Here is a 144,179-nt window from a genome sequence, read left to right on the forward strand (position 1 = left end):
TCCTAAACAATAATCATGATGAACTCAGTTAAGCGATCCTGTTATGAGCCAAGCCAATGCTCCTAACTCCTAATCTCAGCCTCTTATTCTTCACATTGGAAATGATTTCTGCTTTTTAAACATAACATCTGGCTGCCTGCTCACAACCTGTTATACTTGCTCCATCACAAGTCAGGTGGTCAATGAGGGCCAGGACAGACCCAGGCTTCAAAGCCACTCACCCATCGATCCTTCCACAAAATTCATGGAGAAAGAAAATTGACTTTATAAAAGTGTTTTTGAAATGAGCAAGTCTGTGTTGCTCTGAAGTGGATTGCACACCTATCTGAGGCGTTAAACCTTTTGGGCAAAGACTGTTTGTGTTAGAAAGGGCTGGAGCATCTCCATATTTACATTAATAATATAATAACAGTACTTACATAATACCTCATTATCTACTCTCTTTTCCTCCCTGGAGTTAATCTCCATCAGAGTAAGTCTTAAAAAGATAGTATTTGGGAACATTACAGCAGATATCAGTGATAGAGCTCCTCATAATTTTATCAAATTAAACTTTTCACAGTAGCTACACACATATTGGCATGCAGCATCATCCATATGTACTTCTGTAAGCAGCATCCTGCATGTAAGGTGACATCTTCCTTTGCACCTGCAGAACACCACAGGACTGCAAACTCTTCAGGAGGCCACTTCCCCCGCAGTGATTAAGATATTGCGGTTCTTAATTGGAAAAATAAAATTGATTAAGAGCTGGAGGGTGAATGTAGTTCCTATTGTATTTTGACAATTTCAGTTTAGCCGAGGAATGGCTTCAAACTAACCATGCTACCACTCAAACCTGTACTGACTGTCCCCAAAAGACAAGACATTTTTTCACATTTTTGTCTCTAATTTCATTTTTCTTCTTGTTAAGTGGCACGGTTTTCCCACCTCTGCTCTGCAGTTTTCCTGACTGCTGCTCTCAAACTGAATTTATTATGCTTGGAGACTTGCCTGAATGAGGCTTCTGCTCTCCTGGGAGCTCCAAACTTCTGTTATGGAAAAATAAAGACAGCTGCCGTGCTTTTGAACACAGTTGATACCGCAAATATTTTCTTGCATCCTTCCACAGACATAAGACAGCTAATTAATCAAAACAAAGCATTTGACAATCAGTACTTTAGTCAACCATACACCTTCACTCCAGGAGTAGATTTTCCTAAATTTGTGAAATAAGGCACAAGCACTAGAAAGATTACAAACTTAGACAGGGGCTGATAGAAAGATCAAACCTTATTTTAATCTTCTTCACCACTCAGTAGATATTAAGGCATTAAAATTAGTCATGGATGCCAGGAAACCAGCATGTGACTGGAAAAGAGGATAATGGCAGGTGATGGAGAGAGAAAAAGGGAAAAAGAGGGTCAGGTGAGTAATGAGCACAGATTTGCTGATGTAGGTCAGCAATTCAGAAATGTGTGTCAGTGTGTTAAATAAAGGGGACAGAACTTCAGACAGTTGCGTGCAAGACATGGAAAAATGCATTTAATCAGAGATAAATGGATTAATGGATCATTAATTGGAAGGAACGCTGGGAAAGAGCAGGAGGAAGTAAAATTAGAGAACAAAAGATTTCTATTAATAATTATTGTGAGGTGTAGAATGCTTTGTTATATAAGCTGGTGAAATAAGAACAAATTGTGTCTCAGACTGAAGTATTCAAGGTGCACCAACATTAAAAAAATCAAATATTATCAAAGAAAAGAATTCTGGTGTGTTTTTAGTGAGTTCATGTAGTCAGACCTAATAGATAATTACTCTTACATGAGTTCATCACGGTGCACAAAGCTGTTCTACTATTGGTAAAACTATTGCTCACATTCTGTCAGGTTCTGTGTTTAATTCTGAGTTTCTGTGTCCTGAGTTCTCCTCGTTGTCCTGTCTTCCCCTTGATTGTTCCCAGGTGTGTCTTGTTCTCCTGATTACCCTCAGTGTATTTAGTCCCTCCTGTGTCCTTTGTTCCTGGTCGGGTCCGTGTCATTGTTTGTTGTTGTCGTACTTTTGTTGTCAGCCAGATTGTCGTTGTTGTTTTCTTTGCCGCCCTTAAGACCAGTTGCTACCGGTGTGAGCCCGGGCTTCTGCTCAGCCGTGCTGCCTGGCCGCGGACTACTGTTTGGACTGTTTTTGTGGATTATTTTTCATTAAATTACTCGCCATTCAACTTACCTGGGTCTCTAGCGTCTGCCTCACCACCTCACCACCACCATTTCATGACAGAAGGACCGACCAGAAATACGGTGAGGCTCGCAGAATCAGATCATGGACCCAGAGGGTTTAGAGGAGCTACTCCGAACAATCCGCGAGTATGAAGAGTCAAGGAGTACGTCCACTTTCGCCCTGAGACGGCCTGGGTTCGCCATACGCCTGGGGCTTTTGCTGGACTATTGGGTTCCTCGTCTCCCGCACCCCGCGCTGGTGGAGCTGCAGCGGGAGGCAGAGGAGATACGCCGGAAAGCCTTTGCGGCCTGGGACGCTAAACCTCTGCCTCCCAGGCCAGACATCCGCTCCGCCAGCCCAGCCCCAGCTCCAGCCTCTGCCCCTCGTGCCGCTCCGCCGGACCCCGCTCCGGCTGCCGTTCCTGCTCCGCCGGACCCCGCTCCGGCTGCCGTTCCTGCTCCGCCGGACCCCGCTCCGGCTGCCGTTCCTGCTCCGCCGGACCCCGCTCCGGCTGCCGTTCCTGCTCCGCCGGACCCCGCTCCGGCTGCCGCTCCTGCTCCGCCGGACCCCGCTCCGGCTGCCGCTCCTGCTCCGCCGGCTGCCGCTCCTGCTCCGCCGGACCCCGCTCCGGCTGCCGCTCCTGCTCCGCCGGACCCCGCTCCGGCTGCCGCTCCTGCTCCGCCGGACCCCGCTCCGCCTGCCGCTCCTGCTCCGCCGGACCCCGCTCCGGCTGCCGCTCCTGCTCCGCCGGACCCCGCTCCGGCTGCCGCTCCTGCTCCGCCGGACCCCGCTCCGGCTGCCGCTCCTGCTCCGCCGGACCCCGCTCCGGCTGCCGCTCCTGCTCCGCCGGACCCCGCTCCGGCTGCCGCTCCTGCTCCGCCGGACCCCGCTCCGGCTGCCGCTCCTGCTCCGCCGGACCCCGCTCCGGCTGCCGCTCCTGCTCCGCCGGACCCCGCTCCGGCTGCCGCTCCTGCTCCGCCGGACCCCGCTCCGGCTGCCGCTCCTGCTCCGCCGGACCCCGCTCCGGCTGCCGCTCCTGCTCCGCCGGACCCCGCTCCGGCTTCGGCTCCTGCTCCGCCGGATTCCGCTCCGGCTTCGGCTCCTGCTCCGCCGGATTCCGCTCCGGCTTCGGCTCCTGCTCCGCCGGATTCCGCTCCGGCTTCGGCTCCTGCTCCGCCGGATTCCGCTCCGGCTTCGGCTCCTGCTCCGCCGGAATCCGCTCCGGCTTCGGCTCCTGCTCCGCCGGATTCCGCTCCGGCTTCGGCTCCTGCTCCGCCGGATTCCGTTCCGGCCTCCGTGGACTCTGCTCCTCGTGCCGCTGCTCCGGCAGCCTCTATCCCTAGTGCTCCTTCCGAGATCCCTAGTGCTCCTTCCGAGATCCCTAGTGTTCCACCAGTGTCCCCTAGTGTTCCTCCAGTGTCCCCTAGTGTTCCTCCAGTGCCCCCTAGTGCTCCTCCAGTGTCCCCTAGTGCTCCTCCAGTGTCCCCTAGTGCTCCTCCAGTGTCCCCTAGTGCTCCTCCAGTGTCCCCTAGTGCTCCTCCAGTGTCCCCTAGTGTTCCTCCAGTGTCCCCTAGTGTTCCTCCAGTGCCCCCTAGTGTTCCTCCAGTGCCCCCTAGTGTTCCTCCAGTGCCCCCTAGTGTTCCTCCAGTGTCCCCTAGTGTTCCTCCAGTGTCCCCTAGTGTTCCTCCAGTGCCCCCTAGTGTTCCTCCAGTGCCCCCTAGTGTTCCTCCAGTGCCCCCTAGTGTTCCTCCAGTGCCCCCTAGTGTTCCTCCAGTGCCCCCTAGTGTTCCTCCAGTGCCCCCTAGTGTTCCTCCAGTGCCCCCTAGTGTTCCTCGGCACCATGGACGCCCTCCGGACCTCGCCCGTGGGGTCTGCCGCGGGCGCCGAGGACGCCCTCCGGACCTCCCCTGTGGGGTCTGCCGCGGGCGCCGAGGACGCCCTCCGGACCCCCCTTGACGCCTCTGCCCTCTTTCTGTTTAGTTTTGGACTCTTGGCCCCTCCTTGTGTTTCCGCCCACCTTTTGTGGGTAGTTTTTTGTTTTCTGGACTCTGGCCCTCCTTCCGTCGCCCCTCCGCCCACCCTGGTTTTTGAGTTTTGGATTTTGGTTTTGGGCGTCTGGTAGCCGCCCTTTAAGGGGGGGGTACTGTCAGGTTCTGTGTTTAATTCTGAGTTTCTGTGTCCTGAGTTCTCCTCGTTGTCCTGTCTTCCCCTTGATTGTTCCCAGGTGTGTCTTGTTCTCCTGATTACCCTCAGTGTATTTAGTCCTCCTGTGTCCTTTGTTCCTGGTCGGGTCCGTGTCATTGTTTGTTGTTGTCGTACTTTTGTTGTCAGCCAGATTGTCGTTGTTGTTTTCTTTGCCGCCCTTAAGACCAGTTGCTACCGGTGTGAGCCCGGGCTTCTGCTCAGCCGTGCTGCCTGGCCGCGGACTACTGTTTGGACTGTTTTTGTGGATTATTTTTCATTAAATTACTCGCCATTCAACTTACCTGGGTCTCTAGCGTCTGCCTCACCACCTCCATCACCTCACTATATGACACATTCGTTATGAACGTAACATAAAATGTTTAGGATTTTAGGATCTAGTTGAACCCATGCTATGACTGTTGCCATCCCCAATACCTAAAACACATGGATTTCATAGAGTCTTTCCTAAGTGATGTGAAGAGAAGAGGTAATGAATTTAAATGCCAAAAAAAACCAACACATCAGAGTACAGCAGCACCTCCTTTAGGCAGTTCATGGGAACTTTGAAGTGTCTTTAATCAGATGTATAATAAATAAGAACAAAATGTACAGCTGAGAAGGTTGAATTCCTGTTTTACACCGATGGACCTCAGTTTACGTAATGACTTAGTAACTTACATTTCTGACAGTTCTTTTTTCATTTCAAGCCTTTTTAAGTTCTTTTTTATCCTCCAAGAGCCCTTATTTAATAAACTAATACCAGAATTCGTTCAACTTTTTCCCGACTCAATTTGGTCAATAAGAACTTTAATCCCTCTGGGTTAAAGACCCAAAGCAATGTCACCCAAATGCCAAATCAGCCAAAGTAAAGACTTCTCATTTTGTGTTTGGAGCACAAAATACTGCGTGTTCCAGGAAAAAAAGTCTTTCAGTCAGACTAGAGCACAATGATCTGATGCACTTTGTGTTCAGACAGAAGTTAACACGAAAGAACAGACAGGAGACAGCCTTTTAGTCCCAGCAGCCTGTAACCCAAACAACAGTGCTGCCACGGGCAGGAATGAGGGCAGCAGCAATCAAACTGGCATCGATAAATCAAACTTCCCCTGTGGTAAAAGCTGCAAATAATGAGTCGAGACCAAAGTCCTGCCAGCACAGCAGCACTGTCCTGTGATGCAAATATCAGCATCAATGACAGCCTCTCTCTAACTGCTGTTAAATGAGCATGGGACACTTATTCATGGCAAATATTCTTATTTGTTTGGTCTCTGTTACCTTTACAATTTTGCATTGCAAAAGTATGTATATAGATATATATATATCTATATATAATACAATATGCATTTGTATTAAATCCGCCTACATGATCTTTTGGCACATAAATAACATTGCATTGCTCCTAAATATGCCATCTCAGCTAAATATGATGCTGGCAGATTCATGCTGTGCAGATTTATTTCAGCAGGGACAGAGAATCTGGTTAGTGTTGTAGTGTTGATGAAAAGGACAGAGTTATACAAAACACAATCCTGGAACAACAACAACAAAAAAAAAGCACCGGAGGCTGGCAGAGAGCTGAGACTGAGCCGGAAATGTTTCCATTCCAGCAAGACAAAATCCCTAAACAAAGCGCTACAATGAAACAGTTTAGATAAAATGGTCCAATTTAAGTTCAAGGATGATGCTATATGGTCAACCCAACAGAGCAAGTGTTATTTTGCAAAAAGATAATGTGAGTTTAAAGGTTTGTAAGCGCAGTACAGGCTCTTTGCGAAATTTGTTACAGTTGGCATGTTTGGAAAAAAAGGCACAGAAGTTACAATTGAGTGGTGGATCTGGACATTTTGCCAGGGGAGAACTGGCATCCTGTCGGGGGCAGACGGAGGAAGTCACAGTGCCATGTGGGGAGGGAAGGCCAGTTGGAGTGTAATGATATTGCTGCAACAAATAGCATTAATATTGGGATGAATAAAGTAAGAACACAAAAAAATATATGGAATACATCTTGCACGTTTTACAGAGGCAGAAAAATGATTAGGAAAGAGACAAAGAGAGCAAATTTATGAAATGCAGCTTTGAGCTGAAGAAGTAAAAGTCAAATGCCTTTGAAAGCATGTGTGCATACCAAACACTGCGATGCCTTGCTAAGCAGCTGATCAGCTGCTGTTTCCTGAAGCACAGTCTCACATGACACATTAACTGAGTCATCATAATATTCACATGTGTTGTATTAATTTTTTCCAGCAGAGTAGCAGTTGTTCATGGATGGATTTCTGGAACATGAGCAGAAATTCAGGGTGCAGACTGGTGCAACATCATGAGTGTCAGTTTTTAGTTATATCATCTAGTCAATAAAAACAAACGGTAGTTAGAACACAAAGACACAAATTGGCACCCAGTGTCTTTAAAATGCAAGCAGAATATGAACTTAATCCAGCCAACGACTGCATATTTCTAGCAGTGACTATTTTGTTGGGCACCTTGCTGTTTTCCTAAATCACCTTCTATTCTAGAGGAATAACATTTATTCATTCTTCTTGTTGCGCAGCATGATCATCCATCCACTTGAAGAGAAATAAACTCCGAGACAGAAGAAAGAGACGGAGCAGCAGGAACACCTGTGTCTTATTCGGAAGCAAAATGTGGGTCAAGCTGAGGAACACTGACGCTCTAACCCAGCAGCGTCAACAATACACCCTCTGTCTGCCAGGATGAACTAAATAGCGCTGCAGTAATTTTCATGTGTCTGCATCTGCGTGCAACAGTTCATTCCACACACAGTCAATTTGTTTTGCATCAGTGGTTTCATTTCATTAAGCTGGAGGAAAAGCATCATCAGTCAGCTGCTCCTCCTATCCCATACTTCCCACTTTGCGTCATTCACCCCATTCATGTCGCTCTCATGACGTTTCTCTAGCATCGCTGATGATCACACTGTTCATTTTCATTATTGTGATTTTAAGCTTTTAAATAAAACATTCAGTGAACTAAGGTTGTTATGATGCTGTAAATAAAGCCTATAAGAGCACAAGGTTTAGTCCAACTTTCAGCCATCACTACTCTTTCAAATTAATAATTTCAATGGTTGATCTATTCGTGACCTAAAACATATTTTTACAGTTGACATTGTATGAGTCACAACCATTTGGTGTCTGTATCACTGCAAAGGTTAATTCGATGCTTTAAAAACTGTCAAATCTGGATTAACCCACCAGAACTGTCTTTGCTGAAGCGCTGAACCCATGAGGCATGTGTGATTAAGATGCATCCTTGCCTTGCCAGTAATATTAGTCCTCTGAAACAGGCTGTATCACCTCAGAAGGCTGTGACCATTTGACTTGATGAATACCAGTGAGTCCATGCCACCGCTGCTTCATCAGAGACAGATGGTGTGAATGCTGGCCATCTGGGCCAAGGAATGGGGGCAGAGTTGCATGCCATTTGGTAGGACTAACACTGATCCCTTCAGCAACTGTCACCGCTTGTTGAAAAGAAAGCCTTGTGAAAAATATTTATACTGTGATTTATGCTCACACAAAACCACAAGTTTAAAAGTCTTATATTAGGATGATATGTGATAGACTAGCACAAGCTAGGACAAAATGGTACAGTAAAAGGAGACTGGACACTGATTTCAACTGAAAGGCCTGAGATACTTCTGTTTTCTTCCCTCTTTTCTCTCATATACCTAAATAAAATCCAATTCAAATGATTTTACTTATGCAACACCACTCACAATAGGTAGATACCTGTGCTGTGTCAAAACTGAACAAAACAATTTGTTAACAAGCACTCACTGAAGAGAGAAATAACACATCTTACAAGAACAGAGTCTTCAAGCTGTTTGATTTGTAAAAAAAATAATTCTGGTCAAGAAAACGGTAAACTCACAAAAGACAGTCCTAACAACAAGAACATCATTTTCTTGTGATGAATGTGAAAAAGCATTTAACAAAAAATAAATAAATAAATAATCTAAACACACATAAGAAAATCCACATAGGAGAGAAACCACTCTGTTGTGATCTCTGTGGATCACAACAAAGATCACAACATTTAAACTTGACTTTTTGTCAAAAGTCAAGTTTAAATGGAAATGTGGAATTGAGAAACTGGCATTTTGTAGGATACATGAAGGGAAATTATCCCTACCTCAAAACATGGCGGTATCACTCAGTGTGTGCTTTTCTTAAGCAAAATACTTTCACAAGGCACTGTTATCTGCATTAGTGATAGTTCAGTGCAGGCAGCAAGCTTGAACTCTGGTTCTGATTCACAGTCATCTTCTCCTAAGCCATTTAATAGCTTCCTTCAAAACTGAATGAAGCGAGTTTCTGAAATGAGTGAATATTTTAATCACATTAACCAAGCTGAAGAGCTTTAAATGGTCATTCCCTAAGACACTATTGTGTAAGGAAAACATTCTGTTCCATGTTAAAATGTCTTATTTACTTAAAAACTTGTCTAGTTAAACTCCCCTGCAGCTTCATCACTGCTTGCTTGCTGGATGCAGCGGAGCATGCTGACCTACATATACAGTCCTGTCCAGTCTTATATCTTGTCTGAAAATCACAAATCAGAAAAATGCACATATATCTGGGCCACTTTATGGCAACAACTATTTTTGCTTCATGCATTTGCACGTGTGACTGTGTAAGTCTTACAGCTCAGTTAAATAAGTCATAGCAGAGAAGGGTGAAAACAATTGGATTAAATCAGCACTGGGACATCAGAGTTGTTTTGTAAGCATTGTTGTCCTTTAGCATTACATAGAAGCAACCTGATATCTGCTTCCTTCTATGAACTCCAACAAATGCCCTTCCAAGGATCCCTCCAGGAGCAATCTGAGTGACCTCAATCAGCAAACGACGTCATATCATCAACAAATACCACACATGGGGTCAAAGGTTTTTCTCTTAAGAAAAAGCACAAATCGGCTTGTCATTTCAGATCCCTCACTACAGGGTTTGACTCATTACACAACAAAAATCTAATGCAGGTCTTAGTTTAAAGGGAACTAGATGTTCTGTTTGCTTTTGTGGTCACATTAACTTCCAGTTAGGCTTTATCATCTCTGCTACATGATGCCACTTAAAATATTAGGTCCCTTGTTGCATTTATGAAGATCAAATTGTACAGTAGCTAATGTTTTAATAAGAGAAAGAATTGGTCTGGGTTAATCAAAAAAGCAGTCAAGAGGCCTATGATAATTAGAGGAGCTGCAGAGACTCAGAGCTCAGGTGTACCCATGAAGATGACCTTAATGAAAGAATGGCACAAAGATCAGAGCTCAAATGCATAGTACTTGTGTTATTATTTAGTATTTACTGCTGTCTGGACTGTTGTTTCTGAGAATGATGTTGTGATATATAGTGCAGCCAAAATCAGAGCATAATTAATTTTCAAAGAGCTTAGTCAACATTCAGTTCTTAAACTCCAAATCTATGAAAGTACAGTAGAAAACTGTCACAAACTAAAAACTCCATCACTAACAAATGACGACATTATAACTTAGCTGCATACGGAGACCGGGTTAACGGCACCCAGAGATTGTATTTGTCATGGTAGCATGTAAGGTGACGGTGGACCTAAATACAGTAGAGCAGAGACATCAAGTTAATGTTGATTCAATGAACAAATAAGAACAAAAAATGACAAAAAAAATCATGGGACCACAAGGAGCGGCAGCAAGAGGCGAGGGAAAGCAAAAAAGGAAACTAATGAAATCATGAAATCTATGAATAAAAAGCATTTTCTGAATTACAGCACACAAAGTGTCCTCCGTGTTAAGTAAAATGTGCTGTAAAGTACTATTGACACTAAAACAAACCAAAGGATAACATTTTCCTTGTGAGGAAGTTAAAATCTTCTTTTTGCTTAATTTAAATTATTTTAATGTTTGATTCATTTTAAGTATTTAAAAGCTGGATGAGGTAGACAAAGACAGTTTCAGGTAAGAGACACCTGTTGTCCACCCTTTGCCACAAAAGACAAGCTTGGACATTTCTTGGGACATTTCTGCTTGTAGATGTTAAAGTGGGGCAACACAGAGACCTAATTTCTACCTGACAGTGCTGTCCATTATATGGGTCAGGCTTCCAGCCAGTGTTCCAGGACGTTATCTTCCTCGTCAGCGTCACAGATCACAGCATCAGAGTTTCTGAATAAATGACTTTAATATGTGACTCTTGAGACAGTCAGATCAAACATATCCATGTCTGCCTATTGTGGGACGACGGGGTTTACAATGCATCACCTAAATTAATCCGATGTTACCACCAAACTTCAAACACAGCTATACTCTTATATCTAGATAAGCTTATTATGGAGACTGTGGTTCTTCCAGCATTAGGATTTCAATATACTATTTTGAGAAATAAATATTTTCAACAGTTATTGCAATGTTTTCCTTTTAATGTGCTGTCAGAACACCCAACAGAAGCCTCCCTTCAACATTCTCCTCAACCCTGGGACTACTGCGGATCACTTCAGGTTTTTAGGAAACACATTATGCAGTCCAGAAGAAGACCCAGCAGATAGCGTGCTTCCTGCAGCAGCTATATAAAAGTACAACCCTCCACAGGAACTGCTGATTTTGTTCTGCTCTGCCTTTAAACATCACATCTCTGCAGATCCATCAATGTTTGGTTTGGTTCTGCCACAAAGCATGGCAGGCCCAGACTGCAATGAAGAATCACATCTGCAGCAAAGATCATCAGAGCAAACCTTCCCTTCAAGTAGAACGTGTACAGGAGTCTACAGGCATCTAGGTTTTTGCAGACAACACCTATTATGTTTAGATTTTTAACTGCAGGTCAACTTATCATCACACCATTTAACCAAAGGTGATAAGTCATGGCCACATCCTGATTTATGTTTAAAACAATGTATGTCAAAACCACATAACACAACATTTGTTATCACAACCAAAACTTTTGGCTATTACTGTTCAAGCTTCAGATAAGATTATGGCCTTGTTATTGATGAAGTCTCACCGACATTTTTAAAAAAAAGTTACAGTTATTATTAGTCGATTGCATTCCTGTCTGGACAGAGATGTTTTGTTTCAGAAGGAAAAATATTTGTTTGTTGCACAGGCACAAACTCTTCTCAGGCTAAGCTATAACAAACTAAACGTGATGTGACATTCTTTGTTTTCTGGTTGAAGCAACGTGAGTCACTGTCACATGAAGGCTTTTCAAACGGAGAGCAACATCTTTTTGTGCTTTTGATTTAGTGTTGACGTTTGGCGTGACACTGACAGTTCTTGGGGCATTGTCAAATCGCCAGAAAATAAGTTGTTTAGCAGCTTTTGTGGCAGTTCTCTGAATGAAAACACCTTAATGTCTGTCAATAACAGTAGGTCAGAGATATTGGTCAAAGAAGGTGAGAGCTGGCGCACAGCAGGGAACCAGACCACAGATGGACCTGGAGAATAAATGAATGAAAGACAGGATCGGCACATAGAACATTTTCCTGCAAATATCAGCCTTCTTTCCACTCTTGTGACATCTGTATATAGAGAAAAACCCAGCCTTCATAAAAGAGCAGCAAGACAAAAAACAAAAAAAAAAAAAAAAACATTGTTGAAAGAAAGCAGTAAGACTCGGTAAACATGGAAAGAGATTCAAATGAGACTGAAATGTTAAACCCTGTGTGTTACCAAAGACTAACACCAATAGACCCTTTGAAACATTTGAAACATATATTTTATTCATTTATTTATTTTTTTGACGTTTCATTAGTCGGCCAGGACAGGCGGGAACCACAGTGACAGATTTTACTACATATTTGTTTTTATCTTCCTACTTCCTGAAGCTGCTGCTGAGAAATGCTCCAGACTGAGTCACTGATTCACTTATTTAGAGGCAGATTTGATTGTAGAGGAATCAAATCTGAAGCAGGTTTATCCCTGACAGGTGGAAGGAAAATGATTTAAATAGGATTTTTAGAAGCAAGTCCACACACTAAGACTACAGACACGTCAATGTGACTGACTGATTTTCTACTTTTTATAAATTAGCAACATTTATTTTGAGAGAAGTGATGAATTCAATCCAAATTTAAAATACCAAATAATGTTGATTATCATAGGAAAATAGATAGTTTACCTCATGGCACATTTTTAATCTGTCCTGAATTAGAGAGAAATCAAATTGAACAAAGGTGTTTTCATAAACCGCTTGATGTCTCTTTTACCTTTCAAACAAAATGATAATAGAAGACAAAACAAAAAGTCCAGCTTTCGGTATTTTTGTTTTATAAAAATAATACATGGTTAAATAGTTAACATTACCGAATTTGATAGAATCTTTATAAGATTCTGATGAAATTCAGCTGAGGCCTGCATAAGTAATTATTTCAAAAAATTTCTTCCATATTTTCAAATTTTATATAGTTTTTTTTATATGTAAAACTTCAGTTCTAAGCATTGCAATTTGAAAAAAAAGATTTTTTTTACACTTTGCTTGAGCACAAAACAATTTAACAAACAAGGGTGGATGCCTAGAGGAGAATGTGAAATAAATTTTTTAGAGCAAGTATACAGTAGTTTGGATGCTATAAAATAAAGTGATTAGCAGTGAGCTTGTAATCCATTCCTACTGTGCTAAAAGCAATTTTTTCTTTGTTTCTTTGTTAAAAGTGTGAGTCAAGTCAGACAGTGACAGCTATGGAGGAGCATTGATATTTCTTAGTATCTGAACATCAGCACAGCAAGAAAACTGAAAATGGGTCAGTGTCTGCAGTCACGCTTCTGGCTCTGATGTCGTCTGTCGTGTGCTGGCAGATAGAGCACCTGAAGTTCAAATTATGGGAGCAACAATGGCCTTCAATGCCACTGCTGTTCACACTAATTGGTCAACCTTCTTTCAGTTTGGAGCCCATATCACCTGCATGTTAATTCCTACAAGAAGGTCCACCTGAAATCAAGGATGTTCTTCTTCCACAGGGCTCTGAAGTCCATTAGCTGCAAACACAGAACTGAAGTGAGACATGAAAACACAAAATTAGCACTCAGGTCGTTGGAAAAGAAAATACAGGAGAAACTTGGAGAAACTGAGTTAAAGTTTTGCCCGAATGAAGCAAAAATAAAACATGAGTCGTCATAATCTGAATAGAAAATCTGTATTTATTAATGTAAACGCTCCAAAATCAATATATGTTATTGATAATTCATATGGCTTTAAATACAACATTCATTTAAATTACACAATTGATAAAAAGACAGATCAGTAATGAATCATTTGTCAGGCGGTATTCATGGTTACATCCGTGAATCTGTTCATTTGAATGAGGACAAAACTTCTGCCGTTATTTAAAGATCACCAGTGCTTAAAAACAAAATTGGGAAAATATCACAGAAAGCAGCTCTGTGCAGTGACTCACCTATGATCTGTGACATTGTAAAACAAAAAAATCAGAACAAATCTAAACGTGACTTTTCAATAAGTACTGAGGCTCTGTGTTTTTGGGTTTTATTTCTTAAATTAATTCAATAAAACAAAACCTTTACAGCATTTTGACTTCTTCTTGTCCTCCAGCAGCCCAGTAAGTACTGAAAGCTCTTCTTTCTTCTGGTTCGGCTCCATATTGATCAGGCTTCAAACACGTTTTTTTCTTTGCAAATTGTCTCTTTTCTCGACTTAACTTTGTGGTGTTGCCGTTTTTATAACATTTTGGCCATTTGAGTACAAATATTAACACTGAACCTGCTAAAATCATAGACAGGTCTCATCAGGAGGTTCCAACAAATAATGAAACAACACATATAAAAATATATATATATAAATAACTAAACTAAATGGGTAAATCTTAGGTTTGTCAATATGGGAATGAAATATCCTGGATTAAGTACACAGAGAGAACAATTTTAAGCCTTTAAACATTTAAACATGTAAGTCCATACATCCTTGAGGACAACAGTGTCCTCATGAAGGCTAGGGGGTTTTAATGTATCATCTAGTCAGCTGAATTCATGTTAAATTATCCATCCGTCTATATTTCAGGCTATATTTATCCTCACAGGGTCACAGGGGGAACTGGTGTATGCCTTCAGGGTCAGTGTGCACCATCAACAGGTTGCCAGTCCAACATATGACATTAATGAGAAACAGAGGAAAGATAGCTATATATGAACAATGTTAAAGCTAAAGGCTAATGAACCGAATATGCATGTTTTTGCACTGCGGCAGAAAGTTGGATGACCTTCTTTCTGCAAAGCCACAGTGGAAAAAAATACAGCCATTGAGAATGGAGAGGGAAACAGGCGCATGAACAACATCAGCTTATTGATGCTTGCTTTCTTTCACACTGTTGTAACCTTTTGATGCTTTGGCTTCATTGGTGCTGTCCTGCATTCCCAGTCGCCATTTGGGGTAAAATTCATAATGTTTTTGTGCTTTAAAAACGCCCTTGACAAAAAAAAAAAAAAAAAAAAAAAAGTATATATATGGAGATTATAATGGCAAATATGGTTCCACAGTTCTCTCTAACTCCAGTGACCACCAGTTTTAGCTGGAATGGGAATGTAATGTATTATCATGGCATTAGGCTCTGCATGAGTCAATCCCCATCAATGCAAAAGCATGCCTCCTCTGCTCTGCTGTTGTCAAAGACAGAAGCTTTAGACTTTAGGTTGACCATAAAATAAAGCAGTAAAATCAGTCATTTGGTATCAGCCTTTCATATCCTCTTGGCCAGCAGAGAGGCAGGCTCCATCCATGACTGGTAAGGAAAGCCATTGTCTCTGGAAAACAAGTCCTACATCCCACATTAGCAGAAAAAATATTTCCCTCTGCTACGCAATGAATGTCTTTTTCAGTTCAATCATCTGGAATAGGGGAATTACAATTCCCATGGTAGATATAAATGGGCCCTTCACAACTGTAATACAACTGGAACACATCTCCGTAGCCGTGGTCCCTCCACCAGGTGCACAACTGTCGGTTCCAGCCGCAGGCCAGAGAGTAAAAGAGTTCAGGATGCTCCATGCCGATCATTGTGAAGAAGTCCTGGTCCCCCAGGTGGCCTTTGAAGCGATACTGCTCTGCTAGTTTGGCCACATTACTGGGTTTCAGTAGCTGGTTGTAGAGAGTCGAAGCCCTCATGGCGCTCAGGTCCAACAGCATCACACCGCTGTTGAAGCCTGGAAGGCCCTCAGGAGGAGGTTCTCCTACCCTGGTCTTGGGGTTCTCTTTACGATACAGCCAGAAGGTGTGTCTAAGGAAGGAAGTGTTAGGTTGTCGATTAGTTGGCAAAACTCAAAGTCATACGGCAGTCTAATTTATGGGATCATTTGGCAGATCTGGTACTCTTCCTTGGCATTCTTGTGTGTCCAACCTTTTTTACAGACAGACCCCTTCTTGCACCAGCAAAACTTCAGTGTCTCCACCGAAACCTTCCCCTTATACACAAACACACATGTGGTCTCAGTCGTGCATGTATCTATGATCATATGAATGACCCCACTTGTCACGGTAATTAATCTCTTTTAAACTAGACCCAACTTCATTGTATCGGTAGGTTAAAATTTCTGCATGAAGTCAGCTAAATATATATCTGCAATTTGTTATAACAATAACTTGATTTAAATTTAATAATCCACTGTCTCTTTTCCACCAAACTGGTTCAGCAGACAGTTTTTTGTTACCATCACAGCAAGTTATGTTTCCAAACAACTGGATCTTTCCAAACTCCAACTTGAAGCAAGGTCAGAGGTAAAGCCACTTTGATCAGCAGCTAGAGGTGAATTCATGGAGAAGAACAAACAACCAATAAAAAATCTGATTAGGATTATGAAATGTTTGCTAGCATCCGCTGTAGTTGAATTGTCTTTATACACAACCATCCTTACATCGTTAACTGGAGAAGTCAGTAATCAGAACGTAATGATTACAGATTATGGAAAAGGAATCCAGTTCTTTTACAGAACCACTTAGGAGCTGGTTCAATTATCAGTGTTGGCTAAGCTCTGGAATCCTATGTGCTTTACAGAATCATTTAATCCAACACAGTAAAAGAAAAAAAAAAGGAAGGAAAGAAAAAAATATTCAGTGTGCTTTAAAAATGAGTCCTGTCGCTGTACAATCCATCGTCAAAGACCACAATCACAGAAATGCTAAAAATCTCTTATTTTCTAAGCTTTAACACTGATGAGCAAAATGAAGCCTTTAATTATTGTCTAAATCTTGTTCTCTGTAGCTCACACACACATTTAATGTAGCAGAGTATAAACAACACACAGGGTGCAGAAAGCTGTGCATCAGCAGATAGAGCAGCCTGCCTACACTAATATTTGTGTTCAAAGTGTTTCTGAAGTTCTGGTCTTTCCCAAAAAAGAGAAGAAGGGCTAAAAAAACATTTTCTGGTGGAATGTGAAAATGCTGCCTCAAATAAAGTCAACATAGAAAAGTTATTTTGGTTTGACTTTTTACTGTTGACATTGCAAAATACTGTAATTACAGACTGCAAAGAAAACATGTTGAGAATATTTTAAGTGTTTCTGTAAAACAAAACTTTTTCTAAAATATATCAACAAACGTGAATAGCATATACTATTTATCCTATCAATCGAAATAACACAGACCTTCATATTTTTGCATCTATGCTTTCGGAGAGTCTGAGGGGGGAAAAAAATAAATTGCATATCTGTGATTCAAAATCTTTTCTCTGTGAATGGTTCAGATTCAGAGAATAGAGAGCTCTTGGCCGCACCGTTAAAAACATTTATTGTTGAAATGTTCCATTTGTATTGATCGACGAATGGGAAAGTAACCTTGCATGCTGGCTTATGAACATGAAGACCTCAACAGTAAATAAAATATGAATTGAGCTCAAGAACATTTTACTTTTATAACAGCAACGAGAAACACTCTTAACCTTCACGCTGCCTGTTTCAGAACTATATACACATCCAAGGATTTTTGAGAAGTTTTGGATCGTACAATGTATCCTGTCTGTGAAACACAATCATATTTAGTGTGAGCTGCAGATTCGCCAAATCATGCTTTGATATTATTACTGATCTACATTCAGCTCCTGTTGCTTGTTCCGTTAGTTATGTGTAATTTGTTGGTATCTGAGGCTTTGTGGAATATATACACATATTCCACAAATAAATTAATAAATATTTATTTTTGATGATGAAGATGAGTGTACGTGCCCCAAAACACATACTGGGTGAGTGAGGTCAGCAAGAAACATTTACACACACTGTCCCATGAGGCTCTTTTAATAACTGGAGTTTACTGTGTGGAGCAAAGGGGAATGACATCCGTGTGAAGACGGCTAAAATAAACAACAGACAATGGTTATTAGATGAGCACAGCGAAAGGAACATTGCTTTTATGTAGCAAACTGCACAAATGTTTTCAAGAGTTCATGTGAAACAAACATAGCGGCTCCGCAGCCACGGATGACTATACTGCAACAGTTGGCATTGAGAATGAGAAAATGGTCAGCTTTATTTATGTGTGAAAGTGGCTAAGTTTTATAAAATATGTGACACAGAAAATTAGCTTATTGTTCAACAAGTGAATATACATAAATATTTATAGAATAAATAAAACTAAGACAATATATTTTACACATTTCTCTTGTTGTGTACATTTTTCTGCTACACAATGTCCTTCCACTCAACTTTCCATTAATATCATTCTGAAGTTTGTTTTAAAACACTTCTTCTACATTCTACAAACATTTTTACTTTATCTTCTCCTCGTTTTCCAAAATGTGTTTCCTCCAGTAGCGTTTTAATTAAAAAAAGATGAATTTTGTTTTTTAAGATTAGCTAATGCTGCTATGATCAGTCTCAGATAGTCGATGTGCTAAATTTGTCTAAAAAGCTGCAAAATATTCTTGTTTTGGTAAATCTAACTTATGTAATTTCAGGGTTTTTTTTATTTTTCATCTCAAGACATGGATTCTACTATCTTGGTGAAATGGTTGCAGAAAAAGGGGAAATGTCAGACTGCAAAGGCTGTGTATGAGTAACTTTAGCCAATGTGTTCCTCTGTGAATTGTTTTATCAGGAGAAAAAAACAACAGTCACTGTAGTTTTGTAGAACATTACATGTTTAACTGAGTGATACGGAGCACATAATTGCTCTCCGACATAAGGACAGTTTTTATTTTCCGTAGTTTGTACCAGTACCCCCAGTACGCCAGTAAGACTTCACAGAGCTCCAGCTTAGATTGCAGTCAATTCACACCTTCATCCTCTAATCAGTTTTTGCTGCCAATCTTCCCAGTGAAGTTTCTCTGACTTGTGAAAAAGTGGAAAGCATTAGCGGGGGACAAGGACACTCTGCGCTGCTATTTCCTCCTAATGTGTCCTTCATTCACTCGGGACAACAAGCAGCTTGCTCTCTCTGATGGCGCTATAAAACCCACAGGCAGACATCAGGCTGCATGTTCAGCTGGTAAAACAAATGGATTGCTTGGGTAAGGTGCATTGGCTGCACAATAATAAAAAATCCCCAATCTGTTGGGGAAAAAAAAACCATTAAAGCATGAAAATATTAAATAGTATAAGTTGTTTTCATGCCTTGTAATGATGTGTAAATAGGATGTTGACATGTATTCAGTAAGCTACAATTGTTCAATATTATAGAAAAAGTTAATGTACTTCAGAAACTCAATTCACTACAAGAAACACATTAATTATAGTCAAGACTGATGCCTTTCAGCTTTTATTTCTATTAATTATGGTAATTTTTCCTCTTACGGAAAAAAAACAGCAATATAGATCTGGATATTAGATCAAATCAATGAAATGAAATACAAAATAATAATAATAATTAAACAATTTGGGTGCAATGAAAATACTCCCAAAGCTGGAAGATCTTTTTGTCATCACCTTAATCTTTAACTAAAGTTAGTTTTCAAGTTTATTATTAGTATTACTTATTATTACTGCCCTGAATGTATAGCAAATTTGTTATTTTAGTCATATTTTGACATAAAAATCAACCCACACCTCCCTTACATGGCCTCTTCTTTCATCCTTCCCATTATTTATAGCAGCTCAGAATTTTCTTTTTCTCTGTGACACATTTAGACTATAACTTTTCTTAGAGTTGGATTATTTCTTTGTACTGAATAAATGTGTGCAACTTTTTTTAGCTTGTTACGCAGTTTTAAGCGTCATTTATTTCCAGGCTTGTTACACATTTGGAACCAGAGGTGTATTTATTTGGGGAGGATGTTGTAAAATAGAATACACATTAGAGATAGTGGGTGAAATGGACATGACATAATTAACTATTAATATCAGTGTGCCCTACTGGTTACACTTTCTTGATTTCACAAAAACAAATTTGATATCGAGAACCTGACACAGTGGGAACTCATCACAAAAAGCATAGAAAGAGCATTTCCCTTCCTGCTCAATGAAAAGCCCAAAACACTGGAATAATTCTGCATCTTAATGGGATCTTCTTGCAGAAATAAAGAGTGTGTTTGTGTTCTTGTGCAATGGGACATTCAAGAAAATGGGTCTCATCCTCTGTGGTTAGAAAAAAAAATCACTTGACTGCAGAAAAGTGAGAGGTATTTTGTAAAAAAAAATAAATAAATAACAAAATAAACATGAACTTTTCAGTGGCAGGATGTGCCGTGAATGTGGCTGGTGGGAGGATGTGTTGTTCTGCATGATGTTCCCTCCGTTCACACAAAAACAGAGTGGGAGTTGAGAGTCCCCTCTGTCTACAAAGGAGAACACTACAATAGGAAGGACACAAGCTGCACTTCACTAAAAGCAGCCTTTTACAATTACAATATTTTAAAGCCTTCTGACTAATAATGTTAATAAGTAGCAAATCCATTTAAAGCATTGCAATGGTTACTTTCATTTGTCATGGTTGCGCAAGGTGTCACTGTTTTCTGGGTGGCAAGTAATATTTTCCACGGCTTTTAGGGCATAAATACCAAAAAAAGACAGATTTTAAAATTTTATCTAAGATGTAAAGGAAGAATGAATTGATTGTCAGGAAACATCCCAATAATAAAAAAAAAATAATTTGCTCTACATTTAAATGTACATCTTCTCGGTTTAATATATCACTAAAAATCAAATTTATCTCAGCTCTTCAATTCAACTGTAAACAGAACTGTGGTATTGAATGACATGGTAAAGTCAGAAAACAAACCAAAATTATCATAAAAATTTCAAAAGTAAAATTTGTGTAAAGAAATTGCCATGAATTTATGCCTTCAATTATGAAATATTGTCTCTTTATTAATTAACAACTTTTAAATCACAGAAAATACATATATTTTTTCTTGTAAATGTATTAAATTAATGTAAGACCGTGTCAACGCAGAAACGATTTTAGGTTTCTGTGTAGAACCTAATATTTCGGAAATATTTTTGCCGTTTAGGCTGTGAGTCCACATGAATCAGGCACTTTTAGGAGATGAAAAACTCTTATTTTCCAGAGATAATAAGAGGAGATAAATTTCAAAACACTGAGCTTCATTGGTCTCTAACCTAAACCTTCAAGTAGAATTGATGGAGTATTGAGAAGAGGAAGATGAGCTGAAGGCCATCATTAAAGTAACCACAGGCGACCTCAGCAGAGCCACGAGCTGTTCACCTTAATCATGCAGTAATTGGTGTACAAGGAATCTCACCCAATAAAGTATATTTCTATATTTCTGTATTTGAAATTTCTTATTTGAAGGGAGTTTGCATCTTGAAATATTTTGAAAACTGTAATTTTAAGCAATGACAATCAATAGGAACAACAGAACTCTTGGAAAAAATAAATCAAAGTGAATAAAACTAGAGAAATAAAGTGACTTTTCAATCATTTCCGAGACCCAGTGTGGAAGTTTTGAACCAGCGGAGCGGTGTAAGCCAAGAGGCCCAGCACTCTGCTATGATGCTGGCCGACTCAATTTAAGTGTGTCCGGCCTCACAAGAACAACATTAGAGGGGCTTTCTCAGGGTTGGCAAAGCCCCCAGCCAACACAGTGGCAGAGCAGAAATAGAGATCTGTTTGGAGAGGCAGGAGCCAACTGGAGCCTGGCAGGAAAACTGCAGTTCAGCTTCTACAGCAGCCAGGAACCAAAAAACATGCACTGTAATTACTCATGCAGGTCAGTTCTAATAACCCCCCCCAAAAAACAACACATTTAATGATGAAAGCTGCAAGTACTTTATAAGACGTGATAGTAACTGCTACTGAATGTGGCGGCTGCGACGTTAATCAAAATGTGGATGCAATATTGTTTGAATGACATTGAATGAAATCAAAAACTGGTAAACAGAAACAATAAAAAGCTGACAGCAGGCCAGTCGTACTCGAACCAGACAGTCACAGGTTCATTCATCCATGGTCCAAAAGACCCCAGAGAAAACCACCTGCCTCTGTTTGTCCCTGTAAGCAGCTGCTGCACAAAATATGCCACCTGATCCTGCATCATGTACTTTTAACCCTCCCAGCACGCACACAGTGACGTCCTGTTTTGATGTTGCAACCGGGTGGAAACAGTGAGGCAGTTAACAGACCAGGAGGGTTTGATTTGCTATCTTGGAGAGGGATGGAAAAAAATCAGCTTAGGAACAAAGAGATTGAAAGTTGGTGCCCCTTGTTTATGACTGCATGCACACACAAAGGCAGTTAGATTTACTGGTATATATTCATCCCGTGAACATTAGAAGCACCATTTCTTTAACTAAAAGTGTCACCAAGAAGATAATGGGTAAAAGAGCAAAAAAGTAACATAGATATTCTATGTGGAAATACGTTTTTCTGAGCATGATTTAATTTTTCGACTGACCAGTTTTGCTCGAGATGAGTGTGTTTACCTGTAGACTGGCTGCATCTCTCTGGTGATTCCTATGACTGCTCCTGGAGGAAATTTGTCAAATTCCTGGAAAAGGTCCCTGATGTTGGTCTTGTATTTTAGGTCGAGGTCGAGTTGCACTATTCGTGTCAGACCTAAGGGAGAACAACATAATTCCTGATGACTAAAAGACCAAACAATTAAAAAAAACAAAAGTCTAAACATCTCCAGAAATGATTGCCTAACAGCTTGATGCATCAATCATAACAGTCTATCTTACTTGAATCAGTTGCAGAATTAACCACACTCAATGAAAGATGAAGATTGCTTTTTAAAAAGGAAAAAGTTACATTTTTGCAACTTTTTAAGTGACTCAAAAAAAGCGCATCAGAAATGCACCAGATATTTTGTTCCAGGAATGAAATCACAGCACAGCCGTGAGCCCGGAGCAGAAGACCGGCCTAGAAATGTATTTTGCTGCTTAAAGAACAACATCCTAACAACTGTAACCAGGATATTGAGACCATCATCTGTTCATTGTTTCTGCTTCCTATATTTTGCTGGTAGCTATGGTGATGAAAGCAGAGGAAATAGGCATAACTGGTGCACAGTGGGCACAACAAGAACCTAGAGACACTGTCAGAAATGAGAAATGATGGCTTGTAGTTTGAGGCTAAAAATATGGATGTGCTGGTTTAAAAGCTGGGCGTCTTAAAGCATCTGCAACTAAACTACAAAACATCTGTCAGCACCTGTTAGCAAACCCATCATTTTTTAAACCAAATTATTTATTTTTTAAAACCTTTTAATAAAGGTTGCCACTGTTTTCCTCAAATTCCTGTGTGAGATGAAGCCACTGGTTGCAACCTTTGCAACATCACGTAACTTTCAATCAATTCCCAGCTTCTTTCTCCCTGCACAAAAAAACCCTCTACACCGAATGATGCTGTTACCACCATGTTATCATATGAGAATGGTGTAATCAGACTGATGTGCATTGCTAGCATTCCCCAAAACAGAGTCTTGCATAAAGGGATGTTCATGGCAGTTGTTTTTGTTCTGCATTTTTTTAAAATATATTTTTGTAACAGTAATACTGAAATGCCACAAAACTTTTGCTGAGCCAAACTTGAAATATATATAGCATTTCTGTTCATTTCAAGTAGGTTAATATTTAGTTTGTTAGCAATCAAAATGAACAAAGCTAGATGAAAAAACAACAACTTTAAAATGCAAAACAAAATATTCCCATGCAACTGCACGTTAGTCAAGTTTAGACTGGTTTCTGTTCACGTATGAGGGGAATATGACAATGTCAGCAATGTGACAGTGGCCTGTTTTTATGTGCTCTCCAAACGAGGAGGCTGCCAACGACAATGCCTTTATTCACTATGGAAACATGGGAGCATAATCTCTCCGTGGTCAGTGCTGTTTGTTTGCACTAACGGGGCTTAACTGCTGGAAGTTTAACAGGAAGGGGGACTTTGGTTGTTACAATACTGGGATATAAAGGGTTTTATGTCGGACCAATGACTCGATACAAAATAATGTCAAGGTCAGGATAGGGATGGATGATTGAGACTGGATGGCAAGAGGTGATTAATAGGATTTTCTTCTTCTTTTTTACATAATTTAAACTGGTGAAGTGAAAATTATATCGTTTACAGATAAATGGTAAATGGACTCATCTTATGAAGGTTATTCAGTCTTAATTGCAAACTGTATGTGTTTTTCCCAGAGGAAACTTCACTAGTGATGATAGATCATGGAGACCAAAGAACACAGCAGACTGGCTGAGAAAGTTGTGGAGAAGTTTAAAACAAAACAATATCTCAAACATTGGTCATGTCATGAAGCACTGTTTAATCTATCACCCGATAATAGAAGGTGTTTGGCACAATTGCAAATCAATTATAGCTTGATTCCTGAGCTGAGGCAAGGAAAACATTCATCAAATAAAAACCCAAGATGCCATGGATACACTGGAGGAGATGCAGAGATTCAACAACACAGCATGGACAAGCAGCTAGCGGGACTACACCGAAATTAAAGTTTCTAAACAACATGGAAAAAGCCATGTTTAAAGGAATCCTCATACATCCTCCTTCTGGTGAAACATGGTGGTGGCAGCATCATTATGTGGGGCTGCTTTTTGTCAGCAGAGATGGGAGAGCTCGTATGGGATGGTGGGAGGACGGACGGTATTGGTTGATCATATAAAATTTGATTACAATTTTATAAAATCTGAGTATGTTGTGCAAAAAAAAGAAAAAAGTTTAAAGGGACATGAATAATTTTTCAAAGCGTTCTAAAATATTACCAATAGTAAATGGATTAGACATTTAAATTATATATAATCACATTGATCATAAAAGTTAGTTGAGGAACATTAAAAACATGGTCTGAAATGAGGCCTGCATGAACGTATTTGCAAAAATACGAACTACTGGTATGAAGAAAGTCTTACTCAGACCCTAAAGGAGGAATAAAGCTTTCAGATCCCTCACTTCTGTTTCATTAAACTTCAACTCAGACCAGGGCTTTACAACAACAGCGACAGTGTTATCTAACAGCACATTTTTCAGGAAGTAGGTCAACCTTATTAAGCCCTTAAACTCTTCTTGATGTGAGCACTTAGGGTCAATTTGTGAGGCACATTGTTCTCTGCCTTCACCAGCACTGAAAAACAGCTTGTTTATTGTTTATTTTCAGCTTCATTAAGCTCAAGAGCATCCAATTGCAGGTGTGTTTGCTGTTTCAAAACTGCTTGGTGTAAACACCAAGATTCACAAGCACACGTCACAGCATGAACACTTTGAAATCTGCACTTAGTGCATTTGCTATCCAAACCATATGTTTAAAATCCTTTTGTAAAACGTCCATATGCTTTGTTTCTCCTTCACTAATTGCAAAAACACACTGAAAAGTGATCATTGGTTCGATTAGAAAGGATTAGGTGAAATGTAAAAACCCTTTGCAGCTTTATTTTTTTCCAGCGTTTCTGGAAAAAAATATCCTATTAATCACCTCTTGCCATCCAGTCTCAATCATCCATCCCTATCCTGACCTTGACATTATTTTGTATCGAGTCATTGGTCCGACATAAAACCCTTTATATCCCAGTAAGGAGGTAGAAGTGTCATGGTTTAGAGATGATTTTCTGAAGCTGATTAGCATATTGACAGATATGCTTATTATTACTGCTGCAACTATTGTGTCCCCCGTTGGTTCCATGAGTGCATCAGTAAATGCACAGCTGCACTAATGAAGGTGTCTGTTGTAGTGAACAATTTTAATTTTATTTTCTGAGCAGAATCTGTTTTTGTGATTTTTTTGCATTCATGTATTTCAGTCTTTCCTTTTCTCTTCATTCCCATTAATACTATATTATGAAATATTTTAATCTATATCCCACATCCATCACAGCTGTTTTATTTTAGCCATTTTCTGACTTTTGAAGTCAAGAGCAAATCTGCCTCACTTGAGGCAATGCAAGATAAATTTAATTGTATAGCCAGAGTTCTAGTAGAGGTGAGTTAGTAGTCGTACATTAATAGACTGGAAAATATAGTCTCCTGCTGCAGGAGACTATATTTAACATGCTTAACATGCAGGGACTGCATCAAGTCCCTGCATGTTAAGCACTCTAAAAGGGACACAATTAAGTACAACAAATTTCCACTAAAGCAAACAGTTTTACTTGTTTAACTTAAAAGAGCATCTGACAAAAAACTCAACTTTATCTGATTTTCTCCACTTAAAATCAAGCCTCACTTCCCTCCGAAAAGTTATATAATTTATGTGCCTGTTTATTAAATGTTAAATATGTTTTTTGGTCAAAAACAATTAATCAATTCCAATAAAACAGGCTGTTCAGTAAAAACAAGACAAAGCTCAGCTAAATTTGAGCCTGCAAATGTCTTCTTTGATAAATGACATTTCTGTCCTGGAGACGGAGAGAGAAATAAAAGTTGGAGCCTCCTCTAACAGCTGTAATTTGTGCACATCACTTTTGAACGCACTCTGTCATTAATCGCAAACAATGTTCCCCGTTTGCTGCGTGACTCGCCGAATGACAAGACATTATAAAAAAACAAGTCAAAGAAAGGCTGCGGAGAAAATAACACAGAACATTCGTACGTGACACCCACCCACCTGTTTCTCCTGAGACACACAACACATTATGCCCTTTCTGGTAAAAGCATTCTTTAAATAGAAATGTGGAAAACACGCACACTCTCACAGCAGCACACTGGCGGAGCATGTGGATAATCAATAATCATTTCAGGGCAAAACGTGAGGGACCAATCACACAACACCACTCGAACTCTTTGTCACATGTGGCAGTGAAACCTCCTTAAACATGGTGTCAAAGGACAGCCTGAACCACTCTGAGCTCCACAGCTTACAACTCTGTTCTTTCACAACTTCACAATACAGATAAGAAGAGCTCATTATGGTGAGATGGGTGAAAAATTAAAGAAGACCATCTGCGGAGCCAGGAGACTGTCAGTGATTTGAACACTGACAGAAGAAGCTTTATTATTTTGGGGGCGGGAGGAAGAAGTAATTTGAAATCTAATTTGACAAAGCCTCAACACCTGCTCCAGAGCGAAATTTTTTTTAGCTCTACTAATGGAGAAAAATAGGACCCGATATTAAATATTTTTATTGAGAAACTTTCACATATTTTTGAATTTTGGTAATTGCACTTCTTCAAAAGAATGTCTATCTTATGAAAATAATGACCACCTTAATGCCAGAGTAGTCAGCTACTCAAGATAAGCATATTTACACTATATTAAATCTACTTTTAAAATAATAAATAAAAATCTTCCTCTGAATTTTCTTAATGTTTCTCAGTATGTTGAGCATTGCTGGAGTCTTATCGAATCTTTAAAAGCTGTTAAAGATTGCAGTTATCTTTAGCAGCAATCTTAAAATGACATGTTAAGCTGTTTATTGGTTTTTTTTGCATTTCTTGAAGCCTTCTACCTGAAGGTATGAATATTGTCATCTTTTTCGCACTGAATTTAAAAATTACATCATGGTTTGTTGTGCCCCGAGTTGGGTTGTTGTTGTTCTACCCAACAGCTTTCACATGTGTGCCTCTGAATGCTATCGACCAAAACCTCAAAGCCTAATAGTCTGGTTCATCTTTGCAGTGATGCCCCATGCTGCACGCCTACTGAAGTGAGCCAAAACAGTGCACAACAGAGGACAGATCACTGCCTGCGCCAGCCCAGGGGGCTCTAAAGTGGGCAGCAGCGACAGAGCACATCCTTCCTTCCTTGCTCTACAGGGCCTCTGCAGCTCACCACGTGTCTCTTAGATACCTGCCCATGCTGCTTTATCCAGCTGTGCACTGCCTAAGTTAGATAAGTCAGCATGTGACTCAATGCAAAGCACTCTGGGAGAGAATTACTACACAACATAGTAGGGTGGAATTGTTCTGAGCTAAATTTCACTGATATAAAAGTGATGAGAATATTGCTCGTCTTACTCTCAGGCATGATGTGATGCATGGCTACAGACAGGAAGAAGATAGATTCGCTGTAGTACGCTCCAGATCCTGCACTGAAATGTTTCTGCATGGCCTCCACGATGGGGAAGAGCTTCTGTGTGAGTTCCACCACATCATGGAAGATGATCTGGGCAGAAATATGAAAATATCATTAACAATTTACTGTAGGAAGATAAGATACACAAGTAGACAAACAGCATTTCTGTCCTTATCCCTTTGAATTTAATTCAGGAAGTGGGTTAAATGATCCACTGAGAAATGGGACAATTGCACTAAAACAAATAAGTTAATGACAAGATACCATTTTATTATTTCATTATGTTTGTCAAGACTGGCTGGAGAGTCTTTTTAATTGTGTATTCCAAAAGTATTAACTATTTAAGGAGAAAACAAAAACAGCATTATGTGTGCAAGACATTAATGTCTGTGTTGCTGGATGGTACCAACAATTAGGCTTTACATAAAATACGCTTCCTTATATGCAAAATAATTTTACCCAAAGAGGAATTTGGGTAAATGTTTTATATAATTTATCTATTAACTTCAACGTCTTAAGATATGTAGTCCCAATCATATTTAAACATGTAAATTGAACCATATTGGAATAAACACCAACTGTAACACCGTGTCACCAAATATTCAACAAAAACTAAACCAAACCCTTGCAGCCTTTATAAAAGTTCAGAACTGGACACCGATGATTTAAAAAAGATTTTCTCTTCTCAGCTGTCACCTTTATTCTTTGTGGTGCTTTTTGAAGGGATGCTTGGGTAAGTTCTGGTCTGAGCAGCACCGCATTTCTTTAAGAAAAACTATGTGATTGCCAAACAAATTTTAAGAGTCGCAGTCAGCAGGATTTAAGTTTAAAAACGACTGTGCTTCATTACTGCTCCGTCATTAGCAATAACAGGTTTCAAAAAGCTCCAGGATATTCTATGAAGAACATGCAGCAGTAATGAGCACAGCTACAGGCCTGTCTGACTCTACAGGCTGTCGCCGCAAATGTCAAGTAGCTCCCTGAATATTTGGATGTTGGGAAGTAATGGGACTGAAGATATATTATCTAGCCACTGTGTTATCTTTGTATTTCTTAATGCTAAATAATAAAAAGGAGTCAAACTCAAGATGAGCCGACAGGGATGCTCATCTAATCACCTCCTTGGGCCTCCCTGTCTCATTTTAACCCTAGCAGAGCTGAGTGTTTGTATGATTGTGCATACATACACATCAAAATAGATGAAGCAATGTTTCAAGGTTCAAAACACAAAAAAGGACCATTTTTAAAAGGTTTGGAATGATACCAGAACAACAGCAGAGGCAGCCTGTAGGCTTAGTCCAGGCGTCATCCATGTGTGTGTCTGTCTGACTGTGTGTGTGTTTGGGTGGAAAACAAACAGATATAAATGAGTCTTTTAAATGATAAAAGACTGACTCTGTCATTAACAGCTTTTAGCTTCTCTATAAGAGAGGGGAAAAAAAGCATCAAAACCCAAAGAACAAGGACTTTAGCACACTTCTGGAGCTAATGTTTTGCTTGGCGCTTTAGCATTTGGCTAACTCTGAAAATGTTTAGCACAATTAGCTTCACTAAGATTTATGTCCAAAGTGAGACCTCAGAGGTTGGTGTCCTGAATTAGTTGTCTTAATTTTAGTTGTCTTTGGTGATTGTCACCAGGTCTTCAGCATGTCAGTGTCCAGCAGAGGCCTGCTAACAAGCCATCATGTGATCCAGGTGTGTTGAACCAAGGAGAAAAAAAAAAAAGAAAAAGAAATACAAGATATCAATCTTTGAGGACTCAAAGATATTTACATTCCTGCTTTTATTTTGAAGTGAGTGTTTACAAGGCAAGTTCCATCTCCTCTCCTCATATTCTCTCAATTTTTCCACCATCAACCGTATTTCAAACAAGAAACAGGCAGGAACTAAACAAACAAAAAAAAAAACAGACGATAACAAACAAGATATAAACATAAACAGAATAACTGAAGGTGTTGTAGAAAATGTGTCAAAATTGAATTTGTGCTTGATGTTTGCAGTTTTTACAAGTATGAATATAATATGAATTGAAGTTAAAGCTTTAGAATTAACCTTTTAGTTACCTGCTGATCTGGTATAGGTCCCATAGTTTAAAAACTTTATGAACATAATATCCAACTATTTATGATGTTTCCTTATGAATGGAAAAACAGGACCAGTACCTCGAAAATAGATACAGTAACTAAAAAGTCTGGAAACATATTTTTTCTGTACTTATCCACACCTGAAAAACACTTCAATCAAATTTCAAACTTTTCCAGACTTGGTTGGAGCTCTGTTTAATATCCTTTAGATAGCCAGAGTATGTGTAGGTGTGAGGGCAACAGCTGTTGTTGCAGATACACCCACAGCTGTGGACTGGTGCTCTGTAGTTTCCATTTCAGTTCATCATCAGGACAGTTTGATAGGAACCTCAGCAGAGGTAGTACTGTGAAAGCAGTGTTTAAAAGCTTCCACCTACAGTGGGAAAAGCATTTTACATTCCATCTTTGGACATGTTACAAAACGGTCAAGAAGGCAAAATATCACTCAGGGCATAAACTGCAAAGATGATAAGCTAAACCAATAAAACCTGAGCCATCCAAAGAAGTGATTGAATCATCTTCAGGTAATGCCTGGAAATGCACATTTTACCTGATGAAATGTTCCTTGTAATAAAAAACAACAGACACAAGCTCTTATGAAAGAAACTTCATCGGTTTAAGAAGGCGAGCTGTGAAAAGCAGACAAAGAAGGACAAACTGGTCAGGACATTTTACAAAACAAGCTAGAAACATAATGCTCCTCTGGCAAGAACAATACAAACAAGCTACAGCCTATTCACTGGTGGTGTGCTATTTAAGCTGGCAAACACTGCCGCCAAGTGTCCCAACTTTAAGCTGCACCTCCAGCTGATGGAGTCTTGGGGATTTGAGTGTCGTATCGGTCATATTTTCCAGCGTTATCTAAACTGAACCATTTTCAGGGCCGTCTAAGATAAGTTGCCAACTCAATCCATTCAGTAATAATGTCGCTACCACTTTCTCAAGTCATCTGACCAAGTGAATTGAATTCAGTGATTTTATGTGATAGAAAAATTGAAACTGGTTCATACTGTGAAGTCGAAGGACCAGCATACTTTTTTGGGGGGCGGGGGGTAAATGCAAATCATGTTAGATGCAGCAACAGAGTTGAGGCAGGGTCCTGCTCACCTTCAAGCAGGACAACAGCTTTAAACATACAACTTAAATGAACCATTAATCAAGTATTAGTGATATGACATAAATGTAATTAAAACCATATGACTTGGGAATTGAAAATGGTCAATTACCATTCAATCTTAAACTTTTCTGAACAGAACAATGGGTAGAAATAGTTGCATGTAAGTGGAAAAGCTAACAAGAGCCATATCTCCAAAGAGATATGGCTCTTTGGAGCTACAGTCTGGAAACAGAGGGACTAAATAGAAACGCACACCATATCTCAGATTGTTTTGTTTTTAAAGGTGTGAAAAAAAATTAGGTACCAATTTGTTTCACAGTAAGGCACTTTGTGTAGGTTTCTGCTGCAATCCCCCAAAAATGCATGTATAAATATTTTTGAAAGATCTTCAAAGCTTAGTATTTGAACAGAGAGTGCCAAATTCAGGTGACTTGATTTTACATTAAAAGGAATTTTGTCTAAAATTAAAATATTTATTATAAAATAAAACTTTAAATTTCCTCAAAGGTGACTACAGGTAACACTCACCTCATATTTAAATGGTGCATCCTGCAGAAATTCCTGCAGCATCCTCTGGCCCAGCTCTTGGCTTGCCTGATCACTGACAAAATGAAGCACCAATACTTCTTCTTCTTGGAAATGTGCAAGCTTCACCATGGACAACATGGCCACCCTGAATTTATCTTGCAGGCTTCTGCTCCTGTCCACCTTAGTAAACATCATGAGAGAATGGTAGCGCTGGCCGCCAGCTTCGGAGCTCCCTTTTCTGGACCTAAAAATGTCACTTTCCTCTCCTACATTTAGCTCTTCCCCTCTTTGCTGTTCTGATGCAGGAAGGTGTGAAATCCTGGTGTCCACAGTTAGGTCGGCATCATTTCTGTTGGTGTTGGCCTGGGTCTGTCTAATTCTCTTTGTGGTACTGGAGAAGCTGTGCCTCTCAGAGCCAAAGTAGTAAAAAGCAATTACAGCAAGCGTTGCAGCCAGTAGAAGTACAAACTGATAGGATCTGAAGGTGCTGATCCTTCCCATGATTCTTACTACCAGCACTAGGAAGCCCATATTCACATGTTAGTCATGTGAAGCGAGGTTTAGGTGAGAAGGGAGTCATCATTTTGCGCTTGATGGTCATCGCAAATTTCCAAGTGGGTCCTGGAAAGAAAAATCTAGTTTTAGACAAAAAATATATAAGCTTACAGATTGTAAAGTATATTATTAGAGGTGTTGGATGTTTTATTCCTTTTTCAATTTTTTTTTTTACATTTTTATATAAAATTTACCAGGTAGATAAAAAAAAACACTTAATATTCCATAAGACCACCTAGATTTAATATGTTCTCAAAAATCTTAAACAAAATAATGAAATAAATATATACCACAACAATAAAATTGTATCGAATATATTATTTCAAAACATTTAATCTGTTATATTTGTGCTTTATGCAATCAAGTCTTTTCAAAGAACTTATTTCTTATTGCTGTCTTTCTTGATCGTTTTAAGTGCATGTACCATTTTGAACATAAAACAAGCAGACAGCTATGAATGGTTGGGTTGTTTTAATCCCTATCAGTATTTCTGTATGGGATGATGCTTTGATTTTGCATGTTTATTTTTTCATTATTTAATTATTACTTGTATGAACACATTGGAAATTATCTAAAAGGAGGTTACTTGCATGTCCCCTTTACTTTTTTTTAAAATCTTTTTTCTCAGCATTCTGTTCTTTCTACCGTTGACAGTTTAGTCTTTATAAAGCAAACAAGATATAAAGCTCAGAAGCAACAAAAATACATTGCCACAAAAGCAGCAGCATGAAGCAAGGCTTCACTGAGACAATCTCAACTATCACCATTCAAAACTCATCATGCAAAAAGGATTAATTCAATTTGTACATGCAGGTACAGAAAGTAAATGGCTGTTTAATGCTGTTGTCTTCACCTCAACAGCTTGTTAGAGCATAGCACGGCCATTAGTTCCATCTCTGGACAGAAACGTCTCTATTACTAACTGATATGCAATCAAATGTAATACATTAATGTACACAAGAGTAACTTGTTAACAAGTAATAAGGGTGCTGCTACGTTAGCAAGCGACAGGATTTGCTCCAAGATGAATGTCGCAAAGATTTATTTTGCATATGTTGGTAGAAAGTTTCACTTGTTGAAACTAATTTAAATCCTTTCATACCTCTGTGGCTCTCAACACATCCCGATATTTTCATAGGTCGCTCGTTTTCGGGTATTTTAAACTAAGCACATGTCTAAACGTCTGCATCAAAAGCCGCCTGCTAACAACCGAACCTGATCCTGTGACACAAGTTTAGCCACGCCCACTTCAGTCGTGCTTCCTTCAGGTTCGAACCGAATTATGAGATCTTTTCCTCTAAAATCGTGTAAACCGGTGGGCAAGACTGCACTAACCCCTTTACAGGCCGCCAGTCTTCGATAGTTTTAAGCACACTAACAATGAGGAAGATACTCCTTATTAACTGTATATAAGTTAAAAGGTACTTTCAATGAATATTTCTCACTCTCAACACCAGAAGAAGTAGTACATCCACTATAGATTTTATGTCAAGTTTCTTCCAAAATCCATCCATCCATCCATCCATCACCGGGAGCGTGACTAACTGTCCCTGAAAGCAGCACCAGGGCATCGCTAGTCTCGTCAGTAGCACGATTGCTCTGTCCGCTGAAAGCATCCCCATTTTTATACCTACGGAAGACATGCTCGGGTTTCATAGAAGCCTGTTGCTTTTTAAACTCTAATCTTTAATATTTGCTTAATTTTAACTTTAGGGCACTAGCATAGGGCTGGCTAGCTTAATTAGCGCGTGTGAAAATGAGCTCCGGCACTCACGTTATCCAGGTGACAAATGTCTCCCCGAGCACAACGTCCGAGCAAATGAGGATTCTGTTTGGGTTTCTCGGAACCATAGAGGAGCTCAAGCTGTTTCCACCTGAGTGAGTATTGGGAAATAAAGCCCTGCTTAGTCTGCGTTAGCTTGTCTCTGGCAGCTGAGGCCTTTGGGCTCACCAGAGGCCTAGCTGTATGCTAATGCTAATATTTTACCGCCACCCCGTCAGTTCATCCATGGAAATCCTCAATGGTTTTGCTGTTGTTGTTTTTCCCCCCAATAACACATATTTGAATTTCAAATTCTCTTCAGACTAATTATGAGGCCAACTAAACAAATAACTGTTTTTGCTGTTACTGCTGTAGTAGTAAATTATTATATAATGCAGTGTTGTTGTTGTTTTTTTACCCAACTATTTGTAATAATTAAATAAAACCTTCCGAGAGGTTTTTTGCTTTTTTGGGGGGGAGAGGGGGTTATTGATTTGTAAAAGTAAAGCAACTGGTGCTTTTCCTATTATCAAAAGTTTCAGAATAAATACTTTTGCTTTTTAAAAAAACAGAATGAAGAAAAAATCAAATTGCGTTGACTAAATATCTAGATATTTATGTATAATAATAGTCAATGTTTTGAGCTGTGACAGCTACCTGCAGCAGCTCTACATACAAAAGTGTATAAATCCCCTTCGGAGAGGTGAACAAATAAAATGCATTAGTGATTAAACAGATATTCTTTCCTAAAGGTCACAGTTAGATAAATGTAATGGAAATAATAAAACTGGATTACTTTGCAGAAATCCGTTATCAACCAGTTTTCCCGGCAGCAAGGAGGAAAAGGGCTTGTTGATTCTCTGATTTTTGTATTCTTTGCACAACACGTCTGTATTTTCTTCCAGTGACTCTCCCTTGCCTGTGACTTCCCGTGTCTGTTTTGTAAAATTCAATGAGCCTGAGTCTGTCGGAGTGTCCCAGCATCTGACGAACACCGTCTTCGTGGACAGGGCCTTGATCGTGGTTCCTTTTGCTGAAGGTGGGTGTCCGATCTGTCCCTTTGTCATTCACATTCCTATCTCTGTCTGTATATCACAGGTTTAAGGTATACTGGGTAAAATTAGCTGAACCTGAACCATTACTAGCTTTTTAAAAATATATTTTTCAAGTTTTTTTAAGGGAAATGTACATTTGTGTCTCTGTCTTACAATCAGCTATAAACTTCTCTCTCTGTTATTTGTGTTGTGGTTTTCATAGTGGACAAGTCATTTGCAGACAGCCCCATCCATGCAGACTGAAAGCGGTCCTCTGCTGCCGTCAGGCGGTTAGAAAAAAATAAATAAAGGCACCAGATTCACAAGCCCCTCCGGTTTTTTGCCCTGCAGTAAAATATTAACTTGATTTTTTTTTTTCTGTTCAAGGCATCCTTTCTTAAAAGATAACTGTGCAGTTATTTCTCAAGTGAATGTCCTTGTTTTGCAGATAATGAGTTATGCTAAGTAGGCATGCAGAAGTGAGGGATAAACTGGGTAGAATAAAATATTCTTCACCATCAAGAATATTTTATTCAAGGAGTCATCTACTGTAGATCATAAGCACTGTTGACTGCGCCACACTTATAAATCTAGAGATGATGCAGCTCAAACAAAATTGTTTAACTGACAGGTAGATTTATCTATGTTTTATTTTATGCAGATATTTTTGAAGTATTCACATAGAAAAAGTAAGATTTATTAAATTTGACATATTTTACCATTTAATTTGTACAATTTTAACATAAACTTTCAGGTTAGATACTTAAGGTGAAGAAAATATGGCTATGAGTTATATAGCTAAAAACACACACACACAAAAAAAACATTTAATTAGGTCCAACAACTTGCCTTAACCTAAAAAAGCACTTAATTGGTCTCAGGAAACTAGTTAGATATACAAATTGTTGTTGGATGAACTTTCACAATTTATTTGACGTTAAATTTCTCTGCAAAGCAACATTTATAGAAAATGATAAACACTGGCTCTAGATCTGTTGTTGCTTCAAGATGTTAAATCAGTCACATTTAGAACAAAGATATACAGGACATCACCCAGCAAGATCAAGTGGACCAGTCAGGTGTGCATGCTGTGAAATCTCTAGTTATAGTCCAGCCATGTGGAGATGCTAAAGTAACTCTGATATTCATATTTGTTATATCCATATGTGCTGCCTTTGGTAATAAAATGGCGTTCTTAGTCTTGAAGCTTTGCTTGATGTAGCTTTTAAAATGCCTTTTGGAAACTGTCCCTCTCCAGACATATAGCTCTGATGGAGTTGAGTCACTCTAACGTTTAACAGTGGTGTTTCTTTTGTTGTTGTGTTTTACAGTTGTTTTTCCTGGTTCAGCCAGCCCTATATTCCAGGCCCTGCTGAAAATGCCACCAACAGTTTTGTCCTCCGCAGCCTTACCCCGTTTCTCAAGTGTCTGTCTGTGTGAATGAGTGTGAAATCAGATGTCTCTCCCTGCCTCCCTCCCTTTCTCTCTCTCTCTCCTTCTCTCTCTCTCTCTTTTGTTTTTTTGTTTTTTAAAAAAAGGAAATATTTTATTATTGAAATTAGCCTGTTTCCAGATTACACAGCCATGGATGATCATCTGATAAGATTTTCTCTTTGATTTTACTGTTCGGTTCTCTTCAGCTTTGGACATAATCTTTCATGTCATTTTCTCATTATTGCTGGCATTAAAACTTGACTGTTTAGCACATATGATGTTTGTGTAGCATTTTGCACAACGTACTTTTGGTTTTAATGTAGCATTACAGAAATGTGGTTGCCATGTTTATTTTTTAATGCTAATGCCAGAAAGAGACAAGTAAAGATAAAACAACTGAGTATTTTTAAAAGAAATTATGGGAAGTGATGTTGAAATGTATCTTTGTCTCCACATCTAAATCATGAACTTTGTTTTTTTTTTTTTGTTTTTTGTTTTGTATCTCAATGTTTTTGTGTGCTTTATAGCGAAGCAGCCGGCGCGAGTCGCTTGTTCATAATGAAATTTGAGAGCACATCCCGCGGGACAACTGGCTGTGCTTGCTAACGTTTGGTTCATGACTTAAAAAACAAGTGCAGGTGATAAAATCTTGGCAGTGTTGATCACAGTGTGTATTGTGATTATTTTTTTTTAATCTCATAGCTACTAATCCCACAATTACACTTTCACAAAAAACAAAAAAAAGTCAAGTATCAAGATTTACAGACAAGGCAAAAAGCAGATTTTTATTTTCCATGTTTTTAACTACAATGTAGTTAAACAGAGGTGGCTTGTCTGAAAGTCTTGTCTTAGTGTTGCTGACGTTTTTCCCCCTCCGAGTATGAACTGAGATCTTTTCATTTTTCCCTTCAGGAGTCATTCCTGACGAATCTAAAGCGATGTCACTTCTGGCTCCAGCCAACGCTGTAGCAGGAATGATGCCAGGAGGAGGTCTTCTTCCAACACCCAATCCTCTGGCCTCGGTCAGTCTTCATCTCACCTTTGCACTATTATTTTTATTAAAACTGGTGTTAAGTGTGTGAATGTTCGACACTGCAGCTAGGAGCAAGCCCGTTCGGAGGTCTTGGGGCTCCCAGCATGGACCAAATCGCTGCTATGGGAATTGCGGGGCCCAACATGAGTCCCCAAGTAAGAATCTGCTGCAGCTGCAGTCCCAACATGGAAAAATTTAATTCTTTTACTAAAGTATCATCTCTTTCATGTCTTTCTCAGGCTTTTTCTGCAGACTTCCTCAAGCTTATGCAGTCTATTGACCCAAAGTAAGAAACTACTATTTTCTAAATTCGCAGTGTTACTGTTGTCATAGATATGTTTTTTAAGTGTAAAGAATGGTTTTTGCAGACTGAACCCGCTGGCAGCCGGATTAAACCTGGCCCCGGGTCTGAAGCCAGATTCCTCCAACAAGGAGATCGAAGAGGCGATGAAGAGAGTCCGAGAGGCCCAGTCTCTGATTTCTGCTGCCATCGAACCTGGAAGTGAGTTCAAATTTTAGTGCTCTAACTTATAAACCATGCTGTAGCTCATTAGAAATGAATTTGCTTGAAATTCAAAAGAAGGAAACTCATAGATTACATAGACACTGAGAATACTTTAGGGGTTTATTTTGTTCTTTTAGTGATTACGGTTAATACCTAATGGTAAAAAATATTCAGTTATTTAGGTTTTAGATTTGTACTGCTCAACTTATTTCGTCTTCTCAATGCCTGCAGGTAAGAAAGATGACAAGCGCAAACATTCCCGATCTCCTTCAAGGTCACGCCGCAAACGCTCGAGGTCCCGGTCAAAACACAGGTAAAGAAAACAATCAAGTGAAATGAGCTTTTCACTGACATTTTCGAATGACTTAAAATAAATACCCATGTATATTTTACACAGACGTTCAGACAGCAGATCTAGGCGAAGTTCCCATTCAAGGAGTCGGCGGCGATCCAAGAGTCCGAGGAGGAGGAGAACTCGCTCTCGGGACAGAAGCCGTCGCAGCAGATCCAGGTCCACAGCTCTCTGAAATCTTACTGACCACATGTCTGGGATACTGCTGTTGTCATGACAAAACCCATGTCTGCTAGCACTGAATCACTTTTAGATGATTTATGTGTTTAACAGGGACAAGAGAAAAGAAGAAAAATCCAAGAAAAAATCCAAGACGCCTCCTAAAAGCTACAGCAGTGCCAGGAGGTCTCGCAGCATCAGTCGGTGAGTTGCTGTGTCTTGCTAAGAGGAAAGACATGCATCATCTTGCGTGGTTCATCTATAGTCCAATCCCGCTCGGCTTTTAGGAGGCGCAGGCGAAGTCGCACTGCTTCCCGGTCCCCAAGGAAACGACCTTCCCCGTCTCCGTCCTCCGGCCGGTGAGTTTTCATGTCTTTTCTGTATAACTAATCGCAACGAGCCGACTGACAGGCTGGATGTGTTACTTTTACAGCCACAAGAAGGAAAAGAAGAAGGACAAGGACCGCGAGAAGAACCGCGACAGGGAAAGGAGGGAAGAGCGGAACCACACCAGAGACGAACGAGAACGGTCCACCAGCAAGAAAAAGAAAAACAAAGACAAGGAACGAGACCGGGACCGCAAATCCGACAGCGAGAAAGGAGACGTAAAAGTACGTGACCAGAAATGAATTCTCACATGTAGCCCTGATGTTAAAATATCCTAGACTGAAAGTTGTTCTGTAGATGCTGGAGCTACTTAGCTTCCTCTGTGCTTCCATATGCAAACAAAACCTCCCAGGTTTGTTGAGTGACGGGACGCTGGTGTTTCAGGTTACACGGGATTACGATGAAGAGGAGCAAGGCTACGACAGCGACAAAGTAGGGGAGGAGGAAGACGAGAGGAGGAGCGAATCGGATTCTGTGTCATCTCCCAAAGATCAGGAGGACGTGGAGCGAGATGAGCGTCAATCGTCCAAAAGGTCCAAACTAAATGGAGACGATCGCCATCAGGAGGACATGGAGATGAGCGACTAAGAACTTTCTGTGCCACCATCTACTGAATTCTTTTGATATTCCTAATCTGGGCCTCATTATATCTGTGCCTGATCACTGTTAGCAGGTTTTTACCATAACAGCAAAATCTTTGGACAGAGGGCCTAGATCTGATGAAATGTGGCTTTTAAACTATGATTTATGCCATTTGTTTGGAGATCATGTTTTTAATGCTGTGTAGTTTTTCCCGGAAACTGAACATTGAACATTTTCAGTAGGATTTTTTTTCCCCACCTCACTTGTCTTGACTTAAAAATCTTTTCCTTGTTGTCATTTATCAACCAGCACCATGTTTCTTTAAACTGTGGCAAAGTTAAGATGAACTTTAATGCACTGTCATGAAGCTGTTAACCAGAAATATAGATGTGTGTAAACTGGCTCCAAAACATTGTTTAACAATTACAAAACAAAGTGGCTTCAACTCCACTTGAGGCAGAGCAGTAATAATTGATTTAATAATCTAAAAACATTTTTGCAGTTAAAATGAATCTATTATGTTGTTTCTGAAAGTGTACTTTTGAATTACTGTAGCTGACTAACACAATTTAGCTTTTGCTGCAGCATATTGTCCACTGTTTCTACTTTGTAGTATGTTCTATGTTGGGATTTCTGCTGTACAGTTGATATAAATTCTCAGAAAAGAATTTGGGTTTGCAGCAGCTGAAGTCAGGATGAAATGTCTGTTAAATATACATGTTGAATCAGGTCAAGAGGCACAAACACACTGGCAAAACTTTACTGTACAAAGGAATGCCATGGAACAATGAAAACTGGGTTTTAAATAAAAGCACTGTCTAAATAATTGTGTTGCTGAATAACTGATCCATGCAGACGTCTGTTATTACAAGAGGGGTCAGGTGTGCTCAGCTTAAATCCAACCTGCCATCAGAAAACTACTGACCTGCACTTAATGTTGCTTGCTCATTTTTGTTCTGCACCAAGTCATACAGATGTTTATAGGTTAATAATGGTCCTACCTTAACATCTGGACACACAGTATAGAAATAATGAAGATCTCAGAATGCAGCATTCAGGCATGATGCTTCTTTAATCTGGAATAAACTCCTAGAAAACTGCTACTGACACAGTTGGGTTGTTTTAAATCAAGGCTCAAAACAAATTTAGAATTGCCTTTAACTAATAACTGAAATATTGATCCATTTTAGTCTGAATTATAACTTTTTATTCTCTATGTTGCCACTCTTGTTTCTTTTGTTTTGTTTGTTCTTTGTTGAAATGTGCCATAAGGCCAGTTTAATATTTTTTCCTTAAATAAAATCATCTGAATATTTTTTTTTTGTATTTATGCATGATATTTTTGATATCAAAAATGCATTTGATGATCTGAAGGATTAATAAGTGCAAAGAAACAATTATTCAAATACACTTCATGTAAAATCTAACATTTTTTAAATATATTTACAGGAAATATGTACATCTATTGTACATATTTTCCAAAGAAACAAGAAAAACTTACCTGTAGCAACAATACCATATCATTAAAAATGAAATAATTAAAAATATTTTTACTGACTTATGTAGTTTCCTGAAGTTTGTAATAATAGAACAGCAGCATGTATGTTTTGTCCTTAAGAAAGTGGAGAGGCATGATGTCCAGACAGATATGAGGAATTTTTATTTTTTAGTATATTTTATATGAAAATAGTGTTGCTGACTTATACAAGTTTTTAGCTGTACAACTGACATGTAGTTTAATGGAGAAATGCCTATAGAAAACATTTAAAATTAGAGCAAGTGGAGCCAGGAAATTAACAAATAAAACACGGAAATGTAAGAAGAGACACACCTCCACTAGCTGAACTTAAAGCAGTTTGGAACGTCATGAAACAAAGAAAACGAACTAAATAAAAGCAATATTTGCTGAAAGACTGATCCACCTGTACAACAGGAATATCCTGTAGTTGCCAGTTTTTATGAACAAGAACAGTTCAGTTTCTTTGTTTCATCTTTTCAGATGATTTCCAGGTGTTTTGTGCTTTTTTGTTTTTTTTGAATACAACCTCAAATAAATTCTTCCAAACATATCAAACGATTATCAAACAATTCAGAGATTACTGCTCATTTAAACAAATGTACGTAGAAAAATGTACCACAACTTACAACCCAATAAGTTTGAGATAAGCCCGGATGCTACATAAAAAAATGAAATTACTCTCTTGTCAGTTCATAGAATTAAAAAAGACAAACCAACACCCAAAACCAAACAAATACACTGCACAGAGAAAAAAACCCTGGCTCTATGTGTTAACTCTGCAGGTATGCTGTAATAATTAAAACCTTAAAATCTCTGTTGTCCATAGAGAATCTGCTTGAACAGAAATGAAAAACAAAAGGTTTAATAAGCACAACTTAAGACTCACTGCTGCTTATTGAGACTGATGTACCGTGACGATCTGCGGCTGCAACTTTCATCTTTCACAAGCTAAACTGGAAGTTTGACCTCACAAAACAAGAGTCTTTAAACTGAAGACCTGTCCTAGAGACCAATAGTGACCAAGTGTAGAGTGATACGACTCCATGCTTGTGAAAATCTTTGCTCAACACAAACAATTACACATTTTTGCCATGTGCAAAGGAGGAATAATTTTTTTTAAAAAGCTGATTTTGACCTAAAAAACAACAAAAAGCAAAAACTAAACTTATTTTCCCAAATGTACAATTGCCATTGCATGTCTTTTGATCCAGTAAATATGTTATCAGTGATTGGTGGAAGTGATTGATTAAGCATTTCAATAATTTTCAAGTGGAAACCAGACATTTACATACACTGTATGAAAAGACCCCCCCAAAAATATATCTGTTTTAAATCAGTTAGGACAGCAAAAATATTTCTATTTGCTAAACACCAGAATAATAAGGAACAGCTTAGCATCAAAATACATTAAAGATCTGCTGTTGCTCTATCAACCCTCCAAACCACTTTGGTCTTCTGGTTCTGGTTCTGCTCTGCATCCCCAGAACCAGAACCAAACATGGAGAAGCAGCATTCAGCTTCTGGAATTTGTTCTCAATTAGTGATTATATTGTTTTTATGACTTTTTTTTATGTGTTTTTATTAAAAAAAAGCACTTTGAACTGCCTTGTTGCTGAAGTGTGCTATACAAATAAAATTAATTGAATGAATTTTGATTACTTGCATCATTTACATACGACAATTCCTTTTTAATAATTATGGTTAGCCCAGGTGATGCTTTTTTAGGCTTTTAATAGTTAACTGAAGGCTCACTTGTGAATGTATTTTATGTCAACACCTCAAACTAATCCCATGTTGTGTGATATCATGAAAAATCACATAAAATTAGGAAGGGAATTACAGACAAGTATGTGTTTTGGTTTGAAATGTGCGTGTAAATCCCAGAACAAATGGACCATTTCCCATTCTGTCCTACAATCACCTGTGAGCAAGACACCAATTGAAACCAGCTTAACTCAAGTCATACAGTTTTAATACATGGAAACTTTTTGCAAGGAAAAAAACCCAAAAACAAATAAAAGAGAAAAACAAAACTGCAGAAATAATTTTGGTAATCCCACTAGATCTAAAACTAGAAGAGAGTGTCAGTAACATGTTTCTTTTATTGATGTATATAAATATCTGGTTCCAGCAGTATATGATTTTACTCTTTGTATCAACAATAAACAGAAAAAAACTTGAAAGGTTTTTTGCATTTCGAGATAGTTTGTCCACTGTGCTCAAATAATAAAAGAACCCAAGATGAACTCTGAGCAGACTTCCCATAAAAGCATCTCACACAGTATTATCAGTGCGTCACTACATGTCAGTTAGACACAATCCCTTTAAAAACAACACAGATTTAAATACAAAGCATCAACTGAACTGGTAGTTCTTTATTCTACTCTTACCTCTTATAAATAAAGCCCCCCCTGCTCTGCTGCTATTTTTTTCACTTCAATGCCCTTTGATGAAAAATCTCAGTTACCTACACTTCCTGCTTCACTGTGTCAGATTTGGAGGTTCGAGTAAGAATCACCTCAGCTTATGTTCACATCGACTGAGGTCAACTCCTCTGCAGAGTTGATCCTGTGTGTCTTTTCATCCTGCTGCTCTACAGTCTGTGTTCAGAGTCTGAGCATGGTGACAGGGGTTCCCATTCATAAAAGGTGTGTTTTGTAGGATTAAAAACCAAGGCGAGAGGTTAAAGGTCCGGGAAGCGGCTTGGGTCTTCTTTGTACTCAGTGGGAATGGTAAAAATGGATTCATCGAACTCGTCGTAGCGAAACTCCTGAAACGTGACCGTGGCTGTAATAGTAGGAAAGACGGGGATGTCTGCAAGAAACCACAAAAACACAAGTCACTGAGTGAAATGGAAATATTTCCCCAAACCACAGAGATCTGGTCTGCAGTGAGTGTCTCCTTACCTAGTTTGACAGGAAAGCCAGGGGGGAGCTTCATCTGAACAAACTCCCTGAGTTTATTAAAGTGCTTGAAGGGTGCAATCACCTCCAGGACATTCAGTAACCTGAAGGAGGGCAAAAGCAATCATTGTCACAGATTTAACTTTATCAAGAGCGAATATGCAGTGCAGGTTAGACCTTTACATGCACTCCAGATCAACATGAATGTTGTCATATTTTTAGGTTTTCAGTTATTTGATTGGTAGCCATGAACAAAATCCTTGCATATTTGTCTCTTAAGGACAGACAGAGCTCACTTAAAGTGGTTTTCCAGTTGAAGACTTGAAGGGAAGTTGATTAGCGGTCTTGTTACGGTCTTGTTATCTTGTCTCTTTGGGCAAGATAACAAGACCTGTGAAGCTTTTCACAAGTCTATATTTTTAATTAAAAGCTTTAATTAAAAATATATAAGAAGGTGGAGAGTAGGTTAGCTACGCTCGATTAACTTTTAACAACATGTACCCTTGCTGCGCAGTTAGGTGTATTTGAGTTCAATTACGGTAACACAAAATAAGGAGTGATTTATCCGGAGTGCAGGTGTTTTAAGTTAGTTCATCGACCACGGCAAGTGTTCAGGTGAACACTTTGGTGTTTTCACTTTGGAGTGGGAAATGTTTTGTGGTTTTTTAGTGTTAATTCTTGATGCACTTGACCGAGCTGTTGTTATCAGTTGCCATGAGAGAAAAAAGACAATCACCTGTTTTTCTACATTTTGTAGAAAAAACTATTTGCATGTTTGGATGTGGCAATATTTAGAATAATCATCAAATAGGTTGAAATATTTTATAAAGCATAAAGTTTGTTCAATTTTAAACCATGGCTCCTACAGTGACAATTAAGTAAAATTAAATTATTAGTCAACATAAAAGACAAATTCGCTTTGTTCCCTCTTGTATCTTTACAGAACTGATAGAAACCAAACTATAGATTTATACGCAGAGATAACATATATTTTACATATCCACACATCTGCATCTCAGCTTTAAGCCACATTTTATTGAATATAGTAACTTTGGTGGTCACTCTAATAACCAAATGCCCCAACCAGACCCAAAAAAGGTTTTTGCGTCTTTCATATTTGCTATATTAAAGCAAATATACTCAGCAAATACAGACTCATTCCATAAATGAGAATATGACCGAAAGGTTTCTTTGTTAGTAGTTCCATCACCAAGTGAAAAACATTATATAGATTAATTAGATGTTTTAACATATTTATATTTTGTAGTATGTTTGATACCTGCAAAAAGGTTATTTTCGAAAGGTGCTGTTAATCTGACAAGCTTGATCAGGACGCATATCCTAATTTATTCAATAAGACTGTATGCCATTCACATGCAAGTTTTGGCATTATTCTTAGCACTAAAAGAGAAAAGGTCTCCCAGTAACTGTGGGTACATCAAGGCCCTCAACCCCTCCTCATCGTCCCCACCAACTTGCAGCACAAAGTTACACCCTTGGTGTCGTGTTTTTATGACTAATAAGCTCATCTTGATTCTTCATTCTTCTTCTAATTGAGGTTTAAGTTTAATTCAGTTCCTCTCATCAGACCATGAGACGTGAAATCTTGCCCATGCTGCAGATTCCAGTAAAACTTGAAAGTGATTACTCTGAAACAGTACCTCTTCCTTTCCTCTCATTCTGGGCTTTTGCTTAACTTGCTTCACTGTGCACAGTGGCAATGATGCGCCTGCGTCTGCCAGGCTTGAGCCTTGGTGCTTCCTGGGTCATTCCAGAATATTTAAGCCAATTTCATTTAATCTAACGGGGATCATATGGTTCAACTTGGACAATATGTCATAAACGCCCATGAAGATTTCGTAAACTTCTCAGCATCACTGGAGAAGTCAAATTTTCATCACTAATTTATGTAATGACTGACTAGAGGGCCTCTGAAAATAGACACTCACGATTCAATGCCCAGAGGAAAGTCTTGACTCATGGCTATCGTGGCTTTGAAGTTTTTCTTGCTCTCTTTACAGACCAGCTCCCTTCCTAAATGAGGTGCTCTGTGGAGAGAGATGCAGCACACAAGACGACATCTTGAAATATGGCATCATGTAACAATTAAAAATACTTCATATGTTGATTATGTAGACTTATCTTTCATGAAGCAAGTTTTAGACACTTACCTTCCATTGTCTGCAGTGATGTATTCCTCCCAGGAAATAGTGTTGGGTAACGGGGGGGTTAAAGACTGCCTTCTCGTTGGCTAAAAGGAACAAAGAGAAGGGTGAACTTAAAAATTATTGCCATGGAAGTAACCAAAACAAAATAGAAGTCAAAGAAGTAAAATTTTATTTAAATGTATCTATTTTCCTAAAATGGACAGGAAAGCTAAAGTTATTTGCAAGTATTTACAGTTTGGATGTACAATACCAAGAAGTCATGTTATGAAGATACTGTTGAATATTGCAATTATGATAAGTCCAGATAGTTAAATCCACATTAACATGTCAAAACACTATGTGACCTTTTAGTGTTTTCTCCACTTTTTTACTGAACATATTACTGGAATGCAAGGCAAGAATGAATGATTAAGAAAAAGTCAACAAATACTCTATTAAGCAGTCCTTGCAGTATTAATATTACCACAAACTTGTTTTTATTAGGTACTCCTAATGACATTAACACTGAGTTGAGGTTTGCACTCCTGGGGGGACTATAATCGTCAAGAATTATTTTTAATGCAAGCCTGCAAGCCAATAATTAGCTTCATAGCTTCTGTTCAGACAATGGGAGAATTGCTAATGTTATTTCATAATTCTGCATTCATGCAGGTAAAAGATCTGGAGCTAAATTCATCACAAGATCAGTTCCTTCCTGAGGAACCAGGCTTTTGAAATCCTTATCTCAGGTACTGACAAGTGAACTGATTATGTGACATAATTACCCAATAAGTAGGCTGTGGTTCACCTTTATACATATTGTCAGTTTGCTTGTAATCTGATTGCTCCATTGAGTCTGGTTTACATTCGGACTACCAGTGCAGTTGCTAGGACTTTAAGACAATGCAGTCCCCAGGATTGTGGGGATACCTGAAAAAATGTTCAACACAGTATGGTTGTCTTCAAAAATACCAACAATCAGATTTTAGTGTGTAGTTATTTAAATATTTTATTTATATGATCCGCTAAGAAAGCTTCTCTTAAATTTGTTCCCCCAATTAAAGAGAATCCTCCTAAATTGTGGGAACGTTTTGTTCACAATTAAACAACTGACAAATATTTTCGTCAGAGGGCTTCTGTCCTCTCCGGTAGTGTGTACAGAGGACACACCCCAAATGAGCTGCAGATGTAAATGAAGTGACTGATTCTTCATCAAAGTGTTGATTCAGGACAAGCTGAACATAAATGCACATCATACTGTTCTGATTTTTATTCTAGCCCTTTAAACCCGTTAGATTTACTCATTTGATCAAGATGCTCTTATTACATCACTAGATGATCCTGCTTTGTGGTGGTTCTGAACCTATGGAAGAGTCTTTCCATTAAAATGTTAACTTTTTTTTAACTGGATTGCATTTAATGTTTGCATATGTGAATGTCTGTGAGTATCCTATAATACTCTTACTAATGCTGCATTTTATTTTGATTTTATCTGTCACAAAGCTCTTTATGACAGATGTTTTGAAAAGTGCTCGATTATTAATATTTTTCCTTTAAATTTTAAAAAATCATGCATCATTTTTCTCTCCTATCACAATTATGAACTATGATGTATTGGTCTACAACATAAAAGCAGCACAAAATGTATATATGTTTGTGATTATTTGATGAACAGGACAGGGAGCAGAGTGATTACAGGCACTGTTGGTGCACCATTCAACTGTAGTGAAGGGAACTTGACATGTGAGACGGTGTAAAACATATTGCTGCTGCAGGTAGGCACATTGGATCTCTTCCACTGATTAATTTTACCCCCCCAAAGGCAACACTTCCTACCGCCAAAGCAGCATGGAAAGAAAGTCATGAAAAGCATGCAGGAATTTTCTTTTCATGCTAAATCATCTTTCCCGAAGAGAGGAATCTCTGTTCAGCTTTCTTTAAAAAGTGTTCTTCTTCAGTTTCAGTTTATTTTAGGATTGGACAGCTTGTACTGACTGTCCCTGAACCGGATCTGGGACAAGTGCCATCCCGTTAATCCTAAAATTGACATTCTCGCGGAATTAACTCCTTCTTGCCAATGTTCATGTATGAAAATGTTTGACTGTTACTCCATTTGAGTAACAGTCTTGAACACTCCTTCAAGCAGTGGTAAAGCAACAAGAAGAGAATACTCTGGAACAATGAAAGGCCATATTAATGTCCCGAGAGAAAGTTGAACAACTTGTGAAACAGAACCAAGAAAAGCAACCTTAGATTTACAGATGTGTTTTTCCTGAATGTCGCTGTGTACGAGTCCAGGCACGTTGTTGTGACGAGAACAGAGAACACAAAAGCTGCTCAGAACCGAAACTACTGGGGCGCCAATCCCCCTGGCCTCTGACTTTTTCTTTGTTCTTTTTTTTAAAAAGATCCCTCATGTCATTAATACTGTCACGCTTAGTTTCAAGGTATTGCACAATTGCTTGAGCCCACAGATGTTCTCTCACGCAACTGTTAGAACATCAGTTGTAGCCCTATTCGCTGAAATCAAAGGTGAACTATTCCTAAAGTAGAGCGAAGGTCCACTGTCACCCTGGCTTTTCGCGTTGATAGTTCTGTAAATGGACTCGATGACAACAGAGAGCAATGTGAAAAAACAAAGCCTACCACAGAACAAGAGAGAGTGCACAAGAACAAAAAAAAAAAAGCAGTTTAAAGGCATCCAGTGGGTGTTGAGAGGCTTTGTCTTTCCTGTGTGACCAGATCAATGTCGAGTTCAGACAACAGCTTGCTAAGCAAACTGGAACATACGACAGTGAGGGGACGTCATGAGGGAAGGTGTAGTTTTAATTCTTTCACCACAAGGTGGCAGAAGTGGGTATAAAATGCAGGCCGGGTGGCTGACAAACAGGACATCAAAGAATCATTTTCCCCAAAAGCAGGTAGGAATTTTTCAATAAGTCATGCAAAATTTCTGAACAAAGTCCATCAGGAAATCCATGCCATTTCCACAGGCTTTATCACCAAATGCAAATAGCAGTGAGATATTGTGACTTATTTAGTCTGAGAGACGCAGGTCCTACCCCAAGGGTCCAGCGGGACAATACAGTGTCAAGACTGGGCTGATGGTTACGCTGAAAGTACAAGTAAATAGGATTTATATTTCTGTGTAATAATGTCACAGACATTCAAAGGTTGAGGTTGAGTGCCTTGCCCAAGGCATCACTGAAATGTGGCAGGGGACAAAGTTGCAACCCCAACCTTTCCATCCAATTGCAGACTACTTTTTCAGTGAACCACATACTTCACTTTGTTACCAGAAACATTTCATACTTATGTAGTGCAAACAAAATGTAGCAAAGATTAAGGGACAATAGAGAGTAATGGTCTAAAAAGATCCAAACAACACGTAGTGTCACCTCAAAGTTCTGCTCAATGAGGTGTCCTCCTTTGCTCAGACTCTCCATAATAGCTTTATTCCTCAAGATGTCCTCCTCACTCAAATGCTCTCGTCTCTTTCTGGACTCCAGCACCAGGCCGTTCACAGAATAGAAATCTGCCAAGAAGTTTCCCACGCGCTCCTGGAGAGAGAATTAAACAGATCAGTCTGCCTCCTCTATCACCAATTTCCTCTCTAAACAGAAGTTCAAAGAACAAAAGATTAGGAAGACAGAATACGATACTCCCAATCTCATTCCCCGCCTCTGTCTTCCTGCCCCATCTTTGTTGTTTTTGACCTCAGGCCCATCACCTGTGGTCCTCTCATTTATTTACTCTATTTCTGGCCGGGTTTCAAAAATACAGCAGGAAAATATGAGTATTCGGGTCAGAATAGCACAAAGTAATCACATTGTAAAAGCAAATAGCTTAAGATCATGTGAAAAAAATATAACATACTATAAAAGCCTGTGACTTTCTAACGTATATGGACTTAGAAATATTGAACAAAAAGGATAACAATACTGTGAGAGTTGAGTAGTATAACAAAACAAACAACTGAAGAAAAGATCATTAAATATTTATTAGAATGAAGTTAAATAATGTAACCTCTGGTGAAAAATAAATTAAGACACCCCGTTTAAAAGCGCTAAAACTATATCTAATCGTATCACATCGTGTGACATGATTAGAACCTCATTATTCACCAGAATGACCGTCCAGTTTATCCAGTTTAACTTCAGACATTTAGACTTTTGACGAGAGACTAAACACCATGCCGAGATAGAAAGGTCTGTCTGCGGTCTTCAGAAAGATGATGTAAACATCTCTTTATATGTGGTGAAGGATTTAAGGAGGCCACAAAAATAAATGAAATCATTCCACTGTCAGGGAAAATAATCAACACTAAAAACAAACTGCCAACAGGAAATTCATTCCTAGGACAGAAGCTATAACAAATCCCCTAACATATCTTTGTGGTGACCTACAGCAAGGTCTTCCTTCTGTTGATGTGAAATTACATGCCTGTACAATCACAAAGAGATTGCAATAGTTTGACTTGGCACATTTTATGGGAAATGTGCCAGGAGAAAATCTCTGAAAACAGTGAAGACAGAACAAAAGTTTGCCAGAAAGACCAGAGACAAAGGTCAGGCCTCTAGAACAACAGTCTTTTGTGAGATGAGTTTAAAATGAAACAATGGACACCGGAGTAGAGGACTTGTTTGGCATGAATGCATAAAGCATTTCAAGAAATGTACCTCAAACTAATTGTGAAGTATGGAGGTGGAAGTAACATAATTCACGGATATTTTGCTGCAGCAAGACCTGGTTAGCTCACCATCAAAAACTCTACTATGTATGAGATGTTACTTAAGGAAAATATGAGACCATTTGTGAAAAAACTAAAAATGAAACATAACAATGACCCAAAACATATCAGGAAAAACCACCAGAAATTGGTTGAGAAGAAGAAAATGAGGATTTCTGGCCTGAAATGGCAAATTGAGCATCCTAATCCAATCAAGATGCTGTGTGGGTCTCAGGCAAATAAAAACAAGACTGGACATCAATATATGAACATTACTTATAAAAAGCCTTTTTTGACTTGACTCAATAGATTAACATTGCTGGATGACAGAAAGAAACTACACATATAAAAAAATGGTCACCGGGGTGATTTATACATTGAAACTATGAATACAAAACACCACAGGAAATATGAAAGTTTGTTATTAAAATAAGATTCAATAATTTACATAATACTGTGAAAGGAGAGCAGCTCAGGAACCTTATTTCAAACAATAATCAAATTTCCATTTTGCCAGTTGTGGAAACAGACACAATTCCAGAGATTGGCCAAGTAGATCTTCATGAGCTTGAGAACAATCTATTAAAAGGTAAGTCTGTGTGAAATTTAAAAACCTCATAATAACCAACACCTACCGTCTTGTCCTCTCTGAAAAGCCATCCAGTCTGCGCCCTGGAGAAAGTGATGGACTTGGTGGAAAGTGTGGCAGAGTAAACGTCACTGCTCATCAAAATGTCCACCTCCTCTTCGGTCTCCATCTCTGACTCCTATGAAGACAGAACAGAGGGACATAAATACTTACACCAGGAGATTACATACAGACACATACAAACATTGAGACAAATACAGCTGAAATGTTAGGCTACTTGTCTTATTTTAGGTCAGATAGAAATACTAAAATGATTCATATTTGCTTAGTGCCACAATAATGAGAGAAATAATATGTCTAAGATTTATTAATGAATTCTTCAAATCAGAAATTTACATGGAGAATTATTACCATTTCTTTAAACAAACGAGAAAAAAGCTCAGATGATGATGTCATGAATTTGGAAACTTCCGATAGGTTAATTCAGATAACTGACTTAATTGGAGACATTCCTATGGAGGCATATTAAGCCCACCCCTCAAACACATTGCTTTCTGGTTTGATACAATGAGAAGGTGCTGCGTTCATCCGTTCAATAAATAATACTCAAGCATGACAATAATGGGAATGGTCAATCATCTTACCGGTCACTGATTTCTGCCCGTTCTGTTAGGAAGAATGGACCAGAGCTCCAGTAAACTATTATGAGAAGCTTGAGGAAGGAACTCCAAAAGATTTGACCGAAGTCATGCAGTTCAACGGCAATGCTACCAAAAATAAATCTGACCTATTCATTCATTCTTGGGAATTCTGGTGATTCTAAATGACCTAAAATAAGAGAAATTTGTTCTGATTAGAATAGCAGAGAAAAGTTAATTGATTTCAATATTCTTTTTTTAATTCAATTACAATTTTTTAAATTTATTCTACATTACATCTATTTTTTTCAAGTGTTTCTTTCTGTTCATTTTGATGATAATGGCTAACAGTTTATGAAAACACAAACTGAATATTATTTAAGTCCAATAAAAATATTTTCATTTTTTTTATTTTTACTGAAAGGTATCTCCACATATTTTCACTCAAGTTGGAGATCCTTTTTCATGAATAATTGCAGAGTGGCACTGAGGTGATCAACCTGAAGTGTTCAGCAAGCCCACATAACTTTAATAACAGCCTTCATCTCGTCTGCATTGTAAGCGTCTAGTTTCATCTTCCTATAGAAAATATGTCATAGATCTCCTGAGGGGTTGAGAACCAGCCGGTTTCCTTGTAATTCAAGCATAGTGTAATTATAGGAGGTACTGATTCAGTGGAAATACACGAGCAGAAGAAATCATCAGAGACTGTAGACACTGGACTTTGAGTAACTTGAATGCTGTGCCTCTTCACACTTCCTCTAGATTTTGGGATTTTTAATTTCCACATAAAACACAAAATGTACTTAAATATTAAAATATGACTTTTGGTCACAAAGCAACAGTTCAATAGATTTTCTCCCCATCCCAGGTATAATGCTTCTGATATTGTTTCTTATTGAGGAGATGCTTAACAGAAGAGTTGCAACTTTTGCAGCCCATGTTCTTATGTCTGTTCAGTAGCTCTTGAAACTTTGATTTCCTGCAGTGGTCCTTCAGCTTGCTCTGGGCAGCATCATAAAAGCAATGTTTTTTTGTTTGTTTGTTTGTTTTTATTTGCTAACATTATGAGATTTTTTTTTCTTTCTTAGACTCATGTAGGACATTCATCCTGTCCTAACCAAATTGAGTCTTGGATAGGCTTTGCTTCACAATCCTCTTAACAATATTCTTGTTTCTTGGGCACATTTTTAACCAAAATTTTTCTTCCACTAAATTTTCCAATAGTATGCTTGGATACAGTTCTCTGTGAACAAAAAGCTTCTTTGGCAAATGCTTTTTGAGGTTTACACACCTCAAAGAGACACATTTTGTGTCTGTAGAAAGAAGTAATAATCAAAATTGACAAAATTGAGTGGTTGGAATACACGTCTATGTGTAATGAATTTGTTTCGTGAGTGAGAGCAAGATTTTAAATTGAATAATAAATAAATGTACTTCTTAATTGGATTCTAATCCATTAAGATACACGACTGCGTTTTTCCCAAACGCAGCTCATTTGTGTTTGTTACAATGAACATGACAGGTTTGGGAACCACCAGATCTCACTCACCTCATGGTGTATTCGCTGGTAGACCTTCTGTTCATTGTCCAGAACAACAAATGACTCAGAGGGGATAGCATTGCCGTTGAAGATGAAACTGAGGTCTCCCCGCTGGCATTTCATATCAGTAAAGTCTATCAGGGTCGTGTCCAACCTATAACCACAAATTACATTTAAAGAGACAAAAAATAAGGTTTATTTAAAAAAGTGAGGGGCGTGATGTTGAAATAAATTCCAACATGACAACCAAAGAACTCACTTGAAAAACTTATTGACTAAATAAAACCAGTAGAAAGTACAGTGTTAATACTATGAGGTATAGAAATGTTTCATATTTGCTATCAGGCATTAGGGGTTCTGGATGTTAATCACTGCCATGGGAGATCAAAAATGAACTTTGAACCCCTTATGTGTGTGCTTGTTTGTCTGTGTGTGCTGTCAAAGTCTGCAGCTTTCAACAGAAGCACGACAGCAAAGAGAATAACTGATCTGCATGTGAACACCAGCCAGCGCAGTGGAGGATGCCATGAGTAAGTATGAAAAGTGTGACATGCTGTAGCAACAAAATGCAAATGAACTTGGTGTGACAGTTTTTTTCCCCCTCTCTCCTTTCACCCTCTCAGTATCTCTTTTCCATTTCTAAATCCCCAGAATAATGAAAGGGCATTTTGAATACCAAATTAGGCAGCCAGGAGCAGTTTCAGATGATAATGAGAAGCTCCACATCAAGGTTAGCTCTTACGGGAAAAGCACACTGACAGAATAACTCAAATTCATACTTCAAATGGGTTTAGGTGATAGGTTATGGCACTAAAATGTAGAGGCTCATGTTTATATTCTGGATAAAGGAGGAGTTCTGATTTTCATAACCTTAAAAGTATCTAATAAGAGTGTAACTACATGTCACAGATACACAAGCTTTGCCCCAACAGCTTTAGGTTTTTGCCCAAAAGCCAATGAAGTGATATGGATTCCCACTGAAGATTCTTTACTGTGACTGTCAGCGTGTGTCAGTTTGAAGACTTTTTGCTGGCATTTTTAGTGAGTGAGCTACACAGCACAATAACTCCATCTACAAGGCTTTGACTCAAACAGAAAGAGAAGTTACAGATCTGTACTCGGAAGCTGTGCTTTTCACTTTTCTCCGAGGCAGGATATGATTTCACACTCTAGTTCACAAAACTGACTTGACGAGCACAAATAGGAAGCAGAGGGGGAAGAGCAGTTGTTGAGAGCAGTACGTAGAAGTTCTAAAGTTCACTTCACTCATTTTACTAAAAAAACTTTCCTCAAGTGCTTTTTTTAGAAGATTCACCTGATGTTGATGCCATGCTTGTAAATCTTGCACGCATCTGATGGAAGGATTCTGGACAGCAAAGGCACTGCAACATGAAGAGACACAGAGAGCACATGTGAAACATTTCAACTAATCCCCAATTGACAAAGATTGCAAATAATTAAAGGGAAAATGAATTTTAAAGTAACAAAAGTGTGTAGATGTGCAGCTAGTGTTATCTACAGTGGCAATAAAATGCACTTGTACAACTTAGTATTTTTATGTCCCAAAAATTTTCCGTGAGTTTCCTGCATTGTTCTACAAATCTGAAGACAGTTAACAAATAAAGAAAAACTGCAAATATGTGTGAAGTGAAAAGTAGAAAAAATAGCTGTGGCTGTTTAGAGTCAAAAAGGGAGAAATACATTTTCTGTAAAGTTCAGATCCATGGACGTGATGAAAACTAAATTCAGTTTCTAAAATGCATGAATATTTACTCTTTTTCGCTTTTTCAATTATTTACAGAATTACAAACATGCCCAGCAGTAATGTTTACTCCAGAGTAAACAAAGATTGAGCATTTACCCTTGGCTTACTCTGGCTAATACTTACTCTTTGGCCAGAATAAACATTTTTCTTACTTTGACTTTCATCAGAGATCCAACATTAATAATACTTGAAATTACAAATAACAACTGTCTTATCTTGGACAACCACTTTAAAGAGGACGTGTCTGTTCATGTCCAGCTGGAAGAGAAGTGTCCCGGTGGCCCTTCTCCAAATAGCATGGGAAGGAAGTCACTGAACTGATAAACCAATCGATTCCTTAATACGTTTCACATCAGTCTGACTCAAATGTTAAATCAGGCTACATCTGATTTAACTGTTAGGGTCATTTACAAAATTCAATTAAACTGCTGCTCTACAAGCTCTTTGTTTTGACATGCTGTAACCACAAACCTCAATGTATTTTTTGAATTTTGTGTGATAAACCAACACAAAGTAACTCATAATGGTGAAGTTGAGGGACAATGATACATTGGTTTGTCATTTTTTGTTTTTTGTTTTGTTTTACAAATAAAAATCTGAAAAGTGTGGTGCACTTTTGTATTCACCAAATGTAATTTTACTCTTTGTAGAACTATCTTTCTTCTAGAAAAACAGCTGCTACTGCTTTGGGGGTATGTCTTCCAGTTTTCCACATACAGCATATAAACTGAAATTTCTGTCACTTTTTATTTATTGCAAAATATGTCAAGTTCAGTCAGATTAGATGGGTGTTATCTGTGAACATACATTTCCACATCTTACCACAGCTTCTCAATTGGATTTAGGTCTGGACTGTTGACTTCTGATCATCCTAATCATTACATCAAAGCAGCATTGTGCTTCCACCACAATGCTGATGGAGAGAGTGATGTTTTAAAAGAGATCTACAGTGTTAATTTTTCAGAACACACTTTGGTTTTACACCAAAAAGTTTCATTTTTGCATCATGACCAAAACTACTTCTAGGACAAGTTTTTTTTTTTGTCTTTTTTTTTTACAAAATCAAATTTCTGGAGTGCATGGTTAAAATAGTTGTACTGTCAAAAAATTCTAGGTTTGCACAGTCCTCTTCATTGCTCCTTTGATTAATGGTCTTCTTCCATGTTTTGTCAAAGTAAGTGAACAGAGATGATTTGGTAGATTTGCAGTTGCGCTATATTTTCACCTTTTCCAAACAGGGTATTGAACAATGCTTTGTGAGACGCTTGATTCTCAAGTGTGTTACTTTGTCTTCTTTGAGTGTCTGTGCACTAACGTTCTCTTACAAACCCCAGAGGCCTTTACAGAACATCTTTATAGCGATTCACTACTATAGAGAGTTTATTAGGTGGGTGATTTCTGAAGGTAAAGTGAATAAAAATGCAGACTATTGTCAGGATTTTGTGGTTGAAATGTAACATAATGTTTGAGGGGAATGGATAATTTTGCTTTGGAACAGTGGAACTGATGTTTAACTTACCCCAACTCTGGAAGTCCCAGTGAAGCTCCAGGTAAAAGTCTCCAAGCTGGTAATAAAGACTCAGTGTTAGTTAGAACAAGATGATTAATGATTAAGATTGATTACTGCAACTATGATTCAAATCAAATAATACTCAAACTGTAATAAACAGTGAGTGGGAACTTTATTGAGCTTGGTATCAATAAATGTTGAGTCATCAACTGAGCATTTACAGCAACAGGAAGTTAACAATGAGTCTGATTCATAACTAACTCAGTCTGCAATAAATTGCAAAGTCTTAATCATCTCTGAGACGTCATGATATGGAAAAAATTACCATGCTTCACTATAAACATATGATCTCTTTATGTCTAATCAGAGGTGGGTAGGGTTGAGGGTAGGGTACGTTTTAACCAGTGGCGGCTGATGTCAGATTTCCTTAACAGTGTGAGTCAACATGCAGTTTTATTTACACAACATTTCCAACAAATGACTCTCATTCAATTGTAAATTTAATTTCTCTTCTGGAGTGCTCATCAACAGCTGCATAATGATGTTATATAGTTTACTTACAAATACAATAGAAATGCGTGTAAAAGTCTGATTTTTTATTACTATTTAGTGTAATAAAAATATCCCTTGATTCTCTGGCAATTAGAACATAGAATTAATTTTATTTATCTTATGTCTTAAAATATTAAATGTTTACTCTGGTTTAGTCGCAGATGCTGAGGACAAGGTTAAATGATTTTTTCCCCAAACAGTGTGTGTAAAAATCCTGTTTGCTGTTATATACAGGCCTGCAAATCCATGCTATGCCAATGGATTTTGAAATGAATGAAAATTAGGAATGAATTACTACTATTATTACAACTAACCGAAAAGAAAACATTTTACTGTGACAAAAGAGCTACATCTTTGGTTGCCAGGAAAAGCACTACAAAGCACTACATACCTCTTTGAGGGCTTTCAGCAGTTTGGGCCTCTTGTCTTCTACGCTCTCCCTGGACTGCTGCTTCAACTTCCTCAGCAATGCTGTGACTGTGGGAGAGGAAAGAGACAAAAAGAAGCATTAACACTTAAGAAGCTTTTCATCTATGTTCAAAAAAGGACTGCTTTTGAACTTTTTTAGCACAGCAAAAAGAACACTGGATGCATGCAATCAGCTCCAAAAACAGAAGAGAACTCTTGACTTTTTAATACTCTGCTTTAATGGATCTGAGTCCCATTTTACAATCTCTAAGCAGGTCATTTATGCACTCTGTTATGCTGCTGCTGTTTTGGCAGAAGGAAACTGCGTTTTTCAGCATGTCCTGAAAATCACTGAGAAACTTGCTTTAAAAGCTCAATTTTATTTTTATGTTTCGTGGTTAACTGCTCTTTTATTTTAGGAACTTTTCCCTAAACTCTGTAAAAGCCTAATTTAAAATTGTCTCACGGGCTAACTTTTTGGGGGATTTACTTTGGAATAAGTCAAATTTATGTCCCCATTTTATACCCGTTTGTTGTCATTTTGTCCTAACCTTCAATGTTATACTCACAGGACAAGAAAGCCAATTGTATACATGTACTTATTTATTGCATGTTTCTTTTTCCTCTGGGAAGTGTTTTTATTTTCCATCTGTGAAGGAATTATAGAGAGAGATAGTGATAAAATTATTAAATTAATATCTATAACTGGATTTACTTGTAGATTATTTTCTAGCAACTTTGTATAGCACCTTATTTCCCTTAAATATGACTCTCTGCATGGGTCAATTGATTCATAAATTATCACATATCATGGCTCTGGATCAAAACCAAAATAACTCTTATAGCCCTCCTTTGGGTAGACAGTATTTTTTGGATTCATACAACTGCAGTTTAGTACAGTAGAGAAGTGAGCTGAAATTCTCATTAACTGACAACTTTAAGTATAAATCCTCAGGCTTTACTGTATCAGCATTAACAAAACATATTAAAAAACAGTGCATGTATAATGATACAATCATTTATATTTTATATTCACATAACTAAAAAATTAGAAATGTTTCTCCCCCCAATGCTCTGTTCCTAAAACAACACATCACACAGCTATAGATGATTCTGTACTTACCAGTTACCAATGTTTATTTATATTACTATAAATAAATATTATTTATTTTACTTATGTTTATGTTTGAATAAACATAGACTAAAGTTGGCAATAAATTGTTTGTATCAGATATTTGCTGGTCTGGGAAAAGCATAATGGGAAGTTTTTCAGCATTAAAACTATCAAGAATTTTTAGCATTTTTAAATACCTTGAGATACACTGACAACAGTGACTGGTTCATGAGAAGAGAGGCTAATACAAAATTACTTTAAATCCTCATCAGTTGTAAAAGCAAGCACAAAAATAAAGCTGAATAACACTACAAAATCATTTGATGGCAATACATTATTGGTATGATGTAATGGTGCTATCAGCTCCTTTATTTCTCTACACTTTTAACATCTTGAACTCTGTAACCTGCATTAAGTGTGAGCTACTAAACTCCATCCTGTCTGAATATCCTATGAGTGTGCTAAGTGTAAACTCACAGCACTTGAAATCTACCACCCTTGAACTTTTCACATAGCCTGCAATATTAATATTGTGCACACAGATAGAAGAGATAGAGAAGATGACATATTCATAAAATGCATAATGTATTTTTCCTGAGAAATAGGCCAACTTTCTGCATTCAGATAAGACATTTTATTCTTCTAAGCAATCATGGTGATGCGCCTGCAGGGAACAAAGAAATACAGGAAGTTCAAAAGGAATGAGTCCGGAAGAGATGAGGCTTACTGGTAATAAGCACTGCCTTTGACCTCCTTATTGACCAGAGGGAGAGGCATATTCTTGCAGTCTTTTAACTATGACCAGTCACATTATCAAGCATTCACAGCTCTTTAGACCCATCAGGAAAATGGGTCCTGATGAGTAAATAGTAAATAGGAATACTTCCTATTTAACCGATAACTAGCCATCTATAGCTCATGACATAGTTGTGGTTCTTTGGTGAAGCCAGGAAGGGAATAAATGCCCACATGACTTTACCAGCTACAGCTCTGGAAACACTTAATGAACAGAGTTCCTATTTTGTCTAAGCCCAAAAGTCCTACTTCTGAAAAAGACTAAAAGAAAACTCTTGTCCAATAAGAGATTATCATTAACCTAACTATCAAATCCATGAGTCAACATTACAAACAGGTTGTTGTTATTATTTTATGGGTGCCCCCCATGTAGCAGTGCAGATTCCGAGATAGAATTGGGCCAAACTGGTGCACAGGCAACAACACACATTGACACACATGAAGACACTTGTGCCAACTGAACCTGACACAATCACAGGATGTGGGGATCTTTGTGGGCTGGCTTAATGAATGCTGACAAGCACTCGTCGGGTTTCCTCTTGATCCTCAATGGCTCTCACTATGACAAGGAAAGGAGTATAATCTCACCATCTGGCCATGGACCACCGAGCCAACACAGGCTAAGAAACCGATGCGAAACACCACAACACAATACCAAACTGTATTGTGTTTGGTATTGAGACATTGGGAGATTTTCTTGGCATTAATTGAGTGACTAACCGTAGGGGCTTCACTACTACCTTCTAATGAAAACAGACATTTTCCAACACTATAAACTGCTACAACTTAATTAGTCTTTGGAACTAATAACACAACTGCTTCTGGAAGCTCTCAAAGAATATGAGAACAGATACTTGCTGGATAAGCCAGGGGATATTTGCTCTGACATTACAGATACATTTAACTGGAGGTTGGAATTGGCTTGATTAGGTCTAATCAGTGATCTGGAAGGAAAGTTGTTATAAAAAGATAAGAGATAAATAAAGGTTAGGAACATATGTTTGATACACCTCTGTCATGGAACCTGCCACATTTGTTTACCTTTCTGTGACAGTCCTTGGAAAAAAAAATAATTTATCAATATTAATCGCAAATCTCAAAGAAAAAGGTATTGGCCTGCTCTCTAAGACTAAGACTGAAACTAATATACAATGTGATGCTGGAAACATTACAACACTTTGCTTTTAAGTAGCTTAACTGGCTGTGAACATGAACAAAATCTAAGATTAGCTCTTAAGTCAGAAATTTTTAGGTCATAAAATAGCATCTAAAGATTGATCAAAGCCATGTTTGAACATATTTCTCAAAAGGACAGTTAAAAACAATAACACTATCCCTTTTCACACATTGCTGCTCCTTGAGGAATAAAAACATTCTGGCTTGGATAATTTATCCAATCTGAATAGAGGTAGTCCAATAGTAGATCAATGTGTGTCCAGACACTGGCAGTGTTACAGAAACAGCACTGTTGATAAGAGCAATGTGCTGACTGCCCTGTGTCCTACTTCACACATGGGTGCAAATTAAAGCTTCCTAAATACACAGTCTGAAACCGTATCACATCCCACCCCAAAAAAGATGCTAGTGTGCAACAGAGAGACTTCAGGCTTCCTCAAACTGCTGGGTAAGAGTAAATGGCAGCATTTGAAAAACATTGCTTGAGACTTTAATTTGCTTAAGCACATGTTTTTCTGCCTCAGCTTTTCAGTAGACAGCTCTGATGTAGCTTGGTTGTTTATTTCCTCTGCAGAAAGCATTACAGCCAGACACTCCCATGGAAAAACCGCTCCCAATCTTATAACACGAAACATTACTGAGACAGCCTTTAAAACAGATCTTAAAGCAGAGGATTCAATTGCGCGACTAGAAAAGTAAATAAGAAAAGTGAGGACAGACAGCTATTTTCCACAAAACAGTCTGTTTTTGAGCCCCACCTTGCTTTGTTTTGTGTTTATTCAAACACAAAAAAGAGTCAAAGACGCATGTGCCTGCTGACAAAAATGTCTCTGAAATTATCACTATGTACATAAACAGTTTATGAGCTTTATGAATTGGCAAGTGAAACAAATGACTAGCTGGAACTAATCTCAGTCCTTTAAACACAGGATGTTTGTCTGTCTTTAAAACAAACAAAACCTTCTATGGTTCCACTTCCATCTTCAAGGCCTGACAAACAGATCCAGATCAGACTGTGGTCTTGAGCTATATAAAGCTAACTTTGAAACATACTCTGCATTTTTGTGCTGAACAGAAAACAATTGTTACAGTTTTTTCTTATTTCGTTATTATAACTTACACATAGATGGGGTGAAGTCTCACCCCTTCTTTTAATTAATATTTTCTTGCCAACAGTGAGTTTCCAATCAAGCAAAAAGGACTTGTGAACCAGGTTTGGAAGGGGACAATCAAAATATATGCATAAAGGGAAAAAAAACCTGGAATTCAGTGATCTGGCAATCGACAAATCAAGCAAACTCTTATCACCCAAGCAAGTCCCTGCCTTTTAAAGTGTTAAGTCAGCCATCTGTGGCTAAGCTGACACAAGAGTGGCTGGGCCCAATCATTTTTTGTTTTAGTGCTTCAGAGATTCAAGTCCCTTTTGGCTTCCCATTCCATCAGCTGAGGCAGACCGACTGTAACATCTATGAGCAAGATGTTTAACATTGTCTCAGATTCAAGAGGGAAAAGGTGTTTGGAATAATGATTACAGAAAATACAAATGCATGTCTTCATGGGACTTAGTTAAGAGAACAGAATGACTGTTCTGAATTTTCCCCTTAAATTTGGCTGCGTGTCAATTCCCCCACTTTGCCTTTTCTTCTTAAGGTTCTCTCAGAAGATAACTGAGTGGGTTTTGTACTCCTTGCAGGTATGCTCTCATTATGCTTGTATGCCTAATTGTTTTGTGGTGCATCTCTCAGTTAAAATTGGACTTGACATAAGTGCTGCTGTGGCATCAGGAGACACTACAGAAACTGTTTGGTTCCTTTGTATTCATACTATTATCTGATGTTCCCACAGAACTTGGCAAAACTAAAATAAATAAATAAAAATTATGAAACATCATGCTGCACAAGAAAAGTATGTTTTGTCAATTTCAAATACTTTACCCTTCTTTGGTAGGAATAAGCTTTGCCAGCAACCAGATAAAACTACAATTATAAAATGTGTCCAGAAATACTTTGTTCAAATGTGTTTGTTTTATTTGTTTGTTTGTTCGTTTTTTTGCCTTTATATTTGTGTTGAAGAGAAAATATGGACTTTAGAGGTTACAAGATGCTCTAGTTGTAAAATGATCAGCTTCAAGTAAACTTTAAATGAACATGTCTTTTGCCAATACTGCACTTAAGTATGTGGTTGATATGGTTAGCTTTAATTCCAATTTGAGAAAGCAATTTAATAAAGCAATTGTTCTTGTATCAGTATACAAGTACGAAAGAAGAATACATTTAACCGTATTATGTAAGACTTCTTCTGCAACAGACAGACAGCAAAATGGCACCCCTTAGCTTGTTAGCGCAGGGCTTTTTTTTCAGCTGACCTACGACATGACAAAGAAAAACAACTGACATACCATATATCAGGCAGCAAAATTAAAGTCTAAATCCTACAAATTTAGAAGTTTGCTGTACAACATCAATGCAAAGCCAGTACTCCCCCCCTTTTATCCCTTCCTCACAAAAATTTATCACAAATCTGACTAAAGTGACATCTTTGAGAAGTTAGTTTTGTTGTGTAACAAGGCTATGCTTACATGTGACAACAAAATACTCAGAACATTTCAGGCTGAGTATTTTGAGTGGTAAAAACACATTTCAGAGTTTTTACCTCTCTGAAATGTGTTGGAATTCAATGGTTAAAAGCTTGAGCACAATCAATGTATGATGAGTGAGAAAAATGTCGAGTGAATATCCTTTCATTAAAACACAGGCTCTAAGAACTTTGAGGAATGTACCCTCTTTCTGATGAACAAAAGAAGCAGACCACCATCATGGCCTTGCTGGAAGGCAGCAGTTTGGAGGAATGTGCAGGGTCTTTGTTGATTTGCATCAAGACTTTTCTCTGTTCCATCGTGATTTTCTCACAGAAAAAAAAAATCTGACTGAACCCACAGTTATGACTGTAAGCGGGCTGTTTGACTGACATTAAGCAACCACAATGTACCTGTAGCGGGGCTTTGCAGTTCTTGTTTGTTTGAGATACTTACTCATTTGTCGATCTCCGTAGCTAATGGCCTCTGCAAGGGGGCTCCATCCCTGAGCATTCTTCACCTTCACGGGTGCATTGTGAGCCAGTAACAAATGGGCACATTCTGTGAAAAGGACAGTCAGGAAAACAATCATAAACACTGAAAGCATATCGACCAAACATCACTGACAAGCTACGCAGACAGAGATGAACGGTTTGTCTTACACAAACCCAAAGACACATTTTCACACAGACATTTTTGAGTGGTACATTTGTAACTTATCATTGTATTACACATGTTGATTTGATGGAAGACAGACAATTCTCTCAAATTTTACATTTGCACATTATCAAGACTGAGATTTATTCATATTCTTCTTTGCAAACTCATTAAGATTGGATGAGCAGAATATGTTGACAAATATTTTTGACTCTCATCACAGATTAGGTTTGGGTCTGGACTTTGGCTGAGCTAGTATAACACAGATTTTGATGCAAATGATTTTCTTGTATTCATTTCCCAGAGATGTGGATCTCTTTAGCTCCTCCAGAAAATTACCAGAAAAGCTGCACATTTATAATAAATGCTAATATTTACATATTTGGCATGCAGACTCCCTAGCCCCAAATACATACTTGACAGTTGTTTTAAGATAGAAATAATAATTTATATTTTTTCAGCAGGTAGTAGGTGGCATTTATGCTTGTTATGAACACCAAACAGAAAGACATCAACACTATGAATTTAATTTTATTTCCAGTCCTGTCAGATGAATTGGAGATATTTTGCGATTTAACTTTACCTTAAACTTCTCCAAAATGTTTTTGACGACTTGTCTGCTGTGGTGTTTTTTGGTTTTTATATTTTTTTTGCTTGTAATGTTCTCTTACAAACCTCAGTGATCTTCGCAGAAAAGGTGTACTCATATCACACATAGGTTGACTAGTTTTTACTAATTAAGAGAATTCTAGCCCCAACTGGCTGCTTTTGATCTTATTCAGGGCTATCAAAGAGAAAGGGTTTGAATATAAATGCACAACACTTTTCAAATTTTGTAATTGTAGAAACTGTTGAAAACTCACTAGATTATTCCTTCCTCTGGTTATGCATTTCTCTGTAGTTGTAAAATGTGACATAATGCTGTAAAGCACTACACACCAACAAGGAGTCTATTTCTTGAAATAGATTCAATAAATCTATTTTTTGATAAACATATTCTCAGAATGTTTGATGTTGCTATGGTTAAGTGCAGCTCAATGAGTTTTCTGTTCAGATTCATCATCCATTGAATTTAACAAATGACAGACAGGTTTATTCTTCCTGTGGTAAACATGTATCTGCAGTACCTGTTTATACTGTTATTGTAAACATATCGGACCAGGTCCAGTGTGCTCTAATACGGGTGATGTCAGCTACCTCCACCATATCTGATTTAACTACAGAATCAATTGAGCATTTTGAAAATAACTCTGATAATAAAGACCGATTATGTAGGACTGAGATGACAGCTGATCTTTAAATAAACCAAGCCATATGGGACCTAGAATTACAAAAGACACAGAACACTCTTTTAATTAACACTAAAGGTCCAGATCCAAGTGAATAAAAGAGTTAAGTCACAGGAACTCACTGGTACTGTGTAGAGTGAACCGCAGAATTGTAATTATAGTACAACACAAGATAACTAGCCAGACAGTCACTTTTTTTTCAATTCAAAGACCAACTATGAGAGCAGCACAGAAATCCTTCCACCCTCTGGGCAACTTGTCAGCGAACTACGGCCAGCCAAAAATGAAGTCTGTTGTTCCGGCTCAGCTGTCAGTGTTGTTGTGACATCATTTATTATAATGCTGGCATCTGTACAGCTCTGTCTCAGCCAAAGGCTGAGCAGTTACAGTCCTGTGAGCACTGCAGCAAACAAATGCAAACCCAGCCCTAACTGCTGCTGAGTGGATATGCTGGGCTCTCACATGAGACGGCAGTGAAAAGTATTTTAGCTGATTCTGAGTCAATGCAAACTACTTCAAGTTTTTGCACTCATGTTCAGACTTGTCCTTTAATAAACTTCAGTATGAAAAAAATGCCATAACCTCTGCCTTTTGAGTGTAACATGTCTTCACAATCCCACATCAACCACCTACATCCTCGCCATGTTTAATAGATGAGAAAGCTGCCAGGGTCCCATGTATTCTTAATAAGTGAGAGTGACACACTTGAAACGTTTCCTGAATAAACATGAAAACACATCAAAAACATGCATGGCCATATATAGTTCATTCACAGAAAAAAAATAAAAGGGGTCTTGTGAGCAATAAAAGTACTACGACTGCATTCCTTTAAAGCAATTATTGGCTCTTCAAAAAGGAGACAGAGAAAAGACAATTAAAACAAAAACAACCATGTTAAAACGTCTCCCTTTTCTGCTCCTCTTGACACATTTTTCCAACATTGTTCTCGAGCTTTTTACTTCAAAGCCTGGGATTCTAGTTGAATCCCAGGCTTTTATTTAACAGCCCCACACCATGAAACTTAACAGCATGACCCTGCTAATGCATCGGCCAACCTGTGACAGAGCCCGGGGCTGAAACATCGGCCCTGCTGATGATGTTGAGAAAACGCAGGCGAACAAATGCACAGATGTACGCTCCCTTTCTGATATAAGCCTTAGGTCCCCAGAGGCCTTTGACCTCTACATCACTCTGCTAAATCCAGTGGTTGTATAATAACAACAAGAGCATTTAGCAGATATGCAGAACCATGGGAAGAGCAGCCAGGCCATATGTCCTTCTGGTCTGGGATTAGGCACTTTAAGCATTCTGTCTGACTATGTAGATGGAGTGGTGATATTGTAGGTCATCATGAAACATGGACCAAGACTTTTTTTTTTTTTTTTTCGGCAATAGATTTCTGTTATGTGCATTACCTATTGCTTTAACTTTTATAACCACTGGGCTGTTCTGGAACAACTATGTTTATCTCAACACTTTACATAGTATACTTATAATATAATTACCTATGGTAACTGCCTATTACCGTAAGAGCAGAAATACCTTTTATTGACTTGTTTTTGCGAAAAGATTCTTGGTACCATTAGGATCAATCTGACCTGACTCCCTTGCGTGCGAAGCACAAAGTTGAACCAAAATATGATTTGGGAAGTAAGCTGTCTAGATAGATAAAAACAACAATTTGCAATTAATTGGCTTATTTTGTAATTCTGAAATGGAGCAGATGTCTAGTTCACAAGGTTCGATTGTTTTCTGGGAAAGTCCAACACACACTCAGTCTAGGGGCTGCCAAGATCTTGACGTAAAACCAAGAGCAATATGTGGTTGGTCAAGACTTCCCAACACACACCAGTGAAAATGGGAGTGTATAAAAAAAGGTCGATGTCAAGAGTACGGGGAGATTTTTGGGGAAGATTTTTGGAACCTTGATTTTGTACTGATGAAGCTGTAAGACAAATTCGTGGTAGAAGTGATGATAAATCTCTTGATCCGCCGTGGCTGGCAGTACAGGACACATCTCTGAGTGTTATTTGTTTACCTATATATTTAAATGTTTAGCACCTTTCCATTCCTTTACATATGGTGACCCCCAAGTGATTTGAACACGCAACCTTGAAATAAGTTGAAAGAAGATAAGGATTACTGTGTTATCCTTTTCAACAGCAGTAACTCACCAACAAACAACAACAAGGCTGCATCTAAATATACTTTGAATGATATATTATGAATAGAAGAGCAGTTGGCTACCATAGAGACTGCATACATGCTGTTAGAGAGACATTGCTACCACCTCTGCTTGGGGTCAAGGGAGGTGGCAGGTGCAGCTCCCCTTTCAAGTACTGTTTGAATTCTACTGTATATGCTTTTTTCATTTCCACCTGTTTTTATCTTTAATTAAGCACGTTCTGTTGTACTTGCTTGTCTTTGGTGTGTAATGTGAATAAAACAACAGTATTTAAAACAAATAAATAAAAACAAAACAACATGTTAATTGATAATTAAATTGTCCCTTTATGCACAATCTGTGATGGAGTCAAGCAGTAAAATAATACAGCAGATGGCAAGTTTTATACAAAACCTGTTTTACACCTCAAACAACATCACCCATCTGTCTAGCATTATGCTTAGCATTGTCTATTGCAATTCTGGCCTCTCTGACACTTTTGCACACTAGCTTATGCCAGTAAGCCAGTGTAACTGTTCCAGTTTTTCAAGCCACTCATATGCATAACTGTCACTGTTGGAATGGTAAATAATAAACATCTGCACATGCAATACTACACACAAAGAGGGTCTTGTCCTCTCCATCCATAAAGGGCAGCCACACCCAGACAGTGATCTCATGCTGTAGCCTTAAGCCTGGCTCGCCTGAGCCTCCCTGGAGGACAGGGAAGAAAACAAGTAACCTCATTAGCGCAATCAATGCCATGGCCTCCTATCCGACACAACACTGTCACTTGACTGCCGGAGTTACCAAAAGAGTAGCAGCGGGGCTCTAATTCCAGTGACAGGAATTGACCTTTGTGAATGCAAAATCAATTGAAACCAGTGCTTTAATGACTGACACTGAACAAATAGAACTGTGCAGTACATGCAACTGATGTGTGTTCCAATTTCCAGCAGCAAAAAACTAAAGTACGGTAAATTTTTCATTTTAACACAAATAAGATACTTCAGTTCTGTATACAAATGCCTTAAGTCCCATTCAATTCAGCAAAAAACAATATTGCTTAAAAGACAGTAGCATGGATTTGATGTCATAATATGCTCAAAAAATATATTTAAATGTTCTCAAATACACAAACATTTTTTTAGAAATACCTTTCCTTTCTTGTTCCAACCTATACCAATAAAGCATAATAGGTTGGCTTGTGTATGCTTATAAGATATGACAAATATTATAAAAGAATAATTATTCAATGCTCAAGCATAATTTCCCAGGTTCATAGTTATTAGGCCAACAGTAGAATATCATCTAAAGTATGACACTTTATCTTGTCTTTGTAATTATAAAATAGAGTTACACAATATCATAATTGTCATTGTGATGTAAAAGGACTGCTTGGACACAAAACGTGGTACAATATTATATCTTGGATTCAAGCTCTGCATTTTGATGTAACCTGTGGGATAACTTTCCTTAATGCAGATCTATTTTTTTAGTGGTAGGATGCTAAAGATCAAATGTCTGCTAATCAAAATTCATTTCAGTTTCGTATTTTTCAGAAATCGCAATTACATCTTTTCCTGACATTGTGCATCCCTATTATATTATACCACTTAAAATTGAATGTTGCATCATGGTTTTATACATCATTTAATAAGTATTTCTTTATAGGTGAGCAAGTTGGTCTAATAGTTAAAAGCTTATCCCACACATCATGAGTTCAATTAATGAGGTGAATATTTCCAGTAGCAGAATTATTATCTTCAATAAACTCATGATAGAAAATCCCAATGATAAAGAGTTAAGCTCTAATTCTTAACCAGAAGAAAAAGTAAAACACAATCAACACCCTTTCACTCATGCATCATCATCTTGCCTGCTGGGATTGTGTGGTGATCTGTCACAAATGTCTGGTGGTGCTTAGACACAGACAGAGGCAGAAAAATAAACTGAAACACACAACAGAAACATAGAAAAACACAAACAGATGTCATATGTGCTTACAGACATCTTCATTCGCAAAACAGGAGCAGACAGCCAGGCAGAAACAGAAATACACCACAAGGCAGGGACCGCTTCAAACACTGCTCACCTTTGTGTCCCATCATGACAGCGAGGTGTAATGGTGTGTTTCCTGTAGACGACAGAAAAAAATTATTTCTAGAGTCACTAACAGAAACAGGAAAAAGCAAAGACAAGAACTTTATTTGTAGAGCTGTCACAGTTTGCATAATTTGCACATTTATACTGGAAAGCAAAACAAACAGAGTTCAAAATTATATGGTAATGATAAATGCCTATTATGAGTTCTCTCACTGCAGCCTTTAGTAGCCTTTTTCAGGAGCTAACAACCAACTGCACCACAATTTCAATTTATCTGGTGGTGACATGGCTAGTTAGCTAAATATAATCATTTCATGGCAAAAGCAACAATATATAAATGATCCCCAAAAATAACTTTTTTACAGGTGTGTGGAAAAAAAAAGCATTTTTCTCCCCAAGATATAAAGGGGGAGGAAGCCTCAGAGGAAGCCAAACTGCCCCGTCAGCTCCTTAAAGGATTCTACTGCAGAAAACATGATGAGAACAGGCATTCACTGTAGGGAGTGCCTTCAAAAGATGTAAGCCTTGATATGGTGTGAAATACAACTCTTTCATCATATTGTGGTAAATGATTAGAGGTGTGAGTATTTTACATAGGAAGAGGCGTCACATGCCCACTAGATACTTATCTGCCATTTTAGTGGCAGTCATAAAATTGTTTCTTGAAGCACAAGGGTCTGATCCTGCTGATAGGGGTTTTAGAGATTTTAAGATAGGATACACTTCCAAAGCAATTGTAACTTTTTAAAAGGATTCTTTCTAGAAAATTAGTTACACTATTAGTGTAATGAATCTCTACAAACAACATTATGCACTGGCTACTTATCAGTATCAAGCTACTGAGGTTCTAAAAGTTATTTTCATACTATTCGTACGGTACAACTTCTTTGACTGAGATGCCAAAGAAAGTGCAGAGTAGCACTGTGATGCCCCTCCCCCACACATTGCTTCCCAAAGCTGCTCAGCTAGCTGAAACAGGGATCCTACCCCCAGCAAATCCGTCTGTTCCATTCCCACTTTTTTCCACAAATATTTTAAAATAATTTTCTATATTCTACTTATATAGTTTTCTGTAACTACATATCATTTTACACCTCAAGCAAACAATATCACTAACATTATTTTGGTTTATTCAGGGATCATAGTCTTATCCATATTTTCACCCACATTTCATAAGATGGCTCATCAAAGCAGAAACCAGAGCCAAAATAAATGTGAATAAAGAATTATACAAAATATCAGAGGACCATTTACAATAAAACTATATTTTATTGTACCTAGGAACCTATATTATACCTAGGAAAATTTGAGATTTTATTCAATAGTTCATAAAAAATATTTCCAACAAGTAAATTAGTAAATGATTATGAAAAAGTTCCTTTTCAAGTATAAAATGGAGGTAGAAAAGGGCAAAAAGGTTAGATGTAACATGGTAGAGAATTGGAAAAGGGATGGTTGGACACTGTCACAACAGACAACAATTTAAACTTCAAGAATAATTTTCTAACTGTCTTTTACAGTCAGTAAGTGCTCTTTGTGTAGTAAATAATTGTATTTTTTGTTTGATTCTTGTATTTAAATATGGCATTACATAACTGAAATGTATTGGGATTTTTTTTCTGTTATCTGTCAGAAGCTGAACTACTGTGGGGATAAGTATTCAAAAAGTAGCCAAACCAGACCGACCTACGATACAGAGGAAAAGTTTTTGACAAGTACAGGTTCAGGTTTCACAATAATGCCTTTCTGTCTGACAACCTGTTGAATTAGGCAATGTGAGAGCACATTCCTATGTTGACATTTGGTACAAGTAGGAACCAAATTCTGTGTTGGTATGTGAGCCAGAAGAAGACAATCTTGTCCCTTCTGTCAGTCCAGTTTGGGGCAGAAGGGGTTTTATGTGGAAACTAGTCCGTTATCTGAAGAGACTTTGGCCCAAAGAATAACTGCAACAAGCTGGTGGTTCCCAAAGTTTTGTAAAACTCACCTTAATATATCATCTATAAACTTGAATATAGGCTGAAATAAAATTAGGGTTTCACAAGTATTGCTTATAAATTGTTAATTTCACTGCTCAGGGATGATACGATATGCTGCTGCCTGGAATGGAAAACCTCTAACACAACTTCTTTCGTGACAAGAAGAAAATAGTTTATGTGAAAGATGCACTGATCCAGCTTTTAGCGGATCAGTACTAAAAGCTGGTTTTCTTCAGGCCTGACTTACCTAAACCAATTTCCATGATTTCCATTGATTTTTTTCAAAAACACTACACATAAGAAAGACAAAATTTACTAAAAGATCTTTGACGGAGGTGCTAGCTTTGAACTCAACAGAAATAAAGGAATTACATGATTCTAAAAAAATATTTTAAACATATTTCCCTAACTTCTAAATTTTAGTAAAGAGGTAGTACCACGAGTTAGAGGTAAAAAAAAAAAATTAAATCTTGAAATTATAAGAAATAAAATTATAACAAGGCTTACCATTGTTTTCAAAGCATTAATAATTTCAAAACACATTTTTCTGAGCACAAGTCACTCCTACCATTTTTTTTTTTATTTTATTACACATAAGATGATGAGGTAGAAACTATTTATATTTATCAGATAAAAAGGACAAATGCTTCACAAAGATTAAATTGCAACATAATTAAAAGACTACAAATTGACACAGCTGTGAAAACCAACCTCTAGTGACTGAAACATCTAATGGAGAACTCAGTTTTCTTTAAAAAAAAAAAAAAGAAAGAAAAAAAAGACTTTTTAATTAAAAAATATCAAATAGATTACTGTAAAAGCTACATTATATGGGTTAGGGAGTCAATAATAAAATAGATTGGTGAGCATGTTTGTGAGCATAAAGTTTTTCAGTTGAGAAAATGCTCCATTTGACTGCTGCTTTTATTTTCTAATGGGTTCTCAACGAGAACAAAATATCTGCTGATGTCTGTGAATCGTGCTAGTAAATGAATCCCTCCCTGCGTGGTTGACTATGATAAAGACCTACAGCTCCAAGTTATCTTTTCTCTGTGTGTGGATGTTCGACTACAGCTGCTGACTGATTTTAACTTTTCTTCCAACCACCACATGAGCACCATTGGCATGAAGTAACTTTTCATGGAAAACTGTGCTTAACTGGAGTGGCCGACAGTGTTTTAACAGTTATGTTAGTCCAATGCAGTTAAACCCTCAGTTTAACAAAACATATACTGATGTTGAGAATTCCTGCTGCTTCCAATACTTTTTACACATTATGCCATTCTAGTGAAACTGTTATTGAGCAAGATGAGAATGCCGACATACATGTATATTATGAACATTGACTTCAGAAAGAGAGAGCAGAAATGATTTTATGGTTTCTACAGGAATGTTGCCTGAATTTTCATTTCTTCAATTCCAGTCCAGATGTGTTTTCTTTCATTCTTTAGAAACTTTCAGCTGTTTTCTCGCCATCTTTCTATATTGCTTTACTACATAACTTTTGATTTCAGGAGTAGAAATTGCTTTAAAAAATTATGTTGTAATAATGATAATGCATGTTGTTGACTAGCAAGCTAGAGTGCATCAGTGCACATACTGTAGGTGGCTGGTTTCCACAGAGAAAATGGTTCCAATTGTTAGTTGCGATGGATATATCTAGGAATCCATCAGATTTTTCAGAGTTTGCTTAACACTGAAACAAATAAAATCGCCTTATTCCAATCTCTGTCTGACTAATTGGTGCGTTTTAAGGTTGTGCCAGAGAACTGGATTTTAGGATATGCCAGAGAACAGGATCACAGTAGTGATCTGTCAGGAGTCATTCAGGCCTTGCGTGAAAGAAGCCTCACCTACTTTTACCGCTGGTGATAACTGATGGCACATTAGCAAAAAATAAGCCAAGAAAATGTTTGATTCGGGTATTTTTGTGAATCTAACAATTTAAGCAGTAAGCATGCTCACCATGGACGTCCTTCTGGGCAATATTCTGCGTCCGGATGAGCGAAGACAGCCGTCGGACATCTCCTTTAAAGACACATTCGTGCACCGGAAAGTCCAGCCCCGGTTTGATGATCGGGTTTTTGTTGTTGTCATCAATAACATCCGATGTTGCCAGAGTGTTATTGGTGTTGCCATTATTCTGCGACTGTGTGGACGGTGACTTGATTAACTTATGGTTGCTGAATATTTTACTCGCCCTGCTCTTGTTATTCGCCTTGGGGGCAGCGAAGGTCCCGGTGGCAGCTTCCTCGTCCGGTTCCAGCAGATCCTCGTCCTTGCTCGGCCTCTGGTCCTTACGCAGGGAGCGGAGCTTCTCTCCAGTCATTTTTTTAAACGGTTCAGGCTGAGGGAGCAGAGGGTGTCGCCGCTGACGATGACCCTCGGGGCGAACTGATGCTATTCGCCGGCTGGAGCTCCTGGAAATCGTACAACATTTAATTCAACGAATACCTGTCCACCAAAGACGCAAAAACGCCACTTTTCTGAAGAAAGAAGTTGCGGTGGCGTTTGTTTACCGGTGTATTGTCAAAACAAACTGCTCCCTCCCCTCCCGCCGTCCTAAACTGTCGTTGCTGTTCAACACAGAAGCGTCTCACGAGTACGAAAGATTCCGCTTTCAACTGTCGCGAGACTTCAGAAAAGGTTACTAACGGTTATTATCTCAGGTTACTGTTGCTGTCACTCAGACTTTATAGACTTTATTTTATACTGTGTGTTTTACTACTGACACAAATCATCGCTTTGTTGGATTTTTGTATTATTTATATTGTCTTGATAATGACAAAAAAGTTGAAGTTCTATTATCAGGAACATTTTTGCTTTGTTTATGAAGGAGATATGCCTACCGGTAATATACATTAGCATATTCTCTTTACTGATAATGAGAATGAGTTTTTGTTTAATATTAGCTACACTTTCTTTTCTATTTTGCCATTAACAACCATCATCTTAAACTGTGCGAATTCATTTACATTTTTTCCCTTTTATTGTAGCTGATTAATTCCTCACTGCCTCACTGTTTTTTGCTCTTTGCAATTAAAAATACAAAATAAAATAAAAAACTATTTAAATAGTACATTTCCAATGTGGGCAACTGCATTTTGGAGAAAAAAAAGTGTTCAACCTATTTGCTTTTAATCGGAACTGAAATTGTACAACCAATGAAATCCAATCCAAACAAACAAACAAAAAATATTGATAATAATTGAGATACAAAAAAATTATTTGGATTAGAATTACATGACATGGACTCCAGTCAGCTCAAGACACACATTTGGTGACTTCAGCCCTGAGTAGGTGAATCCCAAAAGACTTTGACCTTGACTCGAATCTCAGCTATTCTTGACTTCAAATTAATGTAGGTTTTTGAAAATTCTCCAGGTCATCTGTTCACATTAAGAGGTGGTGACTAAGAAACAGGTTGTGGTATCAAACACACAAGAATTTAAACTACACCAGGAAAAAAACTATATTGAGGCTAGTTTATGTTGCCTTATGACTATCTGCATTAATTTTAATTTATTTATTGTATTTTTATATAAGTAACAAAGGCTAGTGAGTTATTTCACATAGAACAAAATGTTTTGTTCACTGCTTGGCCAAAACACAAAAGCCATCACCAAAAAAGGTGACTCTAATATTTCATTGTGTGAATGAAAACGGTATCTTCCTCAACGCCTTTTTCCATTTGAGTGCAATCAATCAATCAATCAGTCAATCAAATTTTATTTGTATAGCACATTTCAGCAGCAAGGCATTTCAAAGTGCTTTACATCATAAACACAAGAACACAAAGTCATGCAACATATAATAGACAATACATTGTTACATATTACATTTCAAAAACAATTCTAAACAGGTGTGTTTTTAATTGCGATTTAAAAGAAGTCAGGGTTTCCGCTGTTTTACAGTTTGTCTGGAAGTTTGTTCCAAAGTTTTGGTGCATAGATGCTGAAAGCTGCTTCTCCTCTCTTGGTTCTGGTTCTGGGGATGCAGAGCAGACCAGAACTAGAAGACCTGAGAGGTCTGGAAGGTTGATACAACAACAGCAGATCTTTGATGTATTGTGGTGCTAAACCGTTCAGTGATTTGTAAACCAACAACAGTATTTTAAAATCTATTCTTTGAGCTACAGGGAGCCAGTGGAGGGACTTTAAGACTGGTGTCATGTGCTCTATCTTCCTGGTTCAAGTGAGAACGCGAGCAGCAGCGTTCTGGATCAACTGCAGCTGTTTGATTGATTTATTGGACAGGCCTGTGAAGACACTGTTGCAATAATCAATGCGACTAAAGATAAACGCATGAATGAGTTTCTCTAGATCTGGCTGAGACATTAGTCCTCTAATCCAATGAAACCCAGCAGTATTATAAAGGAATATGTCAACACCAACAAGGAATTAAAATCCATTGATGGGATAAACTGGTCATTCAGTGTAGTCAGATAGTCAGCTGACCTCATTCTTTGGGATCATAATGTTACTGAACCTATACCTGATTAACTGCAGCAATCTCAGATCATATTACTGCCCCCACAGGCTTCTGCAATAGACACTAGGTATGATGCGTGCATCACTTAAGCCGCCTTCTTTCTTACCCCGATGCACCATTTCTCTGGAAGAGGGTAAATCTGGACTCATCAGACCACATGGTTGTCTTCCATTGGCTCAGAGTCCAATCTTTATGCTCCCCTGCAAGCTGAAGCCTTTTTCTCCAGTTAGCCTCTCTGATTTGTTGTTTTCTCATGGCCTCACAGCTGTTCAGTCCCAATCCTTTGAGTTCCCTTCACAATGTGTGTGCATATGCTCTTACTTTCACTATTAAACATAGCTATGAATTCAAAAAATTGCTGCCTAACAATTAAGATCCAACTGTAAATTAAAAAATTAAGGTAGTGTTATGGATGTGATCCACCATTTCTTTTCACAGCAAGAAACCACATTTTCAAAATCCAGTCCCCTGAATGTAGTTCATACTGCATTTTGTTACAGTATTTTTCTTTCTTTGATTTGATTTCCCCAAATGTGGTAATCTGACTACATTTGTTCTTTGAAGGCAGAGATTCCCCATTTTTCCTCCAGTTTCTGATAAAGTATTAGACAGTTCTTAACCCATTCTGCGATCTCCTTCAATGTAGATGATGCATGCCAATAATCTGACAATTCTTATAGGCTAACATCTTTTCCCCAACCAAATGGAAATGCAATTCACTGCATATGTTAGGTTCCAGCAACTTGTTAACTTGGCAGTTAAGAAATAACAAGAAATTATCCACCAGGATGCACATTTTCATCTATTTGCCAGGTAAAAATCAGTTAAATCTAGGTGGCATCTATTTTTGGCCTTGGATTCAAAGAGAAAAAAAAAACATTTTCTTAAAGCAGTAAAAATGGCCAGTTATTAAAGTAAAACCTTCACTTATTTTGTCTAAGAAATAGTCCACACTTCAAAATTACAGAAAGAAAATAATGAACTTGTTCAGAATTCAGATGTAAGTAAATCGAAAAGTAACAAAACTTTAACTTGTAAAATTTCAACAACAAAATATTTTAGCAAAAAGAAAGTTAGATGCAACTGCCAGATAATTTGTTTTAGAAACATTCTGTCACTTTGTTATGGCTCAGTATGTTTTGTTGGTCTGTTATATTAAAACGCAACAAAATAAATAGGTCCCAGGGCTCGTAACGTAAAACAGTGGAAACATAAATTTACGTAGTATGAACACTTTCGCGGGACACTGCACTAAAATGTCAGCCCTGCTGGGTTTCAAAACAAATCCAGCGAATCTAACTTCTGTTATCACTGAAAGTCAATGCGGTGCAAGTCTGCCCCCTGTGGTTCAAACAGGGAAGTGCAGTTCGAGTTACTGTCTCGTTCCCAAGCTTAAAAAGGAACAGCACCATATTCTGAGTTTCTATTTAGCAACCCTAACAACTGCTATGGTAGTGGCTTACAAATAGCCAGCATATGGTAATTTATGGTCAAACATGCGTAAAGATCGACAAACTTCTTGGATTTGTTGGTGTGACGTGACTTTACTTCTTCAAGGACTTGCCTTTTTACGGTCTGATATATTTTCAGGAGATGATAAAGCTGTAAAATCACAGAACTGAACTCAAATGAAAGAGATAACTGAACTGTTGACCTGATTCAAAAACAAGATTCGTTGCATCACAGGACAGACTGAAACGCAAACAACGTGCTGTCGTAAGAGTCGCGGGACGCCCCAGGCGCTACAGCCAATCAGCGCCTCGCTCTGCATGCCGATGAGCACTGATTGGCTGGAACGGACGAGCTTGGAGAACAGCCCCCGTAAAATAGTATTTCCCTTTTACCGTTAAACTGTAATGCGCACTCATCTTGAGCCCAGTGCGTTCGGGTGAATCAGAGAAGCTCACGGTTATGGCCCAGTCAGATAAACATGAGGCTGGCGATTTGTTCGCTGGCTTCCGCACGGCTTTTAAATCTTTCGCCACAGATGCCATACACATCGGCCAGGAGCCGGAGCAGTGGTCATCGATGGCTGTGGTACCGCCGATTTCCCTCTCTACCACCTTCAAACAGCACTCGCCGGGGAACCACGCTGTAAGTAGCCGGATAAGACTCGGTTGTTTAAGGCGGGGGGAGGGAAACAGTGGGCGGCGGTAATATATACGCATTGGCTATACCTGTACTAAAATAAGCTAAAAATAGATCTATCCGTGTGTGTGAGGCTTCAGTAATTGTACAATATGAGTTTTACAAGAACTCTCATTTTATTGGTCATTGATTCATTGTCCTATAATGTGCTAGAAATGTAGACGCATCAAAAAAATAAAATGTAATTCAACATTTTATACATTCCAGTGGTTAAATTCGGAAAGCAAAACTATTAAATTATTCAGATTTCTTACACAATGTGAGGTTTTAAGCGCTTATTTTTAGTAAAGTTTGTAATGTGGCTCACATCTATCGCAAAGCCAAAATTCAGATTACAGAAGCAAAGAAAGCTTCAAAACCAACTATTGTTTTTAAGGTTATTTGGCTACCTCCACAGAGAAGCCTCATACAATCATGCACAAAACATGGCAATGGCAGCTTTATTCTGACGGTCTGTTTTGTTGCCAGTGATACTTCTGCATCAAACAAAGTGGGGTAATGATAGAGGAAGACTGACTAGAAATTCTTCAACCTCACCTCAACTCAAATGGGTAAAGCTCGGATACAATTGGCTGTAACAACTCAATGATGATCCCAGATACACATCAAAATTGCTGGTGGAGTAAACAATGCGGGCTAAGATTCAGCTTCTGAAATGATTTCAGCCCTATTTAAAATTCAATGCCTCAAAGCATCATGTAAAGGAAGACTTAGACTTCCTTTATTGTCATTGTACAAAAAAAACACAAGGTGAATCTTGACAACGAAATGTCGTTACTTGGCTACCAGTGTAGCAGAGCTAAAACCTTATACTACACAATAAATAAACCTCCACCAAACTCTGGAATATGCTATTTTTTCTACCGCATGTTTCCTTCCTCTTAAGTTTCCAACAGCTTGATCAGCAGAAGCCTCTTTATAGATTTTTGCTAATATTCTAAACTACTGAAATCTTCCTACAGATTAAGTGTGAACTGAAAAGACAGTCTTTATGCACTACCTGTGCAACACTTGTTAATGATTTAACTTGTTTCAATCATTTTAGTACTTGTTATATATTGTTAAAGCAAAATGACCAAAAATGTAAAAGCACTTCAGTGTTCTCATTACTAAGCTATCCCCTTTCCAGGAAAGATTCATACATTTACAAGCTATTTACTGTCAATGATTTATGGCTGGTTATTTGTAAACTTATTTTTCTTGTTGCAAGTAAGGTAATGTTCAGTTATAGAGAAAACTAAAGATGACATATTGTAAAAAGAGATTAATAAAGTTATAATCAACTCTTAGTTATGTGCAGATAAAAACACCTTCTCATTTAATATGCAAGTCCAACTAAAAGTTCACCTTTTTTTCTTTTTTTTGGTACTATTTAACTTTTTTTTATAGCTCTTTTAGAAAAGATTATCTCACCTATCTGCATGTAATCTTTTCTTTCTGTTAATAAAAATTAGCTAGAAGAATCCTAAATCTAAATTCCATTCCTAAAATAATCTGTGTTCTTTGAAATGGTAAATGAGCTGTGCAAACCAAAGCCTTATAGATGTAGGGGAGCAGTTCATACAGGAGGCGGTAGATAAAGTCGATGAGGTGTATTTCTCACTCACAATGAACTACACAAACCTTGTGTTACTTACGTCAAAATAACAGCTGCAGAAAATATAAAACAGAAAATATAAAACATTAGAAAAGGTTGCCTCATTACATTTTTGTCCAGGAAACGTGAACCTAGAATGTAATATTTAAGTTTTATTTTTTTCATTGCATGAAAGTCACACCATTCCTTTAATAAATGAAATGAAAAGGTCAATGATAGAAAACAGAACCGTCATCCACTGATTGATTTTCTATTGTCCGAAATATGTTTTCAATATTCAAATTTAGCTGCATAACGTCCGTCGTAGTTCCTTCCATTAACTATATATTTTTCCCAGCTTCTGCAGAAACACTGGATGTAATGCAAGCCTGTGGGCTGAAAGTGTAAGCTTTAGATAACCATGTTCACTAAAATCCCAAGTGAACTTCTTCTTTTCCTTCCAGGGCTTTGAGTACAGTCGGAGTGGAAACCCTACCAGAAACTGTCTGGAAAAGGCTGTGGCAGCGCTGGATGGAGCAAAATACTGTAAGCAGCACAACAGATTCAGAACATTCTGACCATATGGAAAGTTTATAGTTTTATCGGATGTTTTAAAATCCATAACTGTTGGGGATTTTCACATCCTAAGCTATTTCCAAACAACTGAATTAGTTTTTCTTGCACGCCTAAGAAAAGTATTTACCTCATTCTTATCTTTATTCATGCATGGTTAAAGATAAGGAGGATAAAGTGAAGAAATTGCTTTTGATTAGGTAGACTTAATTATTTGTAAACTTTGCCAACTTCTTTGCCGAAGGCAGAGGTAAAATCTAATGAAATTGGATAGCAACCAGTTGTTTTCTATCATTTTAAATAAGCAAAAGAACATTGTTCTGTTTTTAAGTGGCAATTTTTATGGAGAACTTTGGTCAAGTTTGGAAACAGATGTGAATTTCTAAAGATAAAAATAAAAGTTTTTTTTTTCTCTTAAAGTTGATTAATCCTGTTTTGAAGTTGGTGTTTATTCTCCATTGATTGGTCAGACCTGGACCAATGCGAGGGGGAAAGGTTTAACTCCATTTTAATTCTCCCCCTAGAAGAAATGTTGTTTTTTGGTTTTCAAGAACAATCTTTGCTCCTCCTCTACAGGCCTTTCTTTTGCCTCAGGACTGGCAGCCACTACGACCATTACCCACATGCTGAAGAAAGGAGATGGGATCATCTGCATGGACGATGTGTACGGAGGTGAGATTCAGCTTTCAGATATTCATGTACTCTCATAATCGTCTGCCATAATACAAATGAGTGGCTTTCCTTCTTTTTTATTAAATTTTTTTGAACAATCTTAACGGTTTGTTGGTTCACTTGTTTATTGTAAAGGTACCAACCGATACTTCCAAAGAGTCGCAACTGGATTTGGGGTGGAAACAACTTTTGCTGACTGTACGAAGCTAGAGTTGCTGAAAGCTGCTCTGAAGCCCAACACCAAAGTAGGTCAAGGGAAGGGAAGAATTTGGTGTTTTTGTCACAGTTGTTTGTCTTGTTTTGGGGTGGATGCCATTTTTTCTGCTCATTCAGAGCAGTCATTGTGAGTCAGCACTTTGTGCAATCGCTATTTGCTTAAACCTCGTATTTATTTCACTGGACTATGTGCTTCACTAATACCTGCTCTTGTCTGGTGTAGCTGGTGTGGCTCGAGACCCCAACCAACCCCATGATGAAGGTGATAGACATCAAGGCCTGCTCTGACTTGGTGCACGAGCACAGCAAAGACATTGTAGTGGTTGTTGACAACACCTTCATGTCTTCCTATTTCCAGGTAGTAATGATTCCCTGTAATCACATTCTTGTTCATGTGTAAACTCATTTAATGATTGACTTGTGTGTTTGTTTTGTGCACCCTAAGCGCCCCTTGGCTTTAGGAGCTGATATCTGTATGTACTCAGCCACCAAATACATGAATGGTATGTAATATAAAAGTCCTCATGTAATGTTGAAGCTATTTTATTGCAAATTGTTGCATAAAGGTTTGTTTCTGATGTGGGGGTAGACATTGAATGAGGTAAATGACCAACATTCTGGAAAAATTGCAATGTTATGATTTCAAGTTTGTCAAAGAGAGCGGTACAAATACTGCCCAGGCCTTTTATTGGTACTCTGTTAGAAAACATTTTCAAAATGTAAAATGTTTTGACCTGCTGACAATTAAACTCTAAAAATGTCAAAATTGTTAAAGTAAAAAAAAAACAACAACAACAAACATTTAGAACACATGTAGCCTTGAGTTTTTACAAGAGTAATTTACCCATAAATGTCAACAGCTTGTCAAAACAGACCAAAAAGAACAAAAATCAGACCGAAAACACGGAATTGATTATAATTATTGCAATCTTGCAGAAGAAAAACAACTTAATACAGAAAAAGAATAAACAATTAGTCTCAGTTTTCTTAATGAAAGTATACATTTACTGGATGAAGAAAGTCTATATCTATGTCTCGTGATGAGAAAGATAGCACACTGCTCTAGGTAAATATTCCCAGGAAGTCAGGGCTATTCCTACAATTTATCTAGGCAAACTTACAAAAAACAAACAAGGCCAAGGAAGAGCAAAAACACACAAAGGAGAGGGGCTACTGATGTGACTGTTTCATTAGAATATACTGTATAGAGAGGGAGGGTACACCTTGCAAATAAAATATCTTAATTAATTTATAATGGAAAAAATAACAGACATTTATTTTAAAATGTCTACTTTTTATGTGAGTCACATGTGAACCAAGAAAATGAGTGAGAGTCCTTCTATGTGGTTAGAATAATAATAACTGCAGGGAGAATACATAAACATGCACATATTTTGATTGAAGATATTGAGATATTTTGGAAAAACTCAAAGTCCCTGAAATAAACTGTAAAATATGAATATTTAAACTCAAAGTGGCTACGTCAATACTGCAGGAACACATGTAATGTCTTAGTTTTGTTCTAACATGAACTGTTGCTTCTGTGTATTTGGCAGGTCACAGTGACGTAGTGATGGGTCTGGTGTCTTTAAACAACGATGATCTGCATGAGCGACTGAGGTTTCTGCAAAACTGTGAGAAGATAATTAGTATTTGTTTGATTTAACCAAAATGGTACTTTAAGAAAAATTGTGATAAAATGATTCTTAGTCTGCTTCTGTTACAATGATCAAAATGATCAAGTATAACCTAAGCAAGTCAGCTGCTCATTCCTTTTTTCTTCAAAGTCATTCTCTACCTACTTAGTATCTGGTGAAAGTGGCTACTTGAACCTGTTCTGCTTCCATTCAGCAAACAACCAACACAAATGTCTGAGACCAAAGTCCTTCACCAAACTAAACCTTTCTATTATTAGGGCTTTGTTCTGTTTGGCTGATCAAAATTTTTGGGAAGATTTGTTTCTAACCTCTGTGATTAATGTTCTTCCTGTGACCAGCCATCGGTGCCGTGCCGTCTCCCTTTGACTGCTATCTGTGTAACCGAGGGCTGAAGACGCTACACCTGCGCATGGAGCAGCACTTTAAAAACGCCATGGCTGCTGCCAGGTTCCTGGAGGCAGACCCCAGGGTGGAGCGGGTTATTTTCCCAGGTGAATTCTTTGTCACACCTAATATTTGTTGAGACATGCCTCCCAACCTTCTTATAGTTGTTTGCAGTTAGCCAACAACTTCTGTGTCTCTAGGGCAGAAGAATGTCTTTTGTGACGCTAATTCATTTGAAATGATTTTTTTCAAATTTTTCTGCCGTAATCAAAATTTTATACGCGTTTTCTTTAATACTTTTCTACAGGAAGTTATTATTCAATTGTATAGGCCTGGCTCGTAACAATAAACCCTTTGATGTTCTCATATAAACTGTGTTAACCTTTAACCAGGTGAAATGAAATAATCAGCATTCTCGGCTCCAGTTTCCTCTGATGTTCATGCCAGAGTACTGTGTGTCTGTGACCTTTCTCTTCTTTTACCGTTTTATTCCACAATAGACTTGATAAAAATTCACAATGCCGAGCTTTCCCTTTTCAAGGAGCCCATCCCTTTATCCCTGAATGAATCATACATTACATACTTTTATGCTTTTCCTGTTTTCAGTTATTCTCACATTACTGTTCAAGGTTTCTTCCCAAAAATGTACTAAGACCGGTGGTTGAGTCATTCAGTCAGCGGCCCATTGTGTTTTTGAGTTAAAAATGTTTAAAGTTGACAGGAAATTAGAAAATATCACTTATTAAAAAATTTTAAGATTAATACCTGACCACCAACTATACAGTTTTAAAAAATGCAAACATTTTAAAGAGACTTTAAAAAATAAGCAATGCTTAGCCTGGTGAGGGTAAAAGTAAAGCCTGATGGCCCGCCAGACTTAAAATACTCTGGGATACCCTGCGGTTTACATAGCACTAAAAACATGGATGTACTACACTGAAAAAAATATGAAGTTTATTTAATTGTCAAGTTAACTAAACAAACATGCAATATGATAAACTTTATACAATTGTTTTTAAGTTGGCGCTATATTCTCTTTTTCAGTGTACATATTGTGTTTCCTAACAGTGTTGCTGTCATTGTCATTGTATATTTTATCTACAGTGCTTTGATGAAATATGATGTTCTTCTGAAATGCTTAGTTTTATAAAATCATTTAGAAAACTATTTCCACTTCCCCCAGATTATCTCTGCCTGACAAATGATTTGATGATCTGAAACACTGAAGCATGATAAAAAGACAAAACACAAGTAGTAGTTATCAGGAAAACATATTTTAGTCTTGGAAATTATCAAAAGATTAATTGCAGTATTACCAGCATTGATAGGTCAAATATAAGAAATGTAGCACTGAGACTTTCTTAATAAAAATAACTTGGAAGTTAACAGGTTCATGTGGACAAACAACAGACATATAATTAAAAAAATATCACAAACAGGTTTTGACACACAGGCATGTATCCAATTTTTTTGCTGAACCTTGTCGAAAAAAATTAAATTTCTCTCATTTGTTCAACAGAGTTATCTATTTGCTTTTTTGAGCAGTTCAGGCAGAAATATCGAAAGCTCAAGAGTTCACATACTTCCTTGCACTAGTTTAGTTTTTATTCAACCCACAACCCTGAACAAAAATCCTGAAAAACGAGCCCTGTTGCTTTGTGTAGGGAGATTAGGTGGTTTTTCATGTTTCTTTCTTTTTCTCTCCACACAGGCCTGTCCTCCCACCCACAGTACCAGCTGATGAAGAAACAATGCACCGGGTGTCCAGGGATGATAACCTTCTATATCAAAGGGAAACTCGAGCACGCCACCACCTTCCTTAGCAATCTTAAAGTAATTTATAGATAATATGTTTTAAGTCTTTTTTGTTGTTGTGGTTGGTATTGAGAAAATTCACATCACTACAGAGTTTGCAAGGCAGCAATTTCTGGGAGTGGACCCAGTTTAGACAAAGACAACCATAGGCAGCATCGTATCAATACAAAATCATCGTTGTGACTTGATCTGATTATCTTTTTTTTTTTAAACAAAAATGAATAAAAAGAAAGGCATGTTGTGTCTATATGACATACTTCAATGAAGCTGCTGTGAAATTAAAGTGATGTATTGAAGTTCAGCACTTTATTCTAAATCAGTGAACCTTTAATACATGAAAAAACAAAGAAACAAAAAAAGACTTTAAACGACAGTAAGATGAGTAAAACCTAAAGCTGCTGTTCTCCGCTTTCCTTCATGTCTGTTGTTTGGTTTCAGATGTTTGCAGTCGCAGAGAGCCTTGGTGGTTATGAAAGCTTAGCAGAACATCCGTAAGTGTCAACTATCTGTGCTCCTAATAGAGGCTTCTAAAAAATTATATATTTCTTTTTGCAGGATAAATTGCATTTTGAAATAATTCCACAAGAGGGCAGCAGAGTTCAAAAAGAGAATCAACCCCTACGTTAGAATGACTTCTCTGCTTGCCTTCAGGACATCAGAATTTTTTTCTGTATTCACACATGTTGAAGTTGCACCGTTTCCTGTCTGGATTTAGGGCGATCATGACCCATGCATCAGTGCCAGAGAACGAGAGGGCCGTTCTTGGGATCAGTGACACACTGATCCGTCTCTCAGTTGGACTGGAAGACACGGCTGACATCATCGAAGACCTTGACCAGGCACTGAACGCTGCTGTAAGTATCATTAATAGTCAAAATAACTGGAAGAACCTCAGTTTGTTAGTCAAAACAGGGTTTAAATATAGGAGCGAGAATCTGAACTTTTGCCAGATTTTGTAGCATGACTAAGGCAGAAACTGTTTCTCCTGGGTTTCACCAAGAAAACTGCCAGCAAGAGAAAGAAAGCCTGATGGACAGTTGACTGCAGTTTGCCTGAGATATTTCTGTATTTGATGAGCTTTAAGCCCCCTCTTTATTATAAACGACAATTCAACCAAGACCTACAATTTAAACAAGAATGTTTTTTTTTTTTTTTTTTACTTTAAGGAGATATATAAAGTAAAAACTACAATAAAAATGTTTGTCTATCGACTCAATCACAGGCGTGTTTGCAATCTATTAGATAAAGTCTGTGGAATGGATCCCCAAGTGTGAATGGGATGATGGAGTGTATAATCTGAAGTTTACTGATTACATAAATGTGCAATATACTTCCTGTTTCTTTAGCTGCCACATGTTTTTTTTTTCCTGGTTTATCTAGTGCAGAGTGTGTGATTTAGTACAGCTTACAGGGGGAACCAGAGAACTCAGAAGGGCCACCAGATTTAAATCCCAAAGAGGCTTTTCATATTTTTCCAGAATAAATAAAAAAATAACACACATACAATTATGATTGCATAACATTTCATTTAAAAACTAACAAAAAAAATATTTACAAGAATTGGACACCTAATTATGTGTTTTAACACTATCAGCTGCAAGTATGTCACTTTCAAAGAATCTGGATTTGATGAGATTACATTATTGATAACAATTTTAACAGATTATCAGGTTATTGACTTTATTACATGTGATCAAAGTTATTACGTTATGAGCAGGTATTACATTATTGGTTGCCACAATTCATCCTGGATTTTTTCCCCCTTTCTCTGAAGAGTTATTCAGACCTTACCATAATTTTTTTCCATCCATTTTTTAAATGTCCTTCTATCCATCCATCCATCTATCCAAGGTTCTTTTCCCCAAACCCATTTTCTAAATGACCCACCCAACCAGCCTTTCTCCTCCCAGGTACCATTAGCTTAAAGGTCCATTCATCCAAACCTTGTTTTTTTTCCCAATCCCATTCCCGAAAATTTTTATGCAGATATTTTTTCCGAATCCGTTGTCTGAAAGGTGTCCGTCCGTCCATCCAGGTTTTTGTTCTCAGTCTGGTTTTTGCAGGAACCGTAATAAAAGACTGACTATTGCAGGAATCGCTGCAAAAAAGGAATTCATTTTTGGAAAAGTGTGGCATTTTGTCCTACAAAATCTAGTTAATCTGAGGCCATACAAAACCTCAGCTTTGATATGCTCTTCACTTTTCAGACCGATACAAATTGGGAAATTTTCAGGAGATTGATAACAAAGACTTTTTGGATTGGCAAAGGGTATGCTGGTGTGCACGGATTATCTGATTTCAGATTACTTTCTCATTTTTATCTGCGGACATGTTGGACAGGTTAAACCTTTCATCAAAAAAACAAATCAAGCTTTTAGCAATTTCCACACAGAGGTATTAAAAGAAACATTGCTGGTGGGAAAACCTGAACAACACACTGGTAAAGAAGTCGTACATATGGGAGGTTTTCTGTTTGATACACATCGACATGTATGAATTTTTATCTTGTACAAGAAGTGAGTCTACGAAAACGTGCTGGGAGCCACCGGCATGTTAATACTCATGTGGTAAAAAAAAAAAGGATGGCTCAAGATGAAGACAAATCAGACTAGAGGAAGTGTTGGAAATATTTACAGAGAGTCAGTCCAGGAGTAATAACAGTCCAGAGTTGAGCAGATAAACTCCTTCTCTGTGCCGCCAGGGCAGATCCATCACTCCTTGACTCTACTGCAGGAAGTGCCGCGCAGAGCTTATCAGACGAATGGTTCTCCTCATAAAAATCTCTTGAGTTAATTCTTCTTTATATTCTCCAAGTTAAAGTGAGAACAAATGCTGCGCGTTGTGCAGAGACATATCTTCGGTTAACAAACCATCCGTTCAATGAACCAGCTGCATATGTATTTGCTGTGAAAGGTTTCTTCTCGTATTTGTGAGCCAGACAGACTGCTCATCATGAGTACCACAGAATCCTCTTGGAGGTTCACTGCTTGGTTTGAGCCTCTCTCTTACCTGAGTGCATGATGTGCACCGCTGCACTTAGATTTCACAGATGTCCAGATATTTTTTTTCTCAACACGCATCCCATCCTCTAGGCGCTGGTGTTGGGTTTTATTGCGCCCCTTTCCTTTTTTTTTCCCTGCAATAATTTTTTATCAAACTCATTTGATGACATTGTGATTGTTTATTCAGTGGGTGAGAGTCATGAATGTGAATCCCTGTGTGTTTTTATATAATGAAAAAAATGAATTGGGGACTGGAAAACACAGTTCAATAAAACCATTAGAATCCCACAGCTTGATTAAATTCTGTTAGACCGAGTCTGGTTGAGATTCTGTTGCGTTAAAACAGCTTTAACTGAGATTTGGTGTGCTGGTTTGAATGATTCATCTCTTATTAGCAACTACTGGTAGGTGACCCTTTGGAAAGAATAAACATTTCTTCCAAACCCCCTTTGTGATCTCCTTTAGCTGGGTCCTGCATGACTGCTTGTGTCTCCTCCTCCCTGCATTCAGATAATGCAGCTGCATCCCTTCTGCTGCCCATCTGTAGCAAATGGAAATTAAATTGATACAAATATGGTCCCAGGAAAAAAGCCCCTCTGATGTGTGAAAGTTTTAATTGGATATGACTCCAGGTCGAATGATGCTTATCAAAGTATTATTCGACCTGGCTATTGAGTAACCATGGAAAATTCTCTTGAGGTTTGGTGAATTTTAATTGGTATTACATTTTGACACCCTCTCTCTGGTTTGTCTTTTGCTACTTTGGCATTGACCCAAAGTTATCAGAGACTGCCTGGCATCCCGCCTCTGCTCATAAAGACAAGGTGACTGATTTTGTAGATTAGGCTTTCCTTTTTCTGCTCCCTGGATCACTGCGAGCCATCAGCTGTAACCTCATGTCTGTCTCCCTGTGTCTGAATGCTCAGGTTATTGATCTTTGTGTTTTTCTCCTGTTGTCTCTGATAGCACCCAAAGAAGAATTGAAACATCTGCCTGGCGTCCTCGAGCCTGAGGTTGTAGTGGTAACAATGCTCGGAAGCACCTGAAATCTAAAAATCAGATGACGATCAACACGTGGTGCCTCGGTTCCACCTTTCAAGAGACAAAATGTTCTGGAAACAGCACAAATGATGTCAACGATGAATAATTATCACAATTTTTACACGATTATCACTTAATGGCTATACTATCGCACTCACTTGTAAGCTTATTTATCTTATGCCAGTTTTGCTTTGTGTATTTAATTGTCTGTTTTCTTTTTTTTTTTTTGAAAGCTTTATGAGAGAAACATCCCATTTAGACATTATGAAATGGTTTGAAGTATCTTAACTCCAAAAACTGTGCATTTACAAGTGGAATCTGTATTAAAGTGGGTTTTATAATGCCAACTTGTAAAAATGACTTTTTTTTATTTAAAGCCCATACTTAGTTTTTGTTTTCATCTATTGATCAAGTGTTAGTTCCTGTAAATGTTAAACATCTTATGCACAAAAAAGACAAGGATTTTGGTGTTTCTTGGTGAGCACAAAGACTCTTAAGTCAACAAATTTACCACCAACACTAATCAAAAGGCCATGGCATGCACTTGCCTTACTTGGAGCAGACGTTCTCTCCACGCATTTGGTGTGGATGAGTTTTTAAAGATGCAAGAGCAGGAGTTGTTTCTGTCCTCTCAGAGTTGGCTAATGTGGACGGTAACTTTTTCCGCCAGGTCGAGACTTATTACGTTTTTAATGGTTTATTAACAGAAGTCGGTGGATTTTTTCCTTCTTTCCTACTCATCCAGCTCTATGGCTGTAAGTTTAGCCTCATGAATAAACACTTCATATTTCCCAGAGCTTCTCTTACAGGAAAGAAACAGAATGACTGTTACACAAATCAACTAGTTCCTATCTTTTAAGGTCAAATTCATGACATTTCAGGGTAAATGTAAATTTTCTCCAGACAGAAAAACACTTTCATCTTTTAGATTTACATTCAGTTTTGCCTTACTTATAAACATACATTGATCATTTTAGTAAATTAGGAATTCATTAAAAAACGTATTGAGGACATTAAAAAACTAGAGTTTCTAATTTGGAAATGAAGGTCCTAGAGCCCTGGTGAAGGAGTGGAACGGTCTGAACAGAGGTTCAGACTAGGTTCCACAACCCTTTGGGGTTTTGGGTGTCGTGTCATGCTGGCGTTGGTCCACTGTGTTTTGTCAAGTCTATCATGTAGATGGCTATAATAAAATTTAAGAGCCCTTCATGCTTCTTTAGGTTGGCAAGCTCAATAAAAGTACAGATTTCATTTTCTCTATTCTAAGTACCAAAAATGGGTTTAATCACTTTGCCTCAGCTAATTGTATTATAAAGATTATAAAGAAGAGAGGCACCAGACCCAACAATTGAGATAAGCTAAAGGCTGCTATTAAATCAACCTGGGGTTTCTTAACTCCTCACCACAGCCACAGGCTTATCACCTCCATATAAGGTTACATTGACACAATAATTCCTGTGAAAGAACACCTCATAAGTTAGCCAGCAATAATTTCCTGTTAGTGGAGGTTTGGCTGTTTCCAGAAGACCTTCATCATTGTCAGTTTCATCAGAACTGAGGCATATTTATTTATTTTTATTAAATGTTTAAAGATTTAAAATGTGACTGGCTAACCAAATCTTAGTCTCCATGTCTTTGTTGGACTAACTTTGGATGTTGGAAAGAGACCAAAAAACATGTCCTGGTACATCTAAAGTTTAAATGGGAACAGTGACTTCACATATCCATAAAATTATGTCCTTGGAGTATGTAGAGGGTAAAATAAATGTATTTCTTTCACGTATTTCTTTTGTCTTGTTCAAAAAGTCGACTTTCTGTTTGATCTGAAGAAATGATATTAATTTTGAAATATCTATAGATAAAGAAAAACAAATCTCTTTTTAAGGTGACCTTGCCATTTGTGTAACAGAACTGGTTTGAAACATCAATATAGCCTCACAGAAAATGGCCTTGCTCAAAACATTTTTAGCTCTGACAGAGATTTTCTTTGGTCTTGAGCTCAAGACTTGGAATGGACATTTCCAACCTGAATTTGTTTTGTCATTTTATGACTACTCTTGCAGTATAATTAGGGTCAGGGTCAACTTGAAAGAAACCAAACTTTAATGTCTTGAAATGTTGCTTCAGTATTTCCCCATAATGTTTTTCCTCATGATACCATCTATTTTGTGCAAGTTTTGTCCCTCTTGCAACAAAACTTGCACACAACATGAGTTTACCAACCCCCATACCTCATATTTGGGGTAGTGCTCTGCAAGTTTTCCCCTTTTTTCCCCTTCAAATGTAAAAATGGTCATTACAACCAAACACTTCAATATTAGATTTATCAGCCTACATGAATAGATATTGAAAATATATCCTTCAAAATTAAGCTTCTTGTTCCTGAGTGCATTTACAAACTGTAATCTGGCTTTTGATGTTGCTTTCAAGATATTGGCTTCTTTCTTGCAGAGTAACCTTTTAGCCCATATAGGTACAGGACACATTTACTGACTCTTATTTTTAATTTTTCATGTTCATAAGGACTTTTGTTCTGGAGTTGATATTTTAAACTAAAAAGGATTCATTTCTGGAGTACATAACCTGTCTCCTTACTGAACAGTTTGATAGTTGGACATTGTCCTGGTGTTTATACCTAAAATTGCTAGATAAACACCCATCCATCCATTTTCTGTACACCCTTGTCCCTAACAGGGTCAGGAGCCTTTCTCCAGCGAACATTTTGGGCGAGAGGCAGGGTCACCTGGATAGGTCGCCAGTACAACGCAGACTAGACAAACATGGCATCCTACAACATCTGAAAGCTATGCCAGATTTGTGAAGGTCCACATTCTTCTTCCTGATATGTTACTTGAGTTTTTACCATGATGTCACATAAGGAAGCAGTTTGTTTGAGGTGTTGCCTTAAAATACATAAATTTAATTAAAATCTTGTCAATTAACCAAATGATTAATCAGAAGCTTACAAAGCTATGACTTGGGAATTGAAAATGATCCATTACCATTCAATCTTGAACTTTTATGAACAAAACAATGGGTAGAAATAGTTACATGTAAGTGGAAAAGCTAACAAGAGCCAAATCTCCAAAGATCTACAGACTGGAAACAGAGGGACTAACTAAAAATGCATACCATATCTCAGATTGTTTAAAAAAAATTTTTTTTATTGATTTATTAATTTTTAATTATGTAAGTAAGCTTCAGAGTATGAAGAACATAATAATAATAATAATAAAAATTTCAATCTGTTAGCAAATAGAGATAAAATGAGTAATTGTAATTAAATTGTTGCAAAACATCTGGTTTCAACTTTGTTAAAACCCCCTACCAAACCAAAAACACCTTGTTCCTTGTTCAGAAAATAAGAGAAAACTCTAACCCATGTGCCTCTTTGAGCATTTTAAAACAGTAAATATTGTTCTGTCAAAAACAAATCTAAGTTTTCAGCTTTTACTGACAGATGTGTTGCTTATTTTCAGAATTTTTGGTATTTCATTAATTATGATGTTTCTTATATTTTTTTTAACCAGTGATATTTTTCACATGCAAATTTTTATTCTTTTGTCATTTTTATATTTTTCATTTGTGCCTTATTTTTGCAGACGTGATCGCACACTCGTGGCATTACCACTTCAGAATTTATAAAATCACTTCTCCCAAGCTGCAAGCAGAAAGTTTTCACACCCCAGCTTTGCGTTTACACTGAGAACACAGCTTTGATTTTTTTCTCCTTATAGAAACCCGTGGGCTTTGAATCTGACCAGAGAAGCACTTTTTTAGGTTCCTCATTTCTTATTGTAGTGATAAAATGGCTGTGCTGCTCTGATCTGCTCTATTCTGTTCAGGGCCACAGTACGTGCAGACTGCTGGGGGGAAACAAGGGCAGAGAAGACACATACTGGACAAATCACCACTTCATCACATGGATAACACATGAGACAAAGAGCCTGCAGCACTCATGCTCTTATACTCAGCATCATTGTTAATTTATTTTCATAATACGACACCACTCCCCCTCTGCATATGAATAATGGATGACACATCATTTTAAGATAACATTAATTTTATAATTAGTCAACCGTGCACATTAATGGAAAGTTTCTTTATTAGAAGACATTTTTTTTACTGTTAGATCCAATTCCCAGTTTCTGCATGTAAGGCAGGAATCTTTTCTACTTTTTAGAGGAGGTTTAAAACATGCCCTTCTGTAAATAACATTTATAGTCAGTGTGGCTTAGCTTTCTTAAGCTATGCTTTGGGTTTCAGTTGATACACCTGGGCTGCTGGAGTACTCAGTGATGACTTTTCTCTTCTGTCTAACCTAGTTTGCTATTATGGCTGCCATTGGCTTTGTGCTTCATTACGTATAGAATAGAATACTTGACGAATATGTTGTTGCCATTGACAATATGTCAATTTTTGGCATTTTTTTCCTCCAACTGACATTACTAAACTGTATTTTTGAATAAAAAATACTTATAGAGCTATAACTTCCTTAAACTTTCCCAGAAAGTGTTACTTTGTCCCCTTCGCTTGTCCCTCAGTCAGCTACATCAGAGGGTTGTTCAGAATGAGCGATGGCTGAAAACACATGTACTTCATTCATTCATCTGACATGAGCCTCCTTATATAAGATTGTTTTCACTAATTTACATTAAATCACCAACTGCATCTGAGAAATGAATTGGACTGCATATAGTTGGATTCAAAACAGACTTTATGTTTGTATTGTCTAGAAATTAATCTAAATAAATTTATCATGAAGTATCTGGTCACCCCTTCAGATAATTTAATTCAGGTGTTCACTTCAATGGCTGATGACGTAAAAAATCTGAACCTATGTCTACAGATTTCTCAGTGTAAAGGCATGGGTTGCTCTAAAGAGCTAAGCCAGTTTCAGTGAATTTGATGTAAAAAAATCCATCTGTGAACCTTTCTGTCTTATAGACATTCCACAGCCAACTATTAGGGGAATTATAACAATAAAAAAGCAATTGAAGAAAACAGGCAAATTTTGAGGCAAATTGTGGTCACCAGCTTTCTGTAGAGTAAATTACTACAGAACTCCAGTCTTTATGTGGTTTTAAGGTCAGCTCAAGAACAGTGTGTGAAAAGTTTTATGCAATATGTTTCCATGGCCAGGAAGCCGAATCCAAGACTTGCATCACCAAGTGCAAAGTAAAATGCCAGGTGCAATATAAAGCAAAGTGCAACTGGACTCTAGAGGGGTGGAGACATTTTCTCTTGAGAGGTGAATCATGACTCTATGTGGCTACCCATTGGATAAAACTCTATTTTGCTGTTACCAGGAGAAGAGCACTTCCCTGACTGGAACTCATAATCCTCCAGCATATTAAGTTATTCTGAACAATTTCATGCTCCCAACTTTGTGGAAACAGTTTGGAGCTGCCCCTTCCTGTTCCAACATGGCTGTGACACATGGGAATAAAGAAAACGTCTCTAAAATCATGGATCACTTTGGTGTGAAGAAACGTGACTGGACTGCTCTAGGTCCTGACTTCTGCCTAATAAAACACCTTTGGGAGGAATTAGAGTGGAGCCAGGGAGCCAGGCTTTCTCATCTAACATCTGTTCCTATTTTCAAAATGACTTTTGGGAGGACAAAATCATTTTCAGCTAAACACACTAAACTTTGTAGAAACCTTTGGAGAAGAGTTGAGGTTGTTAAAACCCAACTCTGGTTAAGAATGGGATGCTGCTAAAATTTGTGTTTGTGAAGGCAATTTACTCAATATTATGTATTGTTGTATAATTTCAAATAAACAGTTTATTTGTAATGTGTTTATTTTGTTTAGTAAATTGCAAAATTTACTATGAAAATATCTACATTAAGAATAAACAACATGTTTAGCTTGGCTCCTCTTCCTGACTGTTAGACAATATTGCTCTGTTTTCAGTTCTAAAACTGTTATGTTTTCTGAGGTTTTTTTTTTCATATATTATGCACCTTCTAATGAAAAAAAAAAGCTGTTAGATGTATAAATATTTATTTATTTGGTATTTTTAAGTTTGGTTAAACTACTCTGTGTTTATATGATTAAGAGTTACCCAAACAAGCTGTAATCTTTAATCTTTGCCTGGGAGACTACAATTTTTTCAGGTTGACATGCCAAATACCCCGTTAATATAATGCTGTAGCTGTTGAAGAGCAGTGATTACAGGGTCTTAGAACTTGGGAGTCGTCTTTGCCGAAGAAAAACAGCGTAATCAATCATGTATCGATTGTGACTAACATCAATTATGCTGCTGTTCTTGAGAAAACCATGGATGGTCCAAGCTGTTGATCTGTGGGTTGATAAGAGTTTAAGCGTCTTATCTCACTGACAGCAACGACTGCAGCTGGGATCCCACAGCCGACATTTGAATTAATGTTACCACTAATTTAGTTGTGAAACACATTAGATAAACAGGGCAAAAGGCTAAGTCATGTGGACCAATTCATCAGATGAAATGACAAGCAAAGCACCAATAACTTAATGGGAAGTGTTGTTTTCTTTCTTTTCCCTCTGCATTTCATTGAAATACATCTTCAATGTAAGTAGCAAATATAATTTATCTTTAGTTTCGGCACCAAATATTAAATTTAAAGTTGACAGCTCATATTTTACTCTTCTGGCTCTGTGTTGCAGCAGAGTTGGATCATGACAGCAGTCTGGTCTTGGCCTTGGATGGGAATAAAAAAGTCTCGGGTGATGAGAATGATCTGCATGTACAATAAAATTTGCTGGAGCTCTGCTTCCACATTGTGCACAATACATCTATATTGTTCTGTCAGATTTTGCTTCATTGCATTTTAAAGCCAATAGAAATAAACAAATTAAAATGAATTGCCTAGTGTTGTAGGTTATATCTTCTTTTTTTATTATTTCCAAATGCCCCTGTATTTGCATAATGTTGTTTGTCTATGAAAAGAGTGAATAATTTTCCCAAAGTTCAAAACACCAAAGTCATTTTATGATTTCAGACCATTGGGTTTGACATCTTTTGTCATGAAGAAATTACAGAAATTAATGAGTTATTGGACGTGGTACAGGACAAACTTGACTCTCTCGATCGCTTCTTGGTCAAAGAGAGGAGTAGATTGTGGAATAAGGGAACTTCCAAGCTTTGTGAACTTCTGGAGGGCCTCTAGACTCTGGTCAGATAACTTTTTATTATTTGTCTTCAACTTTGTATCTAACCTCACAATTCATCAGAGTAGATAGTGATTTATCTGAGCCTCTTTATCAGCCACGTTTCCCAACGGTCATACATTGCCAGTATCACTTTTGACAATCTTGGTCATCTTAATAATAGTTGATCATTAAACAAAGCTACAATTGTTTGAAGCAGGACAGAGATATAAAATGAAATGATACTGTAAAACTGAGGACATCTTTCCTTGCCATGTAAAAACTGCTGTATATATCAGTATATCAGTTTATTGTACGTTAGTAATAACAAAACAAGTTGGGTAAAATAGGCTTTTTCACATGTTGAAACAATGTAACACCAAGAAAATGAAATCATCCATCAACTTGTGGCAGACTGTAACAAAAGATATAAATGTCAGCCACTTCAAGGTTGTGCCTCTGCAGCAACAATACCAGGAGTTCTGCTGATGGACCCAGTCCAGGAACAAGTATGGATCAGCAAATTCTGGTGAAGAAGGTTTTAGTCAGCCTCACTGGATGCTGCGGGAAATGACATCCCACCTGCATGGTACATTAGGAAATACAATAAAAAGGAGTTCTTTACATGAATACCAGGGAAACTTATCAGAATGATGTGTTTCAAGTTTTTAAATACAACTGACATGCATGATGTAAATGTTTCTCAAAGAAATGTAATGCTTTCCACCTTGTCACTTGCAAGAGAGTATACAAAATCCAAACTGGTGAAGTTGTTTGAAAAAGAAAGAAATTCATAAACGTTTTGTAAACTCAGCTTTTATATGGAGCACCTCTCAAGAGAGAAAGTCACCACTCAAACAAAGTGAAAATGAATCACAGTTTTTTCTAGCAGACCGCAAAATAGGTAAACTCCTTTAGAAACCATAGAAGAAGAAGATGCGATGCAACACTGTTTTTGCTTGTTTGGAAAATGAAGTGGAGTGATTTATTTTTTGCAGGGAGAGTTGAGTTCAAACTTTTCCTTCGCTGGGAATGAACTTAAAGCTGAATGATCTCTGGCCTCATCTTGTTCACTAACAATAGGTGCAGTTAATGTTTGGCATTTGATAAGCATTGTGACCAAGTGAATGAATATCACTTTATCCTTCTGACTGCATTCCCAAAACAAGTAGTTCAACTTCTACTGATAAACTATTATTTACAGCACAAACAAACTAGTATTCCCCGAGAGATGTGCATGTCATGTTTCGTTTGTGCTGTTTATTAAAGTTTCCTATTAACACAAAGAAAAAAAACATATTGTAGGAAAAGACATGTCAGGACATCACAACTTGCTGCTCTCTGGAAATGTACAGATCAGATATGAATTTCCAATTTTTGGATTATTACTCTCCATCTGCTTATTGCACAGAATCTGTTTCCAGGGCACTCAACCACATGTTGGTCTTTGTGTTTCTTTACCTCCCAAACCCAGAAGGATTTTGAAAACATTATGAACAGGATAAAGTAACACCTCAATATGTAAACAAATTGCTGGTGTTAAAAGGTGAAACAACGAATGAGAAGAGTTTTGCGAGGGGGATTATTGACTCATTTTCAGGGGAGCTGTGGTATGAATTATTTAAACTCTGTAGGTGGATTTTGTTGATCTCTGGCTCTGGCTTACTGTGATGTCTCATTTGCTTCCCCGAAGTTCTTGTTTGTTTTTTTTTTTGTGCAAAACCTTCATCAGCTTACAAATGTTTTAACTGTAACTCATTCACTGAACTGTATCTCACTTTGTCCTCAGAGATGAATCCGACCCTCAGTCTCTCTAGCAGCATGAGTCACAGACAAAGCAACAGCACAAATACTGTGAATCATGATTTTCTCAAGATAAAATGTAGGGCTTCTCAAATAACAAAAGTACAGAATAATGGAGAAGTATATTTAGTTGTTTAATTAGATTGTTAACATTTAAATGAATTTTTTCCCCCATTGCTTTTTTTTTTATTGTGCTCTTTAACATACAATCTGATAGAGCCTCATGGAAAAATTATATTTTTATTTTTGGACAAAGAAATACCACAGCAATATTTGTTGAAAAGATTGTGTGGCATAAATGGAGATCTTTAGGACTCGCTGCCTTCGGAGAGCCAGCAGCATCATCAAGGACTCCTCACACCCCGGCCACCACCTCTTCAAACTCCTGCCCTCCAGGAGGCGCAACAGGGCAATAAAGTCAAGGACAAACAGAATAAAAATCAGTTTCCACCTGAACTGAAAGCCTATTTCTTTCAACTTTGACACGTAAGAAGTATAAATGAGATTATATGTTGGCTGTGAGAGCAGAAAATGCTCCAGTCATGAATAAATGAATGTGTTTTTGTACATTGGCACTTCAAAATTAAAAGCAGGATGCTGTTTTATCCGCCACCAGTGTTTCATCACTACTTTACAACACATCCAGAGGACATTTTCATCTATTATCTGCTCAGCTCGTCACCATGGTTACTCCAGCAGGCGCTTTGAGTCCTCTTTACAACAAATCATGCAACCTGAACAGGCTCCACATTTTGACTTCGTAACCATTTCTCTCGCCAAGAATGAAAATTCTCATTATTGGTGTGATTCAGAATATTTGATAAATACTCAAATACTTACTGAGCAAAATAATATTTTTCTGACACGATTTAAGAATAAATATAGAGTCGATTATGGATTTTGATCCCTCATAGTACATAGTCTCAAATTACACAAAATGAAAAATAAATAACTGGAAGACAAATAGCACATTTAGGTTGATGTTTTTCTCTTACTTTAGTTTGATTTTTTACCTCAAGCAAGTTTAAGACATGAGATAGTAACTGATTGAGTTTCTGTCCAAAGTTTTGCAAAAATTCACATTAAAAGGGAACAAAAAGACAAAAATCTCTGCTTTTTAATCTATCATCTTAACTTTTTCTTTGTCTTCTTTTCACACTAAACATTATCAGTTCACATTAATAATGAGTGTGATGTGCATTTAAAACTTATTTAAATGGGATGCAGAGTTTCTCCTGAGGAGATAAATCTTTGGATAGCCAACCAGACATTTATATTGACATTCATTATTCCCTGGTAATGATATTGCCTTTTGACTTGGCACACTTAAAGAGATGAAACAAATACTATCACAAACTGCCTGACAAAAACACAAAAAAAAACAATGTGCCTGCACTAACTGTTGGGAAATTATTTAACATCTATTGCATTTACTTAGTTTCAAATTAAACTAGAAATTGGATCTGGTTGACATTTATATCTATAGCCACTCATAATCAAGCTGAACAGCAGATTGCTTTTGTTTTGGTCAGATTCATAACTGGTTTATTTCAAATCATTTAATATTTCAATTGCTTCTGAGATTAAAGACAATTTATGACAGTTGCTTAGAAGTTACAGGTTTGCAAGGTGGAGTGGAATAAAGACTAGTGGATATGTAGTCACAGATTATGTGATTTTTCTTTTTAACCAAAACATTTTTTAAATTCTCTTCATACTTGGAGTTACTTGTTGGCAACTGTGACTGTTTCTGACTGACTTTTTCTGTGCCTAAGTGGTATTACCAAATTAACAGATCGTACAATAAGCTAAAATACTTGCAATAAAGGTATTTTTCTTGGAGCACTTGACTGTTGACACAAGAAACAAGCAATTCTTTTAAGAAGTATATTCTTTACTGTCAACTAATATGCATGAGATCCGTCCCATTTCAGCTTGTTGTGTAGCACAGTGCCCAGATATTTGTAATTAGTGACAGCATGAATAGTCTCTCCCTTAATGACTGTGGCAGAGAAGGGTTGTGACCTTCTAAAATCAATGACATTTCCTTATTCTTATTAGTGTTTGACTTATTGAACCAATTGAAAAGGGAATATAAAACGGGACGTCAGTATCCCTTTCATTTAGGAGGCTCACCACAGCTGAATTGTCCACATATTTAATAAAGTGCCTGTCAGGTAAAGTGCTAGTGCATGAAGTAGAGGTGATAAAACATCCCTGCATATTGTCATTGTCGCAGAGGGAAAACAGCCTCCTCTGACTCGCTTGCAAGTCCATAACCCAAAATTCATCAGCCAGCATATATGCAAGAGTCTTTGATATTGCAGTAGTAAAAGTAGAAGATAAATCCTCAAACAAAATCTTTGCACGAGTCTCTGGTGTCTTAAGGTGTGTGTGCTCACTTCATTAATGTCAGATTTGCATCTTCCGTCCCCCAGACTGATTTGGAAAATTTCAGTAGCTCCACAAGATGGTGGCACCTCTTTACCAGACAATCCAGACACATGCACACACGCACACGCACATGCACATGCACACTCACACACGCACGCACAAAACATTTTTTGTGGAAAATCCATTTATTCTGACTCAGAGTGTCTATGTTTAAGTTGAAACTAAACTGAAAAATATGTCTTTCTACATGTTGCCAATTTATGTTCATTTGCAAACACAGAAACACAGAAATTTACTCTCAGTCCCTTTGTGATAATATCTAAATCCAAGACTTTGGATTTGGCATTGTTTGAATGGGAATGAACATGTCTGACTCCACCTCCGCCACTGGTGACTTCCTTGATCAGAATCATAATGTGATGCTGCAAACATGAAGGCGCTCTAAAGATGCACCACTAAGCACAGCAGTGGATTAAGTGGTTGTATGATTTATTTGGATTTCTTGCCAACTTTTTCCAGTTCACACCCTGCAGTGATATTAGAAATATGATGTGCAGCATATAAATGACTCCTATTTCAGCAGAACTCTGAGTGTGAGCATAAAAAAATCACTTAATTTGCCACTTCACGACAAATTAGTCATGTTGTAGTCTGACTTGGATCAGAAATGAGCGACAAACACCCATGGTGGATGAGAATCTGAATATATTGATACCTGTTTATGAAGCTCCTTGTGCATTAACTGACTCATGGTGACTATTTGTGTTCTTTAGATAGTGCTGCTGACATTCTTCATATAATATCAATTAGCTGCGGTTGTTGAATGACTTTGTTACCTTCTGGAACAAATTAACATAACATTATGCCAGATAGTTTATCACAGTAACCATCTGTGGGAAAAGAGAAGGTAAAGAGAATGGCAAACTGGCCAAGATTTAAACATGAGGCATGTTGAGCTGAATTCACCTGCAGTTTATCCCATTTGTGTCAGTAATGGTAGCAGTAACATCCATAGACCTTTTTCTTAAGACAAGGTCTTTTTTACCCACTTTCCAGCCTTGGGTTGTGATGCTGCATTAGAATGTGAAGTCATCATTATTTTGTAAGTTTTATTCATCTCTACCAGTATTATGCTGAAGACAGATGGATATATTGAGATGAGGCTGTACTTAAATACCTAATAAGCAGATACTAAGAATTTTATAAAAAGACTTTTATTTCCTTTCATAAAGAATAAACCATATTGTTTGTAAAACATATTTGTGTTTAGCTTTACAGGGGGAGGTGATCAGTGTACCTGTTCAGCTCCATTACTGAAGCTGTAGGGATTTCAATTTCTGTAGGAGGTGGATCACAACATGTTGTAAAACTTGTAAAGTTCACAAACATGGCTCTCAGAAAGATGTTTGTACAATCTAATTCTGTAGCCAGTTTGTTATTTTTGTTCACTTCTTGTACCTGATAAGCTCAGGTATGATACTTTATAAGTCTGAGAAAAACTTGCTGAAAACATAAAAATAAAACTAAATGTATCAAGTGAACAAATTCTCTGTACCTATTTATTACATCCTAACCTGGTGATTTGGAAATCATTTTTCAGGGAACTTCATGAAAACATTACCTTTTATGACTTTAAAAGGGACCTGCAGCTCATAAACCACCTCCAGGTATACTGCTGACATCATTCTCTCAGAAGTTTGTTTTTATGACCAGCTTTAATCGGTCTTTGGCAGGAATGGAGACAACACTTTATGCTGACACTGGGCAGGACAAGATTATACATCTGCCTACACATTTATCTTATCAGTATCTTATCAGTAAGTCTTTTTGCTGTGCAGTCTCTAGATGCCTTTCCACCTTTTAGGCATTTCACTTATCACCCTGATATGTGAGGTTCTGTGTGTTTTTTAAATGATATTTTACTGACATTAGGTTTTTTTTGTTTACTAAATGTTTTTAAATTGTATATATGCTTTGAGTTATGACTGTCTGGCTCTGAAACAGGATTGTTATGCTTTCTTTAAATAAATGGTCGCTTACCTAATATACTCTTTGTATATTAATTGAACACAATAAGACATATTATCACAGTTAAGTTGAGCTTGACATTCTTTATATCCCTGGTTTAAAGTAAGCTTTTAATTTTACAAACCCGTGTCCTCCGATTTAAATCAATATAAATGTTTTGGAATGGCTCTCCCAGAGTCTTGACATGAAACTAAAAGAGAATCTGTGTAAGGAGTGAAAGACAATGGTGAGAGTAATAAAAAATAAATAAATAAATAAATAATAATAAAGAGAAAGATTACATAAGGGCAATAAAAAAGTGAAAAGAGATTAGGGTAATTTGAAGGAAGCCTTTGGGCCTCAGAACTGCAGCACATATCAATATACCAACGGAAACATGCACGGTGCTTGTCAGCAACTAAAAGAAGGGTTTGACTATGTATTATGAATGAAGATTTTTCAATTTTTATTGAGAAGAATGTACATATTGTGAAGAAAATACACGTTTAAAATGTAAAAGATGCATAAGAAACATTAGAAATATTCACATACTTTATGATGGTTAAGAAAATGCATGCAAATTTTAAATGCTGTTCAAAATTACAAATTGTCAAGTTACTATGACAGATTATCAACAATTGCTGCCATGTAATATCAAGACAGAAACAACCAATCAAAACACTGACACACAAACTTAAAAGAATGTTCATAGATGAAAACATTCAGCTGAAATGAAGACAAAGATTAATCTCTGCATACTGCTCAGATCCTGTTGTGTTCATTTTTCACAGAACAAAAATATTTTCCCACTATCTTTCTATTTATTGAACTACAAGAACACCCAGAATCAGCTTGGCTTGTTAAATCAAGAGAAAAGATAAAAGCACCTGTCAGTAAAACTAATAAAGCTGCTGCAGCATTCATCAGATCCTGCCTGGACCAACTGTAGCCATCTGGTAGAAACTGCCCGTCACATGCAGGAACATTGATATAGATGATCTAATGAACACGCCTGTGCACTGAGCAGTGAAATATTTAAGGTTTCGCCTTTGGCTAATTTGTTTAAACAGGAGCTGAAGCTTCCCTTGGCTGCATCGACTCCATCTGTTGTGAGAACTGGTTTTATCCGGGCAACATTAACCACAGTGACATTGGCAATCATTAAAGCCAGAATTGATCATGGACCTGCAGCATGTTTCTCTGCTCAGTATGTTTCGCTGAGGAGTAAATGCAGGTTACAATGAGGAGGTACAATGTTAGATGGAAGACTGGACAAAATTTCTCAATGCATTTTTGTCAGAATAACTGAACAACATGGGAGACCTCATTTTATTTTTCCTCATCCATGTTTTGTCAGATTGTTGATCAAAGCAGTAGTCAATAAACATCATGTGATCAGCTGCTCTCTGAAGCATTTTTGTCTTAACTGCAATAGTCATTTGAGAGACTCCCAAATTTGAAGCCTCACACATGTTACAAAGAGGGGTAAAAATGTTCAGTAAGTAGCAACTAGATTGAAATAGCTTGTATTAGAGGCCAGAAAGTGAACAGACTGGTGTGAGATGACAGAAAAGCAGAAGTATCTCAAATAGCCACTTGCTACAATCAAAGTGTGTAGAGTACCATATCTGAATGCAAAACATGTTGAACCTTGAATCAGATGGAATATGTGAGTCTATACAAAGTGTCAGTCCTGCCAGATAACAACAGGAAATTGAGGCTACAATCAAAACAGGCTGGACAATAACAAATTCCTCTCTCCCTGCAGAGCAAAAGGTTCTTTGTCCGGGTTAGAGAGAGCTTGGAAACTACAAGAATGCTGTCGTGCTATTCTCGTGCTATTCTCTGGTCGGATAGGTCTGCTGGCATCACTCCGACAGATTAACAAGCATTTTCTGCCTACTACATAAAAGGGAGTGAGAGTTGGTCATTATTATGCTATTGATTGATCATTTCAATATGAGTGCAGCACCTTGTTTTGGCAGAATCCATTTTCATGAGTCAGCAGTCCACAGCCTCGAGTGACACAACGAAACTCACTGCTTGACTGCAAGAACAGCTCATATTTATGAAGGAGAAATGAAAAACATAAAAAAAGTTGCTGGTTGACTGACATGCATGCTCATAGTTCACTATTGGGTGCTTCATTTCTGACAGAGCAGTAATGATCCCCTGGTAAGCACATGAGCTTAGGTTCTCAGGCAAGGACATTTTTCACAATAAGGCTTGTTACAAGTACCTCTGGTGTTACTCTATCAGTTACAGTATGTATAATCAATTCAGTTACTTCCAAATGGAATACCCTGATATTTAGGATTACTTTTGAGGTCAAGAAACAACCCAAGAAAGCCAACCAGATGATTCATTGAAACACATTCTAACCCTGGCTTTAAATACCAGAGAATCGCAGCACATTCTCTACACAGTTAATCTTGTTTAGGGTTGGAGGGTTGCTGTTACGGGCTGCTGTAAAGCAGAAACACAGAGACACAAATGACAAAATAAATAATAATCATACACACATATACATACACAATTTAAAGTAGACATTTAATCTAACTTGCATGTTGTTGGCCTGTGTGACAAACTGCGGAGTTCAATAAGGAAAATTGGGAAAGACAGTAGCAAGGATTTCAAGGATTTCTTACTGCAAGGCAACAATACTAACCGTGAAGCTGAGTTTGATATTTGTTATCTTAAATTTTAAAGGAGTTGTGGAACTGAGAAAAAGTTTATATTTGTTTAATCTTTAAGCGACATGCAGTTTTTTGGACAACACTTTATTTGAAGGGGTGTACATACGATTGACACGGGACTGTCACAAACATGACATAACACCCGTCATGCCCAGGAATGACTCTTCATAAATGATTATGACTGTTGTCCTGAAGTGTCATTTGGTAAATAATGACACATTTAGTGGAAAGGTACACTAAACGTTGCATTAAAAGTTCATTAAAATTGTAAACTTTGCATTATTCAGCAAAATATAATACTTTTAATGCAAAGTTCCATTGAATCTAACATTAAAAGCCAATTAATAGTGTCAACTCTGTATTAGAAGTGTCACTATTTAGCAGCACACCCTTGCAGCTCACTGACCTTTGAAACCTGTATTTGGAGATTAGATAAGTAATTTAGGATATTCAAACTCCTGTAGTCTCAGCTAAATATAAATACAATTTCACTCCAGCCAAGTTTCTCACTTATTTTTTCAAAAGTCCTCTTATGATGAACTTGTTGCCCAAAGTGTAATTACAGCACAAGTCATTCATTTTCTCCTTTTTATGTATTCATGTATTTATTTATTGATGTAATGTGGAGTTGCTCCGTATTGAGCTGAGGTTTCCTACTGCTGCTGCCAGCTTCTCCGCCCTCATAAGAACGCTGAGGCAGCATCAGGCCACCGCAAATGGTAACAATCAGCAAAGCCAGTTTTCTTTGTGCCCCGAACCAGTTAGCCTTTTAAAAGTAATTGGTTTATGATTTACTGAAACATTAACCACTTTGAACCTAATTCTTTATAAATTTTGAACTCTCTCCTCTGTTTGGACGAGTCGATGATTATGAGGTACAGAGTTTTTAAACATACGTTTAGGAAAGGTTTATTGGATTTATTGCTGTAGCTGCTCCATTAAATGCCAGTAACAGGATTTGTGTGTGCTTGGAGGAGTCGCAATGTGCAGGAGGCTTAATTTTGTGCCTATTACAATAGTTTCCAGTGCAAACAATGTTGCCAAGCAGGACTCAAGTCCAAGAAACTATAAACACCTTCTACACAAGGCCCACTCCTGTTAACATTGATAAACATTTACTGATTTTAATCGGCAAACAGTGCTAAAGTGGTACCGCTTAGGTTAAAGTGATAGAAGGGAACCTTTTCAGACTTTTTAGGACACCAATAAAAGCCATGGTCTATTCTGAGATAAGGCGGAAAACTTTCCGTAGTGGAGCAGGCATGAAAAGAACATTCTCCAAATGAGGAAAATCAGCACCATCCTGAAGCATGTGGCTGCTCTGTTAGGAGAAGCCCAGGTGTACTTCTCTTGAAGATTTCCATAGAAACCGCAGCACCACAGAACCGTCAGTCATTAAGACAAACCGATTAGTTAACAAGAATCGAGTTTATGCCACAGTCCTGCTCACTGTAGGGCGTGGATCCTCGCCCTGTGAAGTAATTGGCAAGCAGCCTGTTGCTCGCAACATCAGGGGATTAGAGCCATTGGGACATTTTCCTGCCTAATGACAAGCCTGGACTCATAAAAAAATTATGCAGTGTTGTAAAATTGTCTGATTGCTTCAGTGAACCATCAGCCTTAGAGCATCCAATTCTTCAGTGACTCGATATAAAAATCTGTGATTCGCACATTTCTTTCCTCTCAGCAGGGAGCTCCAGACAACTGTGTCTCTCTTTTGGTAACACTGCATCCTACTCAATGTGCTCATCATGTGTGACAACAGAAAAAACAACAAACTGCTCCTGCAGTTATACATAAAATTTCTATCCTGTTTTAATTACACGGCAAAACATAGACTTCAGTATTTTCTTCCTTACTGTCTACGGCATGACAGATTTTTGTCAGTCTTAAAACGTCCATTAAAACAAATTTTACTTGCCTTTTCAGCTGGAAACTGGCAGCACACACTAGTGCCTGTTTAAATATGAATATGAAGATTTACTTTTCAGGGAAAGAGGATAGCTCGATTGAGAACTAAGCTTTATAAAAAGATCACCTGGAACAGTGATACAACATGTTCTCTCCACTGCCATCAGCTACTGTAACCTGGAAACAGAAGTTCAGGGATGATGGAAGGAGGTCAGGTTACCCAGCTGCTTTTATCAAGTTGTTGTGGTGGTTGAAGCAGATGATGTTGAGACTAAACTGAATATATCACTAGGAATTAGATAATTACAATATTGTTCATGTTATGTTTTCATTGGATTGATGTATTCGGATATCCACAAACAACCATCCACATATGGCTGTGAAAAAAAAAGAGAGAACTGCACGATGTGGAGGAGCGTTATCATGACTTTAATCTTGAGCAGTGCCAGAAACATGTGTTCCAACTTTTGGAGTGGAGTCACTGATTTAGGAGCCCTGCAAGTATTTTAAATTTCCCTGAAGAACAACAGTTACTATAGATCTTTTTCACGCTTCCGGGTTTGAAAGCGGATGTGGGGTTGAACAACTTCCGGTGGCTATAGCGTTAGCATTAAAAGGCTAGGAAAATGGCTCAGTCTCGGCGCAGTTGTTTGTTCAGTCCCTGGTTGTTCATGTGGGGCAATAAAACAGCCTTATCTGTCATATCATGCGTTCCCGACGGACCCGGACCAATGGAGGCAGTGGATCCAGGCGATCCGAAGAGATGAAGATCCGGACTTTTGCATAAAGACGGGGAGCAATTTCGTATGTAGCCGCCACTTCAGACCGGAGGATTTTGTTAGCAGATCCACCACCAGCCGCCTTAAAAGAAGAGCTGTTCCTTCCCTGTTTGCCTGGAATAACTTCACTGCACCGGCAATGAGAGAGTCTGCTTTCGAGAGGGCTAAGAAACGGCAGTTTGTCCTCTCAGAAAGCGAGTCAGACTGAAGATGCTACTGCGGACCATGACTACACGGCACATCCACCCGCTGGGTGGTTGTGCGCATGCGCCTGGCCGGAGCGGTTGCGCGCATGCGCGGGGCCGGAACGGTTGTGTGCTTGCGTGGGGCTCACGCTTCCGGGTTTTATAAAGTGGATGTGTGGTTGACAACTTCCGGTGGCTATAGCGTTAGCATTAAAAGCTAGGAAAATGGCTCAGTCTCGGCGCAGTTGTTTTTGTTCAGTCCCTGGTTGTTCATGTGGGGCAAGAAAACAGCCTTATCTGTCATATCATGAGTTCCCGACGGACCCGGACCAACGGAGGCAGTGGATCCAGGCGATCCGAAGAGATGAAGGTCCGGACTTTTGCATAAAGACGGGGAGCACTTTCGTATGTAGCCGCCACTTCAGACCGGAGGATTTTGTTAGAGGATCCACCATCTGCCGCCTTAAAAATGGAGCTGTTCCTTCCCTGTTTGCCTGGAATAACTTCACTGCACCGGCAATGAGAGAGTCTGCTTTCGAGAGGGCTAAGAAACGGCAGTTTGTCCTCTCAGAAAGCTAGTCAGACTGAAGATGCTACTGCGGACCATGATTATATGGCACATCCACCCGCAGGTAAAAGAGTGATATATTTTCCATGTAAGATCATTTCAGTAAAACATAACTGTTGCTATAATATTATTATTATTATTATTATGATCACATAATAATGAAATTATGAGATTATGTGATTATGTATTTTGTGGAGAGATTAAGTCAATGGCTGTATACATATATGCTCCTACTCACAACATGTATTGATCTTCACAGAAGTAATGTTTCAGATATATAATTAAAACTTATTGCTAACCGTATGTTTTCCTATTTTATTTTGTGGTTTTACAGGTGCATTTGATGAAGCTCTGGATTATATTAAAGAGTTGGAGGCCAGACTTCAAAAAGTGGATCTGTCTGCCACACTTTTTAGCCGCTACTGTGCCTCTGATGACCAGATCTGGTTCTACACCAAATTTCCATCTGAATGTGTGTTCAGATCTTCTGGGAGTCCATTGTTCCCTCTGCATCACGCCTGGTGTACTGGACCAGAGCACAGAAACTTGGAGAGGAAGCATGTGCTGAAGCCAAATGCAGACCTTTTCTTACCTTGATAGCGGTGAATATATTTCTCGTGGAAGAACTTATATCCTTTCAGACGTCTGTTGGTAGATGAATCAGCCGCTGCGATTTGAATTTGAATTCCAGTCAAGCTGCGTTTGACTGGAATTCAAAGTCAACCCTGTCCAAGCAGACTCGTCCATTTTTTCATCCAAACTTATTTGACAAACTTGGTAAATCACTGTTACATTATTTTGAGGATATTCAGTACTTTAAGGTGTTTTCACTCTCCAAAAGTTTCTCTGTTTTAAGAGTGATGAATTATATACAGGCATCTGTTGCCTCTGGATTGCTACCATACATCTGCAGACAAAAAAAAAACACTATTATTTTGATGTAGTGTGCTTTATTTTCTATCTGCTGTTGTTTTAGCAAAAAGCTTCAGCTCAGATTAGATTCTTGATCTTACTTTCTGACACATTTTGTTTCGGTTCAGAAATTAGCTGGAAAGGGACAATCGCGGCAAACAGTAGCATTCTTCAATAGCACAAAGGAAATTGCATTTCTTTGACAAGGAATTCAGTTTTATTTTGGTCTCGTCTGTCTTATGTTCATGTTCAGACAGAACTGAACAATGGGGTGCCATCATGTTATTCAATCTCATTTTAACACATTTTTTACCCAGTGGTATCAAAAAGAAAAATAAAATTTATTATATACTTTCAGTCAACAGATGTCTGTTTTTTGTTTTTTTTTCAGTTGGTCTGTGACATTAAATGTTGACATTTCATGTGAAATATTCCGTATACATGAACTGTCTTTCGTCACAGAAGTTAGCTGTGACTTGTTAGGTGTGGAATTGAGGAAATAAGCATAATTTAATGACTGAAAATTATGATCTTAAAAAATATGAGGGTGTAGGAATAGAAGTAGTTTTCTATTAAAATTATGGAGCCTGGAGTTCTGGGGAAAATAAATGATTGTAATTATCTCTGTCAAATCTATTACATCTGAAGCTCTCACAATTTCATTATGCATTTTAAAATAATGCAGAAACTGAGAGCCTGTTTTACTTTGCTCCAGTATGATGTGGAAAAAACATCTTGGCTTTAAGATTATGGTTTATTTATTTAATGCTGTGTATGCCTGGCAGAAAAATGGCACTGCAACTAGCAAAATCATGATAAATCACACTTCTGTATTCAGATCCGTATGTACAGTGAGTCGCTGGGCAATGTAACCTGATCAAGATACAAATAATGACAGTGGAGTTTAGTAACAAGCCAAGCCTGAAAAAAATACTTGTAATGTAGGTCACAAGAAGATAGATACTGCATGTCACCTAGAAAGCAATCTCTTGAGATGTTGTCAAGTAACCACCTCTTGAGAGCCTTACGGAAAAAGTAAAACAGCTAAAGCATATTATCTGCACAGACAATGTGTCCTTTTTAAAAATCATTGTTTATCATTTCCCCACAGATCTTTAATTTCTAGTTTTTGCTCAAAACCACACAAAACACTTTTAGTTAAAACCAAATGTGTTTGACAAAGATGATTAAAAGTGTGATCATTTTGCTAACACATAATGACGAGCCTAGGAAAATTGTGTTGGCATACCCCATAAAACACAACTTTGACAGCAAGAAAAAAATTTTTCAAACATTTTTCAAGTTAATTGAGTCAAACATTTAGGCTTCATTTAGGCTTCCCTCTCCCTCCCAAAAAACAGGGACTTAAGATAAAGTTGATTTTAAAGACAACTCATACGAACACCACTAATCCCATCACAGAGGGATAACAACTGGGAGCCAAACAGAGAGAAACACAGAAAACAGGAGAATCTGGCAAGGAGTGGATGAGATCATGGAGATATATTGGTAGGAGTGATTAATGGAACAATGAACTGGTTGATTAAGTGATCATGGAGCAGCTTTCGGGGGTTTCGGGGAGAACGGCTACAACATAAAACCATGGAAACAATTCAAAGCAGCACAGGGGAAACAACAGAACAGGTGAAGATGGGAAAGTGCCAATGAGTGAAACAATCACTAACAGACCAGAAATAAGAAACATAACTGATGCAAATACAAAAATACAACAAATGAAAAAATAATACATAAAAAAAAATAGTTAAAAACTAGATTTAAAGTCTTATACAGGATCAAAGCGTCCCTACTAATCCTCTGAGAGATGTGTCACAGGGTTCTCTAAGCAAAAACTAAAACTCTTCTCCAGTTTCATAATCCTATTGGGCCTATTGTTAATCTTGACTGATGCTGGCAAGAACAAGCCAGCCTTGTCAGTGTTGCATCATCAGCATGTCACCATAGTTTTGGCTGAATTATATTTAGGACTGTACAGGTTGTCACTCTGATATGTGTCGTCAGTGTTGTTTGTCTCACTCATCATGTCACCACTAGCAGAGGTAGCAACAATACCAAATAATACATGAAGATGTTTGCTTTGTGTGGCTGACACAATAATGAAATGAAGTCTAGGAGAAATGGATTGATAAATTAACATAAATTCTCATCACTTTCCAGTATTTGTCATGTTACATCTCTTTTCTTCTTCCTGAATTACAAAGAATAACAGAAGCTTAACAGATATGTTACAAGAGAAGAAAGAAAAAAACAAAACGAGCAAAATTTCTGTCTCAGTCCAGCAGCAGGACCTCTCACCACACTGTCACCATCTGTCCCAAGGTCTCCTACACCAGTACCCTGGATGGCTGCCATTATTTGAATTACTAAATCTGCAGCACAAAGTGAAGCACTAAGTGCTTTCAGTCTGAGAGGCTTCTTAATCCAATCTGGAACTCATGTCGCATAATAAACCTCCAGAATCCCGAACACTAAAAACACAATGTAGAACACCACAACATTTGCTCTCCGCAGTTGGTAGAGTAAGCAAGTGTATCAAACAAATGCAGCATTGTTTAATACCTAAACAGATGCGTAGTTTAAACATCACCAACATTGGAGAAACAGGAGAAACATGCAGATGGAACAATAGCTTGTTGAAATATCAAAACAAATCCAAAATAATTTAGATATGACATCTGAAATATGGGTAGTTATTTTTTTTAAATAAATTGTAAAAGTTAACATTTTTAAGTGGTCAAATTGTTGAATAATCCATGTGTCTGGCATTGGCTATCATTGAAAAGAAAAATAACCTGATCTCCTCTCAGTTCTATACATTCAACCTTTATTAAGTTGATGATAAAGGTTAATTTCTTTATTAGAAATAAGGTGATGACCTTATTGGCTGAACAAACCACCATTTTTACAAAGAAGAAGTTCAGTCTGGTGCAATTTCTTATCCAGGTGGTGATGCTTCCACATAAGATGGTTTGGATGGTATGTGTGTGTAGGGAGTATCAGTCTCCTTGTTATGTCAGGTGATGAAAGCACTGCCTGGTGTTTTTTTTACTATTGTTCCAACAACAAACAACCGATTGGCTCATAATGTCCTAAAAAACATCTAAGCCAAAAAGGCAGAAACTGCAAATGAAAGAAAATGTAAATAAATAACATAAACACTTTACTGGAACATAAATATGAAGAAATGTAATGACTGCAATACGCCTTATGAAAAGGGGAAAGAAGCCAACAGAATTCAGAATAAATGGTATTAAGGATTTCATTCTTATACTAGCATATTACAGCACAGGTAATATGATTTGCAGGTGAAACTGCAGAAGCTCGTTGGATACTGGCTGTGTTTAGGGTATGACAGTCCTGTGCAAGATAGAATAAGCCTTGCAGAGGTATTATTCTATCATGATGAACCACATGCAAGCTGAACCACAGAAATAATTTCCAGGTCTGGTTTGTGTCGCAGTTGACCCTCGCTGACAGTTTCTTCAGTCTTCAGCAGCTTGCTGTAGACATGGAGGCCACAGCTACAGCAAGCTGCAGAGCAGCACAACTGCCTGGACTTTCCAGAGGTCCATTGGCTTGACACATGCAGACTGTGACTGAGGCTTTTCTACTCCATTGCACTCTAAATAGCTCAGCTGCACTGAGCTGAAACATTCATGCTGGGATTAAAGCAGTTTGCACTTCATTCCTGCTGAAGAGTTACAAGAATAAATCCTTTTATAGTTACAAGACATCAATAAAGAAGATATCAAGAGGAAGAAAATATTTTCTTTTATTCTCACAAACAGCAACTTCTAAACTCCCAGCTTTGATTTTACAGTTAAATATTTGGCAAGTAATCACACTGATGATTTCATTTGATTACTTGGCTTCAACAGCCTGAAACTGCTAGAAATAGATGTGTTCATAATGGAATAACCTGCAATAAATGACCTATCAAGATGGTGCACTTTAACAAAGTTGCCATTAACTCTGATATCCACCATTGCAATTTTCAAAGTCTTATTACTCCCAATGACTCTGATCTTCAAGTGCAAGTCACATATTTTTATTATTCTTTCGCTATGAAGGGCAGGAAGACTCCAAGATGGCCGATGCAATAATAATGGCATTTTGCCATTTGGTTCCATCATCTTCACAAAATTGCTGATACTGAAAATGTATGCTCATCTGTTTCACTGGAACATCTTTCTAATGGATTCTTCAGATCATCCTGAAATAAAGCACATTCCATCCCTTCGGAGAGAGACGTGATTTGATTTGTGCTTTAGAACTTTGTAATTATAGAGAGCATTTGGAGCTTGGTTGTGTCTCCGAATGCTGATTATGGGCCAACAGATCTTTTAAATCATGAGCCGACTTCTAATCAGTAGATTTTGTTTTGTAACAAACAATATACAAGCCATGTGGGAGGTGTGGAAGAGATCTTAGAAAGTTTTGATCCAACACTTGATAGAAGTTTTCACTTTGATTGCACTCCAAGCCCTTTGCAAAGCAAGTTTAAAGTATCCAGTACATATTTTACTACTTGGTGTATCATTAATATAATTAAGTGATTAGTGTCAGTGATGAACATATGCATGTATACATACACTGGAGATTCCAGTTGTATTGAGGGTCAAACCGGAGTGGTGAGGTTGTGTTGGAAACATATCTGTCATGTTAGGAGGAAGGCTTCTAATCCACAGGAAACAAAGGTAAGTTAATTTATTCATATGGACAAAGATAGGAACCACACAGGACTTCTTGCCATTGATTTGGTTGGAGTGTCGTCTGGAGGAGGAGAGACGGATTAATGACTGAGCGAGGTGCGGATGGTTGTTAATTTGATGAGGTAGGTTAAATAGGTTTACGGTTCCTGGGAGGCTTCTCAAAGTGGGGAGGGAGGAAGTAGAATCTGGGCGAAAATAATCAATACATCTGAGGTGAGCCTCTCTGGTCCGAGGAGGCTGAACTGAGAACTGGAACGATCAGTCAGGCAGGTGAGGCTTGAAGCTGCAGGTAAAGGTAAGGTTCAGTTCTGTCTTGGAAACGTGCAAGCCCTACAGCGAACCATGTGAGTAATCATCCAGCAGATGACCCAACAAGCTGCAGGTGCGCGGCTTTGCTCCAGGCTGCTCCCGACAGGGAGCCAATCGGAAGAAACTCAGACTCACAGAAACAAGCACAGATTCTGACAATATCTGGGTAGATGAACTTGGAAACAGCAGGGGCAGATCATCAATGGCGTGTGGCCCATTTGAAGAAAAATAACCAGCAGATAAGGATTCTTGTACTTTATAATCAGCCACACACAGAATCCCAGCTCCCACACTCACAAATTGCAAATAGAGTTTGGATGCCAGGAGCCAAAGAGAAGTTTGGGAATTCTTTATTATGCTGTTCAGATGCAAGATCTGCTTATCAAAGAGATTGCATGCATAATTAGATACTGTTTGAAAAAGGTAGGAGCACATCTAAAGAGGTCTGCTTTAAAAAGAAATTGCACAGACATCCATCCTGCAAACCTAAAAATGACAGTCTTAACATATTATTTCTTTTTCCAGCCTCTAATTACATAAATCACTGGAATTCTTTATGTCTTCAAGATGACAAATCTTGTTGTTCCCTGCCGAATGCCTCAGTCCTTCCCTCACAAATAGAAGAAGCCAGCTTAATCACTTATGAATGGAAAAATGAAGCTGCACAAACAACCCAACCGTAAGTACAGCAACCAGTGGGGCTGTCTTTGGGTTGTCGTTTTGTCTACAAGAAGCAAGAGAAGTTTTATTCAGTCATCCTTTTTGATTTTCTAGTACTAAAAAGCACATATGCTGTTTCACAGCTTAAAAATATGGGCTGCAAAACTGTTTTGGTCAGCTGTGAAAGCTGCCCGGACCACTTTCCTCATATCAGGACTTTGCAGACATTCTCACACAGCTGAAAGAGAATCTGCAGGTTTATTGTTTTATAGATAATGTCTTTGTGACTGTAGTATGACAGTAATAAACAATCAGCAGTGGGTAGAGGTAAAAGAGGATGAGGATTTACAAAGGCATTTCTGCTCAAGGCCAAGGTAGATTAAATAATGCACTGATGCACATAGTAGTTAGAGGAGCTTTAACAAGACGCAAATAAAAAGATTGCATTACAAAGAGAATTTCTGATGCACTCAATTATTAATAACAAGCTTTTAAGATTATTTATGCAAGGCATTCACAAGTTTTTCTAAAACTCACTGAAACTGTTCAGCATCAAAACGAAGCCTGCAGTGGTTTACTGTACAGAGAACATTAAATAATTTGAAACTGAGTTTTAATTAGTCTCTTTAAGCTTCTGTTTCTTGTTCATTTAATTTAGTTTCATAAATTTGCTTAAAGTGCAGTGTAGAAAATCAAAGGAATACATGTCAAAGAAAATTACTGAATATAATCATTTAAATTAATGAAATGTTGTTTCTGTCAAGAAATGTTACATTCCTCGAGGCTAATCTTGGATGATGTTTTTGCATTTGAAGCACCAAAGCATTAAAAAGGATTATTCCCTTAATGCCCTAGGGAACTTTTATATTATTCTTTTTTTGTGGATTTTGGAAAGCACTTGTTTAATAAAACAATAAAGCAGTATTTCCGGACGTTGATCCTCAACAAACACTGCCCTGTATGTCTTAATCGTTTCTTTGCTTTAACACACTTGATTGAGTTGATTGTCATTCGGCAAACTGAATGACACTGAATGTCTTTGTTTGTCTTCAAAAATTTTGGAAAGATTTTTGTCCATCAGGCCCCAAGAAACACAAAAAGCACAAAGTCATCCTTTTGCAGCCTCGCTTTTGCTTAAGCGACTGTGCCAAGGAGAGGTTGTAACTTCCTGTGGAATTTATTGCATGTACCATCTTTGGAATATGACAAAGATCGCTATCCAGTAATGGAAAATATGTTCTAAGGATGAGAAAACATAATTATCGATGAAATAACTGCTGAGTCACTGATTCTGATGTACAGTTGGTCCCAAAAGTGACATGTATTTTATGTCCTTCTTGCTGTGTAACAGTAAAAGTGTTTTATGTTCAATTATTGAACAATACATATTTCAGCTATAGCATACCTAGTAACTCTGACAGAAGTAGGATATAATATAATAGGATCTGAGTGAAACTGAGAGACTGTAAGTATCTAAGTGAGAAACATGTGATCTTGCACATCTCAGATGAAAACTATGTATTTTCATAGCTTTGAAAATACATAGGTTTGAAAATACATAGTCTGCTGGACTTCTCCCTGGCTCTTTTTGAGCCATCTCTCATCACAGTGTGAGAGACAGTGTAACATAAACTTTTCAATTCACACACAATTTGCCCTTCAAATGAACAAGTATAAACTTGTACTTTTGCCTTAATAAAATCTGAGATAATTTAAGAGTACTCCTGGGAGCCACTTCAAGCTCTTGGCAGTGGTGCTTGTAATAAAAATGTGTCTTCCAACTTCTAAGCAGACACCCAGAAAGAGGTGCACCAGTATCTCCTTTTTATTAGTAATATTATATCAGTGAAATAATTTTGAATTTGGGGTTGTGGTGACGATGAATATCCTTGCAGAGCCAGTCTTGAAAATGTTGCTTTCGTCTGTTTGCTCTTTTTTTTTGTTAATATCTCAAATGCACAACTCAGGACGATGAAGGGTAGTCTTCTGTTGCAGGATGTTTGCTGTTTTGAATTCTTTTTCATAAAACACTCAAAAGTTATAAACATTCTGGATAATTTATTCCAGAGTACTACATTCTCTTCCCCTCATCGGGTGTAATACATTTGTAATTCATTTATCTGGGGAGAAAATTCAATTGCAACCACTGCAGAAAATTTGGATCACAATAAACACAACAACACGCTGACAGAACTGGTCAGAAAGCTAATGCTTCATTGCTGCTGGTGCCTTGCTTGATGCTGCCCTGCACCAGCAAAACACCGAACAGCTGTTTGACACATGAGAAGCAGGTAACAGTGCTGACACATGCATTTCTACACTGCAGGCAAAGACATGAGTACTTTCATAATGTGGATGTGTGTTTTTATTTATTAAAAAAGAATAGCGGTTAGATTTGTACTTTTCTGTATGATGCAAAAGATATTGTACATATAAGCCTGAATTCAGCAGATGTTGTGAATGATAAATGGCCACTTTACCCACACAAGGGTTGCTCAAAGTGTGTTTTCACGATTTCAGCGATGATTCAGTCTAACGGAAATGAACACTCAAGCAGAGTGCAGTAAATAGCTCATTTCTATTCATTATGTGCGTTTTCAAATATCATATTGCTTTTGTACTGCTGAAAGGTGGAAAGGGGTCATTATAGAAATAGCCTCTGTCCGGAACTGTTGTGTCATTCTGGTAAACTGTTTTTGTCGCCTTGTAAAGTAGAAGGGTTTTGTTTTGTGCTTTTCGCAATTTTTGTCGACCTCTTTTTACTGAAGTGTAATAAATCAAGTAAATGCTATCGAAACAAACAAATGTAGTTGTTTCCTTGAACTCAAGAGAGTGATAAAGAGACTAAACTGTTTAATTAGCTAAACCTTCAATTTAGAAGATAACCCACTCATAAGAAGTTAATTGTAAATCCCCAGTGCTTCATTTTATATCAGACTTGGTCAGTTTGTAATAAAATATGTTTTAAGATTTTGACCCCTGTCTCCTTTATCACAAAAACAATTTATGACGGACAGGGCAGCCTAAACTTGGAAAAAAAAGATAAATATTTTGAAATTACCAATAGATGCTCAGTGAATGATAATCAGGCACAAAACAGGAAATCTGTCGACATGACAATTAATCATGCACTTGTTGACCTTCAGGGAAGAATGTCAACAAGAAGTTCATGGTTGAAAAAAATAAAATAAAGGTATGTTAAATATTTGCAAATTCTGACTTATTTTGAATTTTGGAACAGCAAAACTACACTCCATTGATTTTTACTCTGTGGAAAAGTACAGCAATACTTTCTTTTTACAGTTCTGACCATGAGTTTCAGAAAACTGTCCTCTATGCAGGTATGCTCTAACAGCAAGAACATTGAGGGTGACTAGTCCCTCACAGCAATAAAAAAAAGAGTAAATTAATGACCTTGCAGGATACAAAGTGGCAGCAAAAACAAAAAAACCTTGTGTTCAGAATTCACATAATTGGAAATAAAGACCCATTTACTAAGAGCCTGTTTCAATTGATGATTAATGCCCTCAGCGTCAAAATAATCCTCCCACGCAGACACAACAAATTGACATTTTTACATAGTTTTCTGTTTTTTTTTTCAGAGCTTTTCTGATGTCTCTGGGAAGATCACCACTCCATTCAGACCCATAGATTGCAACAGGGCCAAAATGCAAGATCACCATCTAAAGATCTGCAGTACAATCTAGACAAAAATCTCAGCAAACATTCCTCATAAATGAATGAAGTACTGCAATTTCTCCCTGTTGAGAATTTCATCAAGTACTTTTTGTCCCATCAGCTGGATGAGTTCCTCACAAACATTTATTCCTCTGCCAACATTTCCAGACTTTTCAATTTTATATTTTTAAAAAAACGATTATGCTGTCTACAGTTCCCATGACTAATGCCTCCAAACCTGTGACCTTTCTCCATTATTCTGCCACATATTTCACAACAGTAACAATCCTCTGCAGAACCTGTGTCCAATACTCAGACTTGTCAGTAAACTTCAAATTGTTTTCAGAGTCCACTGCGTCAAAGTTAGCATGAAAGCCTGGCTTGTGACTGTGACAACCTTCATATTATGCTTCCAGTGCTGGCATTTCCTTGCTCTTTCCACATATTTTACACACAAAACAAAACACACTTCCTCTCAAAGTTGAATAGGTTAGTCATTCCCTGTACACAAACTCCCTATTATTTAGTTTGTAAAAAGCTTTTTGGAAAAAAAAAAAAAAAAAAACGGATGTAGAAAAAGTCAACATATTTGTTTTGACATGGCTCTCGTCCAGTTTTTGCCAAAAAAGAACTCATCTATTCACCAAAGATGTTTCCCCAGCGGCCAGAATCATTGCTATACAAATCTTCTTCTTCCTGCTCCGGTGCATCTTCTCTCTTCTGCTTTGTGTTCTTCCTGCGCTTCATTTGCCTGATCCTCTCCAGACTCAGCAGCCACCTGTTGCGCCACACCTACAGGTGACTCTTCGTCCACTTCGTCCAACTTCTATATTAGCCGACTTCAAGAAGTTTGTAGGCTTAGGTATTTTTCAGAATACCATTTTCCCATGAAGTTCTTTCTCATGAAGCATTTTTTTCTTTTTTGATAACCACTCTCAAATTTTATTTTCTGAGTTTCCATTATTACAGGGGAACACACACTAAAACCATTGAGACATTGTTAGATTAGTGAGTGTAAGGTCCATTTTGTTTTAGAGCTCAGACTAGTGATGCAGGCCACTTCTAAACCAATCATTTGCCACAGATTAGAATAAGGATGATTACCTTCATCTGTAATTTTAACCCTTATACATATCAAGGTATGTTTGTGCTATCAGGTCAAACTTGCAATATTTTGTGTTTGGATAGATCCTCTGGTCATCATAGACTTGGCAACACTTTTTGACTGAATTATTCCACACCGATTAACAATTCTTTGAAAAGTTGATGTCTTTGAACACTTTTCATAATTTTACTGAGGTAATAAAAGCCATTTGTAGTCTCTCAGAATCTCTCATGGTGCATCAAAATTTTTTAAAAACTTAAAGTAAAACCATAATCCCTTGCAGAAATCACTTTGACCTTAAACAGCCCTGTTTGCACAGGACTCTCACGTTAGTGGGGATGTTGTGACGCACAGGAGGTTTGTTTTTGCAGATCATGTTGTAGCTCCGAGTCACAAACACTTTCATCGTGAACAGATGTTAAGCTTCTTTCGATGGAGTACCTGCTTGAGGATGTCTTTCATGAATTTATTATATTTAAAACAGTTGAGAAGGTAACAACCACAGTCTTTCAAACACTTTGTTGCGTAAAGGAAACTTTTGCTTGGGTAAGATTCCACACAGGATCTATAAACAATGTCAGCCATATTGGTACCACCAGAAGACACAGCTTTTCCGAGCTTTAACGTTTTTATATGCATACTTTGCACATGAGATTGTCTGGGCTCATTTTATGTCATATATTTTGTTAAGATTTGCATATAAGGAAACATATGAAGTTTTTCACAAATTACGTGAAAAGCGAACTGACTTCATACTGTTTAATATAGAGTAAGTTGCAGGAACAAAGGGATGCAACAAGAATGAGGGAGCAGGCTTGGCTGAAAGGCCAGAAAGCACTAAAGGAATAAGCCAGCTGAATTCACAAAATAAAACTTATATCTAATCAAAAATCAGCACTGATCAAAACAGAAGAATCCCTTTATAAAAAAAAAAGAACTAGAGAAATGTTAGGTCATTTTGACAAAACCATCAGATCTGAAAAATAAACTTGCAGTGGGGGAATCTGACTAAAGCCTTTAAGTGCTGATGTCCTGCAACTTTTAGATAAATATTGCATCTCTGCAATGTGATGCAGTTAAATTCATTACAGATGTTGTTTTCTGTCTATGGGTTGCTTTTTCATCTGCAAACTGAGATGATAATTCTGTAATCTGAACAATGAAAACATTCATTCGGTAATGAGTGTTCTCTGTTTAAACAGTTTTCACTGCTTACAGTTCTGATCGAAAACAAGGTGGAGTTATTTCTAACAAATTATCAGATATTTACAAGATTTCACCGTGGTGTTATAAAACAATGATAAACCTAAAATGAAAAAAACACCTTCAAAGATCTTGATACATATAAATATGTTAAAAAATCTAGCATTTAAATGGTGAATAGTTACTTTTGAACATGCCTGTAAATTTTAACACAATATAAGTCCAGTCTATGACTTATCTGTGTTTAAATGATTTCTTATTTCCGGCGTTTTGTTAATAAATATATTTCTAATGCAATTTTATGGATCATAAGATGGAGTAATTAAATAACTATTTTCAAGGTGAAAGACTGAAATAGAAAACAACTTAATAATCCAACTACATCCACTGACATTATGGTTTTTTTATTCGTAATTTGAAGATAGAAAAAGTGTTATTGTGAACTAATGCTCTGAACGTACAAGTGTGGGTGTGAAAGCATTGTGCTTGGTTACTCCAAGATTTTGCTACGTGTTCCTCTAATAATTTGCACATTTCATAAGTGTCAGAGTGTCACCGCCTCTCCGAAAGAATAACCTGCCAACAAGACGCTCCTCCTGTCCTGACCAGGCGGCTGCAGAGAAACCTTTAAATATTAATGTCTCACGATTTCTATTCAGTCAGTTGCTAGTAGATTTAGTATGGTGTAACAAAAGAGCTAAAAGGATTTGCACATTAACCCATTGACTTTTGTAGAACAAAAAAAAAAGTCAATATCAATCTCAAAGTAAGCTGCAGAAATCTTTGCTGAAGCTTGCTTTTATTGCTGGCCAGAGTGGAACCATTCTCACAATTCCTGATTGAGGTGATCAGATGTCACAAAGGAGAAAATACATAAAGAAGCTTCTCACTGCTGATTTTTTTTTATTCAACAAAAATTGTTATAGAGCTCTTTAACAACAATAAGGCACAATGACAAATACACACTCTACCCATTAAAGAGATTAATTTAACTGAAAAAAAATTAAAACAAAACAGATGGGACAGTAAATACAACTAAGATGTGATAAGTAATAATATAAGTAATTCTATTATTGATACAGCATCACATTTATAAACAAATAGATTAGAATATTTTCAGCAGGTGCCAATGCAGATGTGTCACCATGATGTGTTGCTGGAGGGAAACAGATATTGAAACTCAATGCTTAGATAAGGATTTTAATAATTTTACCATTGAAAGGAGAGTAAATTCACCTAAGTGGCATTTAGGAGAATGCTAGTTAAAGCTACAACATGACAAGACTAAGAGCAAAACCACAAACAAACTAAAATACAACTTTGACCCAAAATCTGAATGTGTTTGAAAAAAAGTTTTACTCAAATTTCAACCTTACATGCTCCTGTCTCAACTAGGAAATATTGTACATTTGTTTTGCGTCGCCCCTGCTTAACTAATCTCCTGCAACTATTTTCATCTCTAAGACTGCATGCTCTTCAAACAGCTATTAATTTCTTACTAGCTGTCTGTGGTGCTTCTCCCTCTCTGCTCTCATTCAGCCTCTGAGCTGGAAGTGAATTAAAGGGGGAAATTACAGGCTAAATAACACTTCACAGTGGAGGACCATGGTCAATATATGACACATATAAACTGAGGAGTGGAGTCTCTGGTCTCTATTGCACGTAGGAACAAACCACAGTTGCAATCCATATTATGTTACCTCGTAAGGTTTCATTTAAAGTCATGAACTTTTAAACTTAAGTTTCAAAAATAGTCTTTTTATCAGGTTTCTCTCTGATCATCTTTGATGCAGAGATTGTTTTTATTTCCCTCGGCAATGACCTCAGCTACATTGCAGCAAGAAAAATTTCTTCATACACTATGAGTACAACTATGGCCTGATTCTGGATTACAAAATCATTTAAGTGTGACTAACTTCAATTATGTACCAACACATATTTTAAGATTTTAAGAATGTTGACTTTCTTTTACTTTAATAGCAACAACAAATCCCCTGTTGCTTTAATTGCAGACTGAAATTCCCATAAAACATAATTTACCGCTGAAATTCATTATGTACAAAGATGCTTTAGACTCAGCAAGTTTTCCTTCTGCTGACACTGGATTAGTATTATGGATAAACCCATTACATCTTAAAGAAAACTCAATTATAGACATGGGGAGATTGATTCATTATGCAGAACACACAACTGTCATTACAGGGGGATGATACCCGGCTGAAGCGGCATTCAAAGATGAACAAACTAGAAGGGGAATCGACTGCTTCTTCTCGAGCCCTCTCATCTCTGGTATTAGAAGAATACCTTGTTGCTCATCCATGCAAGACCTGATGCTATTATGATGAACATTTCATCACACATAATATGATTTGTAGCTCTTGAAAGAAACCCTTTCATAGGGTTTCTTTCAAGAGTAATATACAGTCCATAAAAAGCATGGAATGATGACACACTGAAAACAAATATGGAAATTACAGATGGGACCCAGTTGGGGGTGCAGAAGATCAAAAAAACTTAAACTTGTAACCAACATAGTGTGCAAAATGAAACATCCCTCGCGCAAAAGCACGAGGGAATACAAAAATTTTGCAAGGGAACGCAAAAGAAAAAAAGTCCCCGTGTCCCCTAAGGGGCTCCTTAGTTTTGTTTTTAAGTGCCTGGACTATTTCTTAAAAAAAGTAGAACCCAAATGTGCAAAACGTGAATCTGAAGCATAAAAGTTTCTTTTAAAATGATCATTTTGCATTGTTGGTTATAATATTAAGTGGCAGTTTCATTTAAATGATGTTAAATAAGCGTTTCTTGAACATTAAGTCACTGTTCATGTTGCTCCCCTAAAAACAACTAATGGTGACTTTTGAAGGAAGAGGTTATTGTTAGGTATTTTCCTCGAACCTACAATAAAATAACCACAGACAACGTATATGAATTAAATATGGTCAGGCTTCTGCAGAAGGAGAAATCCCGATCAACAGCTCCTCCGAGTTGTTCAATAGAGAGTTCTGATCTGCTTTCACGTGAGCTCCCTCTTTATTGTCAAAGAACATCAAACAACAGAGGTCGTAAAACATTTAACACAAACAGACCAACAACTCAGTTCCAGGTGTGATATCTGATCTACCATCTGAGCCCAGTTCAGCTCTGGGTCAAACTATCAATTAAGGAAGTGAGCAGTGAGCACAAGAAGACGTTAAGGTCTGAGAACCATAAAGTTTTACTACCTCGCATGAAGACAGTCGTAACCTCCAGGTCAGTTTATACACACGTAAGGAAGAGAACGCTTTAACAAAATGATAATACCAATAATACCAAAAAATCTCTAACACAGCCTTTACCATCATATTATGTCTTTCCACTTCACACCATCAACAGCAAAAGTAAAAACATGCGTATTTATTATAAGTTGAAATAAATGTTTGATATGACTGAAACCAATTGCCGCTCTGTTAGAGTGAGAAATGGAGTGGATTTTTGACCCCAAAACAATTTTGAACTCGTCCTCGCGCCCAACAATATCGGACTACTGGTATGAAAGTAGGTTATGACATCGCACCAAATGCCTGCTCCCGTAAAATGTTTTAGAAAATTCTCTAGGACTGATGGTTTTCTGTCATTGTGCTTCAGAGTGAAAACATGTAACTGTTAGCATCAGAACACTGCGTTCCAACCTACAGGCACACTTTGACAGGCCCCGTTTGAATTTCTTCAGAAGTTTTATAGTTCTTTTTATTATTTTTCTTCGATTAAAAGAAACAAATTTGTGTTAGAAGAGGAACACAAAAACAGATCAAGGTATTCTTAAAGATACAGTAAGCGGAGCTAAGCTGACCGGAAGACTCCAACCTCATCACATCTTCTGCAAAGCCATGAAGAGTCCACATAACTCCACAAAGACACATGGGAGGTACATCTTACCAAATTTGAGCTGATCATTTAAACAGATTAGGAAATTAGAGTATACTTTTTTGTGGAAGGTTACAGCTGACAACTGGCTGCAGAGTGGAGCACTGATGGAGACATTTTTCTTGTAATTGCATTACTGTCTTTACTGCATCATTTCTCTGGAGAGTGAGCCTGTCGTAAAATTCAGTCGTGATTATGTTTTCTTTTACTGAACTGTGTTGTACAAAAGCCAAGGGGGAGCTTCGAGCCCAGTGTTTTATGAGGTTTACACTTTCCATTTTGCTAGAGAAAACACAAAATTCTTCCCAGATGTAAGCACTAATGTGCAAGGTTAGCTTTGAGAAGTCACAGAGTTTTGAACATTTATTTTGTACATAATGTGCTTCAGTTGCTCCTTTGTAAAATACCAAATAAAATTTGATGAAGGGTATTGACACAAAACTGACTAACTTTAAATCAATTTGGTGGATTGATTCCTGAAGGCTTGGTCATTAGTGCCAGAAGCTGTGGAGTCAATAACAGAAAACGTGAGGATGCTTGTGTTAACATGGCACTAACAAAACAAACAAGTTTATGCTTATGAAAGCTGCGTAAAATTATTACATGACAACAGAGCCAGAAACTTTAGTGAAATAAACGCAGACAAACTGTGTACATTTACTCCTGTGCAGGTTTCGATTAAAATAAATGTGTTTTGAAAGTTGGTGAGCCTCCTAAATCTTTTTAGACCAGAAGGGGCTCTTAAAAAGGAAGTGATTATATAATGTGTTACTGTGTCACTCCCTCATCAAAAACAACTACTTTTTCCACCATGGGAAGAAAACAAGAATGTTTTCAGGCGTCTCATCAAATTGTGTTTTGAAGCAAGAGAAAAGTCTGTATCGTCCATTGCTGCTGCTTGTGCATGTCGCTTGTTCATCAGATCTAACGTCAGACCAGAAATATGCAACTGCAAAACCTACAGACATTAAAATGATAAAATGTAAGACATTGAAATGATAAAATCCACTTTTCCTTTCAAGGAAACAGTTGCTCATCTCCAGCGGTCAATGCCAACCTCATGGAATAAGAAGAGGTGTTTGCTCTGGCCTGTGATTTAGGATGATACTGTAGCTCTCTACTCTGTTTCTGCTTTCCAAATCCATAAGGTTGAATGATTACACATTTCTCTTGAGGAACTCCAAGGGTGTACAAGTGCTGTGAGGATTTCCACCCTTCCTAGCTGACGTTCTCTTTATCAGTTTGGGTTTAATATGATCTGAAATATTAGTGTTTTAAGACTTTCAGAGTAGGTTTTAATCTTGGGGTTTAACCTAATTATTAAAATTTGTAAAGCACTTTTAGTCTCATGTTGTCTTCTCTGTCACCATCAAAGGTTTATTGATCCACTACCAATAAAAAAAAGTCACATGGAGTAACTCAAATGGCGAAATTGGGAGTCAATACAAACACATCTTCTGAAAATGCCATATAATGCGCTAAGAAATACTTAAAAGGTTTAAGCTTTTTCTGAGTTTCTGAAAGTCATTTTTACATGTGGTCACTTTGAAGCAAAAGAGAGCAAAGTTCCTTGAAAGAGAAACATAAAGAAGTGATGATGATGTAAAACTTTTTCATATTGCAGTACAATAACTAAGTTCTCATGCTTAAAAGTGATCATAGTTGATAATATTATTTATTTAACAGTGGTTAAAACTTGAAATAAACCCTAAATATTTCCTCATTGTGAGTGCTGCTCCTGTCTTTTTTTCTTAATGCAAAGAAATGGTCCAAATAAAATCAATATGCATAAACACTCACACAGTGTTCGGCAACAATTATCTTAAAGACATCTTGTTAGATGTTATTCATCTAAATAACATCACAAAAACATTACCACTAACTATTTATGCTAATTTGAAAAGCTTCCCATTTTTCTGTACTTACAGGTGAATGAATGTGAATTTAAAGCAACTATAAAGATGTAAATGGAACCATGCCATCTTAGGTGTGTGACTAATTACAGATTCAAAGATACAATAATGCCTGATGTTGAAAAGCAAAGTATTAATATTACATTGCTTGATGTGGTTCTACAAATTAGGCAGCACCCTATGTAAAATTTTGTGTGCCAACAAACATTACACATCTTATTTTGCTTGTGGAAATTCTGATGTACTGTGTTGTTAGCTAATCAATAATGGCCGGAGGGAACAACCACAGATTTTGAAACAAACCAAGCAGAGATCACACCCTTGACTTCTGCTCATTGATATTCAGAGAACACAGTCCTCCTAAAACACTAAAGACATTTTCTCATTAAAACTTTTTTCAGTTCTTTATTGCTCTTCTTCAGTAAGAGCAGATGTGTGAGGTCCTTTCTAAATTGATTTTCCTCATCAGTACCTTCTGGAGAGGAACTCAGTCTTCTTACTATTTACTTCTGTAGCACAAGCTTCATAGTTTCACTTCCCAGGATTATCCCAGATATATCAACAGGCTAATGCTGCGGGCTGTAGGCATTTTTTACAAAAATGAGCAAACTATCAATCACATATGACAGTTTTCACTGGAGTAGAGCTACACAATGGGTGTGGGATGGATTTATGGCTTCATTAGTTTGTATTAAGACAGCCTAAAGATGGGATCAGCCACAAAAACAATATAGCCTATTTGATGTGGAGTGGAGGCTATGAGGATTGCATCTGTTTTTCTAGGACGTCCATCAGGAAATGTAGAAGTGAATAATGGTCAACATAGGGGATTCAACAACTTGTTACACAGCAAAAAAACTAGGAACTAGGAACTTGTTCTAATATTGAAGACCTGAGCCTGTATTATTACACCGCATTTATTGATTGCTCATATTTTTGCACATATTAAACAAAAACAAAGGGATTAAGCTGAGCTGAACCTTTCACTTTACTATTTCATTCATTAAACAAAAGTGATATATATGCAAGTGCAAATGCATCTATCAAGTCCTCCAAGTGTAATGCTTTTCTACTGGATATCAATCTAAATATAATCAAGGCACAAACGTGACAATGAAGATAAAAAATATTTTCTTACACCATGCTCCAGGTGCAAACCAATCAAGAATTCAAGAAACAAAATCAGTCTGAACAGTTTGCCATGATTAGACCAAAAGCTTGAATGCCCATTTTTATGAAGCTTCTTGAGAAAATTAATTATGTTATATCATTATATCACCTCTGACATTTGTCTGTTGTTTGATTGAAAAGTATCAATAACAGCAAGGGACTTCAACCAGACATGAAGACTTTGATGTTTTCTCATTGAACCTCAACGAGGTACTAAAAAACAGCTACATTTGATGTTAAGGTCCACTCACTAGTACAGCCAAATGTTTTTGACTGCAGTTTGAGTACTTGTCTGAAAAGACATGGATCTTCCTGGATCCTCACTGCAGTCAGTGGATGACCTTTTGACTCATTGTGGTTGTTTACCTGACCTCTGGTCTCTCTGTCCTCACACAGAGCGCAGCAGGACAGTCTTGCTTTATTTTCCAGCTCACAGTTGAACACTAAGAAAAACAAACTCAGTCAGTGTAAAGTAAGCTGAGATAGAAGTATCCATCACTATGCTAATTAATTCAGTTATAGTCATGCCTTTGCTTCTTCTTGAAAGGCCCCTGGAGACTAATTATATCTATTAGATTAAAGAGACATTTATCTCTCTTAGCATAATGGTCTGTGGAAGGAAAGCATTACCAACTTATAGTGAACTACATCCTCTAAGAACATACCCACACAATTGTAAAAGCGGGAACTAGGTCCTCTGGAGTTACATTTATATCAAAGTTACACACAGTTTTTGATTAGATCATTTTGACAAAGGTTGCAGCACTGTTAGCTCTTTGTTCTTTGGAGAGGTTCTATAAAAATTTCAAAAGTTACATGTATTGGAAATATTATATTTTCCTCAGCATTTTATTCTACCTATGAACTTGCAGTGATATCTGGCCGACAGAGAGGCTATTCCCAGACTTATAGTTGACTTGATTCATGATTCATTCATGATTTGAACAAGAACACCAGAGCAGAATGGGAAATTCATTCTTTGAGTCTTACATGAGACATATATATTGTTGATTCAGCTGTTGGCATCTCTTAATTTGTCTCTTTGATTGCAATAATCCTGGGATTCAAATCTGTACCAAAAGCATTATGCAACCAAGGAGCCATTAATATACCCCTCCAATGCTATCAGTTTATAAATCACATCCTAAACCTTTGGGAGGAATGCAATTCCACAAAGAGAGCTTCTCTAACATTGTACTTGTCAAAACTAAAATAAAAATATTCCTGCCCTCATTGATATCTTGTTACCAAGTCTATTTTCACAAACAGAAGCACAAATTGCAAATGTAAAATGTATTCTATGCTATTCTATTCTAAATCAATTTGAACTTTGAATATCAAACATTGAATTTGTACAGTGTTTTATCTTCACATCAAGTATAACTTTTTTTATGTGCACAATCAAAGCCAACATGTCAATATTATTCTTCCTGTTACTATCTTCACGGAGGATACAATAACCTCAACTGTGAGGAATAAAGTGACATTTAGTATTTTAACTGGCTCATTTAAATTTATTGTGTGCACATATTGCCCCAACTCAGCAATAAAAAGTCACTATGCAAAGCCAGGCGACTGAAGCCAGTGATTTCTATGATCCATGACTTTAAGGTTACAAATTACTCACAAGTGACACTGAGGGCAACGAAAAGTGTATTGAGCTTCAATGAATGTAATGCAAAATGCAATATTTAATAGGTTTGGATATTTTAACTTGGACCACACTCCACTGGGAATTTTCAAAAGGCATTTTCTATTGGAATCCATTGAAATGTTCATTTTTGCCCCCCCAGAGCAACATTTTAAATGTTATAAATAAGAATCATGTATGTTCCTAAAAATACAGTTGAAATGCAAAGAAGAGTGAGTCTATGTAATCACTGAATATATAACATTTCAGTTATTTTTCTGTAAAAGAAAATTGAAAATAATGGATAGTGTTCTTTCCGCTTCAAAATTAGGCATTTTATTATCAATCAAAGCTTCATTAAATTAATGTAATATGAGAAAACTGGAAAAAAGAATACTGAATATCTTATCAAGGCCATGTATTCATCTGAAGAACAATGTTTTATTTATCCTGATTTCACAATTATTCAAATAAAGTGAGGCAAATGTTGAGATAAAAACTCTTCTTGTGCTAATAAGAACTTTAAATTAGGCATTTTGGATCAACTGAAGATTTAGGATGTCTGTTGGAGGACTTTGGAAAAACAATGTAAGCTTCAGTTAAGTCAAAAATAAATGAAATCAATTTCAGGACAAGAAAGCTTTTAAAGGTTCTTCTTCATAAAATAAAATGGTGCAATAGTGCAAAAAGTATAATGTTGTTTAAGGATTTTGCAACAACAGAAACTCCTGGAGTAAAGAACTTCATACTTTCATAGGTTCTGGTGTTTGTTTATTTAGGTATGTTTGATTTTTTTTCTGGGTGTTTTCAGGCCATAACTCTCGGGTGAAAGCTGTTCCACATTCTGGATTATGGTTTTATGATCTTAAGCTGTTTTCCATATGGAAGCAGATAATAGACTTTTCTAAATATGTTTGTTTGATGCCTGAAATGTATACCTTTCCTTCTTGTTCTTTTTCTCCGTTGTAGTGAACGGTTTCTCAACCCGAGGCTGTCCCAGCTTGTTGATGTGCTGCCTTCGAACCTCAGAAAATCAACAACAGCAGCAGCTCTGTCTTCAAAAATGAAATAAAAAGTTTTGTGGAAAACATTCCTGTGTGAAACTTTTATCTATGAAGCAGAAAAGGGAGTGAAAAAGCCAAAAACAAAGGTAGAATAAGGCAAAAAAAAAGTGCAAAAAGACAAAAACAGCACCTTTCCTCTCGTCAGCGAAAGCAGTTGTTGCATTAAAACAACTCTTGCGGTTATGCTGACTAAGCGCAAACCAGGTTGACAGATCTGATCAAGTGGTGTCTCTCAATGTCCAAAAGCTATGGCTTTAAATTTTGATTTATTGTTTCTGTTTTCTGAAACAAAACACTGAAGAAATACAAAACAGGAAATCAGCTGATATAAGTGGTGAAGCAGCAGGAGAAGACTCAAAGCAAGATGATGGACAAAAGATTGCTTATTGTAATCAGAGGCTTCAATAAGCCTTTTAAATGTGAGAGAAACTCATTTCTGTAAGACATAAAAAGCGAGGTGAAAGGGTCAAGTATTCACTTTCACAGGAGAGATGGTGACATGGACCACCTAAAATAGAATCATGATGTTCTGTAGGATCTATTGCAATAATAATAACAGTCACATCTTTCCTGGCTATAAATCCATCACTACACACAGTCAGAGACTCACAAACACAAATAACGCTTGAAAAACGAAAAGTATCCATTATGAAATACATTACTCCAGTGTGCAGGTAGAGTAGAAATGAATATTTTACCACACTTTGTTTTAGTAGGCTTGACTTCTTTCAGCAGCACTTTAGCAGCAGTTACAATTTATTCCAAATAGTGTACAAGGTATTGTTTTACACTATCAACTTAATATTTCAGGTTGTCTTTGATTTTGTAATAGTGTCTTCAAGTGCCTGGTGTTGCTCGTCTTAATCAGATTTCCATTTTAGAGAAGAAAATGTAGGAATGTAATGACAAAAGACTCCATCCTTCTATGATCCAAACATGTTTATCCTTGTGAGGTTACCAGGGGGACTGTCTCCAGCGGTCATTGGGGTGGGGGACAACCTGGACGGATTGCCAGTCCATCACATGGCAACACAGAGACAAACATGACAAACAACAAGAGTCATATTTTTGGACTGTGGGAGGAAGATAAGATACTACTGAATAAATATTTCAAGTGATTCTTTTTGGGAGAAAATCTCCCGTCCGAGACAATGCACATCTCTGCAGAAGGGCTTCTTGAACATGACAGTTGGGTTTGCTGCAATTAAATGGATACACAGTCAACAGACCCGAATCTAATTGCACAAAGTCTGCATATAATGCTTTTGCTTCAGGACTTACTTAAAGGGAGCTCAATTTAAAATCAAAAATGGATTAAAGACGTTTCCAGGCTTTGAAATCACATCAGTTGAAAGGTTGATGCATTTTAGACTATGTCCTTCACTCTGAATGGAGACCATTGTATTAGCATAAGGAGCTCAGCTCAAAGTCAATTGTATGGAGAAGTTAAGGTTATATATATATATAAAAAGGAGGTGATGATTTTTTTTTCTTTTTTTGCACAAACCACTTTTGGAAAAAATATCTGAGGTTTAATCTACATGTAGTGGGTGTCGATTATTGTCTTCTGGACAATTGTGTAATTAGCAGTCTGTCCCTTGATTGTCTATGTAAGGAATCCTCAAATCCAGGCATCAAATTCCGTGTCTTGTAATTTTTAGATGTGTCTCTGCTTCACCACACCTGAGCTAAATGATGACATTATTAGTAGGACTCTGGACAACGTCACTACAGAACTGATGAGGTAATTCAGCCATCTAATAGTTGGAGGACACCAACACATAATGTAACATTTTTGTTTTAAATAAAATCCATCGTCTCCAGACGAATGGTAGAGTTTTCATCTCTTTTTGCTCAAAATAAATTAACTTATACAATTATAGAGACACCATGAGTAATCAAAATCTATTACTGCTTCTATTCTTGTTTAATGCTTATTATGGCAAAAATGATATAGAAGCTGACAAACCAGGTCACTTCCAGCATTTGCATTATTTATCTTCATTAGTGAAAGAGGAAATGTTTAGTCCCCTGACGACTAGGTGGTTTCTGTTGTCCAAGCAAAACAGTTTTATTTTCAGGGGATTTTGTTTCTGCCTGAGCTTTAACCTTTTGCGTGATACAAGATAATGTCAGTGCAGCAAAAAACGAAATTCATGTAAACAAACCATCGGTGCATACTATTAGTACCACATTGATCTTTTTATTAGCCCATTAGAAACACAATGCGTAAACAACAAGAAGCCTACACATGCGTTTCAGTGGCCAGCGGCAAAATACGTTCACAAAGTTGGACATATTTAGAAGAAAATTACATCCGAGTCATTTTGTTAATCACAAAAACAGACATAGTTACACAGTGTGTATTTTGCTTTTTACTGCACTTTGTGAAAGAACTTGATTGATTTTCTACATAATGACTGAAAGGAGGGCTGTATGTTGGACTGGCAGACATAGATATCAAGAAACACTTGTCTGGAAAGGCAGCCATTTCTATTTTCATTTCAACAGGGAATTGCGTAAGTCTTTTGAAGATAAAAATTACACAAGATTGCACAAGTCTACAGTGTTGTTCACTGAGTGAACAATGCTAATAAATAAACCAAAGAAAGAACTGAAGTGGGATGCAGCCCTCATCTAAAAACCTTTTCAGAGATTTTTTGTAATTTAGAGAATTTTGATCAGTAGTATGCACATGCATCAAGTGCACAAAAACATCTGAGGCATTTGGTCACATAAATTTCGATAAAGATGTTTCTGTGCACACAGAAAATCCATGTTTGCTCTTAAAAATGGACTTATGAAGCACTTTTCTGTTGGTGCATCTTGCTCTTCTGTCTTTTCTGGTTTTTTATTTATTCAGTATAGTTTCTGAAAACAGGTCATGATGTGCATTATCTGTAAAATGTTGATGATTTTTATACCACCAGCCAAATTAGAAAAGTAAAACAAAATGTCCTATCCAGTTGTTCTTATAAACAAGAACAGGATCATTTTGTAGGAAACAAGTTTACATGACAAATACAAATGGAAAGATAAAGTTATGGCATTTTTTCTTGCAGATGGAGAATTAATGCTATACATACAATACATATTTAGTGCATCTTAGAATTAGATCAATCCATCTAGTATTCTGCATGTTAAATATATTAAACCAAAGTGACTCACTCTGTAAGATGCGTTATTCGACCAAACTCTGATCAGACATTCTCTCCTTATCAAAAAATCTCAAGACACCAAGGCCATACGGCAATCAGTAAATCACTCCCACGCATTAGTGTCTGAGAGCAGGCCAACTAGCATTTCTGGATTTGGTCATTATGTAATTGCACTCTTCCCAATGATTCTGGTGCAGAATGAATGTGTGTGAATGACGGGAGTGGCCTGCTCTCAACAACAAACAATTTCATCAGGTCACATACTCAAATGTAATAATTCTTAGAGTCAAGGATGATTATCACTGTTCTCCAAAACAATGATGATCACTGTTTACAGACACTTTTTTTGTGGCATGTCTCATACACTGGCACATTGAAAGATTCGTGCTACATAAGCTGAAATGTGAGGAAGTGAGGGGGAATTTCTGCAAAATTTTAAATCTTGTTACATCTTTGCAAATGCAGATTTCACTGTGGAGTTGCATCGTAACCAGGAACATTTCTTTTGCTTTGATATCACTTTTTTGCTTTTTCTACATATTTAAAGATCACTGATTCACTTACGAAGGGAATTTTAATGCGCCATGAATGTCCCTAACTGGTCAGATAAACATAAACTTAAATAATCTGAAACATTTACTTTCAATTTCAAGTGTGAAGTATGCCGAGATGAGTGTATCTTCTTTAGTGAAGACAACATAGTATTGTCTGAGGTCTAATAATATTATTAGGCTGTTTCTGAGTCACAGCTGTAGCAGTCCTGCAGCAGTGGTGCACATGTGGGAAATGCATGATATGTACAAGCGATGACACACATACAGGGGGAATTTTTACATGTCCAAAGCATTTGTGGCAGCCTGCCTTGCTTAAAAATAAAATTATGTATTTACAACGTAAACTAAGTAGACGTTTAAGCATTATTTTCCCACAGAATTAAGTTTTTCTATGGTATTGAAACATAAGGCAGACGTGAGACAGAATAATTTATAAACATATATTAAGTACATTTCTGGTAACATTATCTCTGAGTTTTGTGGGTCCATAAAGAGGATTTCTTGATATTCTCATCCCATAATACCCTCGGGTAGATCTTGGATCAAATATTCATCCATAATTCATGACCAAAACTGTGTTGCAGTACAACAGAAAATGGTCTCAGTAAGTATTGCATTGCATCTTACTACATCCATCTGGACAAATTAATTATAATCCTCACACTTTCCCTTCTACAGTAGGATGCTTTGCTCTTTAGCATCCACTGTAAAATGCTGGTGCAGTGTGCTTTAAGGGCATGTTCCTTATTTTAATTAATTTTATCAAGAAGCTTTGGAATGACTGAAGCTATTAAATGTTATAGCTTCAAGTGTAATATGATTAGGTTGTGTCCTGAAACGTTGTTAATATTCATTCTTTTAAATGTGAAACATGAAAGCACAGAGTTGCTCATTTGCATTCATGTTAACTGCTGCAGGTGGACATTTGCTCAGGATAAATGTTGCTAATGCACAGCCACATTAGTTTCAATATTAATTCAGGTGAAAGCCACTTACACCAAAGCGAATCCATTTATATGTAGTGAAACTGAGTAATTGTTGAGGAAAACATTATTTTCCCCAAACCATATTTACATAATGCAATGAAATCTACAGTAACCATGACTATCGATTCATTAAGGTGTAAATGTTTAGATTTCTCTTTACTTCTGAGTTTTTCTTCTCTCATTTAACAGGTTTTAGCAAACAGTTTGGCTCTGTTTCTCAAAGCAAATGAACAGTTACTTGGAAACAGGAAAAAAAAAAAAATCCCCATCTTTCACATCGTTTTCAGAGATAACAATTTCCGATAGGGTCATTATCACTGAGCTTGTGTGTCTTCTCACAGTTAAAAGGCAAAGGCAAAACCAGGCACAGATGATGGTGCACATTAGCCTAATCTGATTGGTTGATGTGCAGAGGAGGCAGAGAAGTGGGTTAACTGTTTGAGACAGGAACATAAGATGTCTCATGTCAATCTCACTTTTTCCAGAAATAAATAAATTCCATAAAGTGTCAAAATGATGCCACTATACTAATATAACATCAAATATCAGATCAACACAGCTGTTAAAATATAGGCACATTTGCAATATCAACAGTCACCCTTAATTTTTTTTTTCCATATTGACATTTAGAGAGTTGGGACAGAGATCGAGCCACCTCATTATGAGGTACATCGATTCCATCTGAGCCCTCTTGACAAACTGCACTTTGTGTGTAAAAGCTGTGAATAAATAACTCTGTTTAGCAGGAGCACAGAGATTCAATTCTGCTGACTTTGACAGAAAATAGAGTCCACTACATTACACCCAAAACATCCTAATAAATGAGTAGCTACACTGTATGAACATAAACAACAATGTAACCACATTTCACAGTATCATTTCTGCTTCTTTTCACGATTTTATTTTTTGTCAGTTGATATCCACTTTAAAAGTCCTAACAAGAGGTCAATTGTCAAGTATAGCACAAAATACATAGAAACAATGAAAGCATTGGTAATATACGAAGCACTTTCCTCATTTTCAGTCAAAACTACAAAACAATAATGTGATGAAACCTCAGATGAGAAAGGCTTTTGTATAAGAATGTTGTCTATATTATTGAAACCAATTAGACTGTTCAGGATTTGCTGATTAATACTGAAGCTAACAGCTGGTTCAGGGCTCTACAACTTGTGGCTTTTTATGTCCCCCATGGCTCTCAATACGTTTTATCAATAATTGGGCTTTCTCTCATTTTATAGGATTCCTCCAATAAAATTTAAACCAGACCAATCAGTGAACAGAAGGAGAGGTTTCTGCACTATTACAGGATTCTACTCTACCTATAGTTTAACCAATGACTGTGGAGGAAGTGAACAAAGCCATTCAGTCGACTGTTAACAAGATATAACTATCCTCACCTGCATCTCCCTTCTAAGTGGATGATAGTTGTTTACAGAGAATACCATTTCTGGTAAACTTTGTAGTGTCAACCTGTCTCATTGCATACATAATGTTTAAACCTTTGCTACTGGGTTAAATCAAAAACCCCAACAGAGTTCAAGCAAGCAGTTTGTCAAGCAGTTTGTCAATGTCTACATAGAATTTCCACAACAAAATGAGACCAATAATCACATATGGCACTTTGGTATTTCTGCCTTTAGCACCACAATAATTTGGCTTATAAATGCTTTTCTTACTCCAATTTTGGTAACACAGGAAGGTCATAGTTGGTGCACCACCTCCCAACTCCTTTTTCATGGTAAACAATCACTGCTCCTTATGTTATCAATGTTAAAAAGTATATATAAAAAAACATTTGCAATGATGCTGTTGAGATGGAACTTGTTTTCAGAGATTCTAAGTTTTAAGCTCCTTTTATGCAAACCCTTTTTCACCAAGCTGCTAGCTTTACCCTCCAGCACAAATGTATATCCATTTGAACTTCAGATACTAACCACTGCAGGGAAGACGTTAATTAAAAACCCATGTACATAAAATAATTTAAATATGATGAATATCATTTCAAGTGATGGTCAGTTTTAAACATGCTGTATACAGTGCACCTTCTTTGACGTATGTTATATAAAAACATAACATGTTATTAACTGGCTGGTGAAAATACTGTACACTCTGCAACAAGTTGCAGAGTGTACAGTTCCCTAACAAGTAGTTTTGTGCTATGACCTCATAATGTCAGTCACCGCAAGTATACGCTCCATTTCATAACTTCTTGACACTTTATTATCAGTTTCTTGGGTTTTTGAAACAAATACTGCAGAAGAAGGTCTACATGTGCAATGTATTTAATGTTCAGGATGAGACCTGCCAACAGAGCTTCACATTTATTAGTCCTGGCTGGTAATCAAGAAGCACGATGTGCAGGAAGGTATACATTTGCAACAAGTGGAACCAGACAGATAACTTCATTAGGACAAAATCTTACAGACACTAATAAATAACAGTATTTTCAACAATAGGCTCCAGTTTAGAATATATATTTTCTTTAAATATGATTGCCTCTTAAGCAAAATGACCTGCATCACAGAAGAGAAAGCAAAGTTATTGACAACATATTTTCAGCACTTTTCTCATAGTCTTCTTCGTTCAACAAAACTTACATTAGATAGTCTTACAATCAACCCATTGCCTCAAATGAGTTATCAGTCAGAAGTAACCCTCATGCAGATGTTGCATCTATCAAAAGTTTATATTAACCTTGGTCACAAGAAAGTTCTGATGGCCGCACAGCAGCCAGATTTAAGGGATGGCAGAGTCATGCATTCACATGCTGGTTCAGTACCCTTCAATGAAATGTGTTTTAAACAAAACAGATGCCTGTACCTGTACAGGAGGCTCAGCTGCATCCCACTGCACAGTCCTTGTGTAGAAGATTATATATTTATCTGCTTTCCTTTTTTATTTCTTTAGTTCTGAAAGCATTTTGACCAACAGGTTATAGGATGGTAATTATTGCCAAACGCTGATTTAGTTACTTGTTGGTTTACAAATGTTGTTGCCATGTTGATTCTGTTTGTTGAGAGCATCCAGTGCTGCCTGGCTCTCCTTCTGATCTTCTGCGGAGCAGTTGGAGACGGCATTGGCCATGATGCAGAACTTTCGCAGGAGGATTTCTCTCAGGAGTAGGTAGACCCACGGGTCCAGGATTTGGTTGAGGGAGGCCAAACGTATTGCGGTCAGAAAGAAGTCACAGTCGAGACTTGAAACTTTGCTCTGGATGGAAATGGATGTTGTGTTTGTTGACTTACATTCTTGGGAGGATACTTGGCTGTAGATCATCCTCAGCAGCAATAACTGAGGGGAAACATTGGGACATATTTTAGTACCTAGAAGCTATGGAGGGGGAGAGGGATTGCTTGGGCAAATATTATTTTCAAAAAACATATTTTGGAAGAAAATCATGCATGTAATTAATGTCAAATTCAATCACTTTCCAAATGATACCACACAAAAGAAAGGTTTGCAACTCTTTCACAAACTGAAGTCTGTGAATTCAATTTTTCTGCTAAGTGCTTTGGCATTTATTAATATCACTTGTGTGGTTGACAGTGCATGACCTCATAGCTCAGAGGCCAGACCCTCTCACAGGAATCTTAAGTGGATTACCCTGCTATACAAAACATGGTGGTAGCATTTGAGATGAATCCAGATATCGTTTTTTTTTCTAAATCACGGAATGGAAATGTTGATTGACTTTATAATTGGAAACTGTAATGACCCTTTGTAGTCTGGATTATGTGTTTTGTGGTGTGCCTGCCCCTTGTGTTTCTTCCCTGTGCAGGTCAATTGTAAAACAGAACGGAAATAGGACACGATTTCCTTATTTTCTCACAAATAAAGATTTGAAAAGTGTGCTGTGCATATGTATTCAGCCCTCCCGAGTCAAAACTTTATAAACCCAGTTTTTCCTTTCACAACTGGATCCTGTGTGTCACCATGTTTATTTGGTCTTCTTTGCATAATAGCTTACATCAGTTGAACTTCAGTTTTCAAGTCACGTCTGATTAATTTTAAAACAATATTTATCGGACAAGTTATTAATCTTGGTCTAATATTAATAACAGGGCCTTATGATGACTACTGCCAACAACCTTTTTGTTGGCAGTAGTCAGAAGCCAGTAGGCAGAAGCCAAATATACATAAGTAATACCATCTCAGATTTTTATTTGCAAGCAATTTAACTTCTGCCTCACAGTTTGTTCACCTTTCACAGAAGATCCTGATAAAATGCATTTTTGTTGCGGTTACCTAATAAAACGTGAACAAGTCCAAAGGATATTAATACTTTTGGAAGGCTTTGTGGGTTATGTGTTTGAGTCACAAGTCTGCTTTTGCTCCTTTAGCTGACCTACAGAGAAATCTGAGCATCTCCAGAGACGCAAAGCTCTTAATCTGTTCCTAAAAGGCACTCCATCACATAAAAGGAGCCAACCGAAAATCTTTGGTTAATTTAACTGCGCATCAAGGGACTTTACTAAATAACAAAGTTTTTTTTATGTTAAAGGAAAGGCAGCAGTAGCCTGAAATAAAACCTACCAGCAGAGGAGACCAGCAAATAATCAGGACGCACATGATTCCTAAGAGCTGAATGACAGTCTCCGTGGTGAGACGCTCCCACTGCTTTGAAGACTTGGATGCACCAGTCTTTGTTTTACACCGGATGATCAAACCTCGGATAGTCATCACATTGCAGGATAGTGTCACAAGTAGCGAGAAAATCCCAAGAACAGCGAAAGTGATGGCGAAAAACACGTTGCCAGGAGCCTCGCTCTTCCCGGTGCTGATGAAGCACCAGGTGCCCGGCCACTGGTTGGTGTACTCCCCCACCCCCACAATGGGCAGCAGAGAAAAGAGAAACCCGAGACACCATATGGCAGCCAGTGTCATCTTTGTCATGCTTGTCTTCATGTGATTAGAGTACCAATGAGGGTTTGTTATCGCCATGGCCCTTTCTAAAGCCATGGCGCTGGCCAGAAAGAGAGAACACAGCCCGAAAGTTGTCATGCAAACACCGAAGTATTTGCACAGCTTCCCAGTATTGTCAATTGCGCACCAATTCAGATCTGCCAGGTAGACTGATATAACAACTGGACTCGTCAAAAGTTGTCCAAACAGATCTGTCAAAGCCAAGGATCCGATGAAAAGTAAGAAAGACTTTTTTCTTCTGTTTTCCTTTTTTCTGTATGAGATGTATACCAGAATTAGAGCCAAAGAGTTGCCAACTACGCCAGTGACCATCATGGATATTGGAAATCCAACAGATACATTCCCACCGGCATTCGTCTTGTTCTCGCAAACTTGGATGGAAGCGTTGGTGCACCCTGTGTCTTTAGCAGTCATTTTTGCAGCCTCTCGGGTGTCCACGGCAATTCTTGAGGGAACAATAATCTTAAATGCTGCGAGTATCTCGCCTGGATACGCCCAGCATCTTCTTGAGCTCCCCGCTTCTCGAAGTGAGGACAGTGCGTAAAGGCGCATCATGGCTTTACGCGCTGGAGGCGGGACTACTTAGAGTCAAGGGAGAGCAAGGAGCTGACACTGCCAGTAAAAGTGAATGAATAATTAACATACGTTAAAAGGAACTCTTCTGTAAGTTCTGGCCATGGCTTTCTCGCGTTATTTAACCTTGCAAGCATAGGCTCTAATGATGAGAAGAATTTGAAAATCTTCTTCAGCAGTAATCAATCCTCTGAGTGCAGTAAGAAAAAGGCTAATATATTTTATGCAATGCATAATAAATGATTACAGGCTCAAATTCATCTCTATTCTAAGGCAATTAGAAAATTTAGCAAGAAAAAAAGAGAATATTTTATCCATTTCTTTCGCAACTCTCCTCTTGGTTCATATCATTTATTTAAATTTGTGAAACAAATTATTCATTTTTCACATATTTCAAATAGTGAGCACAATATTTTTATTACTAAATTTTATTATTTTTAAATTTCAAGATCTAATTTCCGTCATTGCTCACAGCTAATAAAAAATCAAACAAAAAATTGTTTCTGAGAAAATAAAGTAACAGAAAAGTAAATCTTCTAAAATCATATCTGTACTGCATGAACTCACTACTTAGTGCAAACTCATTTTGCATGAAGCAAACCATAATTGCAGCGTGGCATGGAGTTGATCCGCCTGTGGGATTGTTTGAAGTGTTCAAAAGATCTGAGTTAAACTATCCAAGCAATCTGGGGTTAAGTGCTGCAAGTAGATTCAGATGACCAGAGATCTCCCAAAAGCATCACTGACTAAAATAATCTGATCTTTATTTTTTTTTTTTCAATTTAGACGCATCACTCCCCCCCCAGGACCTGAACTTTAATCAGTTGTCTCAGAGCAGTGATCCCTTTCAACTCAAGAGAAAACCTGCCACCTGTTGATCACACTGGGATCTGCAGAAGCTACCATAAAATCAGTGTATTTTTATTCAATAGACAAATTGAAGTCTAATTTTTAAAACGTTCAGTGCATGGTCAATGACTTGTACTTGTACAGCACTTCATCAAGTGCAGAGAACCCAAAAGTTTCACAATCGTTCATCTATTACTGTGCTGAATACATACTGCACATAAAACTGATAACAGGATAAAGATGGCTTTAAACTGATTCCTGTTCCTAGCAAAAGAAAACCACATTAAAATTCACATTTAAAAAAATAAATAACTTGTATAAATCCAGTTGTGAATGTGTCCATTTGAGCAGCAATTTGACACCTTGGTTCTTAAGAGCACTTTCTTGAACGTCTTTGTTGTTAAATTGTTAATTTTCACGGAACATGGCGGTAAAAGCTAATGTAATTATTTGATCAAGAGAGCAAAAACGTTTGGTCAAATTCAACATTATTCAATTGGTTATAAGACAAAAAATTGACTTGCAACACCAATACAAAATTTCCAGGGTCAACCATATATTTAATTAAAATCTATTATTTTTTTTCAATATTTTTCACAAAACAGAGTAAGATAATGTCATTAAATAAACACTATTATCAAGATTCAAGTTTGACAAGTTTTTATTTACATGTGTACATTTTAGTCATTTTACTCCTAAAAAGACTGATGTCACATTTTAATCACAACTTTTAGCAGTTCGTGCTACACGGAACTGGAGCAGAAAATTAAGAAGTCTTTTCCCCCGAGTGGCAAAAGCAGGGGAATCATTTTGAACAAAGCCAAAATAATTGTGAAGGGAGAAATAAGTACAGTTAAACCTCAACCCTAACCCAAGAATGTCAAATTTATTTATTTAATTAAGACGATATCAAAAAGTATACTTACCTTGAAACAACCTCCCCACCCCAAAAAAAAAAAAAAAAAAAATCCAAATTATAGCTACATTTCAGCTATCCTGAACTGATGGTAGAGAATATGAAAAGAAAAACAAAATTTGCTCCAGTTCTTCCACACATGACCAGAGCCAAATGCTCTCAAATATTTTAGGCAAAATTGATTTTAAAAGGGAGTGCACCCTTTACACTTTTTTTTTTTTCATTAGGATTAAACAATTTTTTTATTGGACATCAATAGTTACAAACACTCCAGATATGTGTTTTTTTTGTTGTTTTTTTTTTAAAAGGGAGCACATACGTAATGACAGGGTGAATTCATGTCTGTTTTTCTTGATGCTTAGAAGTAAGACTTTTGAGAGATTATAACAATGAAGAGCATACTGAAGGTGTATGGTGGTTGTGTTTGCAACACGACATGCACTTCCACTAAACTTTACTGGTTTATGATCTGCAAGAAAGCTATTTCTTTTTAGAACTGGAGCCAGAGAGAGACGATCCAGACGAATGGCCACTGCGCCTGAAATCACACAAACATCGTGGGAAGAACGACAAGGTCAGCAGAGTTAGCGATGGGCGCATCATGTATGCATGAAGCAAGGTAAGCAGATGATATACGAAGCATTACACAATGGCAAAATGTGAGCATAAGTTTGTAAATCTGATCTCCCATAAGCGATCCAACAGAGGTCTAATTATAATCAGTGCCATTGTGGTATTCCACAGAAACCCAAACCTTTCGGACGAATGTGATCTAGAGCGTCTTCGTTTTCTTCCTCCAGATGAAGACCTGGAGCGACTTCGCTTCTGTCTCCTCTCTGGTGAGGAGGATGGTGAGCGGGACCTCTTCTGGGGAGAGGAGCCCTTCCCAGACCTGGAGCTCGATCTTTTGGAGGAATAAACCAAGCACTGAGGTCAGTAAAGCCAAAACCGGTTCCCACAGGTGTGAGTATTTATCAGACTTCTCTGCTTCAAGAGCACATATGGTGCTTTACAGCAGTATTTATCCCCCTTGTTCACATTTTGTTGCACTACAACCACAGACCTCACTGTGTTTTAATGGATTTTTATATGACAGACCAACCCAAAGTAAGCTCTAAATCAGGGGTGCCCAGTTGGTCCCCAAGGGCCGGCATCCTGCATGTTTTAGTTCTCTTCCTGGTGGTAGTTACAACCTTTTCAGCATGTCGATGTACTTCTTTGGCTTTCTCACGAGCCATCATTTGATCCAGGAGTGTTAAATCAGGTTTTCAAAAAAAAGTATAGAAATGAAAATTTGAGAACTGTAGCATAGAACTCAATTCAATATTTGGGAGGAGAAGCATGTTTTATTTTAGGGGTACATCTCTACTAGCTTTGCACATCTAGCGACTTCTATTAGCAAAATAACTCAACCTCAGTCAGATTGGATGGAAAATACACATTAACATTTTAAGGTATTTCAAGGTA

At 37.6% G+C, this 144,179-nt stretch overlaps 6 protein-coding genes across 10 annotated transcripts in view; 2 read left to right on the forward strand and 4 right to left on the reverse strand.

Annotated features, from left to right (window-relative positions):
* Positions 1 to 13,487: 13,487 nt before the first annotated feature.
* On the reverse strand, positions 13,488 to 33,226 carry xxylt1 (xyloside xylosyltransferase 1). Its single transcript, XM_055044802.1, has 5 exons — positions 33,118 to 33,226; positions 31,461 to 32,081; positions 27,674 to 27,821; positions 22,193 to 22,325; positions 13,488 to 15,600 (listed from the first exon to the last, which is right to left on the reverse strand). The coding sequence occupies exons 2-5, from the start codon at positions 31,989 to 31,991 to the stop codon at positions 15,204 to 15,206; spliced, it is 1,209 nt and encodes a 402-aa protein (XP_054900777.1). The 5' UTR covers positions 31,992 to 32,081; positions 33,118 to 33,226; the 3' UTR covers positions 13,488 to 15,203.
* A 349-nt stretch (positions 33,227 to 33,575) lies between these two features.
* LOC129375661 (serine/arginine-rich splicing factor 11-like) lies at positions 33,576 to 40,089 on the forward strand. 2 transcript variants are annotated; one of them, XM_055054902.1, is made up of 12 exons: positions 33,576 to 33,893; positions 34,683 to 34,816; positions 37,158 to 37,267; positions 37,344 to 37,433; positions 37,518 to 37,564; positions 37,647 to 37,780; positions 38,015 to 38,096; positions 38,181 to 38,294; positions 38,409 to 38,498; positions 38,582 to 38,653; positions 38,728 to 38,905; positions 39,066 to 40,089. In XM_055054902.1, exons 1-12 carry the CDS (start codon positions 33,772 to 33,774, stop codon positions 39,267 to 39,269), a joined length of 1,377 nt encoding a protein of 458 aa, XP_054910877.1. In that variant the 5' UTR covers positions 33,576 to 33,771; the 3' UTR covers positions 39,270 to 40,089. The 2 variants fall into 2 exon arrangements, with proteins under 2 accessions (XP_054910877.1, XP_054910884.1); XM_055054909.1 differs by lacking the exon at positions 33,576 to 33,893 and adding an exon at positions 36,773 to 36,883 and having other exon boundaries at positions 33,902 to 34,816.
* Positions 40,090 to 40,900: 811 nt separating this feature from the next.
* LOC129374804 (ankyrin repeat domain-containing protein 13C) lies at positions 40,901 to 74,025 on the reverse strand. Its single transcript, XM_055053452.1, has 14 exons — positions 73,941 to 74,025; positions 73,387 to 73,841; positions 69,432 to 69,473; positions 63,683 to 63,787; positions 57,550 to 57,635; positions 56,616 to 56,661; positions 54,647 to 54,713; positions 53,341 to 53,485; positions 51,197 to 51,328; positions 49,231 to 49,392; positions 45,857 to 45,936; positions 45,635 to 45,733; positions 43,689 to 43,789; positions 40,901 to 43,596 (listed from the first exon to the last, which is right to left on the reverse strand). The coding sequence occupies exons 2-14, from the start codon at positions 73,748 to 73,750 to the stop codon at positions 43,466 to 43,468; spliced, it is 1,560 nt and encodes a 519-aa protein (XP_054909427.1). The 5' UTR covers positions 73,751 to 73,841; positions 73,941 to 74,025; the 3' UTR covers positions 40,901 to 43,465.
* A 3,721-nt stretch (positions 74,026 to 77,746) lies between these two features.
* On the forward strand, positions 77,747 to 89,344 carry LOC129377450 (cystathionine gamma-lyase-like). Its single transcript, XM_055057403.1, has 12 exons — positions 77,747 to 78,006; positions 80,101 to 80,182; positions 80,786 to 80,881; positions 81,017 to 81,126; positions 81,321 to 81,455; positions 81,543 to 81,600; positions 82,654 to 82,731; positions 83,094 to 83,246; positions 84,851 to 84,972; positions 85,393 to 85,445; positions 85,670 to 85,808; positions 88,923 to 89,344. The coding sequence occupies exons 1-12, from the start codon at positions 77,824 to 77,826 to the stop codon at positions 88,938 to 88,940; spliced, it is 1,227 nt and encodes a 408-aa protein (XP_054913378.1). The 5' UTR covers positions 77,747 to 77,823; the 3' UTR covers positions 88,941 to 89,344.
* Positions 89,345 to 137,710: 48,366 nt separating this feature from the next.
* On the reverse strand, positions 137,711 to 140,929 carry ptger3 (prostaglandin E receptor 3 (subtype EP3)). The gene is made up of 2 exons (XM_055054005.1): positions 139,985 to 140,929; positions 137,711 to 138,742 (listed from the first exon to the last, which is right to left on the reverse strand). Exons 1-2 carry the CDS (start codon positions 140,927 to 140,929, stop codon positions 138,416 to 138,418), a joined length of 1,272 nt encoding a protein of 423 aa, XP_054909980.1. The 3' UTR covers positions 137,711 to 138,415.
* A 1,510-nt stretch (positions 140,930 to 142,439) lies between these two features.
* The window catches only part of zranb2 (zinc finger, RAN-binding domain containing 2), a 5,510-nt gene continuing 3,770 nt past the window's right edge, over positions 142,440 to 144,179 (reverse strand). For 2 of the 4 annotated variants that reach the window (XM_055054046.1, XM_055054027.1), the window contains 2 exons: positions 143,467 to 143,616; positions 142,440 to 143,250 (listed from right to left, as the gene is read on the reverse strand). In XM_055054046.1, the coding sequence (XP_054910021.1) occupies positions 143,193 to 143,250; positions 143,467 to 143,616 (208 nt within the window). In that variant the 3' untranslated portion in view covers positions 142,440 to 143,192. Of the gene's footprint in view, positions 143,617 to 144,179 lie in introns of all 4 variants that reach the window. The other 2 variants (XM_055054037.1, XM_055054019.1) reach the window with 1 other exon arrangement.

The sequence above is a fragment of the Poeciliopsis prolifica genome, unplaced genomic scaffold (assembly GCF_027474105.1).
Source record: "Poeciliopsis prolifica strain line A6 unplaced genomic scaffold, Auburn_PproV2 SCAFFOLD002, whole genome shotgun sequence".
In the NCBI taxonomy this organism is placed as follows: Eukaryota; Metazoa; Chordata; class Actinopteri; order Cyprinodontiformes; family Poeciliidae; genus Poeciliopsis; species Poeciliopsis prolifica.

Coding starts and splice junctions, on each gene's coding strand:
- xxylt1 (XM_055044802.1), bottom strand. CDS start 31,991: ATGGGCTTCCTAGTGCTGGTAGTAAGAATCATGGGAAGGATCAGCACC. Junction 22,326..27,673: donor GCATCACATCATGCCTGAGA/GTAAGACGAGCA, acceptor GTTCTCCCTTAG/GTCTGACACGAATAGTGCAA. Junction 15,601..22,192: donor GAGATGCAGCCAGTCTACAG/GTAAACACACTC, acceptor TTCCTTCCTTAG/ACACACCTTCTGGCTGTATC.
- LOC129375661 (XM_055054902.1), top strand. CDS start 33,772: ATGAGCTCCGGCACTCACGTTATCCAGGTGACAAATGTCTCCCCGAGC. Junction 37,781..38,014: donor TGCTGCCATCGAACCTGGAA/GTGAGTTCAAAT, acceptor CAATGCCTGCAG/GTAAGAAAGATGACAAGCGC. Junction 38,499..38,581: donor AGGTCTCGCAGCATCAGTCG/GTGAGTTGCTGT, acceptor CTCGGCTTTTAG/GAGGCGCAGGCGAAGTCGCA.
- LOC129374804 (XM_055053452.1), bottom strand. CDS start 73,750: ATGACTGGAGAGAAGCTCCGCTCCCTGCGTAAGGACCAGAGGCCGAGC. Junction 49,393..51,196: donor TTTTCAGAGAGGACAAGACG/GTAGGTGTTGGT, acceptor TTCTCTCTCCAG/GAGCGCGTGGGAAACTTCTT. Junction 43,790..45,634: donor TTTCCTCTGGGCATTGAATC/GTGAGTGTCTAT, acceptor GCCCTCCTTCAG/GTTACTGAATGTCCTGGAGG.
- LOC129377450 (XM_055057403.1), top strand. CDS start 77,824: ATGGCCCAGTCAGATAAACATGAGGCTGGCGATTTGTTCGCTGGCTTC. Junction 80,183..80,785: donor GCTGGATGGAGCAAAATACT/GTAAGCAGCACA, acceptor CCTCCTCTACAG/GCCTTTCTTTTGCCTCAGGA. Junction 81,127..81,320: donor CTCTGAAGCCCAACACCAAA/GTAGGTCAAGGG, acceptor TGTCTGGTGTAG/CTGGTGTGGCTCGAGACCCC.
- ptger3 (XM_055054005.1), bottom strand. CDS start 140,929: ATGATGCGCCTTTACGCACTGTCCTCACTTCGAGAAGCGGGGAGCTCA. Junction 138,743..139,984: donor TTTGCTGGTCTCCTCTGCTG/GTAGGTTTTATT, acceptor GTTTCCCCTCAG/TTATTGCTGCTGAGGATGAT.